Here is a 143,269-nt window from a genome sequence, read left to right on the forward strand (position 1 = left end):
GTAAGCAGAAATGTCCAAGTACAACATCGATTACAAGATCCCATGCGGAGCAAAGCACGAGGCCTCGGTCTGGGGGATAGCCAATGATTGAGACGATGGCTCGATATGGATACCTCGGCCAGGAGTCTCCGTTTCCGATCTGATTAGTTTGTATTGGAGTCTTTCCCACACCCAGGACACAGGCGAAATCTCTTCATTGGCTCAGGCTCTGGCTTCTAGGGTCACCAAGGCAAACAAATCTGCAACACCAACCAACCTCTTGCCACCTGCGCGGCTGAATAAATACTCCAGCAAGCTGGACCACACGTCCCAGACTCCTCTCTGGCTTCTCTCGAGACTCCGCAACTCCCGGACTCCTACTTCGACTCCGACTACGAGCCCGAGTCCAGAGTGATACGAAAACAAATTGAAATTGGGATCCCGCGCTTGTTGTCCGCTAATTTATTGGCCATTCGACTTGTGTGCCTAGAATTTTAATTGAATATTAACACCTTTGGCAGACGCTTCGTCCTGGACCAAGCGGGAGTTCGATTGCCGGGGGTTGGGGCGGGGTAGAGACCATTGCTGTGTCGGACGGGGCGGGCCAATGGTCAAGTGCCCCAAGCGTTGCACACAATTCAATTTTTGTGTGTCTTTGTGGCATTGATTTATTCAACGGTTCCAATTCGAAGCGAAATCTCCTTCGTGTGTGGGTTTCCTTTCGCCTCTCGACACCCATTCTGGTAGCGAGAGGAAATTGGTTATTTATAAGTTTCAGCGATGATTAAATTGGCCCCTAGATGGAATGGTGGCAAGGAATTCCCACTCCAATTGAAGTCGGGGCATTACCACTCTCTGATCTCTCTTATCATTCAATATGCCAACTCCTTGAGGATGTCTGTAAATTGGACAACCTCCCACTGCGTTGATATACAAAGAGCGGACCCAATGCAAGTGCAAATTGTTTTTAACTGTTTAATTAATATGAAAATTATTTAAATATTCGCAGCAGGAACCGGACCGGACCGGGCCGGACCGGGCCGGACCGGGCCGGACCGGGCTCCCAGCAAACTCTGGAAGGAGGAGATGGCAAATCAAAATCTAATCTGATCTCTAATCAGAACGAGATCAGCGAATTCCGCACCACTATCCGCGTGATGCGGCATCAGCAGGCATTGGGGGCTGGGCGCGCTATTATTTATTGACACTTGAAACCAAATGGGAAGATGAGCCGGTCGCTCGGCCAGTCCAAGTCCAGGCCGGGATTGGCGGCCGGGCCAAGGCGTTGCCGCTTGTGACAGCCTAATCAGCCTGTACATATTAAATATGTACATATATTAAAAAGTGCTGGCCTTAAATTTCAACTTCAGCTTCTCACGTCACACCCCCGGGACCACCTAGCAGCTTCCGCATTCGCTTATTTTCGTTCGTTTGTCATTGTTCGGAGCAGAACCCAGCCGATTAGCTGCTTGCCAAATAGCACCTAATTCTTGGCCCTCAGCCGCTTATTTTGTTTGTTACTTATGTCTATGTCACTCATTTGTTTGTTAAAGCTTTGCGCTTGCTTGCCCTGCTAAACGCTCTCTGCCAGCTCGCTCTTCGCTATCTCCGCTTTGCGTCTGCCTACCGACGTCGGCCGAGCGAAGCTGCGCTTACCGATCGGAGCGGCAATGTAAAGGGCAGGCAAGCCACACTTGCAATTTGGATGTCACGCATTAAAGAACATATCGTAATTTTATTTCTGCGCCGAGTTTTGTTTAATTCGAAATAATTAGTCTTCCGATTGGGGATGAAAAACATTATCTCCACATAAAATTTGGTGACCCCGACGTGATCTCTGAGTTGCAGTGTCAATTAATAATCATTCGCGATCGACATTTGTTAGCCCTAGCAAATTTTCGGCGGTTAAGCACAATTCGGTGCTAAAACACACTTACATACACCTACATACACACATTGCTGTTTATTAATTTCTCTGTCGCGACAATTCGGTCAGTGCAGTGCGGTAGGCAGTGCAGCGAACTCACTAATACACACAAGCGGAGTACAAAGCGGAATCGGACAGCTCGTACAGCCGCACAGCTAAAGGCATTAGCTGTAATCCCTTTGCTTTCGGTTCCCACGTTTTTCGGTCGTGCTGAGTGACTCTTTTAAAACCTCAACATGGCAGCACCTGAGCCTACCAATGTCGCGAACGCAGCAATGCCGAGTGATGTAGATTTCTACAAGAACAAGGCCGAGTCCATCGCGCGCCAACTAAAGGCCATGATCGCTTTCTCACCAAGGAAGAGCTTGCCGAGTTAGATGAGGCAGAACTTCAAGCTCGCTTAGAGCAAAACGAGCGAATGAATGCGGATTTCGATGCCGCTCAAACGAGCCTTGAAAGGCTGGATTTCCTGCAGTTAGCCCATGATGCCCGACTGGACTTTTCGAATGTTTATGTGAAGGTTAGGTCCAGGCTGTCGCGGGAGTTGATGGCTCCTCGCACGGTAAATGTTGCCAATTCAACGGCTCGGCATACTCTCGAGGGGAATTCGTCGTTGTTCGCCTATAATAGTATAGGCCGTTCTCGAATGCCCGAGTTGCAGCTTCCGCGATTCGGGGGGAACTACATGGATTGGCCAGAATTCCACTCGATGTTCTCGACAATGGTGCACAAAGACCATCGTATACCAATCATCGAAAAATTCCAATATCATAGTGGATGTCTAGATGGTGCTGCGCTGGATACGATTCGTTCCTTGGAACTTTCTGAGGAGAATTACGACAAGGCGTTGAATTTGCTAATGTTGCGATTCGATAATAAACTGTTACATTTTCAGGCACACGTCAAGGCTATTTTCGGGCTGCAAGGGGTGGAGAAGGGCTCAGCTATCGGCTTGCGCGCGCTCAGCGACAAAATCAATTCGCACTTGCGTGCACTTCAGACCTTGGCGACCCCGCAGGAGATTTCGGATGGGTTGCTGATCTTCATCATAGGCACGAAACTGGACCACAAAACAAAGGAGAAATGGGAAGAGAACTTGCCGACGTCAGGATTGCCTCGGTGGTCAAGCATGGCCTCATTTTTGGAAGCGAGATGTCGGATGCTGGAGAATTTGGGATCAGCCATGGCAACAAGTCCTAGTCAACAGGTGGGAGAAGACAAACCTGTCACCCTTATCACCTCCAGTAACGACCATCCTAACCCCATATGTAACCATTGCAATTCCTCCGAGCATTACATATCTAGATGTCAGGCATTCCTGAATCTCTCTGCGTTTGAACGATACAAAGAAGCAAAGAAGAGCCGCTTGTGTTTGAACTGCCTCAACAAAGGCCATGAGTTGCAGTGGTGCAGGTCAGGACTTTGCAGGCATTGCCAGGCCAAACATCACACGCTACTCCACATTCCATCGGGAACTGGTGCTTCCTCTTAACCGGCCGAGGAATCGATCCAGCAAGAGGCCGCGACTGTGCTTCTAGCAAGCGGGTGTTCTAGCCCTCCCCCTCGATCCAGAAATCTCAGCCTAGCCAGAACGTGTTGCTACCTACTGCCCTCGTCCATGTAACAGATCGTTATGGAGCACTTATCCCATGTCGTGCCATTTTGGATTCTGCATCACAGGCAAACTTTGTAACATCTAGACTTGCTGATCAGTTGCAGTTGGATCATCGCTCGTCTTATGTTCACATCTCTGGAATCGGAGATTCCATTCTACCTTCGAGCAAGTCTGTACATATAGTTGTACAATCCCAGGACGCAAGCTATCAAGCTTCCTTCGCTGCAATTGTCACCAACTCAATTACGGAAATCCAGCCTAACTTCGGCGTACACGCAAAGGATTGGCCAATGCCGAATAATCTAAAACTAGCTGATCCTAATTTCTCCAAGCCCCAACGTATCGATCTGTTGATAGGTTCTGGTTTGTTCTTCGATTTAATGTGCGTCGGACAGATTCGACTATCAGCCCAATTGCCAACATTGCAGGAGACAAAACTTGGTTGGATAGTATCAGGAAGCATTGATAGCTCGGAGAATAAGCGTGCAGCTTTAGCCGCTTTTGAAAATTCCTCGTGCATCTCTATTGACGATTTTCGACCCACAACGCTGGAGTACCAAAACTTAGAGCAGCAATGCAGGAAGCAGCTGCTCGAGTGCCAGGTGCAAGTGGAAAAACTGCGATCGGAGAATCAGGAACTGATTTTCGAACTTTTCGATACATTAAAAACCTACATATCCACGCTAAATGAAATTCAACTTTCAACAATTTCTACATTGCCATTCTATGTAATTACACAGGTTCCCGATGATCAAGATGTAATCACGACAAGGCGCCTTCGTAAAGAAGCGCCGATTGCTGCATTCGACGATCATACCAGCGTAGCCGCCAGCTGCGCCCAAGCAAGCATCTTCAAGAGGGCCGTTGGAAAAATAGCGGTTCTGCCCCTTCAGGATGGATCTGTTGAAAGCCTTTGCCTTCCAACGGGGGGTGAATGTTCGGAGCAGAACCCAGCCGATTAGCTGCTTGCCAAATAGCACCTAATTCTTGGCCCTCAGCCGCTTATTTTGTTTGTTACTTATGTCTATGTCACTCATTTGTTTGTTAAAGCTTTGCGCTTGCTTGCCCTGCTAAACGCTCTCTGCCAGCTCGCTCTTCGCTATCTCCGCTTTGCGTCTGCCTACCGAAGTCGGCCGAGCGAAGCTGCGCTTAGCGATCGGAGCGGCAATGTAAAGGGCAGGCAAGCCACACTTGCAATTTGGATGTCACGCATTAAAGAACATATCGTAATTTTATTTCTGCGCCGAGTTTTGTTTAATTCGAAATAATTAGTCGGCCGATTGGGGATAAAAAACATTATCTCCACAGTCATCATTTTTTCAATAAATTTCAATTTTCAGTTTCCAGTCCCCCCCCAGTCCCCCAGTCACCAGTCGCCTCGCTCGACACGAGACCCATATCGTATCCGTATCCTTGTGGGCCGCCTGTGAAATCCGAATTGTAAAATTGATTTAAATGGCTCGTGAGTGAAGGAGATAATTTTCAGTTGTCAGATGCTTGTAATATTTATGTGTAGGCGATTATTACCTCCTCTCCATCCGCGCTCCTTGGGACTGGGACTGGGACCGTTGACCAGGCACCAACATCGCTTAATGTTACCTACGCGTGAAAATTACTTACTTCTTCCACCACTTGCCACCAAAGGCACCGCTTAACTCATTTTTAATATGAATAATTGTGGCAAATTACAAGGCAATTGCACATTCGCGGACGGACCCCTCTCATCCAGCTCCAGCTGCAGCTGCAGCTACATATACAGCTTCAGCGAGCGGGGAATGAAGCAGGTTGGTAATTGAATTTGCGGCCAATTATCGGTAGGCCGCTCAGGAGAAGTGCGCGTAAGAGAACTTTGCAATTTCCGGTGGGCTAGGACTGGGATGGCCACACAGGGAAGACCATTTCTTTCGGGTCGATGGCACCTATTCATAATTGGGTATTCGAAAAGGTCTAGAAAGATCTAGAGAGTTGTAAGTGGCCATCCATCGAGTGCAGGGTATCCTAGCAGACATTACGGCCCAGGTATTATTTAGTTACCCGCTCCATGTTGCTTATTAACATAATTTCCCAGCTGTTTAACCTCCAGCATTGAGTAGAAATCTTAATAAAAATCAGTCGCCACTAATTTATGATTGACCAAGCAAATGAACGCCTAATCCCAAAGCACTCAAAGCTAATTACCCACACGGACCACAAAGGGGTTCAATTCATGCAGAGACCCCAACATCTTCAAGCGTGTAGATTTATGGTGCAAAATTAATAATAATTTCAACTAAATTAATAATGGCCAATGAAGGCAGCTTTATGGCCAGTTCCAGATGATGGAGGACCATAAAATTCTACACGATTTGAATGTTTGTTTACCATTTCTAATCATCTGCGGCTATGCCATACGGTTCATAATGCGGTTCGGGCCCAGGCGCCTGCGTTGCGGGGCAGGGGCAGAAGCAGACGCAGAGACCATTGTTTACCCATGGAGGGTCGCACAGCAGGTGACTCGGGAAGAGTTTGGGCGCGCGTGTGCCAGCCTCGTTACGAGTATTATCTTCATTCTTAACACCAGCGACAGAGGGTATCCGGGGGCCCCGGCGCCCCGTCATACAGATGACGGGATGATGGGACTTTCTCTCTTTCCCCCATTCGATGGGTCGTCTTGCACCAAGGAATTGTGGTCTTGATTGTTGCCTGTGTGTGCGTTTGTGTGTGTGTCTCTGCCTCTGCCTCGTTTTTATACCCGATACTCAAAATGAGTATTGGGGTATATTAGATTTGTGGTAAAAGTGGATGTGTGTAACGTCCAGAAGGAATCGTTTCCGACCCCATAAAGTATATATATTCTTGATCAGCATCAATAGCCGAGTCGATTGAGCCATGTCTGTCTGTCCGTCTGTCTATAAGAGCTAGAGCAACGATGTTTTGGATCCAGACTTCTGTGATATGTCACTGCTACAAAAATATTTCAAAACTTCGCCCCGCCCACTTCCGCCCCCACAAAGGACGAAAATCTGTGGCATCCACAATTTTAAAGATATGAGAAAACCAAAAACGTAGAGTTGTAGAGAATGACCATATCTTTAAGACTGCGGAATCTGAATTGGATCGTATTATTATTATAGCCAGAATCAAGAAAACAATTTAATTTTTTCGCGCCCTGTCTCTCTCTAACACACACGTAGCATAGGCGGCTTTGCTTAGAGTAAAACATTAGCGCCTAGATCTCAGAGACTATAAAAGCTAGAGCAACCAAATTTGGTATCCACACTCCTAATATATCGGACCGAGACGAGTTTGTTTCAAAATTTCGCCACACCCTCTTCCGCCCCCACAAAGAACGAAAATCTGTTGCATCCACAATATTGAGGATACGAGAAAACTAAAAGCGCAGAATCATAGAGGATGACTATATCTTCTAGAGTGCAAAATCTCAATCAGATCGTATAATTATTATAGCCAGAATCAAGAAAACAATTTAATTTTTTCGCGCCCTGTCTCTCTCTAACACACACGTAGCATAGGCGGCTTTGCTTAGAGTAAAACATTAGCGCCTAGATCTCAGAGACTATAAAAGCTAGAGCAACCAAATTTGGTATCCAAACTCCTAATATATCGGACCGAGACGAGTTTGTTTCAAAATTTCGCCACACCCCCTTCCGCCCCGCAAAGGATGAAAATCTGGGGATATTCACAAATCTCAGAGACTATTAAGGCTAGAGTAACCAAATTTGGTATCCGCACTCCTGTTAGATCTCACTATAAAACGTATATCTCAAAATTTTGCCCCACCCCCTTCCGCCCCCACAAAGAACGAAAATCTGTTGCATCCACAATATTGAGGATACGAGAAAACTAAAAACGCAGAATCATAGATAATGATCATATATATCAGATTGCTGAATCTGGATCAGATCAGATCATTTTTATAGCCAAAAGGAACAAATCAATTTGAACTGGCTACGCAGCACCCGACGTCACGCTCAGACTGATTTTCTGTCTCTCTCGCACGCACTCCTTGTCGTGTCGTTTAATATTAGCGGCGTCTGCCGGAGGAGAGCCATACTGACTTAGTATCGGGTATAACTGTAGAGTTGCGGTCTCCGCAGCAACTCACAGCGTTCCCCCTCGTTTTGTTTCTCACCGCGCAACTGAATGCTTGTACGGCCACGAGGAGAAAGAAAGATTTGGGCGGATCTACTGACCAACAAAAAGTTTGTTCTCCGGATCTGCCTTTGCACGATCCTTCGCCATTCACCTTGAATGGTTATGGACATGGTGGGGAGATTTTTGTTCGTTTTTAAGCATATTCTTAATGTCAACCCTAGGTGGCGCTAGCCCCCACACGACCAGCAACATGTAACACCACAACAAGAAATTAAGCCAACCTACCTATACACTAACTATGTATATATATAAATGTATATAAATATATTTATATATATAATATACATGAATATATAAATTGTACAAATACCATCGGGCATACTTTCAGGCAAAGAACACAAATATGCTTTCCTATCCGCCCGACAAGCGACCAGTACAAATCCCCCCGGCCAAGATCACACTTTGGTGTTAATCACATCAAAGGGTGATAGACGCTTGGAGGAAAACCGTTAACCTGTATTAGGATGGTCACTGCTTTATGTCTTTAGCGTGGTATTTTCCGATAAGTCTACCTTGGGGATCTTCCAACTCGTAATAACTGTGACCAAGCCTACGTTTTATTCTAGCTTTTACAAAAGTAGGAGCTAGTTTTGCGCTGAAACCTTTAACGAAATTGCTCTGCTGAAAGTTGCGTCTGTAGACCTCCTGGCCAACTTTGAACGCCACTTCACGACTTCGAAGGTTGTACTGCTGTTCGTTTCGTTGGTGTTGTTTTTGTATTGTTCGTTGGGCTGTTTTTCGAATCACATCAAACAAATCTTCCCGACCAAAACTCACGGTACGATCTTCTAAAACCTGCAAATTTCGTAAGAGCTGATAGGTGTCTCCATTGGTGATCATGTGCTGTCCAAATGCAACCCGATAGCTGCTCATCCCAATTAGTTTGATCTGGCTTGATGTAAGCTTTAATGGCGGCAATAACGGATCTGTTAACGCGTTCCGATGCGTACACAGCCGTATAAAAATGCTGCACATTGTACTTTTTCAACAGCGAATAGAAGTGATGGGACTTAAATTTTACTCCATTGTCGGATACAACCACTTCGGGTACCCCGAAGCAATGGAATAGGTCCTTTTCCATGAATCGAGTTATCGCCTCCGCTGTAAATTTCTTTACGGGTTTTAAAAACGGATATTTTGAAAGATGGTCCAAAACAACGAAGATACCGATATTTCCGGACTTGCTTCGTGGATACGGACCCAGGAAATCCACAAACAACTTCTGAAACACTCGTTGAGTTTCCTTCACTGGAGCTAATGGGGGTCGTAACGAACGATTCGGGTACTTGGTGCACTTGCAGACCTCACATCTCACATCGGTTACTAAACTTTGCCAATAATAATAACGTCGAACTCTCTCCAACGTTTTAGTAATGCCGCTATGAGCTGCTAGCGACTGTTCGTGACTCTCACCCACAGCTTCCAACACAGGTCGTCAGCGATCTGATCAGCAGCCGCGTGTTCTGCTCGGCGATATATGAGATTATCGATCACCTTAATGTCTGGCATCTGTGTCTGGTTGCCTTTAATTTTTCGAATCAGTTCCAAATATTCTGCCGACTTGAAGCAATCAGACTGCAGGTCTACCAATCCATCGCAGCTGAATGCCGATAGATCTTCGGTGTGCACCCGCGACAGAGCATCTGGAACAACATTTTGGCTACCTTTGCGGTGGAAAATTTTGAAGTTGAACCCCTGCAATTTGAGAGCCCATCTTGCCAACCTAGAACTTAGGTCCGATTGTGACATTAGCCACTTCAATGATGCATGGTCGGTATACTCGTGTCCTTCCACATAAGCTCGAAACTTCTTCACACACATTATGGCTGCCAAACACTCTTTCTCCGTGACTGAATAGTTTCGCTGACACTGACTCAGCTTGCGAGACATGAATGCGATTGGGATGTCATTACCATCGCTATCCGTTTGCATTAACACGCCACCAACTCCGGTGTGGCTGGCATCTCAATGAATGGCAAATGGAATGGTAAAGTCGGGGCTATGTAGGACTGGTGCCTCGCACATTTGGTCTTTTAAACTTTCAAACGCCCTTTGAGCTTCGTTGGTCCATACAAACGATCGACGTTGCTTTAGTGTATCTGATATTGGGGCAGCAATTCCGGCATAGTTTTTAATAAATTTATGGTACCATCCAGTGGTTCCCAAAAATCGTCGCACTTGCTTCACCGATCGAGGCACTGGAAACTCCCGAATAGCAGCAACTTTTTCGGGATCCGTTTGTATCATCCCATACCCTATCACGTGGCCCAGGTATTTCACTTCCTTCAGGCAAAATTTGCTCTTCTCTATGTTTATCGTCAGTCCAGCTTGAGACAGTCGGTCGGCCAGCGCTTTCAACACGGACATGTGCTTCTCGAAGGACTCCGAAATCACCAATAAGTCGTCGAGATAAATGAAAATCTCATTTCGCAAAGATGGTGGGATAACTTTATCCATCAGTTTGGACATGGTCTGTGGGGCATTGCATAAACCAAACGGCATCACCGTGAATTGATATAGCGGCCTCCCAGGCACAGCAAAAGCCTTCTTCTCCCGAGCCATTGGAGTAAGCGGAATCTGCCAGTAAGCATCTTTAAGATCGATGCTTGAAATGAACTGCGCTTTTGGAAGTCTACTTAAAATGCCATCAATAAGAGGCATAGGGTAAGCATTTTTGACTGTTACTCCGTTAACTTTCCGGCTATCAAGGCAAAGGCGAACCTTACCTGGCTTACGCACAATTACTACCGGGGAAGACCACGGGCTATCTGATTCTTCAATCACCCCAAGGCCTAACATTCGGTCCAACTCTTCGTATATACATTTTTCGACTGCAGGCGACACTGCGTAGTGACGTTGTTATATGGGCCGAGTCTCTGAAACTTCTATGTCATGTGTAAGCCATTTTGTCTTTCCTAATCCTTTTTCGGCAAACGAAGGGAACATCTGTACTATCGCTACTAGTTCCTTCTGCTGTAATTCCGACAAAGGTATTTGCATCGGGTTGTCAAAGTTTATAGCCGCCAAACTGTCATTATTCGCTTTGCTCATTAAGAAGAACGGCAGTAGATTAAAGCTTCTCCAAAAGTCTATTCCTAGATATAACTCCTGCGATAACGATGGTACAAGATAAAGGCATATTCGTTTGGAATTTCCACGAAAGCAAATGAGTGTGGAGATCCTACCTAGAATAACTTGCTTTTTCCCATCTGCGGTTCTCACGGCTGACTTCATCGGCTTGACCTCAGGGTTTGTTCGAGCTAACTCTTCTGCAAATTTACCCCCAAGGCAGCTGATTGAGGCGCCTGTGTCCATTAATCCACTTATCGTCTTGCCAAACAGAGTGACATTGGCGTAGGGTCGTAGATCAGATATATTACTAATAAATGCTCTGCGCGCATTTTTACTCTGCGTGCGGAACAGCTTCCTACGCTTACGGTCTCGAGTTTTGCTAGGCGCAGGGGTCGTTTCCTGATCGTCGTCCTGTACTGGTATCATAGTGGTCGTTATCATGTCAGGAGGTAGGGGGAGCGAGCTTGACGTAGCCCCGGTTACTCCGTATTCGTCGCCTTCGACACTAATTTGCGTGCACTCGATATCGGTGCACGAGCCAACTCGTTTTTTGACGAGATACATTTTCGGCACGATGGTTTATATGTGTCCCGCTTACCACATCCATAACAGAATACTTTACGCTCTGCTTCGCACTCTTGATATCGGTGGCCTTGTTTATTGCAATTCCAGCAAGAAAGCGTCATCGCGTCGATATCAAAAGCGTCAGCTTCTTCCGAATCGGCTTCTGCCAGACCTTCTGTCTGGATGGACATTTCGTTCACCTGATTGCGAGGAACAAATCGTCGAGTAGCCGGGATTGGCTTAGCAGTATTTTCGATGAACCTTTCACGCTTGCGGACCACTTGTCGCAACTGCACAATGTTCGGTATGGGCACATATAAAATCTCATGTTGTATCTCATTGAGCAGATTTGCTCGCAACACCTCTAACAAGGACTGCTCGGTCATCGGCTGCACGAGCTTGTCTGCAAGCGCCACTATGGCCTCATAAAAACTGTCAAACGGTTCGTTGACTTTCTGCTTCCTCTGGGTGATCGCGGTTCTGATTTCTAAATCTGTTCTGACGTCCGAAAACTGCGATCTCAGAGCAATACAGAGATCAATCCAGCGCACTCTTGGTACGCTTTTATGATACCTCCAGTACCATTCACCCGCGCTTCCTTCGAACAGGTTGCTCGCGTAGCGAGATAACAATTCAAAATTGCTATCTAATGTCTGGCTGGTCAGAGCTTCGACGCGATACAAAAAATCATCTATTGACATAGAGGAGCGCCCTGAGAATCTCAACTTCCAGTTCGCGATTATCTGACTAATCCGATCCGCGCGCAACTGATGTGATTGCTGCGACTCGGGTGGGGCTGACAAGTTAGTCGGTCGCTCGGACGCTGAGTTTGGTAATGCTGCGTTTTCCCTGGCGGATAACCTAAAGAGTTGCTCAAAGGATTGATTTGACCTAACGGGAGAGGACTGCCTATGGGCTGGGTGTACCCTTTCCGTTGGAACTGGAGCTGCATTCTGGAGCGACAATCTTTGAAACCCCGCTTCAATCGCGTTAGCTAGCATTTGAGTGTGCTGTGCTAGTGCGGCTGTCACTGCGTCCGCAATGGTCTGTTGCAAGCTACCATCCGTGGCTGGCAGACCCGTTCGAGCTGCTGAAGCTGACCCCACTGCTGCCGCAGAATTTGGCGGTTGGCCTCTAGGACGATCTGGAGCGGCCATTGGACCGGACACACTAGGCCCTTCGGGTTGGCTAACACTTCGGACCCCACTCTGCATATTGGCAGCGGATAATCGGTTTTGCTGTGATTTAAGTGTTTTCGAACGGGATCTGGTCACTGAAACTGCCCCTGGTTGGTTGCCTGAGGCTTGAGCTGCTTCTAGTTCTTCTGCCAAATTAAGGGTCGATTTGCTCAGCGCAGTTCTGCACACTGGACAGAATTTCTTATTTCCTGAACGTGCACTAAAGCAGGTGTGATGGAAATAATGGTTACAGCTGGTAGCTAATAGTTGGCCTGGGTATTCGACTTCTTGCGTGCATACACAGCAAACGGTTTCGCCCTTTTTGGCTGAAGCCTATAATCCGGGCTTCGGTCTACCGGCATTGTAAAGTTATCCTATATATTAACTAGCTTTAAGCACGTTCCTATAAATCTAGTTCAGACAAATATTAACAAAAAAAACAATAATAACGGGGAAAGCAAAAAAAACGAGGGGGAACGTTGTGAGTTGCTGCGTACACCTCAACTCTACAGTTATACCCGATACTAAGTCAGTATGGCTCTCCTGCGGCAGACGCCGCTAATATTGAACCACACGACAAAGAGTGCGTGCGAGAGAGACAGAAAATCAGTCTGAGCGTGACGTCGGGCGCTGCGTGGCCACTGCAAATTGATTTCTTGCTTTTGGCTACAAAAATGATCCGATCTGATCCAGATTCAGCAATCTGATAGATATAGTCATTATCTATGATTCTGCGTTTTTAGTTTTCTCGAATGTGCAATATTGTGGATGCAACAGATTTTCGTTCTTTGTGGGGGCGGAAGGGGGTGGGGCGAAATTCTGAGATGAACGTTTTATAGTGAAATCTAACAGAAGTCCGGATACCAAATTTGGTTACTCTAGCCTTAATAGTCTCTGAGATTTGTGGATGCCCAGATTTTCGTTCTTGCGGGGGCGGAAGGGGGTGTGGCGAAATTTGGACAAAAAACGGTCAAGGTCAGATATCACAGGAGTGTGGATACCAAATTTGGTTGCTCTGGCTCTTATAGGTTCTGAGATCCTTGAACTCATATTTTGCAATTGGCAAAGCCGACCATGAAACCTGTGTGTTAGAGAGAGACAGAGCGAGAAAGAATGAAATTGTTTTCTTGATTCTGGCTATAATAATTATACGATCTGGTTGAGATTTTACACTCTAGAACATATAGTCATCCTCTGCGATTCTGCATTTTTGGTTTTATCGTATCTTTAAAAATGTGGATGCCACAGATTTTCGTCCTTTGTGGGGGCGGAAGTGGGCGGGGCAAAGTTTTGAAATATTTTTGTAGTAGTGACATATCACAGAAGTCTGGATCCAAAACATCGTTGCTCTAGCTCTTATAGTCTTTGAGCACTAGGCGCTGAAGGGGACGGACGGACGGACGGACGGACGGACGGACGGACGGACGGACAGACGGACATACAGACAGGGCTCAATTGACTCGGCTATTGATGCTGATCAAGAATATATATCCTTTATGGGTCGGAAACGATTCCTTCTGGACGTTACACACATCCACTTTTACCACAAATCTAATATACCCCAATACTCATTTTGAGTATCGGGTACAAAAACGATCTTTGATAGAGAGATTTTGGGGGAAACCATGCAACCCTTTCCCTCCGAAAGGTTGCCAATAACTATGCGTGGTAGAGCGAAAAAGGGGGAAATAAAGAAAAGGTATCTTCGGCAATCGTGACCCAAGTAGTAGCTCTAGGCCACTTCCTGTCTGCGGCGAACGCCTAAACATAGGGACGGACGACGTTCTTGCCCGCGTGCCCATACCAGGATCACGACGGTGTTCGTCAGCCGCCCATCGAGGAAACATTACCGAAGCGGTTACGGGGAGTTTGTAATAGTCTCTGCGTGCTACGACCTATACCTTTTCCGCAGCCATTATCGGTCCGGGCCGGAAGCGTAGCACGAAGAAACGCACCAGCACCAGGGGTACCACGTTCGGCCGGCGATAACCTGCTGTATAAATCGGCGCACGAATAGACCAATCACTAGAAAGTAGAGAGAGAAACAAAAGACGGAGGCACCCTAATAACCCCGATTCGAGTTGAGCGGCAACAAAAAAAAATTTTGATTCTTCCAGCTGACTCCGGCGACAACTGAACCAAAGCTACCCAAGGTCCCTGTCAATTTCCAAGGGATACGGGCGAATGTATTCACTAATACGCTTCTGTGTAGCGGCAGGTCGTAGATTTACTCCATTAATAACCCTGTGTCCAGCCAACTTCCACATACCAGTGAATCCATCTAGATTTCACTGCTATGGCATATACTGCTCGGCAATAAAGCTATGTTGAAGCTATTATCGATTCCAGAGCAGCTTACCATTGAACAAGGGTTATGGATCATACTTCGATGCGGGCTAAACGTTATCGGAAACTAATAAGCATCCACCATTACAGGATCCAATTCCAGGACAAAAGGAAGGCTTTAAGGAAGGGGGGTGGGAAACAGGGAACAAAAGTCTTAAGCCAGTGCATGACTATGCACTGCTCGCAGGTGTTATGGACTTTCTCAACAATTTTTCTGCTTCGAGGTCAAGTTTGGCTGGGGTCACACACAACCATATAAGTTAATGTAACTCCGCGTTGTAACGTTTACAATTACGTCAACCCTGACCTTCAGGCCTTTCGGCCCCACGTTGGGCGCCAGATAAAATAATTATTACTGTAACGAGTAACGAAGAGAATCTTCGCACGATAAAGCTGGTGGTCGGCTAACTGAGAAGGAGTACGCGCTCGCTTCCACGGCTGGTCTCTGGTCGGAAATGGGGATGGGTTCTTTGGGGTAACCCTCCAGTTAGGTTGCTTCGCTCCTGCTGGTATTATTTTATTAAAATTCGCGTACTCTTTTTGGGAATGGGAGGGGGACAGACAAGGAAAGGATAGTTAGGGGTACGGAAAGTATAGTGGGGCAAAGATAGTGCAGAGAAGGAGTAGGGATCTACCAACGCGGCGGACATCTCTGTTTTGCTGGCACGGAGTCGTGCCACGCCCACCCTACCGTGATCCTGAAAGAGCCAATAATAATATCAGGATCCCTGGAGTGTCCGGTATTGGTCATCCTATTCCGCTCACGAGCGGCATGGTTCCCCCAAATGCGGTAACGTCTAGCACATATTCATCTTAACAATCATTTTATTAGAAACTATATTCAGATACTATATTCATGTTACAAGAAAAAAAGAAACACTAACCGAGAACTCCAAGACAAGGCTAAATGGACAAAAGGAGGAACGAAAAGCGTCACAAGAGATATAGCTATTATTACTAGGGAATATTTAGATAAATAAATACGATAAGTGTAAATAGTTATAAGTGCATATACGATATTTTATAGTGCGATATAAACTAATGATTTTTCCTTAAATAGAAAGATAATACTATAGCGCAATATAGGTACACATGTCCCAGCACATCGGCTTCAGGGAGTAGTTGGACATACTATTCGTTTTACCAAGCGTATTGTAAAGGCAGAAGCCCAATCAGCTGTGACTACTTTAAAAGTGTGAGGTCATCGACCGACAAACAGCTCTAGCAAAAAAGAACGAAGCTTTTGCAACGCTCGCGGAAGTTTGGGAGGCAATAAAATGTAATGTTGTTGGTATATTATAAAGCTCACTCAGTTTTTGTTTGTGTTCCCGCGGCGAAAGATCTTTCGTAGCTGGGCGTGTGGCTGTGTGTGGGTGCATTAAACTTTTACCTGCAAACCAAAAACAAAATCGTACAGCGCGTGCTGCATGGCATAAGCTCGCGGATGGGACCCGGCCGAGCGGACGCTTTTAAGCTCAAACTTTTAAACTTTTATCAAATGCATTTTCAAACTTTCCATGTGTTGGTGGGTTTTTATACCCGATACTCAAAATGAGTATTGGGGTATATTAGATTTGTGGTAAAAGTGGATGTGTGTGACGTCCAGAAGGAATCGTATCCGACCCCATAAAGTATATATATTCTTGATCAGCATCAATAGCCGAGTCGATTGAGCCATGTCTGTCTGTCCGTCCGTCCGTCTGTCCGTCTGTCCGTCCGTCCGTCTGTCCGTCCCCTTCAGCGCCTAGTGCTCAAAGACTATAAGAGCTAGAGCAACGATGTTTTGGATCCAGACTTCTGTGATATGTCACTGCTACAAAAATATTTCAAAACCAAAAACGCAGAAACGTAGAGAATGACCATATCTTTTAGACTGCAGAATCTGAATTGGATCGTATTATTATTATAGCCAGCATCAAGAAAACAATTTCATTTTTTCTCGCCCTGTCTCTCTCTAACACACACGTGGCATAGGTGGCTTTGCTTAGAGTAAAACATTTGCGCCTAGATCTCAGAGACTATAAAAGCTAGAGCAACCAAATTTGGTATCCACACTCCTAATATATCGGACCGAGACGAGTTTGTTTCAAAATTTCGCCACAACCCCTTCCGTCCCCGCAAAGGACGAAAATCTGGGGATATTCACAAATCTCAGAGACTATTAAGGCTAGAGTAACCAAATTTGGTATCCGCACTCCTGTTAGATCTCACTATAAAACGTATATCTCAAAATTTCGTCCCACTCCCTTCCGCCCACACAAAGGACGAAAATCTGTTGCATCCACAATATTGCAGATTCGAGAAAACTAAAAACGCAGAATCATAGATAACGACCATATCTATCAGATTGCTGAATGTGTATCAGATCAGATAATTTTTATAGCCAAAAGGAACAAATCAATTTGCAGTGGCTATGCAGCGCCCTACGTCACGCTCAGACTGATTTTCTGTCTCTCTCGCACGCACTCTTTGTCGTGTCGTTTAATATTAGCTGCGTCTGCCGGAGGAGAGCCATACCGACTAAGTATCGGGTATAAAGGTAGAGTTGCGGTGTACGCAGCAACTCACAACGTTCCCCCTCGTTTTTTTCTGTTTTTTTTGTTTCTGTCTACAATTAACACAACTACACAAAAACAGACATATCAACGGACTGCGAGGTTCAAGGGAATGCGAGTCACGGTGGGATCTTACTGGCCTCGGTGGCTTTCAGTGGGCGGTGTATACATATGTATGTGAGCACATCTCTTACAGTTTTCATTCAGCCTACATAATGACACTAACGTGCACATAAGACAAACACTGGCCTCCACTGCACTTTAAATAAACGTTTGGAACAGCTAGGCCGAATCACGAGAAGAACAATAGAGGCGATACCACTAGGGGTCGCCGGGAGTTTATGTACACACGTGGTGCACTATTTTTTCCCGCCCGGTAGGAACATTTAAGCGGCTTCGGTCCTACGCTGACTGCAAGCACCGGTTTCCGTTTCTTGGCCCGGTTTTGAATGCGAAACGGTTACGCCAATTCGCCGCACTAAGCCCGTTCAGACGGCTGTCCTCGTCTCGCGCAGCCAAAGTTCACTGCCCGCGACTTGGTGGATCAGCTGGTTCGTAGTGCGGGGGCTTAAAGCTCGGGCTGCAGCTTTTGGATAATTCCTAAACTAAGTGCCGATTCTAATGTGGAATTTGAAAATACTGATCAGGCTACTTTTTCTAACAGTTACTCCATGCACATATTTACCCGGTTGGAACTGGCACTGCGAAAATAGGGGGATGGGGTTGAGGTGCTAATTCCTTCTTTCTTCCTTTTTTGTGTTGGGGCTGCTCACCTCCAAGCGGAAACTACAGAAAAAGTCGGAAAATCTAACTTCGTGGCTCCTAGCACTGTCGAAGGCCGGTACTCACCTTTTCGATTAGAGCCCAATTTGATTTCTTGGGTTCTTTTCCCGATCGAGTGCACTTTGGTTTCACACCACGGTTATTTACGGCGGTTTAATTTTATTTTTATTATTTTTTTGTTTCTCACCGCGCAACTGAATGCTTGTACGGCCACGAGGAGAAAGAAAGATTTGGGCGGATCTACTGACCAACAAAAATTTTGTTCTCCGGATCTGCCTTTGCACGATCCTTCGCCATTCACCTTGAATGGTTATGAACATGGTGGGGAGATTTTTGTTCCTTTTTAAGCATATTCTTAATGTCAACCCTAGGTGGCGCTAGCCCCCACACGACCAGCAACAATTAACATGTAACACCACAACAAGAAATTAAGCCAACCTACCTATACACTAACTATGGGGACTAAACTTAATAATTAACAAGTATCTCGGTGAGGTGTGATATATACTTGTATAAATAATATAATATATATAAATATATTTATATATATAATATACATAAATATATAAATTGTACAAATACCATCGGGCATACTTTCAGGCGAAGAACACAAATATGCTTTCCTATCCGCCCAAGCGACCACTACACGAGTGGGGCCCGATCTCCACAGAGGACGTGTATGTGTGGGCAGTTGTCGATCTTGATTAGGAGCAGCAGCCCCATCAGTCCATCAACCTTATGGAGTATTCTATCAAATTTCCCTTCTTCCCTTTTCGATACATTCATTTTGGGTGGTCGAGGCTACTGATAGTCTCATGGAAAGCCAGTCATGAGATCAAAAAATATAAAACTCAGAAGGAGATTACCTTGTAGGAGTTTTTACTGTAGTCTGGGTATTGTTATATAAGAGATATATATGTATCTATACCATGCCCAGCCGTACTCAATTGATTATTATGATTATTAAATCAAAAGTCTAATATAATAATAAATTATTGAAGAATAGTAGCTCAATGCAGTCGCAATCCAATCAAAAAATTGAATTTCCATTTAGTTCAGGTGAAAAAGCAGCAGGCCGTGTAAGCCAGCACGCACCCACACGCATCCTGGCAAGTCCCGGGCAGTGCTCGTACTTGTAATTACGGCAGTGCTAACGGAAACCAAGCCCAAAGATGTACTGATATGAGATACAAATGCGGCACATAATTAAAGAAGGGATGCAGGACCCCCAGGTACTGAGCATAATGCATATAAAGTACATATCCATTAGTACATACGAAAGTGTCCGTATGTATGAGGATGTATAGCATTATCGTTCTCTATGAAGCATCCCATCCAGAGCGGGCGTGTGCAATTACAGTTACATTTTGCCCACTTTTCAATATGGCGCCCATTGCGCAGTCGCTGCGGTGGCCGACCAATCACAAATTTGTTGCTCTTCCAGTGTGGCTGTGTGCGTGATTATCTGTGCCAGCCGGCGCCTGTTCGTGTGTGAGTGCGGGAACCTGGAAGGGGCGTTCTTACCTGTTCTTACCGAACCTGTTTAACTGCTCTCTCGTTTGCACAACGCAGTGGCTCTTAAACTGTCGCCGATCTCTGCGCCAAAAAGAGAGCGAGAGAGAGAGAGAGAGAGAGAGAGAGAGAGAGCATTAGCACAGTCGCGGCAAAAAATAGTTGGCATGGTATTTATCAAATCAAGAAATCAAAGATACTATTTATAGAGCGGTATAATAGTTTTAATAGGACCGTGAAACAGAAATATAAATAATTAAAATATAAAATATATTAAATATTTAATAATTATTCTATAATTGTTATAGCAGATGAAACCAAATGAATTTAATAGATTTTCTGACTAGAATAACACAAAACAATGGATCAAGCATATGTTCTAAAATATGAAAAGAGGCTAGATCATCTGTTGCTTTGTGCTCCACATATTTCCATACATGTGTCATCATTCCTTGCCTCCAGTGTAGGGTACTCTCTCCCTCAGTTGGCGAGTATCTGTGTGCGTTCACACACAGCGAAGATAAATTTACATTGCCCGTCTCGCTCGCGCACACCAATAACAATGTGTGCCAACAACCAGATTTGTTGGCCATTGCATTTGGCCTTTTCCAATTTCTGCCTTTAGTTTTCCTCTTGCGCTGCTTCGCTGCGGTTCGTTCGCTCGTCGTACCGCTGCTCCACGTTTCACGTCGTCCACGTCGCTCGCGCAACTTCGATCCGGATACGGATCCGGCGGCCTTTCGCTCGAGTCGCGCAAAAATATCTGAGGCAAATGTTCAATAAATGAATTTAAAAATGAAATTAAATGCAACAAATTAACGCACACGAAATGACAACAAAATAAAGATAAATTAATCTAATCAATCTGCTGGCGGCCATCTTTTTGCTGGAACTGTTTCAGTGTCGCACTTGCCGTGTGGTGATAGTCGGGCACGGCAATTAGTCCGAGTCCGGGTCCGAGTGACGGCCCAGTTCGAGAAAGGAACCGAAAGAGTTCCACGAGAAGATAAAATAATTCGCAACACGTGTTGGGGTTGACACAGTGCGTATGAAAGATGTGCGGCCCTGCCCTGCACAAGTGAGCGGCAGTGCTGTGTGAGTGGCGCCGGTGGTGCTAGCAAATGAGTTAATTCTCCTATCTGTGTGAAAGTGTGTGTGTGCGATAGTGCCTGACACATGGCCCCCCGGCGGAAAGTTGGATTAAAATAAAAAGCCAAGTTCCAAAACATCACCTTTTGTTTGGATACATCGAAGAGGAATCGGAATCTGATTCGGATTCGAAGAGTCCCAGTGTAACAAAAGCACAAAACTAAAGCAAAAGAGAAACACGGATATCAACCATAAATAATCAAACTTCAGGTGAGTCACAGATTGGGTTTCGTTAGGAATCGAACTTGCCGACGGCAGACAAAAGCTAACGTCACCGCAGCTGGCGAGTAAGCCATAGTTTTCAGTCCGTACCATCCCCAGGATGGTCTTTAAACAAAGCTGAAATATAAATAGCTGATAGCTGATCTACACAGGTGCTTTCAACTACTGAAGCTTTCGATTATAAATGGTACAATCGATGACATTCGAAACCGTTCCTTTTTAAACAAAACCAAACACAACATTGTATATACGCACTAAATCCGAAGACTGAGCACAGATCCAACCATCTATAGGGCTGATCCATGCTCGTGTAAAGTGTAAATAGCAGATACTGAACCGCTGATCTCAATCGAACACTGCGAGAGCGAGTACGCCAAATGGGAAGTATTTCCATTCTAATGGATCGATCTATCATTGCAATCGATTCACAACTTGTATGACTAGGCATCCATCTCCCAATTGGGGTTAGTGTGAAGGGGAAATCGATTCCGAATTTGATGCAATTCGCTCTTGGCGGACTCTGGCATTGGCGGATTCCAAATTGCCATTCCATTGCCTTCAGGAACGCGGCTACTTGAGAACTTGAGGCACTTGAGAACCGCCAACGAAATAAATATTTCAGTGCAGTGCACGGTAGAACAGAATTCGTGTTTAGAAATGTAATTGTTTACACAGAAAATGCTGTTCTGTCCCCCTCTTGCCCACGAGGTCGGAGGTTGATCTCTCCGGCTAAGCAGTTGAGTGGGCGGGTTGCCTCAGGTTGCCTAAGGTTGCCTAAGGTTGCCTTTACCCCAAGAATTGAATACACGGATACACACTCTTATACAGTCAAATTTATTAATTAGAGGAAAAGTAGGCACCGAAGTGAAGGAAAAACAATTTCCACTTGTCATTCATTCATCACTGAAGAACCCCTTCGCACGAGCATCATCTCTTGTAGTCTTGTAGCCATCGGATACATTTGTTCCGCGGGGCGTGTTTATTTATAAAGCAGTTTCGCTTCATCATGCAAATTCGTTTTGGGACTAGAAATATGAACAAAATTATTAACTAAGAGGTTTTTCGGGGCTCTTGCCAAGATGCTACTTTCTTGAGAAAGTTTCGGATGAGTGGGCGGGGACCAGTTCCATCCGCCCGTCTGGGCATGCAAATTGCTGGTATAAATAGGAAATTCTTTATGCGATTGGAGCCGTTTAAATGAATTGGCCAGCGCGTGTTTGTCGTCGGGAGTCGCGATGTTTAATGGGGTGCGGAGATGGGAGCAGATGTTTTACTATATACCTGTATATATACCTATATATATCTGTGAGATGTGTGATATGATGATGTTACCATAGACTCTTCGAAAAGATACCATCTCCATCTCCGAAGCATCAATGGTCTCACAAAGTTGCCAAATTGACAAATTAACGCATTCCTCTCGCCAAGATTCGGATTCGCCCAGAACAGATGCAGATACGCAATCGTAGCGATCTGGCTTTGATCATTTTACGCACTGCCGTATAGAATCCGTCGTAATTTGGCATGAGGCAGTGGGGTCTGTGCATACGTCTTAAAAATTTCATTTGGGTTTCATTCAAAACATTGGCAAATGTAGCGCGAAAGTATGACAGGGAGGGAGCGAGCGGTGCAGCGGGAGATGCAGCTTTAAAGATACACACGGGAATGTACATCTGCGTATGCAACCCATTAAATTGACAAATTTCATTCATTACGTTGGGTTCTATTTGATTTCTGAGTGGCTAGCGTGTCTACCGTGGGGTGACAATTAATTACATTGCTATAAATACAGTTGTATCTGGCAGATAACAGTTGCTTACTAAGCCAGCCAACGCCAGCGAGCAGTGTTTCGCCATTCCGGGAATCGGTGGTGTGCCCAACAGGTTGGCACCGTCCGTCACAGTCCTCTCCAGGCGATTAAATTTTATAAACACAGACATCGGCCCAGATGATTTCAAATACTCGTATAGCTGCAAAACCAAAACAGTCGCCCTCTCTGGATTGCACCGCCTGCACCATTTGCACGACCACTCGATGTCTATTCCACAACCAAGGTTGTCCCTCCAAACAGTTCCCTTTCAGAGCTCAGAGTGAGAGCAGAGCAGAAAGGAATGCACCAGAGATAAGGGGCAGAAGTGACTGGGAAGATGCACCTTCTTTGTTGCCCAAAACTATCTACAAACCATCGCCTCAAAAGGGAAAATCACAGCAGAATACAACAGTTTTATTGTAAGTCGACTTTAATCACAAACTAATTAGGCAAACGCCGCAGCAGCGCCAGCGGCAGCATCCACAACAATTCAATTTGATTAACAACCCAATAGAATGCCATTCGAGTAGATACGCGTGCGCGCGTCCACAGATACAGATGGGAGGAGAGGTGTCTGCTTTCAGTTTCGGGCTGAGACAGTCAGTTTCCCCGCAAGCAGACAGTCTAGGTACAGCCGACCAATAACACTCAAATTAAAATCTTATAAAAGTCAAACTTAACAGCAGAGCAAACAGAAAACAGAAGAACCGAAATCCGATAGATACTCGTGGACAGATAGCAGAACGTAGGAAATAAATAACGAAATTTGTAAAATAAATTAAATTAATTTTATTCGAATGCCACAAAAGTCAGGCGGGCAGGCCGCCAGACGAGACCCACACTCGATAAGAAATCTCCCGCTTACATGTTGGATGAGAAATGCAGCTGGATATCAGATAGAGTATCTATGAGGTGGCTTCTGCTGCTGCTGTGGTGTAACGGTATAAAGCTATCAATTTGGGACACTATCTTTCAGCTACCATTTAAGGCTGTTAGTGTGTCATCCTACGGTTGCCTTTGCAGTCGTGTATCCATGGGATACAATCTATCACATGTGTGCGATCCTATAGATTGAAAATTTATCGAGTATTTCGTTTCACTTTCGCATTCTGCTTGTTTACTTGCGTCAAACATGAAACAAGCCAAAGAACCGAAAGAAACAAGACGATATCGAACGAGGTGGAACGTTGTGAGTTGCTGCGGACACCGTAACTCTACATTTATACCCGATACTAAGTCAGTATGGCTCTCCTCCGGCAGACGCCGCTAATCTTAAACGACACGACAAAGAGTGCGTGCGAGAGAGACAGAAAATCCGTCTGAGCGTGACGTCGGGCCACAGAAAATTTATTTCTTGCTTTTGGCTACAAAAATGATCCGATCTGATCCAGATTCAGCAATCTGATAGATATGGTCATTATCTATGATTCTGCGTTTTTAGTTTTCTCGAATGTGCAATATTATGGATGCAACAGATTTTCGTTCTTTGTGTGGGCGGAAGGGGGTGGGACGAAATTTTGAGATATACGTTTTATAGTGAGATCTAACACGAGTGCGGATACTAAATTTGGTTACTCTAGCGTAAATAGTCTTTGAGATTTGTGAATGCCCCAGATTTTCGTCCTTTGCGGGGGCGGAAGGGGGTGTGGCGAAATTTTGACACAAAATGGTAAAGGTCCAATATCACAGGAGTGTGGATACCAAATTTGGTTGCTCTGGCTCTTATAGGTTCTGAGATCCTTGAACTCATATTCTGCAATTGGCAAAACCGACCATGAAACCTGTGTGTTAGAGAGAGACAGAGCGAGACAGAATGAAATTGTTTTCTTGATTCTGGCTATAATAATTATACGATCTGGTTCAGAGTTTGCACTCTAGAAGATATAGTCATCTTCTACGATTCTGCGTTTTTGGTTTTATCGTATCTTTAAAAATGTAGATGCCACAGATCTTCGTCCTTTGTGGGGGCGGAAGTGGGCGGGGCGAAGTTTTGAAATATTTTTGTAGCAGTGACATATCACAGAAGTCTGGATCCAAAACATCGTTGCTCTAGCTCTTATAGTCTTTGAGCACTAGGCGCTGAAGGGGACGGACAGACGGACGGACGGACGGACGGACGGACAGACGGACAGACGGACAGACAGACAGGGCTCAATCGACTCGGCTATTGATGCTGATCCAGAATATATATACTTTATGGGGTCGAAAACGATTCCTTCTGGACGTTACACACATCCACTTTTACCACAAATCTAATATACCCCAATACTCATTTTGAGTATCGGGTATAAAAAGAAATAGAATCCAATTCGAACGAGAGAAAGAAATCTATGGAGAGGGACTGGCTGGCTGCTGGCTGCAAGCTACTGGCGGGGGGATCTCACTAGGCCGATGACTCAAGAGCATATCCAACTTGGCGTTGGTATTTTTGTTACAGCAGCCAAAACGAAATCTCTTCTCTATTTTCTTGTTTTGTATACATATAATCTGCCGCGCATACACACGAGAACTGAAAACAGATCCAAGAATATCTCGACTCTCACACATACTCGTACAGTAGAGGTGTGTGTGTGTGCCTATCTGTTAGTCGGAGGGCACACGGGGAATATGTATCTATATCTACAAGTGTATCTAGCCGAGCCAGAGATCGATTGCATATATCAAAGTTACTATAAAATATAGCCAGAGATATCCCATCTGGGGGATACACTTGCCTCTCTCCCGCTCTCTTTCCCTCTCTCTCCGTGTGTGTGTAAGCAGAGACCAGCGACAGCGACGCCGTCGTTTGGTAATTTTAGAAATATTCTTAGAACTGAATACAGAAATCTGAAATCAGAGTAAAACCGAAAACGAAACCGAAACACCACGCGCCACATATGTATATATTGTGTAAAAAGTTTATTTCTGTAAGAGATCTCTCGGCTAGGGTTAGATCAGGTTGAAGAGAGCCCCTGCCCATAGCCATGGCCAAACAATATTTCCGATAATCGAAAAAGTTTGGACCTATAATTGCACTCGGATTAGTTAATTATACCCGATACTCAAAATGAGTATTGGGGTATATTAGATTTGTGGTAAAAGTGGATGTGTGTAACGTCCAGAAGGAATCGTTTCCGACCCCATAAAGTATATATATTCTTGATCAGCATCAATAGCCGAGTCGATTGAGCCATGTCTGTCTGTCCTTCTGTCCGTCTGTCCGTCCGTCCGTCTGTCCGTCCCCTTCAGCGCCTAGTGCTCAAAGACTATAAGAGCTAGAGCAACGATGTTTTGTATCCAGACTTCTGTGATATGTCACTGCTACAAAAATATTTCAAAACTTCGCCCCGCCCACTTCCGCCCCCACAAAGAACGAAAATCTGTGGCATCCACATTTTTAAAGATACGATAAAACCAAAAACGCAGAATCGTAGAGGATGACTATATATTTTAGAATGTAAGATCTCAACCAGTTCGTATAATTATTATAGCCAGAATCAAGAAAACAATTTCATTCTTTCTCGCTCTGTCTCTCTCTAACACACAGGTTTCATGGTCGGTTTTGCCAATTGCAAAATATGAGTTCAAGGATCTCAGAACCTATAAGAGCCAGAGCAACCAAATTTGGTATCCACACTCCTGTGATATCGGACCTTGACCGTTTCGTGTCCAAATTTCGCCACACCCCCTTCCGCCCCCGCAAAGGACGAAAATCTGGGGCATCCACAAATCTCAGAGACTATTAAGGCTAGAGTAACCAAATTTGGTATCCGCACTTCTGTTAGATCTCACTATAAAACGTATATCTCAGAATTTCGCCCCACCCCCTTCTGCCCCCACAAAGGACGAAAATCTGTTGCATCCACAATATTGCACATTCGAGAAAACTAAAAACGCAGAATCATAGATAATGACCATATCTATCAGATTGCTGAATCTGGATCAGATCAGATCATTTTTATAGCCAATAGGAACAAATCAATTTGCAGTGGCTACGCAGCGACCGACGTCACGCTCAGACTGATTTTCTGTCTTTCTCGCACGCACTCTTTGTCGTGTCGTTTAATATTAGCAGCGTCTGCCGGAGGAGAGCCATACTGACATAGTATCGGGTATAACCGTAGAGTTGCGGTGCCCGCAGCAACTCACAACGTTCCCCCTCGTTTTATTTGACAACATGGGGATCGGATCCGATCTGATCGGATCGAGGAATTGTTTTGATTTCAGTTATTGAATTACCAAATGGTTTACGAATATGGAGGCAAATCTATTGTTCAACATTTCCAAAATAATTTGCTAAGTTCAACAGTTTAATGTGTTTGCTTACACATCCAAAATTGCCATAAATAGATGAGAAATCGGTGTGATAATTAGTTGGATAATTGTGTCGAAATTCTCATTTTGAATTGATTGGGATATTGGTATAATCTAGTGATACATTACTGTCTCTCTATTCTATCTTTGCAGCGCTCAAATTACCAAAGAATCTAAAAACCCATAGTCGGATAAGCTATCGTTATCCCAGCTGGTCTGGCCTTGAACTTTTTCCCTTCGCAGTTATTGCTAATTGAACTCACATAGAACGGACTCCCTGCTGCTGCCCCCACCACCCCCCATCTTCCCGCCCCTTCCCCAGCTCCGATTCCCGCCCAAAATGCTTCAACATCCTGCCACAGATTTCTACGATCTGGCCGCGGCCAATGAGGCCGCTGTCCTCACCGCCCGCCACACACCCCCTACAGCCCCACAGGCCTGAGTGGCTCGGTGGCGCTCCTCAACAACAACAACAAAAACAACAGCAGCACCGGCAACAGAAATAACAACAACAATAACAATCTGGACATCATGACGCACAAGGGAGTGGTAGTGGGCGGCGGCGTAGGCACCGGTGGACTGCACCTAACGGGTGGCAGCAATGGGGGAGTGACGGGAGGTGGTGCCTCCGGCGGAAGGGAGAACCTGCCGAGCTTCGGCTTCACCCAGGAGCAGGTGGCCTGCGTCTGCGAGGTGAGTTCAGTTTCAGAATTGAGTCTGGAGGATCCCAGTCCTGCTTCGATACTGCATCGATCTAATCCGACACAATTCATTCGCTGCCGCAGGTCCTGCAGCAGGCCGGCAACATCGAAAGACTGGGCCGCTTCCTCTGGTCGCTACCACAATGTGATAAGCTGCAGCTGAACGAGTCCGTGCTGAAGGCCAAGGCGGTCGTTGCATTCCATCGCGGCCAGTACAAGGAGCTGTATCGCCTGCTCGAGCATCATCACTTCTCGGCCCAAAATCACGCCAAGCTCCAGGCCCTGTGGTTGAAAGGTGAGCCTCCAACTGCGGACCCCATGACTGCCGCCATGGGCATGTGTGCTGCTCCTGCTCCTGCCTGCTCCTTGCTTAACCCCAAAGCTCTACAAAATCGAAATTCTTTCTCTCCGGTTGTAGCGCATTATGTGGAAGCCGAAAAACTGCGCGGAAGACCCTTGGGTGCTGTTGGCAAATATCGGGTTCGTCGCAAATTTCCATTGCCCCGCACCATCTGGGATGGCGAGGAGACGAGCTACTGTTTTAAGGTGAGTCTCGACTCCACAACTTTACTCAAAATGAGTATTGGGGTATATTAGATTTGTGGTAAAAGTGGATGTGTGTAACGTCCAGAAGGAATCGTTTCCGACCCCATAAAGTATATATATTCTTGATCAGCATCAATAGCCGAGTCGATTGAGCCATGTCTGTCTGTCCGTCTGTCCGTCCGTTCGTCTGTCCGTCCCCTTCAGCGCCTAGTGCTCAAAGACTATAAGAGCGAGAGCAACGATGTTTTGGATCCAGACTTCTGTGATATGTCACTGCTACAAGAATATTTCAAAACTTCGCCCCGCCCACTTCCGCCCCCCCAAAGGGCGAAAATCTGTGGCATTCACAATTTACACGAAACAAAAAAACTAAAAACGCAGAATCGTAGAAGATGACTATATCTTCTAGAGTGCAAAATCTGAACCAGATCGTATACTGATTAAAGCCAGAATCAAGAAAACAATTTCATTCTTTCTCGCTCTGTCTCTCTCTAACACACAGGTTTCATGGTCGGTTTTGTCAATTGCAAAATATGAGTTCAAGGATCTCAGAACCTATAAGAGCCAGAGCAACCAAATTTGGTATGAACACTCCTGTGATATCGGACCATGACCGTTTCGTGTCCAAATTTCGCCACACCCCCTTCCGCCCCCGCAAAGGACGAAAATCTGGTGCATCCACAAATCTCAGAGACTATTAGGGCTAGAGTAACCAAATTTGGTATCCGCACTTCTGTTAGATCTCACTATATAACGTATATCTCAGAATTTCACCCCACCCCCTTCCGCCCCCACAAAGGACGAAAATCTGTTCCATCCACAATATTGCACATTCGAGAAAACTAAAAACGCAGAATCATAGATAACGACCATATCTATCAGATTGCTGAATCTGGACCAGATCAGAAAATTTTTATAGCCAAAAGGAACAAATCAATTTGCACTGTCTACGCAGCGCCCGACGTCACGCTCAGACTGATTTTCTGTCTCTCTCGCACGCACTTTTTGTCGTGTCGTTTAATATTAGCAGCGTCTGCCGGAGGAGAGCCATACTGACTTAGTATCGGGTATAACTGTAGAGTTGCGGTGTCCGCAGCAACTCACAACGTTCCCCCTCGTTATACCCGATACTCAAAATGAGTATTGGGGTATATTAGATTTGTGGTAAAAGTGGATGTGTGTAACGTCCAGAAGGAATCGTTTCCGACCCCATAAAGTATATATATTCTTGATCAGCATCAATAGCCGAGTCGATTGAGCCCTGTCCGTCTGTCCGTCTGTCCGTCCGTCCGTCCGTCCGTCCGTCCGTCCGTCCGTCCGTCCCCTTCAGCGCCTAGTGCTCAAAGACTATAAGAGCTAGAGCAACGATGTTTTGGATCCAGACTTCTGGGATATGTCACTGCTACAAAAATATTTCAAAACTTCGCCCCGCCCACTTCCGCCCCCACAAAGGACGAAAATCTGTGGCATTCACATTTTTAAAGATACGATAAAACCAAAAACGCAGAATCGGTGTGGATGACCATATCTTCTACAGTGCAAAATCTGAACCAGATCGAATAACGATTATAGCCAGAATCAAGAAAACAATTTCATTCTTTCTCGCTCTGTCTCTCTCTAACACACAGGTTTCATGGTCGGTTTTGCCAATTGCAAAATATGAGTTCAAGGATCTCAGAACGTCTAAGAGCCAGAGAAAGCAACTTTGGTATTCACACTCCTGTGATATCGGACCTTGACCGTTTCGTGTCCAAATTTCGACACACCCCCTTCCGCCCCCGCAAAGGACGAAAATCTGGGGCATCCACAAATCTCAGAGACTATTAAGGCTAGAGTAACCAAATTTGGTATCCGCACTTCTGTTAGATCTCACTATAAAACGTATATCTCAGAATTTCGCCCCACCCCCTTCTGCCCCCACAAAGGACGAAAATCTGTTGCATCCACAATATTGCACATTCGAGAAAACTAAAAACGCAGAATCATAGATAATGACCATATCTATCAGATTGCTGAATCTGGATCAGATCGGATCATTTTTGTAGCCAAAAGCAAGAAATCAATTTTCAGTGGCTGCGCAGCGCCCGACGTCACGCTCAGACTGATTTTCTGTCTCTCTCGCACGCACTCTTTGTCGTGTCGTTTAATATTAGCGGCGTCTGCCGGAGGAGAGTTATACTGACTTAGTATCGGGTATAACCGTAGAGTTGCGGTGTCCGCAGCAACTCACAACGTTCCCCCTCGTTTTAATTGTGGCAGTGGCATTGGCAAGACAAGGCCAGGGCTCGGCTCTGACCAAAAAGAAATCGTAGAAATGTCTGCACGCCTGTCTGATTTCATTCGATGGGATGGGGTTGGGTTGGGTCGGGTTGATCCTGCAGGGTTAACGCCTTCTGTTTATTCGGGGTATATCCTTCCTGTGCAGGCTTTCAATTGATTAAATCTTTTTTATCTACATAATTATGCTTCTCCCTTCTTTAGGAGAAATCCCGCTCCGTATTGAGAGACTGGTACTCGCACAATCCATATCCATCGCCCCGGGAGAAACGCGATCTGGCCGAGGCCACCGGACTGACCACCACGCAGGTGAGTCAATCCCCCCGATGTTGGCTGATGGCTGCCAAGAGACGATGGCCGAAGAGAGGAGCTGCAAAATGAAACCAAATGTCAAACGCATCTCTTGACAAATTTCAATTGCAATTCCTCACAGATGCCCCATCCTCATCCTCCACATGTTAATTGCATCTTATTAATCATGTCACAAACTGTGGATATTTGGCGAAACATTGTGCAAATGGTATTTCTAAAAGTGCTCTCTATGCTGTTTATTTTTATGCTTTTACAGGTTTCCAATTGGTTCAAGAATCGACGACAAAGAGATCGAGCCGCCGAGCATAAAGAGTGAGTTTTATACCATTATACTATATATACATATATCTGTTCTATTACCATATTGGATTATTAGCTGATCCGTACCATGTGTTAAATGAATCTCTCAGGGGCCTTCTTTGAAGTTTGTGTCCTTCCTCAAAGACATTTATGTTGTGTGGACGTTGACATGCAATGACTGCATCTTTCAAGAGGCGATGCAGTTACTGCACCGTCAAGTGGCCCGTGTGACACCAGCAGAAGGCTGTTACGCGCGGATCCCAGGCAAAACGCAGCCCTCCTCCCGCCCAACCGACCGAGGGGCGCTGCCGCATGACACGCGGTGCGTAGCCGAACCAAACGCGAACATGCAAGAAAGATAGCTATTAGACTAACATTCGAGGAAAATTAATACTAAACTTACTAAGAAACTAAGCATGCAATCAAAGTACAAATACCACTACAGTTACTAATTAATAGAAAGGTGTGTAAGGATTAATAATTTAATAAGAGGAAGAGAATTAGTGGTGGATATAATATGGTAGAGGGAATTATAATCCGAGCATAAGACCCTAAACGGTTCATGCAAGGAATAATTCGATCTACAAAGTGGAAGGAACAACGGTATAAAATTTCTAGTCAGTCTAATAGGAATCGTGAAGTTTATGCGGCTCAACAGATCAGGGCTGTCTATGTCACCCCTGATCAAGTTGTGCATAAATATCACACCAAGCATTTTTCTACGGTTAACTAAGGATGGGAGGTTTACTAATAGTAGTCTACTAGAGTAAGATGGGAGTCTTACACCCGCATCCCAGTTAAGGCCCCGCAGAGCAAAGAGTAAAAAGTTTTTCTGTACTGATTCTATACGGTCCTGGTGTACTTTGTACTGAGGGCACCATACACAGGAGCCGTATTCTAAGATCGGACGAACAAGCGAGGTATAGAGAGTCTTTGTTATATAGGGGTCGTCAAATTCCTTTGACCACCTCTTTATAAACCCAAGCACGCCCATGGCCTTATTTACCATGGTAGAAATGTGTTCGGAAAACTTTAACTTGGGGTCTAACATAACACCCAGATCATCCACCAGGGTAATTCTCTCAAGAGAACCACCAAATAGGGTGTAGGGAGCCAACAAAGGGCTAGAACGATGAAATGTCATAACTTTGCATTTCGAGGCATTAAGGTGTAACAAGTTTGCACAACACCATGACTGAAAGTTATTGAGATCGGATTGCAAGCGAGAATGAAATGAAATGTCCTTGTACTGGACACAGAGTTTAACATCATCCGCATACATAAGTACTCGAGAGTATGTTAATACTGAAGGTAAGTTATTAATAAAGAGTGTGAAGAGTAAGGGGCCTAGATGGCTGCCTTGTGGTACTCCCGAAGAAACCTTTACTGGGAAAGAGAGGGAGTTTTTGAAGAGGACTCTTTGAGACCTAGAACAAAGATAGCTAGAAATCCATCTCAGGAGGTTGGGCGGAAACCCTAAAAGGTCAAGTTTATGCGCTAAAAGGGAATGGTTTACAGAGTCGAATGCTTTACTAAAGTCGGTGTAAATAACATCCGTCTGTAAGTTACCTTGAAAGCCTTTAATAATGAAAGAGGTAAACTCTAACAAGTTCGTGGTGGTTGATCGCCGCCTTATAAATCCATGCTGAGTTGGAGATATAAGTGACTTGCAGAGATGTTGCAAGTGCGGAGTTAAAACCCTCTCAAACATTTTAGGAATAGCGGATAACTTTGCTATACCTCTATAATTTTTTGCATCAGACTTGCTACCTTTTTTATGGAGAGGAATTATAAACGATTCCTTCCAGATCGGGGGGAAGCAAGAAGAATCAATGGATAGGGTGAATAGTTTAAGCAAAGGTCCACACAGAGCCTCGGCGCAGTACCTGAGTACACAACCTGGAACCCCGTCTGGACCCGGTGAAAACACCGGCTTAACTAGTCGAAGATCATGAAGTAGGGAACATTCATTTAACAAGGGACTGAAAATGCCGTTCGACCTCGGTAAACCGTATGGGTACGGATGACCAGAGTAGCTTTCCTCAGAATAGGTGGTTTGGAAGAATTGTGCAAAAAGATCGGCAATTGCCTGATCATTATTTGCCGACGTATTACAAAATGATAGCGAGGATGGGTGTGCGGACGTTCTACGCTTACTGTTTACGAAGCTGTAAAACTGTTTAGGGTCCTGAGAAAAACGTATCCTGCATCGAGATAGGTAGTTCTTATAGCATTGAGCATTAAGAACTGAAAAGTTTGACCGAGCTAATACATAGCGAGAGTGAGAAGTAGGAGAACCCACTTCTTGAAATTTTTTATAAAGTCTTGATTTTAAGTTTTTTAGACTGGATAACTCTTTGGTAAACCAAGGGGGTTTTCCAGATCTAGTCGGACAAGAAAGCGGGACACAAGAATCGAAAAATGTGCCAAGAGCGTTGTAAAAAATGTTAGTGCCTTTTATGATATCAGTGCACAAGTACAAAGCGGACCAATCAAAATCCCTAATGAGGTTATTAAGCTTCGCAAAGTCGGCTTTACGAAAGCAGCGGACACGTTCGGGCAGCCTACTCGACCGATCCAATACAGTTGGTCCTATATCTAGCGACACCTCGAAAGTAGGGTGGTAGACGTCTTCAGGTATAGTGAGCGGAAGGGCTCGGGTTAACAACACTATGGTCGGATCCGATACAGAGCACAGATCAAGCAATCGACCCAAGGAATTTTTCACATGGTTGACTTGAGACAGGGATAGGTCAAGCAAGCCGTCAACAAAGTCATGTCGTGACATGGGCACTAGGATACTAGACTCGTTTACCGAAGACCAAACAGTTCCTGGCAAGTTGAAGTCACCAAGAACTATCATACGATCTTTATCAGATAGCGAGGAAGAAACAGCGGTTAAAGCGGACAAGTGCTGCTCATAAATTGAAATATCCGAAGAAGGTGGGATATACGAGCAAGTAATGAATATAGCGAAAGCGGGAAGAATCAGTTTTACACACAGGAATTCCAGTTCCTGTTGAACTTGGACTGTGAAGTGATCCGACGTGAAGTAAGAGTCCACTGCAATTAGAACCCCCCCTGCCCGTCGAGACGAACGGTCCTTTCTAAAAGTTGTGTACCGACCTGCCAAAACCTCGGAACTAAGAATGTCCGGCTTTAGCCAGGTTTCAGTAAACACAATAACGTGGGAAGCAAATGCAACACTATCCCGGAAAAGAATGCTGAGCTTACTACGCAAGCCTCTTACATTCTGATAGGTTACTAAAAGAGAAGTTAGTTTTTTGGAAAGGTGGAAGCAAGACGGGACGTTGAGGAAGAGGAAGTTGCGGTTGAGGGTGGCACACTGGAAAGATTTGGAAGGGATATGGGGGGCCTATTCTTCTTCTTAGCCTTAAACTCCTTCACCACCAAATGCTCCGGCCAAAATTTGGCGGAGCAAATGGTGTCAAATTGAGTTGGGGAGATGCTTATCTTAAACGAGGCTATCTCCCTGGCATAAGAGAAGTTAAATTTCTCCACCTTTAAACCCACGGCTTTTATTTTGCTTTGAATAAAAGCAATTACATCATTAGATGTGAGGTCAGGGGCCAGCCGTGAAACAAAAACTTGTCGTTTTGGTGGGACTCCCACCAGTGGTTTAGTCACCACAGGCCTAGTACCTGTGGTGGCATTATCCGGAGGTCCGGAACGTCTATTTACTGGTGGGATCGGGATAGACGGGACAACTAGCGAACTTGCGGACACCACGGACACGGACGCTGCAGACGTACTTGGCTGCACATTCTCCGAGGCGATGAATTCGGCTACCGAATCTGCGTCGCCAGCAGCTGTCGTTGCCCTTGGAGTGGCAAACGAGATCAACTGCTGCACACTTGGAGTGGTCGGAGTCAGTTTTTCGGCGGCGCACGGCTGAGTGACGGTTGGCAATTGCAGATCCCGCGGAGTGACCTTTTTGCGCCTCGGAGACTCATTCAGCAGTTTTAAGCCGCTAAACTGAGCCTCCATGGCTAGGAGCCGATCGTATTGGTTTTTAAAACCAACGGTCAGCTCCTTAAAGCCACTCCGCGTCTGCCTCATGAAAGCCACCATGTCTTTCTCTACCGCACGGCATGCCTCGCAACTGTAATGCAAGCCATTACGTTTGGCTATAGCATCACTCACGAGGCCAGAAAATCCAGCGCATTTTGCGTGCACTACGCTGTCGCAGAGCCAGCAGGGGACATTCGGCTGATCGTGGGTGATCTGCTTCTTACAGCTTTTTTTGGCACAGACCACAGCGTATTCCATTTTATTTTATTATTTATTTATATATATACTATTATTTGCAAAAAAAATTGGTATCAGACCAATGTGCCAGACAACGCTCAAAGCGGAATTGGTAAAAAAAAGAGAGCAGAGTGGAGAGCGGTTATAGCGAGAGCTACTAAGCAGAGAGCGCTATTGCTCAGAAAGTTTAAAGAGCGAGAGAGAAAGAACAGTTATTGAAGTTGAGGTGATAGCGAGAGAGTGATAAAACAACAAAAGCTACCAGACGAGAGCGGACTGCAATGCAATGTAATGCGTACTCACTCACTGCAACAACACAAACACAAGCACAAGCACAAGCCGACGCCGAAAAATAAAAAGTTAAATAATGTTTTAACACAAATCAAAAGGCATGCACTCGCGTAATTGAATAGGTTTCCAGATTGTTGTCTGGTTAGGAAGTATAATTAGAATTTAGTTAGGAAAACACCGGCTGTTTATTCAAAACAAAAGAAAAAATGCGGAGCGCAAAACAAAAAGACGTCTGATCACTACGAAAGATACGAAAGACTTGGCGGTTAGTCAGCTCAAAAGCAGATCTCTTGTTCAAAGTGACCGCCACGATAATTAGATATTGATCTCTAACAACACTGCGCATGTGCCCTGCTGCATATCGATGTTCTCATATCGATATTTTTCTTTCGGCGTCTGTCTCTTGCGTATGTTACTCGGAAGCACATATAATTCTGTATACTGATCTTCTGCTGTCTTACAAATAAAATAACTTTAACAGGTTATGGGCCCAGACACCAATTCACCCAGAAACAGTATAAAACAGAAACAGTGAGAAACAATAAACATCGTTTGGTGCTTAGTGAAAAGCAGTGCTAAAAAAATGGCATAGACTCATTAGTGTATGTGTGTACATAGAAAGGCAAAAGAACAAGTTGAACAAATTCAACGGAGATTCGCATTATGTTTTTATACCCGATACTCAAAATGAGTATTGGGGTATATTAGATTTGTGGTAAAAGTGGATGTGTGTAACGTCCAGAAGGAATCGTTTCCGACCCCATAAAGTATATATATTCTTGATCAGCATCAATAGCCGAGTCGATTGAGCCCTGTCTGTCTGTCCGTCCGTCCGTCCGTCCGTCCGTCCCCTTCAGCGCCTAGTGCTCAAAGACTATAAGAGCTAGAGCAACGATGTTTTGGATCCAGACTTCTGTGATATGTCACTGCTACAAAAATATTTGAAAACTTCGCCCCGCCCACTTCCGCCCCCACAAAGGACGAAAATCTGTGGCATCCACATTTTTAAAGATACGATAAAACCAAAAATGCAGAATCGGTGAGGATGACCATATCTTCTACAGTGCAAAATCTGAACCATATCGTATAATGATTATAGCCAGAATCAAGAAAACAATTTCATTCTTTCTCGCTCTGTCTCTCTCTAACACACAGGTTTCATGGTCGGTTTTGTCAATTGCAAAATATGAGTTCAAGGATCTCAGAACCTATAAGAGCCAGACTATCCACACTCCTGTGATATCGGACCTTGACCGTTACGTGTCCAAATTTCGCCACACCCCCTTCCGCCCCCGCAAAGGACGAAAATCTGGGGCATCCACAAATCTCAGAGACTATTAAGGCTAGAGTAACCAAATTTGGTATCCGCACTTCTGTTAGATCTGACTATAAAACGTTCCTCTCAGAATTTCGCCCCACCCCCTTCCGCCCCCACAAAAGACGAAAATCTGTTGCATCCACAATATTGCACATTCGAGAAAACTAAAAATAGAATCATAGATAATGACCATATCTATCAGATTGCTGAATCTGGATCAGATCGGATCATTTTTGTAGCCAAAAGCAAGAAATCAATTTGCAGTGGCTACGCAGCGCCCGACGTCACGCTCAGACTGATTTTCTGTCTCTCTCGCACGCACTCTTTGTCGTGTGGTTCAATATTAGCGGCGTCTGCCGCAGGAGAGCCATACTGACTTAGTATCGGCTATAACTGTAGAGTTGCGGTGTCCGCAGCAACTCACAACGTTCCACCTCGTTTTGATTAGAATTTTGCAGCGAATCGGACCGTTGCCGTGGTTTAAAGTCCAAAATAAAGCAGTCCCAACGGATCAAGAAACACAAAAGCGAACGGAGACTCAAGTGTGTATACCAAAAAGTGCGTATGCCAAGCCGCACAAAACCGCGAGTGTGTATACCCAAAACTCTGTATACCAAGCCTTAGAAAATCCCGAGTGTGTGTGTGTAAATAGCAACCCGGAGGGATACTTAAGAGAAAACAAAAAAAACAAAAGAAAGACACGGACAACAGTATTGTCGTCGTAGTTGCTTTGTGCATGAGACGATCGACAGTTACAAATTTTGCACTGTGGGACAATAAGTATAAAAAATGAGTGGAAATATGAATTTCAATATTGAGAAACTGGACGAAAACAATTATCGCACATGGGAAGTTTTGATGAGAAGTGTTCTCATACAAAATGATTTGTGGCCAATCGTCAGTGGTAAAATTGAGCTTAGTGAAAGTGCAACAAATGAGCAACGTGCAGCTTTTGAACTAAAGGATCAAAAGGCGTTGGCGGCAATTTTACTTTGTGTTAAATCGACCCAACTAAACAATATTAAAAATTGTGTATCGTCGTCACAGGCATGGCAAAAGCTAAATAAAATTCACAGGCCAAGCGGACCAGCAAGGGTAGTGCTTTTAATTAAACAATTGTTGACGTTAAAAATGTCGGATGGTATAAGTGCACAGGAATATTTGCGGAAATTCCAGGTGGTACACGAGGCTTTAGCAGAGGTCAACATAAAGGTTGATGAAAAGATCTTATCAGTTGTGTTGCTAAATGGTTTGCCTAAATCGTATGAAAGTTTTGTTGTTGCGATTGAGACGCGAGATGATTTGCCGAGCTTGAGCATGCTAAAAATAAAAATTTCTGAAGATAGCATTAGCAAGGAAATTACAAGTAGCGCGGAACTACACGTCAGTTATGACAACAACAATTTTAAGAAAAACTTTAAGAAGGGCAAAAAGTGTTTTAAGAGCGGAAAGGAAGGGCATTTTAAATCGGAATGCCGTGCTAAAAGCAAGCAGGAAGGAGCAAACAACAAGGGCGCAAACAGTAAAAGCGGGGAAAGATTGGGTACAATGCTTTGCGTAACCGAATATGCCAAAGTGGAATCAGAAAAATATGTACCAATCCTAAATTTAGCTAGCATGGTGCATAGAGAGTGGCGCAACGGCGCATCTATGTTGTGACAAGGAACGCTTTGTGTCGTTCACGGAAGATAATCAAATATTTTTTAGGCGGCGGTAAATCACTTATTGCTGAAGGGCATGGAACTGTTCAAGTAAAGTTCGGTGATAGATCCGTTACGCTGGAAAATGTTATCTTGGTACCAGATTTGCAGTACAATTTTATATCGGTCACAAAACTATTAAAACATGGAAAAAAAATTGTGTTTGAGAAAAATCAAGCGATGATTTTTGAAAACGGAAAAATAGTTATAAAGGCACATCTGGAAAATGGATTGTTTATGGTTCAGGACAATCAGGAAAAGTGTATGAACATTGTAAATGTTGAAGCAGATGCATTCAAATGGCACAATAGGTTCGGCCATGTACATTTTGACGCATTAAAGGAAATGGTTAACAAGGAGATAGTAATAGGTCTCAAAGGCATATACAAGCCAAAACAAGTGTGTGCAACATGCGCAAAAAGTAAAATTTGCGTGCAACCATTTCAATCGAGCACAAACAGGTCAAAGGGCGTTCTAGACTTAATACATACTGATGTATGCGGTCCAATGCAAAAGCAGTCAATGGGAGGCAATCGATTCTTCGCCACATTTATTGATGATTGTTCAAGATATGTATCAGTAAGTTTCCTAAAAACCAAAGATCAGGTTTTCGAGGCTTTTAAAGAATTTAAAAGTCAAGTTGAGTGCCAAACTGGGAGAAAAGTCAAGGTTTTACGAAGCGACAATGGCCGAGAATACATATCAAACGTTTTTGATAATTACCTAAACCAAAATGGAATAAAGCGAAACTTAACAGTGCCATATACACCTCAACAAAACGGAGTTGCAGAAAGGGCCAACAGAACATTGGTAGAAATGGCAAGAAGTATGCTGCTCCATGCTGGGTTAAGTGAATGCTATTGGGCAGAAGCGATTCGAACTGCCACGTATTTGCGAAATAGAGTGGCAAGCAGCTGCTTGAGCGGGGTGACACCTTTTGAAATATGGACAGGTAGAAAGCCAGTGGTATCGCATTTAAGAGTTTTTGGCTCAGTGGCGATAGCTCTAGATAAAACAAAGAAATCAAAGTTCGCACAGAATGGCTTAGAGTATATAATGGTGGGCTACTCGGATACGGCCAAAGCATACCGTTTGGTCTGTAAAGAAACCAGGAAACTCGTAGAGAGTAGGGATGTCATTTTTGTAGAACCTGAAGGGGGCAAACTAGATGCAGCATGTTCCAATGACATGGAATCAATTGAGGTTCAACAAAACCAGGACTCTGAACCCGAAATGGATAGCGACCAATTTAAAGATCCAGAAAATGAGCCAGAAAATCAGGAGGAGATTAGGTCTAGTAATGACATTCTTGTAATTCCAGAACCAATAAGAGGACCAGGACGCCCAACCATAGTACGGACGGGCAAACCAGGACGACCAAGGAAGCAGTATCATATGCTCAATGCGATACTGGCAGCAGACGTACAAGTTCCACAAAACTACGCACTAGCTGAACGGTCTACTGAATGCGAGATATGGAAAGAATCAATGAAGGACGAGTACGAATCTCTCGTGAAGAACGGCACGGGGTCGCTTACTAAATTGCCTAGCGGGAAAAAGTCCATTGGATGCAGATGGGTTTACGCAGTTAAGTCCAATCCGGATGGAAGCGTGAACAGGCTCAAATCACGTCTGGTGGCGAAAGGTTGTAGCCAACGCTACGGGATAGACTACAAGGAAACATTTGCAGTTGTACGCCACGCACCTATCAGGTTGATAATTGCACTTGCAGTCGAACATGGTCTCCACCTACATCAAATGGATGTTGTCACGGCGTATCTCAACGGCGAATTGGAAGATGAGGTTTTTATGAGACAACCTGAGGGCTTCATCAGCGAAGTTCACCCAAATCACGTTTTGACGCTTCACAAAAGTATATATGGCCTAAAACAATCAGGAAGAGTGTGGAACTCTACGTTGGATGCAACGCTGAGACGCATTGGTTTTATACCGACTGTTAACGAACCCTGTCTGTATTGTAAGCCAGGTAAAAATATGTGTCTAATAGCTGTCTACGTAGATGACATTATTTTGGCGTGTAAGGACCTAGATGATATATCTGATATCAAGATAAAGATCGCAGCAGAATTTGATGTGGTTGACGTCGGGCCTATGCAATACTTTTTAGGTATTGAGGTGAAACGTGAAGGCAGTACGGGTGCGATTTCAATCAGCCAACGGAAGTATATTAGAGAGTTGCTCGAACAGTACAATTTGAAAGATTGTCGACAGACGTCCACGCCTCTTGAAGCTGGTTACCAGGTGGCATGCAACAAAGAGGACTGCCGCAGGGTCGACATCACATCGTTCCGAAAGCTAATTGGAGAGTTATCTTATCTTGCTGTTATGACTCGTCCGGACATTGCGCATTCGGTGAACAAATTAGCACAACGTAACAAGGATCCTCATTCCGAGCATGAAGCGACAGCCAAGCACATCCTTCGATATTTGGCAAAAACTATCGACTGGGAGATATGCTACACAAAGCAAGGAAAGGCAATTGAGTGTTTTGTTGATGCAGATTGGGCAAGTGATATGATGAACCGAAAGTCATTCACTGGCTATGTATGCATGTTAGCAGGAGGAGCGGTTTCTTGGGAGTCAAGAAAGCAATCGACGGTTGCCCTCAGTTCCACGGAGGCAGAGTACATAGCCTTATCATCTGCAGCAAAAGAGGCGATATAATTTCGCAGCCTACTGATTGACTTGAAGCTGATGTCCAAGGAGTCAGCTATTCAGATGTACGGCGACAACATTGGAGCACAGCAGCTTGCTAGAAACCCCATGTTTCATGCACGTACAAAGCACATCGACGTCAAGATACATCATATTCGAGAGGTTCTCAAGAGAGGTGAAGTCAACATTGCGTATCTGCCAACCGATGAGATGATAGCAGATGTCCTCACAAAGAACTTAGCCAAGGTTAAGCACCATAAATTTGTATTCGCATTTGGTTTAAAAGATCGTTTATAAGTGCTTGACATGTTATTGGATATTAGTTAAGTATATTTAAAGTTTGTAAACATGCGTTGTGTTGAGGAGGAGTGTTCAAAGTGACCGCCACGATAATTAGATATTGATCTCTAACATCACTGCGCATGTGCCCTGCTGCATATCGATGTTCTCATATCGATGTTCTCATATCGATATTTTTCTTTCGGCGTCTGTCTCTTGCGTATGTTACTCGGAAGCACATATAATTCTGTATACTGATCTTCTGCTGTCTTACAAATAAAATAACTTTAATATCTCTATTTCAGTATTAATGGGTATATCAGTGATACGTGTATATAATATATTGTATACCTAGTGTAATATATATGTACGATTGTTTATGTTTCATTTAAAATGTTGCGGGCAAGTGTCAGCACAACAAAAATACAGATTATATATTAATTTGCATTTAAATTTTTAATTACAAAACCTGGCGACATTTTACTACCAAGGTCATTGAGTGGGTGGGGGGCGGGTTCTGTTCTGGCTAATTAGTGCCATGGACAAGAGCCAAAACTGGCACACGCTGCGGCGGGGATGGATACAAAACGATCAAAGATTCGAATGAAAGAGTCGCTGACAAAGTCATTAACATGTTCCAAATTCCAAAATACTTATTCCCATATATTGTATTTGTATTTGTTTTATTTTTATTTGATTTGTGGATGTTTACTTTCGGGTATGGGCATACGCAGACGTAACTTTGGCATACGTACATACATATGTGTGGCAGGCCTCGTCACTAATTAAAATCTCCAGTCCTTTCCCCGTCCTTTGCCCTTCCTTTCCCCTTCCTTTCGTCGTCCTCGCCCTTGGAACATCTGCATTTCCGCTTAAGCAAATACTCGCCTTTGCGAGCAGTTCCAAACTCTTTTCGGAGTTTCTCTTCCTCTAGGAGAGAGGGAGTGCCGGTGGCGGAGAACCCTGGCTGCTGATGGGAAACATTAACATTCTGTCAAATATTAAACATCCTCTCTGGCCAGCATCCTTTTGTTTTTCCTGCTCCTGCTACGATCCTGCTGCTGCTGTTGCTGCTGTTAGAAGTCATGTGAAGTCCAAACAGTAGAGAGAATTTCGAATGGATATTTGAGGTGGCCGCGTTGTCTCCTCGTCTGTCTCTCCTGCATCTGTTTTTCCAACTATTATTAGTTAGCAAATTCCCAGAGACTTTCCCCAGGATACTAGTAGTTCCATTATGCTAAATGGTATATCACTTACGGCTGCTCCTCGCTGACGAGCAGGCGGCAGGAGCGGAGCGCGGAGCGAGAAATTGTCGTAATCGAAATGAAAATAAAATAAAAGAAAACGTAAGGCTGCAAAATATTATAAATTGGATGCCGTGGCAACCGCAATGCACTCATACATGGGCAGTGCACAAAAGTATCTCACAGATACATATTCACTCCCTGCGATAGTTCGTCGCTGCGTATCTCCATCGCTGCCGCCGTTGTTGCTGCTGCTGCTGTTGCTGTTGCTATTGTTGCTGGTAACTTGATATATGTTTATGGCTGTTGCCTCGATGAGCGATGTTTTTTCCTCATCATCATCCTCCTCTTCTCCACTTCTCCTCCTTTTTATAGCCGATACTCAAAATGAGTATTGGGGTATATTAGATTTGTGGTAAAAGTGGATGTGTGTAACGTCCAAAAGGAATCGTTTCCGACCCCATAAAGTATATATATTCTTGATCAGCATCAATAGCCGAGTCGATTGAGCCATGTCTGTCAGTCCGTCCCCTTCAGCGCCTATTGCTCAAAGACTATAAGAGCGAGAGCAACGATGTTTTGGATCCAGACTTCTGTGATATGTCACTGCTACAAGAATATTTCAAAACTTTGCCCCGCCCAATTCCGCCCCCACAAAGGGCGAAAATCTGTGGCATCCACAATTTCGACGATACGAGAAAACTAAAAACGTAGAATTGTAGAGAATGACCATATCTTTAAGACTGCGGAATCTGAATTGGATCGTATTTTTATTATAGCCAGCATCAAGAAAACAATTTCATTTTTTTCTCGCCCTGTCTCTCTCTAACACACACGTAGCATAGGCGGCTTTGCTTAGCGTAAAACATTAGCGCCTAGATCTCAGAGACTACAAAAGCTAGAGCAACCAAATTTGGTATCCACACTTCTAATATATCGGACCGAGACGAGTTTGTTTCAAAATTTCGCCACACCCCCTTCCGCCCCCGCAAAGGACGAAAATCTGGGGATATTCAAAAATCTCAAAGACTATTAAGGCTAGAGTAACCAAATTTGGTATCCGCACTCCTGTTAGATCTTACTATAAAACGTGTATCTCAAAATTTCGCCCCACCCCCTTCCGCCCACACAAAGGACGAAAATTTGTTCCATCCACAATATTGCACATTCGAGAAAACTAAAAACGCAGAATCATAGATAATGACCATATCTATCAGATTGCTGAATCTGGATCAGATCAGATCATTTTTATAGCCAATAGGAACAAATCAATTTGCAGTGGCTACGCAGCGCCCGACGTCGCGCTCAGACTGATTTTCTGTCTCTCTCGCACGCACTCTTTGTCGTGTCGTTTAATATTAGCGGCGTCTGCCGGAGGAGAGCCATACTGACTTAGTATCGGGTATAACCGTAGAGCTGCGGTGTCCGCAGCAACTCACAACGTTCCCCCTCGTCTTTTTTTTGCATGTGCACTCGCTCCGTGTGTGTGTGCTTGTGTTTGGCTGTATATATGTGCCATGCAGCTTTGTGGCAGTCAGCAAACCACAACGGCGCCAAATCTGAATCTAAAGCGGCACTTTGAACAGGCCAACAACTGGCAAAGTGGTTATTGTTTAAATAGGCACCACCTTGGAATAGGTATAGAACAGAGTCCCTCTCTAGGTAGATGAAGTACATAGATACATATATTTATGTCTGTATATATGTAAGTATGGCCTTTGAATAGATGATTGAATGAAAGCAATGCCAATGTCAAGGGGCAAGTGCAACCAGACGATTGCAGTCTCCTCTCTCTCTAAGAACGGGTCCAGAATACAGATTATACGAGCACTGAGACAGCGAAAAGAATGTATAGTACGAGTATTATACGTTAATTAAACTTTTGCCCCATCATAGTTTGGAGAAATCAAAGCGTATATTCAGGTGTAGACGAACCAAAGAGCCAGGCGGATATGACTGCTATAATCACGTGATACCTGTCGAAGCACATGGTTGCGTACAACTGATGCTTCTTGTTGGTCACCTCGAAGCTCCAGAGCTTGGACAGACCGCCAAGGAGATCCCCGTTCTCACCAAACTGGAACCAAGAGTGCAGCTCGCTCACGTACTGGAAGATGCCGAAGTAGACGAGTACGACAATTAACTGAAAAATTAACGGCATAAGTATGAGGAAGCCCAGGAGGAAGGTATATGCAATCTTCAGCATCGTGGGGAAGGGTAGCGGCTGCATCCAGACATCCTGGAGATGATCCACCAACGGCTGTATATAGTACACCAGGCGCGCTATCTTTGAAGATTTCTGCCACTTCGGATTGAATGCGGGGATTCAGAGATTGAGCGGAGACCTACTGTACCTACTGTTCGGACATACTATTTTACGCTTGTGCAGCGGCTTTTTCCAGGTCTTGTGCATGTTCCTACTTTCGAACTGGCAATTTTCCAGACCCATCTATCAGGTTAACAAATTTTGAACTGATAAATGTTCTTGTTATACTTGTGATAGCTTTTCTTTTTTTTGGCTTTGGGCGTCCAAAAACCATTCAAAATATTTGAAATTAACTCAAAACGAGGGGAACGTTGTGAGTTGCTGCGGACACCGCAACTCTACAGTTATACCCGATTCTAAGTCAGTATGGCTCTCTTCCGGCAGACGCTGCTAATATTAAACGACACGACAAAGAGTGCGTGCGAGAGAGACAGAAAATCAGTCTGAGCGTGACGTCGGCACTGCGTAGCCAGTGCAAATTGATTTGTTCCTTTTGGCTATAAAAATTATCTGATCTGGTCCAGATTCAGCAATATGATAGATATGGTCGTTATCTATGATTCTGCGTTTTTAGTTTTCTCGAATGTGCAATATTGTGGATGCAACAGATTTTCGTCCTTTGTGGTTGCGGAAGAGGGTGGGGTGAAATTCTGAGATATACGTTTTATAGTGACATGTTAAAGGAGTGTCTGTACCAAATTTGGTTACTCTAGCCTTAATAGTCTATGAGATTTGTGGATGCCTCAGATTTTCGTCCTTTGCGGGGGCGGGGCAAAGTTTTGAAATATTCTTGTAGCAGTGACATATCACAGAAGTCTGGATCCAAAACATCGTTGCTCTCGCTCTTATAGTCTTTGAGCACTAGGCGCTGAAGGGGACGGACAGACGGACAGACGGACGGACGGACAGACGGACAGACAGACATGGCTCAATCGACTCGGCTATTGATGCTGATCAAAAATATATATACTTTATGGGGTCGGAAAAGATTCCTTCTGGACGTTACACACATCCACTTTTACCACAAATCTATTATACCCCAATACTCATTTTGAATATCGGGTATAAAAAGGCCATTAATTTAATTCATTTCATTACAGACATTCGATATTTTCTAATATACATATTTGAGCCATGTTTTCAATTTTTCTCAAATTAATCGAAAAGAAAACTTCACATTACGTTCTCTATGGGAATATTGCGAATCTTTCATCTCGATTTGATTGATCCGATTTTGCCGTAACAGCAGTTTCTAGGAGAATTTCCTTCCCTTCCCTTCTCTGCCTTCCAGACGCAGTCTGGGCCCAAGCCAAGCCCTGTCCTGCTCAGACAACAGCAGCCAGAGCAACCATCATACTATACTTATTCATACACTACACTTCCGAAGCGACCCAGTCCGAGTTCCACTTCCAGTTTCAGTTCCAGTCCCAAGTCCCATCCCATTCCCCTTTCCTCTTCTTCGGTATGTGTTTTTCTCTCCTCGTCGTCGTCGTCATCATTTTGCGTTCGTCGAATGCCACGGTTGGCTGGAGGGTAGCTGGGCAGGGTATCCGGTTACCACAAAATGTGCGTGTGTTCTTTATTCGTTCGCCCTGCCCCTCCATCCATCTGCTGTCACCAGCGCGTTATTCATTATACCCGATACTCAAAATGAGTATTGGGTATATTCGATTTGTGGTAAAAGTGGATGTGTGTAACGTCAAGAAGGAATCGTTTCCGACCCCATAAAGTATATATATTCTTGATCAGCATCAATAGCCGAGTCGATTGAGCCCTGTCTGTCTGTCTGTCCGTCTGTCCGTCTCAACTAGATCGTATAATTATTATAGCCAGAATCAAGAAAACAATTTCATTCTTTCTCGCTCTGTCTCTCTCTAACGCACAGGTTTCATGGTCTGTTTTGTCAATTGCAAAATATGAGTTCAAGGATCTGAGAACCTATAAGAGCCAGAGCAACCAAATTTGGTATCCACACTCCTGTGATATCGGACCTTGACCGTTTTATGTCCAAATTTCGCCACACCCCCTTCCGCCCCCGCAAAGGACGAAAATCTGAGGCATCCACAAATCTCATAGACTATTAAGGCTAGAGTAACCAAATTTGGTACACACACTCCTTTAAGATGTCACTATAAAACGTATATCTCAGAATTTCACCCCACCCCCTTCCGCCCCCACAAATGACGATAATCTGTTTCATCCACAATATTGCAGATTCGAGAAAACTAAAAACGCAGAATCATAGATAATGACCATATCCATCAGATTGCTGAATCTGGATCAGATCGGATCATTTTTGTAGCCAAAAGCAAGAAATCAATTTGCAGTGGCTACGCAGCGCCCGACGTCACGCTCAGACTGATTTTCTGTCTCTCTCGCACGCACTCTTTGTCGTGTCGATCATTATTAGCGGCGTCTGCCGGAGGAGAGCCATACTGACTTAGTATCAGGTATAACTGTAGAGTTGCGGTCTCCGCAGCAACTCATTACGTTCCCCCTCGTTTTTATTCGTTTTATTGTACATTCTGTTTTATTATTATGTATTTTGCGTTTTGCCCGTCTCTTTCCTCTCCTCTCCGCTCCTCTCTCCACTCTCTTATCTTGATTCGCTTTTGTGTACTGTTTTCGTTCCCCTGCTCTTTCGCTCTCTCTTTCTCTTTGGCTCGCATCCCTCTACCATCCCTTTCTTTGAGTACTCTGATGGCGTTGATAATGAGGTCGTTGGTGATGATGGCCCCAGAGTCCATGGATTGGAGGCGCTTGGGGGGCATACCATCCACAGCCACATCCAAATCCCACACTCCTTTGCTGGTGAGGATTACATAAAAGTTTGGTTAGGTACCGCGGGGGGCAGAAGCAGTTACAGCTGTAGCCGCGTCCACCGCGGATGGTATCGCCTCGGGCAGGGCAGGGCAAGGCAATTAAAAGACAACAAAATTATTAAAAAACTGTCAAAACAATCCACAGCCAGCATAAAATGCGCCACACGCCACACAACAAACATGGAATGGAACGTTTCCCGGACAGATAATAAAATATCTTATAACGATGACAGGGTTGCGTTGCGTTCCGCTGGAAGACCTCTGGTTAATCGTTAAGATCTTACATAGTTGTAGACAATGGCCCAATGCTTAGGTAGACGCTGGCCTGGCTACACAAAATCCCCAAACTCCAAGTCAGATCAAGGGTACCCTATTCCTCTACCTCCTACTCCTTCTCGTTTTCGTTTTTGTTCCCGGGCTCTTTTGCATCTGCTGCATGGCCCCTGCTTTGGGGTCTCTTGAGTGTCAGAGAGTCGCCACGAGCATTAACAACAGCCACACACATGCGTAAATTAAATGATAATTTATGATCAACACCTTTTCAGATTCCACTTATGGATCGCTGTTCTCCGTTTAGTTGGGTGTCCTGCTGAGCACACGTCCCGAGATTTGTGTACCGATCGCGCAATGCGATAACTCAACCTGTTCGTTCACTTTCCAACGATCTCCCGATCTTCCAGATCTCCCAGATCTCCCGGATCTCCCTGTGCGCCGGGTTAGGGCTCCGAAACAGCGTTCATTTTGTGGCCTCCTCTCTGGTGTGTTTGTCTTTTTAGGATTTATTGACTTATAATTTTTATTAGCAGTGGAATTCCTTGGAAGCCTTCCTTGGACCAGCCATCATCTACCATAACCATATGATTTTATTCTCTCTTTCTTCGTACCCCCCGTCTGCCCCATGCCTTTGTTTCTGATTCAGCATCTCGTGTATTAGTTTTTGAGTTGACTGTGATTAGACTTATAGTTCTATACTCCATTGCATAACGAAGTGATCCGAAACAAGAACAACTTTATTCACATGACAATCACAGTCTCGTCTCTCTTCCTCACTGCCCCACTGGACCACTGTCTCCGCCCTGTGTCCAGTTAAACATAATCCGATCAAGCATTATTACCAAGCTAATGAATCTTCTTAAGACAGAGTCCAACAGAAATTGCTTAAAACTACAAAAAATCAATTGAGCAAACAAGTTCAAAAATATTAAATCCCCATCAATGAGCACAGACCCAAAAACGAAAAAAAATAATAAAAGAAAAGCCCGAAGAACCTTTTAAGGTAGGGGGGGGGACCACACACAGAGAACGAGTCCCATAACCTGCTTCTTGATTTTGTTATAAACTTTATGTGACATTCCCTTTTCGTGGCGGGAATGGTCCTTGAGCTGCTTTGCCTCTACCCCCCGTTCCCGATCGAGTGTGTGTGAAAAATCGAACTGGAACATTTGTTTTATAAATGCAATCACTGGAAGGTATACTCACTCTATGGACCAAGGACAGCCCTGCAAAAGTAGAGGCTATTCTCTTTCCGCTCGAGTGTAATTGTGTGTGTGTGTGTGTGTGTGCTGTTGAGTCTGTGAGGGGGCTTGGTAAGTGTTGCAGTGGTGCTCCAAGAGAGAACAGGGAAACGAGAGAGAACCAAAAACTATGAAACTCTGGTAATTCGATATCATTGTTTATATGCTGCTGCTCCATCTTCTGCCTGCCATCGGCTTCTGCTGTCTTTTGTTTGCTCCCTACTTTGGCCCGTCGCCGTCCCCGTCCCGTCCCCGGCATGGGATAGATGGATGGATGGGGGCGTTTGTGTTTTCCCATATTTGCGGGGTTCTATCGATTTTTGTTTAGAGCAGCGCTACTTTACGTCCACAACTGGAATTCGTTTGGTGAAGAAGTAAGAGGACTCCACCTCCACTCCTTCCTATTGTCCGACAAATGTCACATGTGCCGCCGAACACCCGGCCAAGTTCAAGTTCAAGCTCAAGCCCCAAAAGAAAAGAAAGACAATGATAATCGTCACGCTGTTGGTAGCACTGATCCTGATCCTGATCCTCCTCTCCTCTCCTCTCCTTTGTCCCTCTGTGAATATAATCTACAATTACATGATTGCCGATATCATACAGCTGGGGCCCAGTGGAGCCCGCGCTGTATGTGGGGCCCTCTGTCGAAATCTGCAGCCGCCGCGGAGTCAGCAAATAAGTGGTCCCCAAAGGGGGGGCGCAGCAAAAAGATCGGTCCCTGTCCTCCGTCTCTGTCTGTTTGGGGCTGATCGCAAATTTGTCGAGTGTGCGCTTAAATGTTTTGCATTGCCATGGACGATGCGATGGCTGGTTGCTTGCTTGTTCCGATACCCTTGGACAGGACAGGATTTATTCGCTGCGTCAGTGGATTTGCAGCTAAATATGGTCCTTTCCTACTTCGAAGAATGATTAAGATGGTTCCGAAATGTTATATTCTCTATTCTCCAAGTCCTTAATCGAACTTTGCTCGATCTTCAAAAAGTATTCCCTTGATCGGTATATTAATCTTCCACAAGGGTATTCAAACTTTGTGGGGAAGCTTCCATTCTCATTGCTGGTTTGCTTTGTTGTTGCTGTCATCAAACTTGTTCCACGAGGTGGCTGCTGGCCATGCAATTGGCGACAAGATTAACACTTTGCCGATGATGCCAGTGATATTCGCTGAAAGGCAATTGTTCGAGCTTTAATCATGTTATGGCTTGCTGGGTGGGGGTGTTAGGTGTTAGCCATTAAAGTGTAATTTCAACAATTGTCAGAGGTCATCCCACAAAAGGGCGTCGTATCTAAAATTAAACCTAAAGTGCGGCAACTGCCACTCGAATGCCATTTACAGCCACATCAGTCACATCAGCGGGCGGGGGTGTGTGCAACATCCACATCCCCCAATCGAAAGTGACGTGACGCAGCTCAAATAACTGTAGCTAAAATCAGATGCCACGCAGCCGCCGAACGCTCTGGGGAATGCAATAATGCTATGTCTCTCTCTCTCTCTCTCTCCCTCTATCTCTCTGCTCAGTCACTGTCTGGGGCAACACCTCAGGAAAACGAACATGAGACCATTTATAGAAATGAGAGAGAGGCAGACGATTTCCTTCCGGAAAATAATTTCAATTGCAATTGCTGTGCCTGCTCTGGTGCCCTGTCGTTTGTCATTTGTTTACAAATAAATTATGCACTCTGAATGCACTAGTGTGGAGGGTGTGCGTGTGGGTGTGTTGACAGCAGTAAATTAGTTGCAACAATTGACACATTTTAATGTAAACGATGCTGACATTTCTGGGCATATCCCTGGTGGTTGAGCTGCTGTTGCACCAACGCTTCGTCATCTGTGAAAATAGGGCACTTCCACAAGCGGAGTCCCCCATCGGGAAAGTAAGGCCAACGAGTGTTTCAAGATTTCAATGAGCAAAAAAAGGACATCAAATACCCATTGATATCCGAATGTCCTTCGTGTGACAGCCAACTTTACAGTTTTCGAACCACTGGAAGATAGTGGTCTCTAGTTATTATACCCGATACTCAAAATGAGAGTATTGGGGTATATTAGATTTGTGGTAAAAGTGGATGTGTGTAACGTCCAGAAGGAATCGTTTCCGACCCCATAAAGTATATATATTCTTGATCAGCATCAATAGCCGAGTCGATTGAGCCATGTCTGTCTGTCCGTCTGTCCGTCCGTCCGTCTGTCCGTCTGTCCGTCTGTCCGTCCCCTTCAGCGCCTAGTGCTCAAAGACTATAAGAGCTAGAGCAACGATGTTTTGTATCCAGACTTCTGTGATATGTCACTGCTACAAAAATATTTCAAAACTTCGCCCCGCCCACTTTCGCCCCCACAAAGAACGAAAATCTGTGGCATCCACATTTTTGAAGATACGATAAAACCAAAAACGCAGAATCGTAGAGGATGACTATATGTTTTAGAATGTAAGATCTCAACCAGATCGTATAATTGTTATAGCCAGAATCAAGAAAACAATTTTATTCTTTCTCGCTCTGTCTCTCTCTAATACACAGGTTTCATGGTCGGTTTTGCCAATTGCAAAATATGAGTTCAAGGATCTCAGAACCTATAAGAGCCAGAGCAACCAAATTTGGTATCCACACTCCTGTGATATCGGACCTTGACCGTTTCGTGTCCAAATTTCGCCACACCCCCTTCCGCCCCCGCAAAGGACGAAAATCTGGGGCATCCACAAATCTCAGAGACTATTAAGGCAAGAGTAACCAAATTTGGTATCCGCACTTCTGTTAGATCTCACTATAAAACGTATATCTCAGAATTTCGACCCACCCCTTTCCGCCCACACAAAGAACGAAAATCTGTTGCATCCACAATATTGCACATTCGAGAAAACTAAAAACGCAGAATCATAGACAACGACCATATCTATCAGATTGCTGAATCTGGACCAGATCAGATAATTTTTATAGCCAAAAGGAACAAATCAATTTGCACTGGCTACGCAGCGCCCGACGTCACGCTCAGACTGATTTGCTGTCTCTCTCGCACGCACTCTTTGTCGTGTCGTTTAATATTAGCAGCGTCTGCCGGAGGAGAGCCATACTGACTTAGTATCGGGTATAACTGTAGAGTTGCGGTGTCCGCAGCAACTCACAACGTTACCCCTCGTTTATTTTTATACCCGATACTCAAAATGAGTATTGGGGTATATTAGATTTGTGGTAAAAGTGGATGTGTGTAACGTCAAGAAGGAATCGTTTCCGACCCCATAAAGTATATATATTCTTGATCAGCATCGATAGCCGAGTCGATTGAGCCCTGTCTGTCTGTCCGTCCGTCCGTCTGTCCGTCTGTCCGTCCCTTTCAGCGCCTAGTGCTAAAAGACTATAAGAGCTAGAGCAACGATGTTTTGTATCCAGACTTCTGTGATATGTCACTGCTACAAAAATATTTCAAAATTTCGCCCCGCCCACTTCCGCCTCCACAAAGGACGAAAATCTGTGGCATCCCCATTTTTAAAGATACGATAAAACGCAGAATCGTAGACAATGACTATATGTTCTAGATCGTAAAATCTCAACCAGATCGTATAATTATTATAGCCAGAATCAAGAAAACAATTTCATTCTTTCTCGCTCTGTCTCTTTCTAACACACAGGTTTAATGGTCGGTTTTGCCAATTGCAAAATATGAGTTCAAGGATCTCAGAACTTATAAGAGCCAGAGCAACCAAATTTGGTATCCACACTCCTGTGATCTCCTTGACCGTTTCGTGTCCAAATTTCGCCACACCCCCTTCCGCCCCCGCAAAGGACGAAAATCTGGAGCATCCACAAATCTCAGAGACTATTAAGGCTAGAGTAACCAAATTTGGTATCCGCACTTCTGTTAGATCTCACTATAAAACGTATATCTCAGAATTTCGCCCCACCCCCTTCCGCCCCCACAAAGAACGAAAATCTGTTGCATCCACAATATTGCACATTCGAGAAAACTAAAAACGCAGAATCATAGATAATGACCATATCTATCAGATTGCTGAATCTGGATCAGATCGGATCATTTTTGTAGCCAAAAGCAAGAAATCAATTTGCAGTGGCTACGCAGCGCCCGACGTCACGCTCAGACCGATTTTCTGTCTCTCTCGCACGCACTCTTTGTCGTGCCGTTTAATATTAGCGGCGTCTGCCGGAGGAGAGCCATACTGACTTAGTATCGGGTATAACTGTAGAGTTGCGGTCTCCGCAGGGGGGGGACCTCGTTTGTATGTATATTGGAAGTAGATCCGCAGATGTTAATCGATTTATTTTACTTGCAGCGGCTCCACGGACAAGCAACACTTGGACTCCTCCAGCGACTCGGAGATGGAGGGCAGCATGTTGCCCAGTCAAAGCGCACAACAGCAACAACAACAACAGCAGCAGCAGCAGCAGTCACCCAACAACAACGGCCTGCATCAACAGCAACTGCAGCTTGCTGCCGCCGAACAGAGCCTGCAACATCACCCCCATCAGCACCAGCATCCCGCCGACACCGGGCCCACAAGCGTTGTCAGCAAGACTGGTCACAGTGGAGCAGGTGGTGGTGGCTGGGACGGGGGCGGTGGCGGTGGCGCCGCAACAGCAACACAAATGCAAATGCCACCCCTCTCCGCTGCCGTTGCCTACTCCCACCTGCATAGTGTGATGGGCGCCATGCCCATGACCATGTACGACATGGGGGAGTATCAGCAGATATGATTCTAGTTGGAGGCGGCTGCTGCCGCTACCAGCGGGAGCGGAAGCGGAAGGGGGAAGGCAAGCGGAAACGAAAGCACGGGTCCGAGTGCCGCCGCCAACAGCAGCAATGCCTACGGGTGGTCAATGTCAGTGCCGTCGGCGTACTATCAGCGCCAGCAGGATCTGTCGGAAAGCTTTTACTTCTGATTCGATTCGATCCGAACCGATCCTCGAGCGGAGCTGGGCGGAACCTTAGCAATATTTAGAGAGTGCTTTGTCGTAGCAACAAATTCTATTTAATCGTTAGACACAGCAACACCTTCTGCATAAGCTACCATTTTTCAGCAATCAATGGAAAGAGAGAGATACGGAGATATACAGAAAGAGGGGGAGGGAGAGGGAGATAAAAGGCACCACACTGCAGCACAAGCTTTTGGCAACCCAAAAAAACCTAGAGAGAAAACTTGGAAGAAAACTGCATCGATCTGTGTAAATAGCTAGGCTAGGTTTTAGTTTTAGAGCGGTTTGAGACGGAGGCAGGTACAACCGAAATGCAAATCAAATCGAAATGTGCAAACAATTATACATAAACGACTATTATATATTATTATATACATCTGTATCTACGTAATGCATAAATTATACACTTTTAATTGTAGCCTTTAGTAATCATATTTTTGTTAGCAATGAATTCTATTAAATTATTTTCAAATGATTGTCAAGATCAAAGAGTTTTGCCTGTTCCCACGCGTCGTCGGCGCGTGCGTTCCTCTTACACGCGACCTCTTCCTCTTACAGATCTTGCTCATCACAGCACGTCCCATGTAATGAGTCTCTTCGTAAAGTTTGAAAAGCACTTGGCAACGACAGGACTGTCGGGGGCGGCGCTTGGCAACCGAACCGTGTCGGTGTGCAGGGGTGTCCGGGTGTCTATGTCTGGTTGTGGGGGTGAATGCTGTCTGACTGGTTGATTTGTTTATTGATACTGTACTTACATATTGCAGACGTCGTCGCTTCCAGCCAAAGCCTTGCCCAAACCCGTACCCCCCAGTATCGTTGCCAGGGAGAAAGGACACCAGACCAGCAGCAGCACACACGTGTCTGGGCTGAGACTGTCTCTGACTCTGATTGAGATTGATGGTCACATATCTCGTTACAAAATATTTTGACTTCTTTTATCTTGCGGCGGCTTTTGCCGATAATTTAATTACGGCCTTAATGTGTTTGTTCTTCTGCCTTGTCGAAAATGAATTTAATGACCGCCTACAGGATATTTGGAGGCGGCAAAAGGAAACCTTGGCATTTGCACCTTTCATTGAAGATTCCATTGAAGATTCTTCTCCGAAAATGTTCATACAAAACGGATTACAATTAAACCGAGTTCCACATGCCATCAGCATTTATTTGTCCGTTCCTTTAGGTCAAAGAAAATCTCTGAAATGCCTTTAAAGGCTTATGCGGATACAATGGGTATTGATAATGCAGGACATGCATGTGCGTCTTGTGTGCCTTTTATTATGATCCCATGGAGCTGTCAATGACCTGTCAACCGTTTTTATGCTATTGCTGGAAAAATAACCTCATTGACCTGGAGACCTTAGGAATACACACAGTATGTATATTCTCGAGAGTTGTAGGTTTCATTGGTTATGGCTATGTTAATTTTTTAGTATATCTCAAATCGTTATATTACTGTTTTCCTTTTTTTGCGCTTTTTTGGGTGGATGGATTTACTGAAGCCCAAGCGCAACATCATTTTTATACCCGATACTCAAAATGAGTATTGGGGTATATTAGATTTGTGGTAAAAGTGGATGTGTGTAACGTCCAGAAGGAATCGTTTCCGACCCATAAAGTATATATATTCTGGATCAGCATCAATAGCCGAGTCGATTGAGCCCTGTCTGCCTGTCCGTCTGTCCGTCTATCCGTCCGTCCGTCCGTCCGTCCGTCCGTCCGTCCGTCCGTCCGTCTGTCCGTCTCCTTAAGCGCCTAGTGCTCAAAGACTATAAGATCTAGAGCAACGATGTTTTGGATCCAGACTCCTGTGATATGTCACTGCTACAAAAATATTTCAAAACTTCGCCCCGCCCACTTCCGCCCCCACAAAGGACGAAAATCTGTGTGATCTACATTTTTAAAGATACGATAAAACCAAAATCGCAGAATCGTAGAAGATGACTTTATGTTCTAGATCGTAAAATCTCAATCAGATCGTAAAATTATTATAGCCAGAATCAAGAAAACAATTTCATTCCTTCTCGGTCTGTATCTCTCTAACACACAGGTTTCATGGTCGGTTTTGCCAATTGCAAAATATGAGTTCAAGGATCTCAGAACCTATAAGAGCCAGAGCAACCAAATTTGGTATCCACACTCCTGTGACCGTTTTGTGACCAAATTTCGCCACACCCCCTTCCGCCTCCACAAAAGACGAAAATCTGTTTCATCCACAATATTGCACATTCGAGAAAACTAAAAACGCAGAATCATAGATAATGACCATATCTATCAGATTGCTGAATCTGGATCAGATCGGATCATTTTTGTAGCCAATAGGAAGAAATCAATTTGCAGTGGCTACGCAGCACCCGACGTCACGCTCAGACTGATTTTCTGTCTCTCTCGCACGCACTCTTTGTCGTGTCGTTCATTATTAGCGGCGTCTGCCGGAGGAGAGCCATACTGACTCGTATCGGGTATAACTGTAGAGTTGCGGTGTCCGCAGCAACTCACAACGTTCCACCTCGTTTTTGTCTAGAAAAGTTACCTTTTTGTTGCATCCCTTCGTTATAATTCGCTGTACAATTTTGAATGTTTGCGGTAAATAAGTAAAACATTGGACTCTGTAAACCATTTAGGGTTTCTGCCCAACCTCCTGAGATGGATTTCTAGCTATCTTTATTCCAGGTCTCAAAGAGTCCTCTTCAAAAGCTCCCTCTCTTCACCAGTAAAGGTTTCTTCGGGAGTACCACAGGGCAGCCATCTAGGCCCCTTACTCTTTACACTCATTATTAATGGCTTGCCTTCGGTATTAACATACTCTCGAGTACTTATGTATGCGGATGATGTTAAACTCTGTGTCCAGTATAAGGACACATTATTTCATTCTCGCTTGCAATCCGATCTCAATAACTTTCAGTCATGGTGTTGTGCAAACTTGTTACATCTTAATGTCTCGAAATGCAAAGTTATGACATTTCACCGTTCTAGCCCCTTGTTGGCTCCCTATACCCTATTTGGTGGTTCTCTTGAGAGAATTACCCTGGTGGATGATCTTGGTGTTATGTTAGACGCCAAGTTAAAGTTTTCTGAACATATTTCTACCATGGTAAATAAGGGCATGGGCATGCTTGGGTTTATAATGAGTTGGTCAAGGGAATTCGACGACCCCTATATAACAAAAACTTTCTATACCTCGCTTGTTCGTCCGATCTTAGAATACGGCTCCTGTGTATGGTGCCCTCAGTACAAAGTACACCAGGACCGTATAGAATCAGTACAGGAAAACTTATTTCTCTTTGCTGTGCTGGGCCTTAACTGGGAGGCGGGTGTGAGACTCCCATCTTACTCTAGTAAACTGCTATTAGTAAACCTCCCATCCTTAGTTAACCGTAGAAAAATGCTTGGTGTGATTTTAATGAACTTCACGATTCCTATTAGACTTACTAAAAATTGTATACCGTTGTTCCTTCCACTTTGTAGGTCGAATTATTCCTTGCATGAACCGTTTAGGGTCTTATGCTCGGATTATAATTCCCTCTAGCATATTATATCCCCCACTAATTCTCTTCCTCTTATTAAATTACTAATCCTTCCACACCTTTCTAGTATTAAGTAATTGTAGTGGTATTTGTATTTTAAATGAATGCTTAGTTCTCTTAGTAAGTTTAGTGCTAATTTTCCTCGAATAAAAGTCTAACAGCTATCTTTCCTGCATGCTCGCGATCCGCGCGTAACAGAGTTTCAGACGGACCATTTGACGGTGCAGTAATTGCATCGCCTTTTGTAAGATGCAGTCATAGCATGTCAACGTCCAAGATTATGGGTATCTTAGCAACTATCGCAAGCATTTGGAGATGTATATATAACAATTATAACAATTATGCGCCCAATTTTCAGCCTCCAACGTAAAGACTCTCTTTATGTTTCGCCCCAGATATCTGCTGTCTTCTGCTGTCATGTTAATGTTCTTGTTAAGAAGTAACGGATCTTTGCCTAGAGCTTCAGAGAACCATCGTTAGCAAAATCGATTCAATAGTATCGAAATAATATTTGTATAAAATATATATATATTATATATTAATAAATTATTAAATAAACGCAATATAATAATTATATTACTCTTAATTAATTGATTCATATTAATTAGTAATCGTGTAGTACGTTACGTTTTATGTTTACGTTTTTAGATAGTTGCGTGTCGTGTCTACTAGGCTGACTAGGGCTGCAAAATCAAATTTCAACTGTAAAAAAAGTGAAGCGGGCGCGGGCGCGTACGCTACTCACACTCCGAAGTCCAAGGAGCAGCAGGGTCCTGTGCCGACCAAGTGTGGAAGGAGAAAATTAACATATAAACTTCAACTAATTTCAGTTTGTGCAAAAATGTCGGGGCTTTCATGTGTTGCATGCGAAGATATCGATAGGTGATACCCCATAGAAGCGGTGAGGAGGAAAGAAGTTTGAACAGAGTGGCAAGGCCAAAATTTAAGGGGAAAAGGTTAGCGAAGAGTGGCGCCACCTGGTCCTGGAGAGTGAGAGTTCCGCGCGCTCTCCGGAGCCGTTATGAGAGAAGATTTCCGATCTCATCCCATAACGGAGTCCCGAAGCCAACTCACCCATACCCCAAAGAAAAGAGAGCCGCCAGCAGCCCAAATCAGGCCATGCCCTGAACCTAGTTCAAGGGCGATAGAAGAGAGAGCGATGGGGATCAGCGGCCCGGGAGCATTAAACAGAGCAGCTAAGCCAAGAGGAGGTTCAGAGAAAGAAATTCCCGCAACGGAGGAGCATGCGCGCCGGACATAGTGATCTAGTGATTTTTTTTGTTCTGAAAGAAAAAGTGAGTGGGATGGGGATGGAGTAGTGGCCATCACCCTGAAAAAAAAAGATAAATAAATCCGTGATTCCAGGGGATCCAGATCAGTGAGAGACCAGGAACCAGGACTAGCGGGACGGGAAAGAGACCCAAGAAGCATAAGAGATAGTCCGCTCCAAAGGGGGGAGTAAAGAAACCCCAAATTTATTTTTTTTGTTGGCCAATCCGTAGGGAATAGGTCACAGCTCCGCCATCCTGGCTTGCTTTTTGCTGGGCTCGAAGACACAATCCTGGCCACGAAGTGCGGGTCCCTCGCCCATTTAGGGAGAGCAAAAAAAAACGAGGTGGAACGTTGTGAGTTGCTGCGGACACCGCAACTCTACAGCTATACCCGATACTAAGTCAGTATGGCTCTCCTCCGGCAGACGCCGCTAATAATGAACGACACGACAAAGAGTGCGTGCGAGAGAGACAGAAAATCAGTCTGAGCGTGACGTCGGGCGCTGCGTAGCCACTGCAAATTGATTTCTTCCTATTGGCTACAAAAATGATCCGATCTGATCCAGATTCAGCAATCTGATAGATATGGTCATTATCTATGATTCTGCGTTTTTAGTTTTCTCGAATGTGCAATATTGTGGATGAAACAGATTTTCGTCCTTTGTGGGGGCGGAAGGGGGTGTGGCGAAATTTGGACACAAAACGGTCACAGGAGTGTGGATACCAAATTTGGTTGCTCTGGCTCTTATAGGTTCTGAGATCCTTGAACTCATATTTTGCAATTGGCAAAACCGACCATGAAACCTGTGTGTTAGAGAGATACAGACCGAGAAGGAATGAAATTGTTTTCTTGATTCTGGCTATAATAATTTTACGATCTGATTGAGATTTTACGATCTAGAACATAAAGTCATCCTCTACGATTCTGCGATTTTGGTTTTATCGTATCTTTAAAAATGTAGATCCCACCGATTTTCGTCCTTTGTGGGGGCGGAAGTGGGCGGGGCGAAGTTTTGAAATATTTTTGTAGCAGTGACATATCACAGAAGTCTGGATCCAAAACATCGTTGCTCTAGATCTTATAGTCTTTGAGCACTAGGCGCTTAAGGGGACGGACAGACGGACGGACGGACGGACGGACGGACGGACGGACGGATAGACGGACAGACGGACAGGCAGAAGGGCTCAATCGACTCGGCTATTGATGCTGATCCAGAATATGAATACTTTATGGGGTCGGAAACGATTCCTTCTGGACGTTTCAATACTCATTTTGAGTATCGGGTATAAAAAGCATCAATCAACATATTTACTCCCATTATTTATTTTTGTTAAACGTCCCCATTTATATGTATATGTTAATCCCCTTATTTAAGTCCGTCTATATCTATTTATATATGTAACTTATTTATATTTATTATATTAATTATTTCTATTTAGCTATTTATTTATTAACCGCCCGTAGTGATAAGATGAAGGGGAAATGAATAAGCAGGCTTAGTGTAGCGATGATACCGTGTAAAATTAGGAAATTGAAGTGAAAATTATAACGAAGAAAATGAATTGCTAAGCGTTTCATATGGGGGGAAGAGGAGCCACAGCAACGAGAGGGTAAGGCTGCTGCACATGGCAGGGAGATCCAAAACGTTGTTATTCAGATCTCAGGTAGGGTGGGTACGACAGGGGTAAAAACATCGACACCTCGACCTGGTCCACGTCAGGGCGCTGAGGGGCGTGGAGACGACAGTTGGAATCGAACGCACTGCCCTCCGAGATTCTCTCAGGAGTAAATGTCGCCATAGCGCAAGCACAGGAGACGTGGAGAGGCAGCATGGCAGATACCCTGAGTAAGACGCTGCAGGAAGAGATCCGTCGCGGCTTTATGGAGCTGATGGGGGCCATAACAGAGGTGATGGCGCCTCTGCGCCAGAACGTGGAATTGATCCAAGACCTGAGATTGGAAAGAGACCAGAATGAAATCAAGGATAACACTGGCGATCAGCAGCCTCTAGCTCACCTCAGGCAGAAGCCGAACACAGGGACCATTCCAAAAAGGTCCAAGGACGATGACGCATGGAATTCCCAGTCGCCTCCAAGGAAACCGGCGAGGTTGAGCCAGAACTGGCGCCGAGGAGTAGGCGATGCGGACCTGGATCCAGGTGTTGGAAGGCAGAGACGGGAGACATCAGGAGACGGCGGAGGTCCAACAGATCTGCCACCATTTGAAAGGAGAGACGATCTCCAGGAGCGAGATGGGGACGCGTCGACAAATGGGAAATCCACTTCGACGGAGACCCAAATAAGATGACGGTGCAGGACTTCGTGTTCAGGGTCGAGTTCCTCCGTAGTCAGAACCGACGGTCGTGGGACGAGGTCCTTGACAACTTTCACCATCTCGTCAAAGGACAAGCGGCGGAGTGGTATTGGCACCTGCACCGTCATCTTATTTGGGTCTCCGTCGAGTGGATTTCCCATTTGTCTCCTTTCAAATGGTGGCAGATCTGTTGGACCTCCGCCGTCTCCTGATGTCTCCCGTCTCTGCCTTCCAGCACCTGGATCCAGGTCCGCATCGCCTACTCCTCGGCGCCAGTTCTGGCTCAACCTCGCCGGCTTCCTTGGAGGCGACTGGGAATTCCATGCGTCTTCGTCCTTGGACCTTTTTGGAATGGTCCCTGTGTTCGGCTTCTGCCTGAGGTGAGCTAGAGGCTGCTGATCGCCATTGTTATCCTTGATTTCATTCCGCTACGTTTACGCGATCCGAGTCCGAAACGTGGAGCAGCTGAGGGAAGAGTGCCTCGAAGTGGAGTACCACTTTCGCGGACGCGAGCAGAAGTCGACGTTCCGTCCTGCGCCGAAATTCCATTCAGCCGGGAAGCGAGTGGAGGAGCTAGAGCCGGAAACGGAGTTTCTGGATGAAGACGAAGCAAGGATAGTAGAAGAAACTCACCTGGCGAACAAACCCCGGCTGTGTTGCTGGAATTGCGGCCAGTTCGAACACGGGTTCCGAGACTGCGTGGCGAAGGAACGCAAAATATATTGTAACCGCTGCGGAAAGCCAGAAATGTTTACTCCAACGTGTCCAAATTGCTCGGGAAACGCACGATCGGGCATCATGAAAGCGGGAGATCAGCGCTCGAGACAGAAGCCCGCGAAGAAATGAACGATGGTCCATTAATCAATATAGAAATTAAGAATAATAGCCCGAATAAATTTAATAAAAATAGTTTGAAGTTCATACCGGCCGAAGAGAGGATGAGGAGATACATACAAATTCGAAACCAGATCTTTGATGACAGGCAGCTGGAGGGGATGCGCGGTGTCAGTCGTAGACTCCAAAAGGCCCGTTCCAGATTTAAGGAAAGGCGACAGACTCGCAAAGAGGTGGCCGAGGCAGTCAGACGAGGAGCAGGACGCGATCCCAGAGTATTTGCCGAAGTGCAGATAAGAGGACATCGGATTGCTGGACTCCTAGATACTGGGGCATCCGTTAGTGTCTTAGGAAAGGGCAGCCGTGAACTCCTTGCCGACCTCGAGGTGGAAATGGACAATTATGTCTCGGTCATCAAGACAGCCTCTTGAGAAGAAAGGTCCATAGTCGGCAAAACCAAACTCTGCGTAGGATATAACGGAATGAATAAAGAGATCTTGTTTTACGTATGCCCGTACCTAGAGCAAGCCATGTACCTGGGTATTGATTTCTGGAGATCCTTCGCGCTGGCTCCCACAGTCCTCGGAGAAGAGCCCAGTCGATCCAGCGAGGCCCAAGTAGGCGAGATCCAAATGTCACAAATCAGCCAGTACGCCGAACATCGCCAGGAGGACGTGGATGTGGAAGCTTGAACCCTGGAAGACACGGAAACCGAAGAGCTGGAGAAGGTAAAGAAGGAGTTTCTGACCTATGAGGATGTCGGATTAGGAACAACGACGGTAGAGCAGCATCGGATCCAGTTGATCGAGGGCGCAGAACCATTTAAAGATCGGCATTACCCTCAATCCCCAGCGATGCAGGAGGTGATCTGGACCGATGTGGATAAAATGCTGGAACTCGGAGTGATCGAGGTCAGCGATAGTCCATGGAGCAATCGGACGACGGTGGTGCGAAAGCCAAACAAAAATAGATTCTGTTTGGACGCGCGGAAACTGAATCAGCTCACCGTAAAAGATGCTTACCGTCTTCCTAGCATCGAGGGTATACTGTCCAGGATTGACCAGACATATTACATTTCCAGCGTCGACCTCAAATTCGCATTCTGGCAAATTAAATTGGACCCAGAAAGCCGGAAGTGCACCGCATTTACCGTTGCAGGCCGTCCGCTGTATCAATTCGTGATGATGCCCTTCGGTCTGTGTAACGCTGCCCAGAGGTTATGCAGAGTGATGGATAAGGTAATCCCGACTCAGCTCAGATCAAACGTTTTCGTTTATTTGGACGATCTTTTGGTGCTAGCCCCGGACTTCCAGACGCATCTGCGATATCTGCGATTGGTGGCCCAGTGCCTGAAAAGAGGGAATTTGACGATAGGTCTAAAAAAATCCAAATTCTGCTTTAAGTCGCTGAAATACCTGGGGTTTATCATCGGAGGCGGCACGCTGCAAATGGATCCCGATAGGGTTGTGGCTATACAAAAGATCCCGAGCCAGAGTTTAGTAAAGGAGCTACGGAGCTTCATAGGAACCGCAGGATGGTATAGGCGCTTCATCAAGGACTTCGCCACCATCGCGGTACCGTTAACAGAAGCATCCGAAGAAGAATCCCTGAAGAAGGCACTCACCACGTCTCCTGTATTAGTCCATGCCGACTTTGAACGCCATTTCTACATCCAGTGCGACGCCTCAAATTTTGGAGTGGGAGCAGTGCTTTTTCAGCTGGATGATGACAAAGCAGAGCGCCCAGTGGCATTCTTCTTTTCCAAGCTGAACAAACATCAAATAAATTATTCGGTAACGGAGAAAGAATGCTTAGCTGCGGTATTGGCGATTGAAAGATCAGGCCATATGTGGAATTGATGCCGTTCACGGTAATCACTGACCAAGCCAGCCTTAAATGGCTAGTGTCACTCAAGGACCTGAATGGGCGTCTAGCGAGATGGTCATTGCGGCTGCAGAGGTTCGACTTTGAGATCGAACACCGCAAGGGAGTTGAAAATATAGTGGCGGATACACTATCGCGCTGCATCGAGGAGGTGGTCCTAGACCCAACGGAAATCCTCGGATTCCAGACGACGGAATTCAAATCAACGGAATACCAGGAGTTGGAAGGAGAAGTCTGCAGAAACAAAGAATTATTGCCTGACCTGCGAATAGACGGGGACCTGGTATTCAAGCGAATGGGCTTCGCGCAAATCGACGACCAAGTGGAAGGTTCAATGTGGAAATTATGGATTCCCGCGGCACTGACGAAAACCCTCATCGCGAAGGCCCACGAAGACCACACAGCTGGACACGGTGGAATGAAGAAGACCTTGCATAGGTTAAAAAGGCACTACTACTGGCCGGCGATGACGGCACAAGTGCGGGAATACGTCCGAAGCTGCACCGAATGCAAGGAATCCAAAGCTCCCAATTACCGTAGCCAAGTCGGGATCGGTCAGGAAGTGGTCACGGAGAGGCCATTCCAAAAGATCTACATAGACTTCCTGGGAAAGTATCCCAGGTCAAAAAGGGGACAGGCCTGGATTTTCGTCGTGGTAGACCACTTTTCAAAATTTACCTTATTGAAGGCGATGATGGAGGCGACCGCTGCGAACGTCGTTCAATTCCTGGTGCAAGAGGTATTCTACAAATTCGGGGTGCCAGAGGTGATCCACTCCGACAACGGAAAGCAGTTCCTATCGAAGGCGTTCATGGACAAGGTCAGCGGCTTCGGGATCCGACACATGCGCACAGCAGTCTACTCGCCGCAAAGCAATGCAGCCGAGAGAGTAAATCGGACGATACTCGCTGCAATAAGGACGTATTTGGAAAAGGATCACAGAGACATCTACAGGATCACACGGACATCTACCTACCGGAGATCGAAGTTTCAATCCGTGACTCGGTGCACGAAGCCACAGGCGTAACGCCGTTTTTCGCTGTATTTGGACAACAGATGTTTCTGAATGGGAACACTATAAGCTGGCGAGGAAGCTGCAGTCTTTGACGGAACATGAAGTGCACGCATTAGATCCCGCGGATAAGCGACACCTCATTCGCAAGCAAATTAAACGCAGCCTACACCAAGCGTAAGAGCGGAGCAGACAGCGATACAACAAACGTAACCTCGGATATCCCAATTGAGGAGATAGTTCGGATTACGCGAAGGGATAGAGCATCGGGGGAACGTGTACCTACTGGCAGTGTGAAACTCTGGTTCAGAGGAGAGCAGTTACCAACCAAAATCAATTTTCTATATTCTAAAGTAGAAGTGAAACCTTTTGTTCAGCTTATTCAATGTTTCAGGTGTTTGGCCATCTGGCGCAACATTGCAAGAGTGGAGCGAAATGTTTCAAATGCGGACAAGATCACAGCAAAGATATTATCTGCTCAGGGCTGGCCTATGCTAACTGCAAGGGGGAACATGCTGCCACCCACCCGCAGTGTGAGGCCAGGAAAAAAGCGTACGCCATTCAAAAGTGTATGACACTGGAAAACCTAACTAGATCTGAGTTGAAGGCTAGATATCCGATCCTTTTTGATAGAACTTCCCCCAACCTAAGGGATCAAGGGGAATTTCCTAGACCCAGTTGGCAATCTAACCGCTCCCCTGAATTCTTAAATAACAGCTTAGAGTCCGCCAGGGAAATTCATTCTGTCACCTCTTTCGCGGAAGTGACCAAATCCAAAAAATTCTACCTCACCAAAAAATTGGCTGATGCCAGAGCAACCTTAGAAGCTGACAAAAATCTACAAAATCACGTAAAAAATCTTAGAAAGCGCAACTTTTCCAAGCTTATAGAAGAGGTCTCTTCATCGCCCTCTATGTGGAGCAGGGTGAAGAACATCAAAAAATACGGTCAAATCAAAAATGTAGGGAACAAATGGACGAACGAAGATGACAAAAACTTTCTCCATATGGTTAAAGTAACAAAAATTCCTGCCCCTTTGTTAGGACCAGACGACCCGGAACCCCTGGAACTGGAAGAATTCCTGGCCTTCCTAAAAACCAGGAACCCCAATTCGGCTAGAGGCCTTGATGGCATCTCGTTCAGGATGCTTCAAAAGCTACCAAATGGGGAAAAACAAGACATTTTTGAAATTATAAATAAGGTATGGCTGAGTGGCGTCATCCCTGAAGTCTGGCTCAGGATAAAAGTGGTACCCATCCCCAAGAAGAATGCAGACCGTACTTCCTTCCAAAACCATAGGCCGATTTGTTTGATTAACACGCTCTTTAAATCCATAGAGGGGTTGATAAAGTTAAAGTTGGACGAGCACATAGCAAACTGTGACCTGCTGCCGGTCAGGTCCTATGCCTTCAGGAGAAACAGGTCCACGGCTCTTTACATCAACTTCCTTATCAACAAAGTTCTGGCGCTGAAGGCGAGGGTTGTCAGGTTGTCGCAGCTTGCCTAGATTTACAAAGAGCGTTCGACTGCGTAAGAGTGGACACACTCGAGCACAGGATGAGGGATATGCGGTTCAATACAAGCCTCACGGCTTGGATCTCCAGCTTCCTTAACAGACGAATTCTCATAAAGGGCTAAAGCGAGGTAGAGGTGAACAGAGGTGTTAGCCAGGGTAGCTGTCTCAGCCCAACCCTTTTTAACCTTTACACAGCCGAACTACATGATATTAACAGTCATAACTGCTTACTGTTTCAGTATTCTGATGACTTTTTCATGAGTGTTTTCATAAAGACGTATCCATTGCGAAACGGTTGCTGGAAGACAGTATAGATAAGTTCGAAGAAAAATGCAATAGGCTAAACCTGTCATTCAATCCGGTGATGTCTAAAGTGATTTACTTCAACAATCGTAGAGCGTAGAGCTAAATATCTCGCATCAAGGAGTTGAGATCAGACAAGTAGAGCAGATCAAATACCTAGGCAGGACTATCTCAGCAAACAACTCAGCCTCTGGTCACATTGATCTGGCCATCTCGGAATCGAACAGAAACTGTGCGTTTCTCATATTACTTAGTGGGAGTCACTATGGTATCAGCCCCAAAAGTAGGCTAGAGTACGCGTGCTCATCATTCTGCAACCTGTCCAAATCTGTCTTGGCCAAAATCAAATCCCACTGCAACCATCACCTCAGAAAGTCGCTGGGTCTGATAATCTGCACTCCCGTTCCTATCATATATCACATGGCAGGAGAACTTCCCCCGGACTACAGGATGAGATTCCTGGCGACGAAAGAGTTGGTTAAGATGTTTGCATTTAATCTCCCAGCAAGTGAAACGGTTTCAGCAAATAGGGATTTAAACACGGGCTACGCTAAGGCATATCGGGAGTTTGGCAGCATAATAGATAGAGTTGAGGTTTTCGAGAACACAGCTTCGTTTTGCACTAAAATTAGCTCCGACTTAGATTTTTTCAAGGGTTCTGCACCCAACAAGCACGCTATAGACCAGGCAGGTATCATGCTGCTCCACATGGAAAAGAAGGATCAGCTGACAAAGGGTGGTTTTGAAATCTATTACACGGATGGGTCAGTCGCAGATGGGCATTCCAGCGCCGCTTTCCTGCACGATAGGACAGGTTTTTTAGCTATTACACGCACAAAACCCTTTCCTCGTTGTCCGCCGAGCTCCTTGCTATCGAGAAGGCATTAGACCATGCTATTTTGTACAATTTTCCTCGTGTCGCGCTCCTGACAGACAGCAGAAACGGGGCCCTCATTCTGGCGAAGAACATTCAGGATAACTCTATCGCCTACAAAATCATAGAAAAGATCCAACAAAATCCACATCTAAGAACTGTAGAGGTTCACTACATTCCCGGACACGCTAACATCCCTCAGAACACTTCAGTTGACGCAGCAGCCAAAGAAGCCCACAGACGAGGAAAATACACAGTGGTTAAATGGAACCTTAAAGACGCTTTGTGCGAAATACACAGAATATTAAAAGCAGAATGGGAGAGAGAATACGCCGAGTTTGCTAGTCTCAAGCACCGAGGTTACTGCTCGCTTTTCCCCTCAACATCATCCAAACCGTGGTTCCTAAATAAAACTAAGCTTAAAGCCATTGACGCTAAAAGAATCAACAGACTGCTTAGTGGTAACGCATTCGATAGGCTCACTCTCGCCAAAATGCATGTAGTTCCTAGTAACATATGTGATACATGCGATAGTATCGATAACGCCTCGCATTTAATTTTCAATTGTACAAAGTACAACCACTAACCATACAGTATATAGATGTGCCAGTTCATACAACGAAAGCGTCGCATACTGGCTAGCGCGTTCAGTACCCCAGAGTGACGTCATCATGAGAGAGAGAGCGCAGAGAGAACATCTTTGCATGTTTAGTACACACGCAATATGTTTCGACAAAATTATGTGATTGTATGCTTTTTCAGATTTTTTGAACTCTCTCAGGTCTGGTTCTGTTTTGCCACCAGCATGTTTTAGTGTATGGGTGCACATGCATTCTCACGTACTTTGCGTGTGTGTGTTTAGTATTTCTGGCCGCTAGAACTGAAATTTGAGTTTGGTTCTTGTTTTGGGTCTTTCGATGAGCTGACCTACCGCCACAAAATAAATGAAGAATGGGCAGGGTGTGGGGGTATGGTACACTAGGGCGCGGGAAATGAAATAAAAGCTGTTATTTGTTTGATTTATACCACAAAATATAAAATATTACAATAATATAATTACACATTTATTTCCTTATTTTAAACAGGTTTATTATAAATTATAAAAATTATGCAAACGCCGTCGGTTCTCGACTGTTTTGTTTATTATAACTAAAACAATGATGTATCTAAATATACAATATAAGAAAAAATATATATATATTTAATAAATATGCATAAATATAAATGGAATTGGTTTTACATATATTTCAAATCAATTGTCAATCGCGCGCTTTCCGACGGGAATCTGCAAAGCAAAATTTAGATGCCGGTCGCACCTTGAATACTCTCATGGACAATACCCATAAATTTTCTAATTCAATTATAAAATATCTTATGTACATACATATGTACATAAATATTAAAGTTTATTACATTCGTATATTTTATTTTGATATATTTAATCGGCATTTCGAGACAAAGTCTCACAAATTCAATTTAAAAAGAAGCATAGTCCAAAAATGTATAATTTTAACGTCAAAAATAGATAAATATGCAGACTGGTTTAAATTTTCCGATCCGTGCTTTGTACACCGAAATCATCTGCTCAATCAGTTTGTATTGATTTTGATTAGAAAAAATTGTAAATGGTTAACAGATAGGATGATAGGGAATCAAAATGCAAAATCATACGAGAAGAAGCTCAAAGTTTGGCGGCAGTAGGATTTTTTATTTCATTTTATAAAATGAAAATCAATTGTCAATCGCGCGCTTTCCGACGGGAATCTGCAAAGCAAAATTTAGATGCCGGTCGCACCTTGAATACTCTCATGGACAATACCCATAAATTTTCTAATTCAATTATAAAATATCTTATGTACATACATATGTACATAAATATTAAAGTTTATTACATTCGTATATTTTATTTTGATATATTTAATCGGCATTTCGAGACAAAGTCTCACAAATTCAATTTAAAAAGAAGCATAGTCCAAAAATGTATAATTTTAACGTCAAAAATAGATAAATATGCAGACTGGTTTAAATTTTCCGATCCGTGCTTTGTACACCGAAATCATCTGCTCAATCAGTTTGTATTGATTTTGATTAGAAAAAATTGTAAATGGTTAACAGATAGGATGATAGGGAATCAAAATGCAAAATCATACGAGAAGAAGCTCAAAATTTGGCGGCAGTAGGATTTTTTATTTCATTTTATAAAATGAAAATCAATTGTCAATCGCGCGCTTTCCGACGGGAATCTGCAAAGCAAAATTTAGATGCCGGTCGCACCTTGAATACTCTCATGGACAATACCCATAAATTTTCTAATTCAATTATAAAATATCTTATGTACATACATATGTACATAAATATTAAAGTTTATTACATTCGTATATTTTATTTTGATATATTTAATCGGCATTTCGAGACAAAGTCTCACAAATTCAATTTAAAAAGAAGCATAGTCCAAAAATGTATAATTTTAACGTCAAAAATAGATAAATATGCAGACTGGTTTAAATTTTCCGATCCGTGCTTTGTACACCGAAATCATCTGCTCAATCAGTTTGTATTGATTTTGATTAGAAAAAATTGTAAATGGTTAACAGATAGGACGATAGGGAATCAAAATGCAAAATCATACGAGAAGAAGCTCAAAATTTGGCGGCAGTAGGATTTTTTATTTCATTTTATAAAATGAAAATCAATTGTCAATCGCGCGCTTTCCGACGGGAATCTGCAAAGCAAAATTTAGATGCCGGTCGCACCTTGAATACTCTCATGGACAATACCCATAAATATTATAATTCAATTATAAAATATCTTATGTACATACATATGTACATAAATATTAAAGTTTATTACATTCGTATATTTTATTTTGATATATTTAATCGGCATTTCGAGACAAAGTCTCACAAATTCAATTTAAAAAGAAGCATAGTCCAAAAATGTATAATTTTAACGTCAAAAATAGATAAATATGCAGACTGGTTTAAATTTTCCGATCCGTGCTTTGTACACCGAAATCATCTGCTCAATCAGTTTGTATTGATTTTGATTAGAAAAAATTGTAAATGGTTAACAGATAGGATGATAGGGAATCAAAATGCAAAATCAGTCGAGAAGAAGCTCAAAATTTGGCGGCAGTAGGATTTTTTATTTCATTTTATAAAATGTATGTAAGTTAACGACAAAGTTGCCAAAACACCAGCAACCGACACGAGCCGCTCCAGATCGCCAAAACTGCTGGATCAGCGTCTGGACGATATCCGCCAACGGCGAGGGATTCCGAGAAATACCTCGCCACGGCTGAACTGCTGTCGTTGCATCGCTGCAACATTCCGTGGTCGCGAACCCACAGTAAGAATAGGGCCTCAAAATATATTGAAAAGTAGTCTTTAATTATTCGTCAAATAAAGAACACGGACTTCGTCCGCAAGAAAACTCAATATAAAACGTATATCTCAAAATTTCGCCACACCCCCTTCCGCCCCCACAAAGGACGAAAATCTGTTGCATCCACAATATTGCAGATTCGAGAAAACTAAAAACGCAGAATCATAGATAATGACCATATCTATCAGATTGCTGAATCTGGATCAGATCAGATCATTTTTATAGCCAAACGGAACAAATCAATTTGCACTGGCTACGCAGCGCCCGACGTCACGCTCAGACTGATTTTCTGTCTCTCTCGCACGCACTCTTTGTCGTGTCGTTTATTATTAGCGGCGTCTGCCGGAGGAGAGCCATACTGACTTAGTATCGGGTATAACTGTAGAGTTGCGGTGTCCGCAGCAACTCAAAACGTTCCCCCTCGTTTTCTTCTTGGCATGGCAAATTAAATGCTGAAAATTAATTGTGCAAGTCTGCTGTCTGAAGGATCTGCATCGTGACTCAGCCCCCCGAACAGACAGATGATTGACAGATGGAACGTAACACTAAAAGAAGTCGGAACTGTACGGAAAAGTAAAAATAGGAAAATTCCGCACAGCGGTAGTCCTTACATTTCAGTTTCCCACAGAAAAGCGGTTTCCATAAGTGTTTTCCAAACAATTCCAGATGCCCATGACGCACTTTAGTGCTTAACTAGAAGGCCAAGAAAAAGTGGAAAGAGCCACTTCCAAGAAATAAATATATGTAGGTAACAATAAAATTGCTGATCGGAGTAGGGGCTTAATCGACTACAATGCATCCATTTCCTTGATATAGCATCAAATTTATATCGATTGTTTTGATCTTCCACCAGTCCAATATACCCATGACCCATGGGGCAGAGATAAAAAACAGGCCAGCCCAGAACTACAATACATTAATTAGCGAGCAGTTTACGCCGTCTTCAGCTTTGATCTTTATTTGCGGCTAATCTATGGATTTTTGGGTAAGCAGACCCCAGCATAAATGTCTTGAAAGGCTATTCAAAGAGCAATTATAATTAAAATATCTACGCAATGCAGAACAGATATTTTGTGCAATAGAAACTGACTTTACGGCCTGATGGACCCCAGACAGCGAAGGCGCATTGCGCTTTGCCATCCAAAAATATCGAGGAAAAACTCGTCAAGATTGCCATTTAATTGCCGACTACAAACCGGACCGGACTGCCCTCCGCCGCACTCTTCACTGCCCGGGACCCGATCGTCCTAATTGAGCTGTACCTCCCCTGTATTTTCTCCTCTGAGATCATCTTAATCATTGTACGAATATCAAGAACATGCTCGCTCGTAGACATTCCATTTGGCAGGGAGCAGCTTTTTATCTCGGTTCCGCCCCTAATGTGTTTTTCTTTTCGCATCCCGTCTTGTGTATTTTTGTTAGACCCCCCGTCTGCCCTACGAGTCTTTTCCCAGTGTTTTTATACCCGATACTCAAAATAAGTATTGGGGTATATTAGATTTGTGGTAAAAGTAGATGTGGGTAACGTCCAGATGGAATCGTTTCCGACCCCATAAAGTATATATATTCTTGATCAGTCGATTGAGCCCGAGTCGATTGAGCCCTGTCTGTCTGTACGTCTGTCCGTCCGTCCGTCCGTCTGTCCGTCCCCTTCAGCGCCTAGTGCTCAAAGACTATAAGAGCTAGAGATGTTTTGGATCCAGACTTCTGTGATATGTCACTGCTACAAAAATATTTCAAAACTTCGCCCCGCCCACTTCCGCCCCCACAAAGGACGAAACCAAAAACGCAGAATCGTAGAGGATGACTATATGTTCTAAAGTGTAAAATCTCAACCAGATCGTATAATTATTATAGCCAGAATCAAAAAAACAATTTTATTCTTTCTCGCTCTGTCTCTCTCTAACATACAGGTTTCATGGGCGGTTTTGCCAATTGCAAAATATGAGTTCAAGGATCTCAGAACCTATAAGAGCCAGAGCAACCAAATTTGGTATCCACACTCCTGTGATATCGGACCTTGACCGTTTCGTGTCCAAATTTCGCCACACCCCCTTCCGCCCCCGCAAAGGACGAAAATCTGGGGCATCCACAAATCTCAGAGACTATTAAGGCTAGAGTAACCAAATTTGGTATCCGCACTTCTGTTAGATCTCACTATAAAACGTATATCTCCGAATTTCGCCTCACCCCCTTCCGCCCCCACAAAGGACGAAAATCTGTTGCATCCACAATATTGCAGATCGGATCATTTTTGTAGCTAAAAGCAAGAAATCAATTAGCAGTGGCCACGCAGCGCCCGACGGCACGCTCAGACTGATTTTCTGATTCTTCTCGCACGCAATCTTTGTCGTGTCGTTTAATATTAGCGGCGTCTGCCGGAGGAGAGCCATACTGACTAAGTATCGGGTATAAATGTAGAGTTGCGGTCTCCGCAGCAACTCACAACGTTCCCCCTCGTTTAGTCTGTGTTTGAATTCGGAATCTCTTTTAGTCACGAGTACGAACACAATATGTTTTCGCTGTAAATAATGCAAACATCGATTGCAAATTGGTTTTAATTTATGCCCGCCGCCTCACCTGTCCTTGTCGGGGGGAGGGGAAACTCATCATGCGTAGTAGAATCAATAGTTTCTGGGCGAGTCAATAAAATACATATATTTCCCTGAATATCCAAGGCCAGCTCCAAACTATCGTTTGCCCCAAAAACTATGGGCGGCAATAAAAGTGTTTCTCTGGCCACAAATTAGTCTAATGACTGTGGTTAAGGGCTGGGGCTTGGGCTGGGCCTGGGGGCGGCTGTCCAGAGCAGAAGTTTATAAAAATAATCTAAAATGAACTCGTATTTCACACCCACTAAATAAAACCTTAGAAAACGAAATGAAAATCTAAACAACAGCAACAAAAGGTGTTTTGGCGTTTGGCAACCGCTACCACAGACGACGAACCGCATCGACAGACAGCGTGTTGAGTCCAGGAACGTGAGAATTGCGGATAAAACACAATCGCTTATCTTCATAGGTACTTAGGCGTTGGTTGCGTTTTATTTCCTATTTGCAAAAGGAGGTTAATACATTTTATTCTTATATGTAGGTAATATATCTACGCACGCTTCGTCTTTTCTCCCCGCTCTTTCTTCGACTGCTCAAACTAATGTGACCTTCTTGTCTTTTCATAGTGTGGCCATTTTTCTTCTATCTTTTTTCTTTATGTAGGGTATCTGTGCCCTTGCTTAAAACTAAGTATATATAAGCTAATTTTTCTCGACAACATCCCCACCACCGTGAATCAAGCACGCTCGTGATTCACAATATGTCTAGCTTTGCCAGCATACAGGTTGGGCGGTGTAGAACTCCAGCCGTCGTCTTTACAGTGGCTGAGCGAACCTGTCCGTCGCGTCCAGGCGTGACTGCTAGAATAACTCCCTTTTTCCATTGAGATCGATGAAGGTTCTTATCACAGATAAGAACAATGTCCATTTCAGCGAGTGGTGGCACTGGGTGATGCCACTTTGTCCGTCTGCATAAGTCTGGTAGGTACTCATTGAGCCACTTGTTCCAAAATGAGTGTGAGATCTGCTGAGCGATGCGCCATTCCTTTCGAGTTGGCTGGTACTTCTCCTCTTGTGGATGTGGTGTCTGGCTAGAATTGGGAGAACCTAAAAGAAAGTGATTAGGGGTTATCGGATCGTCTGTGGGGTTATCCAGAGCAATGTGTGTAAGCGGTCTGGAATTTACTATGTTTTCAGCGTTACACATTAGGCTATACAGTATGTCTTCTTTCAGGTTTTTGTCATGCAGCGCGTGTCCTATGGCCCTCTTCACACTGCGTACCAATCTTTCCCAGCACCCACCTGCATGGGGGTTTAGCGGGCAATTAAACAGCCATTCGATCTGCTTGGTTGACAGCTCGTTCGCTATTCTAATGTGATCGAGGTCCTGTAATTCTCTTTTCAATTGACGCTCAGCTACCACCAAATTGGTACCATTGTCAGATCGGATTCTTACTTGTCTTCCGCGCCGCGCCATGAAGTTATGCAATACTCGAAGACACGTATCTGTTGTCAGGTCCCTGGCAACTTCCAAATGAATTGCTCTTATTGTAAGGCATGTAAATATGCATATCCAGCGTCTCTCGGTACTCCTTCCTCTTACAACCAGAAACGGTCCCATATAGTCGATTCCAACATATGAGAATGGGCGTACGTACGGAGAGAGTCTGTCCTTAGGAAGTTGTCCCATTAATGGCATTTTTGGTGAAGCTCTCTGGATTTTACAAGTCATACAATTTCTAGCTGCACGGCGAACCTCCTGTCGGCAGTGTGGTATGTAGTACTTTGTGTTTTCATTCTGGTGTTTCCATAGCTCGTGATAATGTCGCACGATCAATTTTGTAACGTGATGCCCTTGGGGCATTAATATTGGACGCCTGGTTTCTTCTCCAACCGAACATGCGTTATTAATACGCCCATTCATGCGGATCACTCCTCTTCCGTCTATGATCGGAGACAACTTCCACAGCTTGCTGTTCTTTTCGATGCACTGTCCAGTCAATAGCGCCACCCGCTCATCATGAAATGCAACATCCTGTACATTGCGGATCACTATGAGTACAGCTTCTTCAATTTCAGCTACATCAAGGTAGACTTTTCGTTTGATCTTACGATCACACATCCTGTAGACCCAAGCGACAACTCGCATCAGCCTTGTAAATGAAGAGAACATTTCCAGCAACTCCCTGAATACGATATTGACAGATCCATCTGAAGACATCTCATTGATTGATAACGTAAACTTGCTTCTTAGTTCCAGTTCCGTGTCACCAACGTCTGAAGTTCCTAGATTCCATTGACTTGCGTCCTCTTGAAGGAATTGAGGGCCTCTCAACCAAGAGGTTTCTCGAGTTCCAGATCTGAGTTTGGTGCCAAAGTCTGCCGGGTTATCCTTAGTAGGCACCCAATGCCAATCTTCCAACCTTGTGGCTTCAAGTATCTCGTCAATTCTGTGTCCTACATATGGCTTATATTTTCTGTGATCTGATTTAATCCATGCTAAGACAGTCTTGGAGTCGGACCACATGTGAACACATTTGGGGTTGACGTCGGGACCCTCTAGAATACATTTCCTGAGACGAGTTCCTAGCACTGCCGCCTGTAGCTCGAGCCTGGGTATGGTCGATAGCCTGGGTATTGGTCTTTCCCATTATAAATGCGGACTTCCATCCAGATTTCGTACGTATGCGCCAGTATCCAACTGCTGCATAAGCTGACTCACTCGCATCGCAAAATATGTGTAGTTCAATTGGTTCCCCAAAGAACTCTTCAGCGTAACATCGGGGTATCCTTATCTTGCATGCTTGGCTTAGGCTGCGCAACCAACATTTCCATTGCTTTATATCGTCGCCCTCAATTGGCTGGTCCCACTCTGTTCGCTTTTGCCATATTGACTGCAGAAGCAGTTTAGCGATCAGGGAATATTCGGCTAGAATTCCAAATGGGTCAAACACAGACATAACCACTCGCAATACTTCTCGCTTAGACGGTATTCTTGATTCTGAAAAGATTGATGCGTCAATTTTGTTAAACGAAAGAGAGAACCCAAATTCGTCGCTGCGTGTACACCAGTACATTCCCAGGACCTTTTGATAATGCGAAGATTCATCCCTATCAAGAGTTATGGGTTCAGCTACTTGTTCGTTACCAAAAACCTTGTTGAATAATTTCGAATTGGACACAAACTTTCTCAGTTCGAATCCTCCCTTTTTGTGAATGTCAACTATCTCCTTCACGACTCTCACAGCCGATTCTTCGGATGAAAAACAATGCACCAAATCGTCCACATAATGGTTTTTAATAATGGCATTCACCGCATCTGGATACGATTCTTTAAATTCAAGTGCGTTTCTATTTTTCACATATTGAGCAGAGGCCGGTGAACATTTGGCTCCAAAGGTCATGACTTGCATTTCATACTCCTTCATCTCGTCGCCTGGATTCTTCCTCCATAGTATGCGTTGGGCGCATCGATCCTCCTTTCGTATTATGACTTGGTGGAACATTTCTGCTATGTCAGCACAGACTACAATCGGTTTCTGTCTGAACCTCATAAGAATGTCCGTTAGGGATTGATACCCGTCGGGGCCAGTCATGAGCATGGAGTTTAACGACACTCCATCGACTTCTGCAGCCGCGTCGAAAACAAATCTCAACTTGCCGGGCTTGTTAGGATTTAAGACCCCAAAATGAGGCAGGAACCATTATTTTTTCTTGTCCACTTCCAGTTCATTGCTTGTGATATGCCGAATGTATGACTTTTCTTCGTATGCTTCCATCAGGTCGCAGTATTTTTTGTAGTACTCTGGATCATGTATAAATTTTCTTTCCAAAGACAATTGTCTCTTTATTGCCATTTTCAGGCAAGACGACGTCATCCACTTTCCATAGTAATCCCGTTTCAAAACGGTCACCAATACGTCTTGTCGTGGTTGATAGCAATCGGTTCGATCTCTCAGTTTCTCGACCTTCTACGTGGTTTTTCACAATCCGCACATCCATTTCCGAATTCGTGATGTAGTCTCGCACCAACTGTTCAATGTGCTCGTCATTGTGTTTAACCAGATGTACGGCCTTTACATTACTCATGGGTCCTGATTCTCCGCGACATTTTCCATACGCAACCCATCCCAGATTGGTTAATGCAATGGCTGGCCCAACGTTTCCCATAGATCTCATTTGCTTTGGAGCTATCAAATGTAGGTTATCTAGTCCGATTAGTATTTCAGTTCTAGCATTTCTATAGCCTTTCACAGGAATACTCTTTATGTGTGGGTATTGCGAACTTAGCTCAGACATGTTTACGGATTGCTTCGGCAGCCGTAAATCCTTAATAGTCCTTACTCCGTTTAGTGCATAGACCTTGCCTCCACGTTCATCAGATATTCCAATATTAAATCGACTGACCAATTCCGTTGATGTATTTTCTCCAAACCATTGCAATGTCAGACTTTCTTTGAGCCCATGTAATCCTAACTCGTCTGCCAGGCTTTCACTTATAAGGGTTACTGCAGAACCTTCATCCAAAAAGGCGTGGCAACTCACTATTTTATTTTTAGCATGAAGATTAACAGGCAATATCTTAAACAAAATCATTGAGCTAGCCTCATGCGTTGCTGTTCCTGTGAACTTTACTTCCTCGCCTGGTTGATTAACTGATTCTGCATGGAGCAAACGGTGAATGCGTTTGGCACATCCATCAAGTCCACATTGGTGATGTCGTCTACATTTTTGACTACGATGGCCGTACTTTAGGCAATTGAAGCATAATTTTCTTTCCCTTACATGCTGCCATTTTTATTCAAGTTCTAACTGGGCAAATGAGTTACAGTTTTCCAAGTCGTGTTTCCCATTGCAGGCGGAGCACGCCTTCATGGTTACAAGTCCGATGTCGTTTGCATGGAATAGTCTCGACTTTTCCTTCTTTGGCTTGAAAGTCGCCTGATCGTCAACCAATCCTGCGTCTTGCCCTTCTTCGGCCAATCCCTGAAGCCATAGACTTAAATGACTGATCGATTTTTCATCTCCTAGTTGCTTGGAATGGCGTGCCCACTCCAGTCTCTGTTGCACTGGCAGCTTTAAGATTAACTCCTCCATTAATGTTGGGTTTTTTAACTGCTGATGTGCGTTAGCTGCTTCTAAGAATGAAGCCAAGTTTTGTACCTTCATTTTGAACTCTACTAATTGTTCCAATCTCCCTTCGCGAATGCTCGGAAATTCTCTAACGCGACTAATCTGGCTTTTTACGAGTTTCTCCGGTCTACCAAAATTTTGTTTAAGGGTCTCTAAAATATTTGAAACGTTAGAACTGTGAATAAGCAAACATTCAACGGTCTCCCTAGCCTTGCCCTTTATTGCCTTTTGGAGGCGTAACAAATTTTGCCTGTCACTGTATCCGTACTCTGCAGTGGTCATAGTGAAAGCTTCGTTGAACATTGGCCACTCTTCGGGAGCACCATTAAACTCCTGTAGATCGTACAATTTTCTTTGCGTTTCCTGAGAAGGAACCGGTTGCCTTGGTGATGAGACTGCGTCTGATATCACTGAGGGCTCAGCCGTGGTTGATTGTGGTCCTGGCTCGCCAGTTGTCCTTCCACTAATACCAAGGGATCGCAGAAGTATATTAGTTTTTTCCATTTGAATTTGATTCATCCGCAGAACTTCCATTTGGAACTGCTGCATTTGCATTGCATTGGCCCGCTGACCTTCTTGCATTTGGCGCCACATCTCCATCATAACGTTAACAACGCCATGTGATTGGGCTTCTTTTGATGTGCCGGGCCCGGCCCCCTCCATATTTGAGGCTTCACCTTGCGCGGTTTCTCTTTCCACTTTTCCCATCTCAACGTTGTCCTCGTCCATTTCATCCGTTGCCCTTAATTTGCTCATTGCTCTGGTAATCATCACCCGCAGACTAACCTTTCCCCAAATCAACAATCAAATTGGCACTTAACAAACAAACCACAATCCAGAAATTTTCACTCGATTTCATCAGCCAACTGCGCACTCAAGCCTCTAGTTGCTGGCCCGCAAGAACTTCGTTGGTTAGAGCGAGATGGCAGTATGTGCACGATCTCGCATACATACATATAAATGTGCGCTTTTTTCAGCTGCCTGACGTGCGCACCCACGTTGGCCTCCGTGTTCTGCAATGTTTATTATCCACCCACGAGCGAGATGACCGTCTCCTTGTGGGTTCCGTCGCTTCTCCAATGTCCAGTATACTTCAGTGCTTGCACCACGAGTCTCTGCCCGTCTTCATACAAACTCCAAGAACTCTAGCGTCATTGGCTTCCAAGAAGCGAAATAAAAGATGTTGAGTCCAGGAACGTGAGAATTGCGGATAAAACACAATCGCTTATCTTCATAGGTACTTAGGCGTTGGTTGCGTTTTATTTCCTATTTGCAAAAGGAGGTTAATACATTTTATTCTTATATGTAGGTAATATATCTACGCACGCTTCGTCTTTTCTCCCCGCTCTTTCTTCGACTGCTCAAACTAATGTGACCTTCTTGTCTTTTCATAGTGTGGCCATTTTTCTTCTATCTTTTTTCTTTATGTAGGGTATCTGTGCCCTTGCTTAAAACTAAGTATATATAAGCTAATTTTTCTCGACAACATCCCCACCACCGTGAATCAAGCACGCTCGTGATTCACAATATGTCTAGCTTTGCCAGCATACAGGTTGGGCGGTGTAGAACTCCAGCCGTCGTCTTTACAGTGGCTGAGCGAACCTGTCCGTCGCGTCCAGGCGTGACTGCTAGAATAACTCCCTTTTTCCATTGAGATCGATGAAGGTTCTTATCACAGATAAGAACAATGTCCATTTCAGCGAGTGGTGGCACTGGGTGATGCCACTTTGTCCGTCTGCATAAGTCTGGTAGGTACTCATTGAGCCACTTGTTCCAAAATGAGTGTGAGATCTGCTGAGCGATGCGCCATTCCTTTCGAGTTGGCTGGTAGTTATCCTCTTGTGGATGTGGTGTCTGGCTAGAATTGGGAGAACCTAAAAGAAAGTGATTAGGGGTTATCGGATCGTCTGTGGGGTTATCCAGAGCAATGTGTGTAAGCGGTCTGGAATTTACTATGTTTTCAGCGTTACACATTAGGCTATACAGTATGTCTTCTTTCAGGTTTTTGTCATGCAGCGCGTGTCCTATGGCCCTCTTCACACTGCGTACCAATCTTTCCCAGCACCCACCTGCATGGGGGTTTAGCGGGCAATTAAACAGCCATTCGATCTGCTTGGTTGACAGCTCGTTCGCTATTCTAATGTGATCGAGGTCCTGTAATTCTCTTTTCAATTCACGCTCAGCTAATTCTTACTGGTCTTCCGCGCCGCGCCATGAAGTTATGCAATACTCGAAGACACGTATCTGTTGTCAGGTCCCTGGCAATTTCCAAATGAATTGCTCTTATTGTAAGGCATGTAAATATGCATATCCAGGGTATCTGTGCCCTTGCTTAAAACTAAGTCTATATAAGCTAATTTTTCTCGACAACACAGCGCATCGCACCGCATCGCATCACTAGGAACTCTCCAATTTGACGCCATCGCTACGCCATTAATTCTTGAATGTAGACCGTCTGTCCGTCCCCTTCAGCGCCTAGTGCTCAAAGACTATAAGAGCGAGGGCAACGATGTTTCGGATCCAGACTTCTGTGATATGTCACTGCTACAAGAATATTTCAAAACTTTGCCCCGCCCACTTCCGCCCCCACAAAGGGCGAAAATCTGTGGCATCCACAATTTCGACGATACGAGAAAACTAAAAACGCAGAATCGTAGAAGATGACTATATCTTTTAGAGTGCAAAATCTGAACCAGATCGTATAATTATTATAGCCAGAATCAAGAAAACAATTTCATTCTTTCTCGCTCTGTCTCTCTCTAACACACATGGTCGGTTTTGCCAATTGCAAAATATGAGTTCAAGGATCTCAGAACCTATAAGAGCCAGAGCAACCAAATTTGGTATCCACACTCCTGTGATATCGGAACTTGACCATTTTGTGTCAAAATTTCGCCACACCCCCTTCCGCCCCCGCAAAGGACGAAAATCTGAGGCATCCACAAATCTCAGAGACTATTAAGGCTACAGTAACCAAATTTGGTACACACACTCCTCCTGTCACTATAAAACGTATATCTCAAAATTTCGCCACACCCCCTTCCGCCCACACAAAGGACGAAAATCTGTTGCATCCACAATATTGCAGATTCGAGAAAACTAAAAACGCAGAATCATAGATAATGACCATATCTATCAGATTGCTGAATCTGGATCAGATCAGATCATTTTTATAGCCAAAAGGAACAAATCAATTTGCACTGGCTACGCAGCGCCCGACGTCACGCTCAGACTGATTTTCTGTCTCTCTCGCACGCACTCTTTGTCGTGTGGTTCAATATTAGCGGCGTCTGCCGCAGGAGAGCCATACTGACTTAGTATCGGGTATAACTGTAGAGTTGAGGTGTACGCAGCAACTCACAACGTTCCCCCTCGTTCATTCTGCTATCTACATTTTTTTGTTCGCCTGCTGATTTTAAGGGCGATTACAACATCAGCAACAATCCATTACAAGCAAAATTTCACATTCTAATAGATAAGTCCTTTCACTAAGAAATTACAAGAATCTCCGTTTCATTTGAAGCACAGCTACCCTTCTTTCATTCATTCAGTAGTTGCCAGCTTAATTATTACTATTTATATGAATATTTTCTCTTGATTAATCCGCACCCATATTCACACGCATGAATTCACTACGCAATGCGGAATGGAATGGAATCTCTGATCGCCTGGAAACTCTGTGTAGCATAGCATGTACATACATATGTACATATGAACTCGTAAACTACGAGTAGGTGCAAAATGGTATCCAAACTCTGTCCGGACAGCACTAAAACAATGTATCAAGATCTTTACGAGTATGCGTTGCAGATCGTATATTGCACGATAATCCCAGACTAGACTATAAAAATAAAACACCTACTCGTACAGGCAAGGCAGCATACTCGTACGGGCACACACATGAACACTCATTCGTACGTTCCGAATCCGTCCATTGCTCGCAAAGATTTATGGCCGCTAAGGCTAAGCACTTTGATAATATAGCCAGCGTTTTGTTTATTTACCACTTTGTGTGTTTGGGCTAAACTGCGAGTAATCACGGATATATTTAGCGATAGGTGTGCAGGAAATCCTTTGGGGCGTCACTCAAGCCCTCATATCGTATATTTACAGCTCTACTGCGGTCCCATCGTCTCCCCAAACGCCCAATGCCAATGGGGGCCAGGCGCAGGACACTCGGCTCGAAGCATGTCCAAGCAAACGCCAGTGGAACGCCGGAAGAAGAAGCCAGTATTTCAACGATTCAAGGATCACTGCCGCCACTTCACGGCCTTCATGTTCAGCAATGTGGGCATCATACTGCTAGTCACCTTCTACACGATTGGCGGCGCCTTTATATTCCAGGCCATCGATATCTTCGAATACGAGCGACTCAGGTCGGAGAAGCCGAATCGGTTCATCGAGCGCAATGTCAGCGGGGAGTGCCTCACGCGCATTTGGGAGTTGACGGCCGAAAACATTAGTTTCTTCGACCACAAGGCCTACAGGAAACGGTGACATACAGCTAACAACTGAGCAAATCATAAACTAAACTAGACTATTCTACGCTTTTAGTGTCAATGACGTACTTCTGGAGTACCAGCGTGCGATTGTTAAGACTGAAGGGACCCGATGTGGAGCAATGGAGCTTCTCGGGGGCCTTTCTCTATTCGCTGACCGTCATCACAACGATCGGATATGGTAACATAACACCCCACTCCGAGTGGGGTAAGCTGGCGACCATTCTGTATGCGATAATCGGGATGCCTTTGTTCCTGCTCTACCTCTCAAACATTGGCGATGTGCTGGCCAAGTCCTTCAAGTGGATTTACTACAAGGTCTGCCTGTGCCGCATATGTCCTGGAGTGGCCAAGCGCCGGATAATACGGGAGAGACGAAAGATGCGACATCATGCGCGGGCGGTGAGTGAGAGCGTCTCTCATCAAGTGGGATATCATCACACATATAATTTCAGCTCCAAATGCACCACATGGAGAGTGGCGGCGGAAGCAGTAGCTACTCCAGCAGCAGCTCTACCACCAACAGCAACAGCAGCAGTAGCACCGACTACACGAAGAGCTCTTATCACAGCTCCAGCATCGTGGATGTGGCGTACAGCGGATCCGATTCGGATATTGAGCGAGAGATACGCGGCAGCACGGATGAGATAACTGTCCCTCTGACAGTCTGCATTTTTGTCATGGTCGGGTAAGAGCTGCAGACTTCTTAAAATGCTGCCACACACAGATCCCTTAAACACGCTGCACTCCTTCTCTTTCAGGTACATTCTGTGGGGTGCCTTGCTCTTCGGTCGCTGGGAGGACTGGAACTACTTGGCTTACTTTTGCTTAATCTCGCTCAGCAGTATTGGATTTGGTGATTTGGTGCCAGGCGACCGGGTGGTAAGATCATCACGAATACAAATAAGAACCGTCTATGAGCTTTCTCTTGATAGATAACCGCCGATAGGGACAAAGTTGAGGTCAGCTTTATTCTCTGTGCCGTATATTCTGTGGACGTTGACATGCAATGACTGCATCTTTCAAGAGGCGATGCAGTTACTGCACCGTCAAGTGGCCCGTGTGACACCAGCTGAAGGCTGTTACGCGCGGATCCCAGGCAAAACGCAGCCCTCCTCCCGCCCAACCGACCGAGGGGCGCTGCCGCATGACGCGCGGTGCGTAGCCGAACCAAACGCGAACATGCAAGAAAGATAGCTATTAGACTAACATTCGAGGAAAATGAGTACTAAACTTACTAAGAAACTAAGCATGCAATCAAAGTACAAATACCACTACAGTTACTAATTAATAGAGAGGTGTGTAAGGATTAATAATTTAATAAGAGGAAGAGAATTAGTGGTGGATATAATATGGTAGAGGGAATTATAATCCGAGCATAAGACCCTAAACGGTTCATGAAAGGAATAATTCGATCTACAAAGAGGAAGGAACAACGGGATAAAATTTCTAGTCAGTCTAATAGGAATCGTGAAGTTTATGCGGCTCAACAGATCAGGGCTGTTTATGTCACCCCTGATCAAGTTGTGCATAAATATCACACCAAGCATTTTTCTACGGTTAACTAAGGATGGGAGGTTTACTAATCTATTGCTGGGAATGGCCGTGATTGCCATGTGCTTCAATCTGATGCAGGTAAGTGATCGTATTCTGTCGTTTAATGGATCTAATGATTATTCTTTATGATAGGAGGAGGTCGTACACGGGTCTTGGGTTCCCAATTACAATTACGTTTTATCGTACAAAATTATAATTATTTAAATTTATTATCTTTAGGTAGATTTGTACATATAGTAGGGCTAACTACGACTAGGTAGGACTAAAAAGAATATGTTTCTTCATGAAAGCGACATTTAATACGCTGCTACACCCTAAGACATATTGCAATTGACTTGAAGGGCGAACAGTAAATTTTGAAAACGTAGACAAATCAGCGGCAATAAATCACGTGCGCTTCATCCATTTCATTGGCTTTTTATTTACCCGATCTAAACGCTTTTGTCTTGACAGCAAAGCCTTCACCTCGTGGTCTAGTTGCAGCTGAGGGCTGGCGGACAGCTCTATGTAGTTGGGCACTGTGGAGGAACGCCTATCCATGCAGGCCTCCTGAAACTGTTGGACCAACTCTTCGGCTATGTTCCCTTGGGCGGACGTTGTCAGCAGATCGAAGGCCGTGCCTTTCGGCGCATCAAACTGTTTTTTTTTGTCTTGGCAGTGACCTGCCTTTGGATGATTTCCTTTTGGACAACAGGCGAGCTGATAGCATTTTGCAGGTCGTAGGGCTCAATAGTCTTGTGTGTGTCCTCAAGGAAGTTCCGCCTGCGCACTTCTATATGCATACTCGGATTTGGACCCTTCGTTGCAGATAGTGGTTGCCGTTTCTTGTTTTGCACCGGCGACCATTTCGTCGGCGGCTTGGCTTTGCCGATATTGTCGGTCCTACGACGCGCGTAAGTGCGCTCCGGCGGCTTCACCCGTATTGAGCTTCTCAGAGGTGGGCTTGCGTTCAAATTAGAGTTGGGTGTGCTCGACACACTCATCCTCGCGTCTGTGATGCTCAAAACTTCAGGCGGCAGAAGCGGAGGATGGGATTCTAAGCTGGAGTTCGAATAGGACTGGTTCACATGAAGAGATACGTCCTGTATCTCGGATTCGAATGGAATTGCTTGGCAACGCGCTGGCTCTGGTGTCAGCTCAACGGTTTTGTCGGCAGCGCGGATTCGACGAATAGAAAGTGAAGTTGGAATTGCGTGGCAACGCGCTGGTTCTGGTGTCAGCTCAACGGTTTTGTTGGCAGAAAGTGAAGTTGGAGTGCTCCTTGCCAGAGGTGGTGGTAGTGTAGACGAAATCATCCTCTTCGGTGCTCGCACCGGCGGACTGCTCACAGGTTGAACGGTCGGGTATGTGGTCAAGCTGGACTCACTGCAGCACCGTCTATTCAGCATAATGTTTTGGAGGGTGATCCGGTCTTTGACAATCTGCGGTATGAACAGCTCCGTGTCATACCCCGGGCACTCCACCATCACCACGGCCCTTCCCGACAGCAACTGAATTGTGAATGATAGCTCCGCCCGCGGACTTTTGCTCACCACCGCCGGCAACGACGGATTCGATTTTGGTGGTGTGGGTGCCATTGTAATGAATTAACGTACGCCTTCCGATGGGGATAATTTTTACCAAAATTAATATCAATGTTGTAGCAAACTATTTGTGTGAGGGCTGTGTAAAAGAACGATGTAAGCAACTAGAAAGAACAACTAGAATGAAGTAAAACAAACTGTGAACTTACTGGAATGTTTCCGACTGTTTTTGGAAAATTATGATAAAATTTGAATTTGTTGGTCAAAAAAGAGAGGCTTCGATTGTGCTCGGTGATGGAATTTTTATAATTATTATAGGGTTGCAACATCGATAGTTTTTTTTATATGGTTTTATCTCAGAAAAACGTCTGGTGCAGTGCAATACTAGGACTCTATGACTAGTTTGTACTATCCTACTCGTATTTTCTGTTTTAATTAAATTATCACCTATAAATTAAATATAAATGTAATGAAAACATATCGATAGTTAATGGTTAGTACCACTAACCATACAGTATATAGATGTGCCAGTTCATACAACGAAAGCGTCGCATACTGGCTAGCGCGTTCAGTACCCCAGAGTGACGTCATCATGAGAGAGAGAGCGCAGAGAGAACATCTTTGCATGTTTAGTACACACGCAATATGTTTCGACAAAAATATGTGATTGTATGCTTTTTCAGTTTTTTGAACTCTCTCAGGTCTGGTTCTGTTCATGATGCAATTATACAAGGTGGTCTCGTCGGCAAAAGTTAGTCCCTTAACGTATGCTAGCAATAAGTGCGAGTGAAGGGCACATAGTATAGTGAGTGTGAGTGAGACGGTATATGTTGATGTTGATTAACCCTTAACAGGCCCGTGGGTTTTAAAATTTTAAAATAAAATGATTTTACTGATATATTAATATTTAAATTTTATGCAGCCATTAATAATTTTTCTTCAACTTTTTTAGTTATATTAAAATGTTCTTCTACATAATATATAAAGATTACTTCTAATTCTGTGGTATTTTTTTTATATGCTTTTTATAATTTTGTTGTTGTCGGGACATAAGGGTTAAGAATATATCAAAAAATTCGTCCGTGAACAACCTTCATCATCAACAAGCAAGCATGCACTGACGATAAGGGACAACACGAACGAACTCGGCTCCCGACGAGACCACCTTGTATAATTGCATCATGGTTCTGTTTTGCCACCAGCATGTTTTAGTGTATGGGTGCACATGCATTCTCACTTACTTTGCGTGTGTGTGTTTAGTATTGCTGGCCGCTCCCTCTAGTACCAGGCAACTAGTTCCGCACTGGTGCCGCACTAGCTACCATTCTCACCTCCCTGGTTCCAGATCGATTACCCGCAATGTATTTCAGCGGAGAATTTAACACATGCAAATTAAATAACTGCGGTAGCGGATTGTGTTTTTAAAAAGTTTTTATTTTACTTCTAACTTCACTGATATAGATTTAAGTAGAGGGTCACAAAGGATTCCGGACAAAGGGTTTGTGCGATCTTAATTTTTAGCTCGACTTTGCGGTGTCGCTTCTGGATCAAGACTGACTTGAACTTTCTGATCTTTGCATCGTTGATCCCTTTCGGGAATAGTTTTTCTATAAACATTTCAATTGATTTCGCCATCCCGAATATTGGATTTCGTCATCCAAAGAGAGAACTGTAAAATGCCTAAAGTGCAGGATCTGCAGAAAGCCGGGAGTGCGATTGTTTATGAGAAGCCGGGTGTGGGAAACATTGGTTTTCCATTTAGGCGAGTGTCAAAGATTGGGATTGCGGCGGGAGCCCTTGAGATTGTACATCTTAGAAATCAATTAGGCGGAGGCCCAAGATTGAAATTGTTTTCGTTTTGGAAAGCCAAAGATTGTTTACAACTCGTATAAGAGCTCAATAGAATTGGGTACGTTAACTCCCCCCATTCTTAAATGTTTCGTCCCGCTACATTTTGAAGTTCTGATAGAGCTCTAATTTCTTCTGACAGTATTTGAATGTTGCTTTCCACTATTTCTTCTGACGGTATTCTTATTGATTTAATAAGTACAAATTTGGTTAATTTATAGCCGAAGTAAAATAACATTATCAATATCAAAATGATTAAGAATAATGTTGTTAATGGTAAGGCCGTATTACCTAATGCTATAAGGGGATTTAAAATATTAACATTATCAAAAGAAAATTGCTTATCATTCGATTGTATATAATCAACTAATTCAAAATCGCTATATCTATGATGCGAAATACATCTTAGAATTTTACCCTTATCATTTATGTGGGTTATATTATTTATTACAATTGTGTTGTTGAATATAAGGAGATACGATCCTAACAAAGTAGTATTGTCTACGATATTTTTGCCTGAAACTAATATGGCACCATCCTGAATGATGTCTATTTCTTTGTTTTTTTCCCTTTTTTTAGTGCAGTTGGCTTTAAAGCCATTAAGTAAATTGGTGAAACAGGTCTTCTTTAAATTTATTTGTGCGTAATTGTTAAAAGTTTCACTTTTAAAATTATTCATTAAATAGTATTTCTCCTTACATTCACGAACTTTTTCACTTATAACTAACATTCCATCATTTTGTGAGATGGCTCTTGCATGGTAAAACTTGCAAATATCTTTAATTTGAGGATATTTTATGTAAATGATTATTAAATCAGCATTTCGAATTATTTTAACCGTTGCAATGTCCAGCAGATCAGACAGTTCAACAGGATGTTTTTCATGCTTATAAATGTCCTCTATTTCGTTTTTATTTAAAATTTTTGTATTGAAAATTTTTACTTTTAAGAGGGTTATGGTATCAACTAAATTTAGTAGGTCAAAAGTTATTAATTTTAAACGATGCTTTCTCAGTATCGTTTCTTCATTGAAGATGACATTTTTTAATGAATTTGATAGCAATTCAATTTCTTTGAAAAATTTGGAATTTATTACAAATTGTTTATTATTATTTTCAGTTAATTCATTTACTTTATTTTGTATTTTCAAAAAGTCGTCATGATCAGGGCTGCCTGCTATCCATTTAAAAATGGTACCTAATTCATTTATTCCCCTTTCATTCCGTTTTGGAACTAATATTTGATGTTATCTTTATGTATAATTCTGTTTCTATTGTTGATTATAATTTTATTCGGTCGATTTTCCTTAACTACCTGCTTTTTGTATCGGGATTGAAGTTTATTTCTTTCCCCGAATTTCTTTTCATAAACTACTTCTCCTATTTTATAATCTTTTTCTCTTCTATCTTTGTTATGTAGCTTAAGCATTTTGGTCTGAGCTTCCTTAAGTAATATTGGATTATGCTTGTGTTCTATTTTGTTATACAATATGTCATATGGCATTTGATTGGTCGTTGAATGTATCGTCAGGTTATATTTCAGTGCCGCCCTTATTATTATTTCTGAATAATCTGTTAGATTTAGTTCATCCTTGATGCACCGCGCTATTTCTGTTAGTGTGTACCCTTTCTACCTGATCATTTGAGGTGCTGTGTCTGGGATCAGCATAATAAATAGTTAAGTTACTTCTTTGTATAATTGATATAAATTGTGCTGAAGTAAAGCTTGGTTCGTTGTCAGTCATTAAAGATGTTGCTAACGGAAAGTGTTGCAAAATTTCCATTACCTTATTTTCAATGTTTAATTTACTTTGAATTTCCTTGACCACCAAGTATTTGGAATAAGAATCTATACAAGTTATGAATGTTAGGTTTTGGGCATAGTATATGTCTAAGTGTAATTGATCTCCTTCTTTTGCTGGAATGGGAGCTTCCCCAATTGGAATTTTTACAGGGTGTCTGTGATATTTGTTTTTGTTACAGATCTCACAATTTTTTATATATTCTTTTAATTTTTTGTGCAGGTTTGGCCAATAATACAGCTTAGTTATTTGTTTGTAATTTTCGTCTAGTCCTCTATGGGCTCTGCAATGTGTTTCTTCTATAATTATAGCTTTATCTTCTGGATTTACTACATCTTGGAGGAACTTTCTCGTGAAGAGAAATTTATTTATGAAGTTTTCCTTTATCTTATTTTGGATAAGGTATAAATCTTCTAAAGTGCAGTGTATTCCTGTGGTTAAGTGAGGCTGAATAAATACTTTTAAAATGATAAGCAGATTGTCTACCGTATCAAATTCAATAATATGTCGGGTATTTTCATAAACTCTTACTAACTCATGAACTGTGAATCTCCCTTGCGCTAATAGTAGCTGCTGTTTAAATTGGTTTAGAGGCTTGCAAGTCTCTTGAACGACGTTTTCAAAACTACTCTCTGCTGAATCCTGAGTATTTATGTCTGATTCTGAATCTGTCTGGTCGACATCACTATCTGTCATATGATTTATTTTAATCCGAGATAAAGCGTCCGCTACTACGTTAGTTGAGCCTGGCTTATAAATGATTTTTGGTGTGAAACTTTCTATGAAGTAATACCAACGTTTCATTTCAACATTTGGATTTTTTTGCGACATTGCAAAGGACAAAGGTTGGTGATCTGTATGTATTTCAATTCCACTCCCTCCGTATAAATAATTTTTTAATGCCCATACAATAGCTAATAATTCCTTTTTATTAGTAGCATATAATTGCTCGGTTTTACTTAAAGTTTTAGAAATAAATGTTATGGGATTCCCATCTTGCGACAAAACTGCACCTATTGCTATGTCCGATGCATCTGTGGTTAATGTGAATTTTTTATTGTAATCTGGTTGTACTAATTCAATATGTGCTATTAAACTGTCCTTTAAATTATTAAATGCTCCCATTGCTGGTTCATCCAGCTGTATTAATGTTTTCTTGGATGCCCTTCGTGAAACTTTCCCATTTACTCCACTCAGATATTTGGTTAATGGTTTGGCAATTGTAGCATAATTTCGGACAAATTTTCTGTAATACCCTGTTAGTCCTAAGAAGCTACGTAGCTCTCTGATATTTTTAGGTATTGGATAGTTTTGTATTGTGGAGATTTTGTCTGGATCTGGTTTAATGATATTTTGGGAAACAATGTATCCCAGAAATTTGGTTTCCAATTGAAAGAATTTAGACTTTTCTAGGGAAATTTTCATGTTAGCGTTTTGCAATATCTGTATTATATGAATTAGATCTTTATAATGTTGTTCTATAGTTTTTGAAAATATTATTATGTCGTCCATATAGACGTGACAAGTTTTCCCAGCTTGTTCTCTAAGTATATCGTCCATTGACCTTTGGAAAATTCTGGGAGCGTTCGTCAATCCCATAGGCATTCTTAGAAATTCATATTTGCCGTTATTTATGAAAAAAGATGTTTTTTCAATATCTGATTCCCTCATTAAAATCTGATAGAAACCTGACTCTAAATCAATGGCCGAGAAATACTTTGCCTTACCTAAATTGGCAAGGATTACTGAAGGATCTTGCATAGGGTATCTATCCGGTATGGTGTTTTCATTAAGTTTCTTAAAGTCTATTACTAATCTATGTTTAGGAGTTCCGTCCTCATTTACTCCCTTCTTTGGTACTACTATTACCGGTGAATTATATGGGCTTTTACTAGGTCTGATTATACCTTCATCTAACATTTTACTTATTTCGTTATTAACGAAATCGTTAACCGAATAAGCGTATGGATACTGCTTGCCATATACCGGTCTATCATGTTTAGTGTTAATCTCTCCTTTTATATCCGTTCTGAACGGTAACTGTAAATTTATATTGGCATGGTCTTCTTCGATGATAGATACCATTTTCTCTCTGAGATTTTCTAAATTGTCCTCTTTGTAGGTTATTGTGTTATACAATTTTAATTTTTTTCAATTCAGAATTTGCATAATTTTGAATGTCGGATATTTCTACGACGGCGCGTTCAGGATTCTTGCATCCCAAACTTTTAAATTGTTCATTGTCGGATAATTCAACGACGGCGTGTTCAGGATTCTTTAATCCCAAACTATTCGAACTTTTAGTGTCGGATGATTCAACGACGGCGTGCTCAGGATATTTTAATCCCAAACTATTAAAACTTTGGATGTCGGATAATTCAACGACGGCGGGTTCAGGATATTTGAATCCCAACCTATTGACGGATAATTCTTCGTCGGCGTGCTCAGGATTTTTTGATCCCAAGCTATATAAACTTCCTTCTACCTTTACTGAATCACTTTTCATTTCTTTTTCTTCTTCAAAATATTTTTTTATTATATATTCCTTCAACGGAAGGATGGTTTTTCCTTCTATAAAGGTTAATTTGTTTAAAGAAAGGACCTCGTCATATATTAGTTTCTCCTCATTGTCTTTATAACTTAAAGTCCCCTTTCCTGTATCAATAACAGCTCCGATTTTCTTTAATAGGTTAAATCCTATTAGTAAATCTGCCTCCATTCCATCTATTTCATAAAACACTTGTTTTGTGTTGAAAATAGTTATATTATGGAAATATTTAATTATTGAAAACCCATTCACTGTAGAAACTTTCTTATAAATTGATAATTCTTTTTTATTTTCGTAAATTCCCTTTTTTATATAACAGGAAGTTGCTCCCGTATCTATCAAAACTTTTAATTCTCTGTTTATTTTGTTATCTACTCTTTTTAAGTAGGGCAGACCTACTGGGGAGCTGATCTAAAAAATGGTCCTCCTCTATGTTATTTATCCGCATTGCTTTATTAGCCGGTTGCTCCGACATTTCGTTTGGCTTTCGTTTCTGCGCCTGATTTTCGTTAGACTGATTATTCGGTACTACGTTTGCCCTAAAATGCTGGTTATAATTGTTATTATTTCTCCTATAATAACCGTTAGTATTCTCCCGATAATTTCTATTATTATTATTTCCCCTGAATTGATTGCTGTTCTGTCGGTTCTTGATTTGTATCGATTCGTCTTCATCCATTAGTTCTGGGGCCTGATTTTGTTTTCTATTACCCAAGAAATAGGGTTGTCCCCATGACATGTTATTCCTCTGAAGATCCCTTTTTTGGTCGAATGGTGAACTATTAGTCCTTGGTTGTCGTTGGTTGAATCTTAATGTATTGTAGTTATTATTCCCTGAATTTCTGGGGCCACTGAATTGGTAGGCAAATTGGGCCCGAATGTTATTTGATTGCAATTCCTGTACCTTTGCCAAGGCATTCGGTAAATCTGGGGGATTCAATGAAAATAGGATTTCTGCAATGCCGCCGTTTAGGCCAGTGACAAAAATGCGTAAGGCATTGTCTCTAATTTTCTTATTTGATTCTTTCGTGATTTCACTGTCCTTTCCGTGAGTCATTATTGTCTTATTTATTAACAAGGTAATTTTCTTGTTAACCTCGTTATAGAAATCTATTATTGAAAGGTTCCCTTGTCGGAGAACGCTTAACTCCTGTTCTATTATGTAAATTGGTCTCTTGTCACTGTAAACAAAGTCAAGTCGTGAAAGTATGGCATCAAAATTTAAAACTGTCCCGTGGTTGGTCAGTGCGTCATGTGCTGGTCCTGTTATTTTGTTTCTCAAAATTGTTAAGGCAATATAATATTGCTTACTTCCTTTCTTATATAACTTCACTGCAGTTTCTGCAGCTTCCCTCCATCCTACGTATTGGTTTAATCCACCATTGAAAATTGGTAGGGATTCTATTACCTTTAATGTGGTGTCATCTTTTATTGTCTCGTCTATTGTTTCTGCCTGATAATCTGATACCTGATCGGATTTAGTTTCTATTTGTTGTTTTAAATTTACAATTTGCTCCTGTACTTGTGAAATTTGAAGTGCTAGCAATTGTTTGACCAGATCTGCAGTGAGATCGGTCCTTGTTTGTGATTTAATTATTTTTAGTTTTTCAAAATCTAAAGTTAGTTGATCCACCTTAAATTTTTCTTATATGTTTGTTTTTATAATCTAATATAACCTAATTGAACTTATATATTTATTAATACAACTTTTGCTCACGAACTATCCGGTAGGGGTCGTCCTTCTTAGTTTGGCTGACAGATCTTTGAACGGGTCTTCCTTCTTGATTTGGCTGACAGGTCTTCGAACGGGTCTTCCTTCTTAAATTTCTTTGTTTAACTGGATCTTCTGGGGGTCTGCCTTCTTTGGTTTAGCTGATAGTTTCACTTTCTTTGTGTTTTGGTTTGGTTGGTTTTGTTTAAAAACTTCGGTTTTTTTGTATTTTTGAATTGTCTTGATTAGCTTTTGTATTTATTTGTATTTTGTATTGTATTTGTATTTGTATTGTATATTGTATTTATTTTTGCACACCCTAAGCTCCGGTTTCTTTCCTTTTTATCTCACTTTTTCTTATCTTATATCTCACAGTCACTCCGCGTTTTTATATCTGAAGGATTTATTCCATTAATTAATTGTCCTTCGGGTTTCGGCACGACGCAACACTTTTATTATTCGGTGCTTTTTATACAACGTCGCCCCACGTTGGGCGCCAATTAAATAACTGCGGTAGCGGATTGTGTTTTTAAAAAGTTTTTATTTTACTTCTAACTTCACTGATATAGATTTAAGTAGAGGGTCACAAAGGATTCCGGACAAAGGGTTTGCGCGATCTTAATTTTTAGCTCGACTTTGCGGTGTCGCTTCTGGATCAAGACTGACTTGAACTTTCTGATCTTTGCATCGTTGATCCCTTTCGGGAATAGTTTTTCTATAAACATTTCAATTGATTTCGCCATCCCGAATATTGGATTTCGTCATCCAAAGAGAGAACTGTAAAATGCCTAAAGTGCAGGATCTGCAGAAAGCCGGGAGTGCGATTGTTTATGAGAAGCCGGGTGTGGGCAAACATTGGTTTTCCATTTAGGCGAGTGTCAAAGATTGGGATTGCGGCGGGAGCCCTTGAGATTGTACATCTTAGAAATCAATTAGGCGGAGGCCCAAGATTGAAATTGTTTTCGTTTTGGAAAGCCAAAGATTGTTTACAACTCGTATAAGAGCTCAATAGAATTGGGTACGTTAACTTGCATGTCCTAGGGCGGAACCACCCCTGGTTCCCGCTCGATTACCCTTCGATTACCCGTAGCTCAGGAGGTAGTTCCGAACTAGTTACGAGTAGAAAGCCAGCAACTAGTTCCCCACTCGACTACCCTTCGATTACCTGTAGCTAGCTCTGACCTAGTTACCAGTAACTAGTTCCGAACTGACTACTGGTAGTAGTCAATCTGGCAGTCTGGAATAATACAAAAATAAAAACACAATGTCTTTCAATATAACGAATCATTTTTAATTATATGATGCTTAGCCTACTCCTGGTTTTTGGCAAGACACTTCTTTTTAAACACCCTTTTCTTCATCCTTTGCATTGCCTTCCGTACAGTGTTTTCGGGGGGCTCATCGCCAGGCGGAATACATTCTGTAATTAATATTTATTTTAATTTATATGAAAAATTTTTAAATCTCTAGAAGTGTAAATGGTATTTTACCTAGCAAAGCTGCAAAAAATTCTTTGTGGGTCCTAAGGGCCTTCTTCCCTTGGACCCCATCGACGTTATATGCCAGAACAATGTCCTCACTCAAAATAAAGTTCAAGCCGCTCAAAACGCCAGCTGGCTGGAGAATTGATTTCATTGCTGTTATCTGTAAGTGAAACATTAAAATATAAAGATAAGACAGAGAAAAAAGTCATACAATTTAGAGTTTAGATTTACTTACATAAATGTCCCTATTTAATTTTATTTTTTCTTCCAGTTCTATAAGCTCTTCCTCACGTTTTATTGGGAACTGTCCCCGAATGGGATTCAATTCCCCTTCTCCTTTACCAGCTGCTTTATTAAAACAGTTTGATCCGCTAAAATTTAGACCACTGCTTTCAATTGATCTAAAAACAATGTTGTTAATTAATTTGATTATAAAAATATTTTTCTATTAATCTTTTAATTGATTGATGTTATAGGTTCCTCATAGGAGCTCCTAATATTTGAAAGCCTTTGCCCTATAATTGCCCCTCCCTCTTCTTCAGTAAACCCTTTCACCATAATTGGAATATTTCCGTTAATAAAAAAAAAATTATCTGGTTCCTTTACTGACAAAAAAAAAATTATTAAAATAACACTTACTAACACACTATCTTAGGATGTGTGTCCTGGCGTGCCGCTAATAAACGCTCTTGCTGGAGCATCGCAAACTACTGCCCTAATAACTATATTTGTATCTCTGCCACAAATGGTGAGCCTGCCATTCCTTAACGCTTTAAATTCTAGACAAAATTTTGCTAAAAACTCTTCACAGCTATGGGGCTTACTTTTCCCTAAAAATATACCGACTGGAAATACTGGAACATTTGGATAATTGTTAACTCTAACTAATATTGGCCATAGCTGTGCCCTTGAACTTCTAAATAATGGAAGTCCGTCAACATTTATATCAATATTGAGTTCTTCCATTATATCTATATTCTGAAAATGTCGTTCCAGCTGCCAGGCTAGGCCTATGTGAAGATAAGATCCGCCACCAACTAACTGAATATCACCTCTGTGCTGGCGTTTTGATTTATAAAACGGACAAACATCTATATTTTCCCCTTTCAAAATACTTACTAAATCAAGTGCACATTCACGCGTTGGCCTATGCTTCATAAACCACTGCCTAAGTTTGTCATTTAATGACGATTCATTTGGCTGAGTTTTGGGATTCTCATAGATGAATTCCTCCTCTTCTATCAGAATTTCGTTTTCTTCCACGTTTTCTGCCACTTTTCCTACCACTTTTCCTGTCACGTTTTCTGCACTTTTTCTGCCTCTTTTTCTTCCCCGCCCAACGCTAACTTTGCAAGGTTAGCTTCCCTTTCACTCTTACGGAGTCTACGCAAATGCCTATTGCTCATCATTTTATTTGAAATATATAATATATAAAGCAAACGAGGAAAACAAATGCATTTTGTTTGTGTAAATTCTTGTCTCTTTCATTCCACGAGCGCAACTACAGTAAAATATCACGATTAACTTACCATTTCGGTGCTTATTGCATGGCGTGGCTCGGTAAAAACTAGCTGAGTGGGCACTGTAACTCCACGGAACTGCGGTTATTTGCCGACTTGGAAAACAAAACGAAGGCGGCTTCGTTTTTCGGTTCTTTTTCGACAGGTCCGCGTTCGCTTCCCGCGTAACTAGTTACTAACTCATGAACTGTGAATCTCCCTTGCGCTAATAGTAGCTGCTGTTTAAATTGGTTTAGAGGCTTGCAAGTCTCTTGAACGACGTTTTCAAAACTACTCTCTGCTGAATCCTGAGTATTTATGTCTGATTCTGAATCTGTCTGGTCGACATCACTATCTGTCATATGATTTATTTTAATCCGAGATAAAGCGTCCGCTACTACGTTAGTTGAGCCTAGCTTATAAATGATTTTTGGTGTGAAACTTTCTATGAAGTAATACCAACGTTTCATTTCAACATTTGGATTTTTTTGCGACATTGCAAAGGACAAAGGTTGGTGATCTGTATGTATTTCAATTCCACTCACTCCGTATAAATAATTTTTTAATGCCCATACAATAGCTAATAATTCCTTTTTATTAGTAGCATATAATTGCTCGGTTTTACTTAAAGTTTTAGAAATAAATGTTATGGGATTCCCATCTTGCGACAAAGCTGCACCTATTGCTATGTCCGATGCATCTGTGGTTAATGTGAATTTTTTATTGTAATCTGGTTGTACTAATTCAATATGTGCTATTAAACTGTCCTTTAAATTATTAAATGCTCCCATTGCTGGTTCATCCAGCTGTATTAATGTTTTCTTGGATGCCCTTCGTGAAACTTTCCCATTTACTCCACTCAGATATTTGGTTAATGGTTTGGCAATTGTAGCATAATTTCGGACAAATTTTCTGTAATACCCTGTTAGTCCTAAGAAGCTACGTAGCTCTCTGATATTTTTAGGAATTGGATAGTTTTGTATTGTGGAGATTTTGTCTGGATCTGTTTTAATGATATTTTGGGAAACAATGTATCCCAGAAATTTGGTTTCCAATTGAAAGAATTTAGACTTTTCTAGGGAAATTTTCATGTTAGCGTTTTGCAATATCTGTATTATATGAATTAGATCTTTATAATGTTGTTCTATAGTTTTTGAAAATATTATTATGTCGTCCATATAGACGTGACAAGTTTTCCCAGCTTGTTCTCTAAGTATATCGTCCATTGACCTTTGGAAAATTCTGGGAGCGTTCGTCAATCCCATAGGCATTCTTACAAATTAATATTTGCCGTTATTTATGGAAAAACATGTTTTTTCAATATCTGATTCCCTCATTAAAATCTGATAGAAACCTGACTCTAAATCAATGGCCGAGAAATACTTTGCCTTACCTAAATTGGCAAGGATTACTGAAGGATCTTGCATAGGGTATCTATCCGGTAGTTTCTTAAAGTCTATTACTAATCTATGTTTAGGAGTTCCGTCCTCATTTACTCCCTTCTTTGGTACTACTATTACCGGTGAATTATATCGGCTTTTACTAGGTCTGATTATACCTTCATCTAACATTTTACTTATTTCGTTATTAACGAAATCTTTAACCGAATAAGCGTATGGATACTGCTTGCCATATACCGGTCTATCATGTTTAGTGTTAATCTCTCCTTTTATATCCGTTCTGAACGGTAACTGTAAATTTATATTGGCATGGTCTTCTTCGATGATAGATACCATTTTCTCTCTGAGATTTTCTAAATTGTCCTCTTTGTAGGTTATTGTGTTATACAATTTCATTTTTTTCAATTCAGAATTTGCATAATTTTGAATGTCGGATATTTCTACGACGGCGCGTTCAGGATTTTTGCATCCCAAACTTTTAAATTGTTCATTGTCGGATAATTCAACGACGGCGTGTTCAGGATTCTTTAATCCCAAACTATTCGAACTTTTAGTGTCGGATGATTCAACGACGGCGTGCTCAGGATATTTTAATCCCAAACTATTAAAACTTTGGATGTCGGATAATTCAACGACGGCGGGTTCAGGATATTTGAATCCCAACCTATTGACGGATAATTCTTCGTCGGCGTGCTCAGGATTTTTTGATCCCAAGCTATATAAACTTCCTTCTACCTTTACTGAATCACTTTTCATTTCTTTTTCTTCTTCAAAATATATTTTTTATTATATATTCCTTCAACGGAAGGATGGTTTTTCCTTCTATAAAGGTTAATTTGTTTAAAGAAAGGACCTCGTCATATATTAGTTTCTCCTCATTGTCTTTATAACTTAAAGTCCCCTTTCCTGTATCAATAACAGCTCCGATTTTCTTTAATAGGTTAAATCCTATTAGTAAATCTGCCTCCATTCCATCTATTTCATAAAACACTTGTTTTGTGTTGAAAATAGTTATATTATGGAAATATTTAATTATTGAAAACCCATTCACTGTAGAAACTTTCTTATAAATTGATAATTCTTTTTTATTTTCGTAAATTCCCTTTTTTATATAACAGGAAGTTGCTCCCGTATCTATGAAAACTTTTAATTCTCTGTTTATTTTGTTATCTACTCTTTTTAAGCAGGGCAGACCTACTTCGGGAGCTGATCTAAAAAATGTTCCTCCTCTATGTTATTTATCCGCATTGCTTTATTAGCCGGTTGCTCCGACATTTCGTTTGGCTTTCGTTTCTGCGCCTGATTTTCGTTAGACTGATTATTCGGTACTACGTTTGCCCTAAAATGCTGGTTATAATTGTTATTATTTCTCCTATAATAACCGTTAGTATTCTCCCGATAATTTCTATTATTATTATTTCCCCTGAATTGATTGCTGTTCTGTCGGTTCTTGATTTGTATCGATTCGTCTTCATCCATTGGTTCTGGGGCCTGATTTTGTTTTCTATTACCCAAGAAATAGGGTTGTCCCCATGACATGTTATTCCTCTGAAGATCCCTTTTTTGGTCGAATGGTGAACTATTAGTCCTTGGTTGTCGTTGGTTGAATCTTAAAGTATTGTAGTTATTATTCCCTGAATTTCTGGCGCCACTGAATTGGTAGGCAAATTGGGCCCGAATGTTATTTGATTGCAATTCCTGTACCTTTGCCAAGGCATTCGGTAAATCTGGGGGATTCAATGAAAATAGGATTTCTGCAATGCCGCCGTTTAGGCCAGTGACAAAAATGCGTAAGGCATTGTCTCTAATTTTCTTATTTGATTCTTTCGTGATTTCACTGTCCTTTCCGTGAGTCATTATTGTCTTATTTATTAACAAGGTAATTTTCTTGTTAACCTCGTTATAGAAATCTATTATTGAAAGGTTCCCTTGTCGGAGAACGCTTAACTCCTGTTCTATTATGTAAATTGGTCTCTTGTCACTGTAAACAAAGTCAAGTCGTGAAAGTATGGCATCAAAATTTAAAACTGTCCCGTGGTTGGTCAGTGCGTCATGTGCTGGTCCTGTTATTTTGTTTCTCAAAATTGTTAAGGCAATATAATATTGCTTACTTCCTTTCTTATATAACTTCACTGCAGTTTCTGCAGCTTCCCTCCATCCTACGTATTGGTTTAATCCACCATTGAAAATTGGTAGGGATTCTATTACCTTTAATGTGGTGTCATCTTTTATTGTCTCGTCTATTGTTTCTGCCTGATAATCTGATACCTGATCGGATTTAGTTTCTATTTGTTGTTTTAAATTTACAATTTGCTCCTGTACTTGTGAAATTTGAAGTGCTATCAATTGTTTGACCAGATCTGCAGTGAGATCGGTCCTTGTTTGTGATTTAATCATTTTTAGTTTTTCAAAATCTAAAGTTAGTTGATCCACCTTAAATTTTTCTTATATGTTTGTTTTTATAATCTAATATAACCTAATTGAACTTATATATTTATTAATACAACTTTTGCTCACGAACTATCCGGTAGGGGTCGTCCTTCTTAGTTTGGCTGACAGATCTTTGAACGGGTCTTCCTTCTTGATTTGGCTGACAGGTCTTCGAACGGGTCTTCCTTCTTAAATTTCTTTGTTTAACTGGATCTTCTGGGGGTCTGCCTTCTTTGGTTTAGCTGATAGTTTCACTTTCTTTGTGTTTTGGTTTGGTTGGTTTTGTTTAAAAACTTTGGTTTTTAGGTATTTTTGAATTGTCTTGATTAGCTTTTGTATTTATTTGTATTTTGTATTGTATTTGTATTTGTATTGTATATTGTATTTATTTTTGCACACCCTAAGCTCCGGTTTCTTTCCTTTTTATCTCACTTTTTCTTATCTTATATCTCACAGTCACTCCGCGTTTTTATATCTGAAGGATTTATTCCATTAATTAATTGTCCTTCGGGTTTCGGCACGACGCAACACTTTTATTATTCGGTGCTTTTTATACAACGTCGCCCCACGTTGGGCGCCAATTAAATAACTGTGGTAGCGGATTGTGTTTTTAAAAAGTTTTTATTTTACTTCTAACTTCACTGATATAGATTTAAGTAGAGGGTCACAAAGGATTCCGGACAAAGGGTTTGCGCGATCTTAATTTTTAGCTCGACTTTGCGGTGTCGCTTCTGGATCAAGACTGACTTGAACTTTCTGATCTTTGCATCGTTGATCCCTTTCGGGAATAGTTTTTCTATAAACATTTCAATTGATTTCGCCATCCCGAATATTGGATTTCGTCATCCAAAGAGAAAACTGTAAAATGCCTAAAGTGCAGGATCTGCAGAAAGCCGGGAGTGCGATTGTTTATGAGAAGCCGGGTGTGGGCAAACATTGGTTTTCCATTTAGGCGAGTGTCAAAGATTGGGATTGCGGCGGGAGCCCTTGAGATTGTACATCTTAGAAATCAATTAGGCGGAGGCCCAAGATTGAAATTGTTTTCGTTTTGGAAAGCCAAAGATTGTTTACAACTCGTATAAGAGCTCAATAGAATTGGGTACGTTAACTTGCATGTCCTAGGGCGGAACCACCCCTGGTTCCCGCTCGATTACCCTTCGATTACCCGTAGCTCAGGAGGTAGTTCCGAACTAGTTACGAGTAGAAAGCCAGCAACTAGTTCCCCACTCGACTACCCTTCGATTACCTGTAGCTAGCTCTGACCTAGTTACCAGTAACTAGTTCCGAACTGACTACTGGTAGTAGTCTTTGCGATTCTCCGAGTTTTGGGATTCTCATAGATGAATTCCTCCTCTTCTATCAGAATTTCGTTTTCTTCCACGTTTTCTTCCACGTTTTCTGCCACTTTTCCTACCACTTTTCCTGTCACGTTTTCTGCACTTTTTCTGCCTCTTTTTCTTCCCTGCACAACGCTAACTTTGCAAGGTTAGCTTCCCTTTCACTCTTACGGAGTCTACGCAAATGCCTATTGCTCATCATTTTATTTGAAATATATAATATATAAAGCAAACGAGGAAAACAAATGCATTTTGTTTGTGTAAATTCTTGTCTCTTTCATTCCACGAGCGCAACTACAGTAAAATATCACGATTAACTTACCATTTCGGTGCTTATTGCATGGCGTGGCTCGGTAAAAACTAGCTGAGTGGGCACTGTAACACCACGGAACTGCGGTTATTTGCCGACTTGGAAAACAAAACGAAGGCGGCTTCGTTTTTCGGTTCTTTTTCGACAGGTCCGCGTTCGCTTCCCGCGTAACTAGTTACTAACTCATGAACTGTGAATCTCCCTTGCGCTAATAGTAGCTGCTGTTTAAATTGGTTTAGAGGCTTGCAAGTCTCTTGAACGACGTTTTCAAAACTACTCTCTGCTGAATCCTGAGTATTTATGTCTGATTCTGAATCTGTCTGGTCGACATCACTATCTGTCATATGATTTATTTTAATCCGAGATAAAGCGTCCGCTACTACGTTAGTTGAGCCTAGCTTATAAATGATTTTTGGTGTGAAACTTTCTATGAAGTAATACCAACGTTTCATTTCAACATTTGGATTTTTTTGCGACATTGCAAAGGACAAAGGTTGGTGATCTGTATGTATTTCAATTCCACTCACTCCGTATAAATAATTTTTTAATGCCCATACAATAGCTAATAATTCCTTTTTATTAGTAGCATATAATTGCTCGGTTTTACTTAAAGTTTTAGAAATAAATGTTATGGGATTCCCATCTTGCGACAAAACTGCACCTATTGCTATGTCCGATGCATCTGTGGTTAATGTGAATTTTTTATTGTAATCTGGTTGTACTAATTCAATATGTGCTATTAAACTGTCCTTTAAATTATTAGATGCTCCCATTGCTGGTTCATCCAGCTGTATTAATGTTTTCTTGGATGCCCTTCGTGAAACTTTCCCATTTACTCCACTCAGATATTTGGTTAATGGTTTGGCAATTGTAGCATAATTTCGGACAAATTTTCTGTAATACCCTGTTAGTCCTAAGAAGCTACGTAGCTCTCTGATATTTTTAGGAATTGGATAGTTTTGTATTGTGGAGATTTTGTCTGGATCTGTTTTAATGATATTTTGGGAAACAATGTATCCCAGAAATTTGGTTTCCAATTGAAAGAATTTAGACTTTTCTAGGGAAATTTTCATGTTAGCGTTTTGCAATATCTGTATTATATGAATTAGATCTTTATAATGTTGTTCTATAGTTTTTGAAAATATTATTATGTCGTCCATATAGACGTGACAAGTTTTCCCAGCTTGTTCTCTAAGTATATCGTCCATTGACCTTTGGAAAATTCTGGGAGCGTTCGTCAATCCCATAGGCATTCTTAGAAATTCATATTTGCCGTTATTTATGGAAAAAGATGTTTTTTCAATATCTGATTCCCTCATTAAAATCTGATAGAAACCTGACTCTAAATCAATGGCCGAGAAATACTTTGCCTTACCTAAATTGGCAAGGATTACTGAAGGATCTTGCATAGGGTATCTATCCGGTATGGTGTTTTCATTAAGTTTCTTAAAGTCTATTACTAATCTATGTTTAGGAGTTCCGTCCTCATTTACTCCCTTCTTTGGTACTACTATTACCGGTGAATTATATCGGCTTTTACTAGGTCTGATTATACCTTCATCTAACATTTTACTTATTTCGTTACTAACGAAATCTTTAACCGAATAAGCGTATGGATACTGCTTGCCATATACCGGTCTATCATGTTTAGTGTTAATCTCTCCTTTTATATCCGTTCTGAACGGTAACTGTAAATTTATATTGGCATGGTCTTCTTCGATGATAGATACCATTTTCTCTCTGAGATTTTCTAAATTGTCCTCTTTGTAGGTTATTGTGTTATACAATTTCATTTTTTTCAATTCAGAATTTGCATAATTTTGAATGTCGGATATTTCTACGACGGCGCGTTCAGGATTTTTGCATCCCAAACTTTTAAATTGTTCATTGTCGGATAATTCAACGTCGGCGTGTTCAGGATTCTTTAATCCCAAACTATTCGAACTTTTAGTGTCGGATGATTCAACGACGGCGTGCTCAGGATATTTTAATCCCAAACTATTAAAACTTTGGATGTCGGATAATTCAACGACGGCGGGTTCAGGATATTTGAATCCCAACCTATTGACGGATAATTCTTCGTCGGCGTGCTCAGGATTTTTTGATCCCAAGCTATATAAACTTCCTTCTACCTTTACTGAATCACTTTTCATTTCTTTTTCTTCTTCAAAATATATTTTTTATTATATAATCCTTCAACGGAAGGATGGTTTTTCCTTCTATAAAGGTTAATTTGTTTAAAGAAAGGACCTCGTCATATATTAGTTTCTCCTCATTGTCTTTATAACTTAAAGTCCCCTTTCCTGTATCAATAACAGCTCCGATTTTCTTTAATAGGTTAAATCCTATTAGTAAATCTGCCTCCATTCCATCTATTTCATAAAACACTTGTTTTGTGTTGAAAATAGTTATATTATGGAAATATTTAATTATTGAAAACCCATTCACTGTAGAAACTTTCTTATAAATTGATAATTCTTTTTTATTTTCGTAAATTCCCTTTTTTATATAACAGGAAGTTGCTCCCGTATCTATCAAAACTTTTAATTCTCTGTTTATTTTGTTATCTACTCTTTTTAAGCAGGGCAGACCTACTTCGGGAGCTGATCTAAAAAATGGTCCTCCTCTATGTTATTTATCCGCATTGCTTTATTAGCCGGTTGCTCCGACATTTCGTTTGGCTTTCGTTTCTGCGCCTGATTTTCGTTAGACTGATTATTCGGTACTACGTTTGCCCTAAAATGCTGGTTATAATTGTTATTATTTCTCCTATAATAACCGTTAGTATTCTCCCGATAATTTCTATTATTATTATTTCCCCTGAATTGATTGCTGTTCTGTCGGTTCTTGATTTGTATCGATTCGTCTTCATCCATTGGTTCTGGGGCCTGATTTTGTTTTCTATTACCCAAGAAATAGGGTTGTCCCCATGACATGTTATTCCTCTGAAGATCCCTTTTTTGGTCGAATGGTGAACTATTAGTCCTTGGTTGTCGTTGGTTGAATCTTAAAGTATTGTAGTTATTATTCCCTGAATTTCTGGCGCCACTGAATTGGTAGGCAAATTGGGCCCGAATGTTATTTGATTGCAATTCCTGTACCTTTGCCAAGGCATTCGGTAAATCTGGGGGATTCAATGAAAATAGGATTTCTGCAATGCCGCCGTTTAGGCCAGTGACAAAAATGCGTAAGGCATTGTCTCTAATTTTCTTATTTGATTCTTTCGTGATTTCACTGTCCTTTCCGTGAGTCATTATTGTCTTATTTATTAACAAGGTCATTTTCTTGTTAACCTCGTTATAGAAATCTATTATTGAAAGGTTCCCTTGTCGGAGAACGCTTAACTCCTGTTCTATTATGTAAATTGGTCTCTTGTCACTGTAAACAAAGTCAAGTCGTGAAAGTATGGCATCAAAATTTAAAACTGTCCCGTGGTTGGTCAGTGCGTCATGTGCTGGTCCTGTTATTTTGTTTCTCAAAATTGTTAAGGCAATATAATATTGCTTACTTCCTTTCTTATATAACTTCACTGCAGTTTCTGCAGCTTCCCTCCATCCTACGTATTGGTTTAATCCACCATTGAAAATTGGTAGGGATTCTATTACCTTTAATGTGGTGTCATCTTTTATTGTCTCGTCTATTGTTTCTGCCTGATAATCTGATACCTGATCGGATTTAGTTTCTATTTGTTGTTTTAAATTTACAATTTGCTCCTGTACTTGTGAAATTTGAAGTGCTATCAATTGTTTGACCAGATCTGCAGTGAGATCGGTCCTTGTTTGTGATTTAATCATTTTTAGTTTTTCAAAATCTAAAGTTAGTTGATCCACCTTAAATTTTTCTTATATGTTTGTTTTTATAATCTAATATAACCTAATTGAACTTATATATTTATTAATACAACTTTTGCTCACGAACTATCCGGTAGGGGTCGTCCTTCTTAGTTTGGCTGACAGATCTTTGAACGGGTCTTCCTTCTTGATTTGGCTGACAGGTCTTCGAACGGGTCTTCCTTCTTAAATTTCTTTGTTTAACTGGATCTTCTGGGGGTCTGCCTTCTTTGGTTTAGCTGATAGTTTCACTTTCTTTGTGTTTTGGTTTGGTTGGTTTTGTTTAAAAACTTTGGTTTTTTTGTATTTTTGAATTGTCTTGATTAGCTTTTGTATTTATTTGTATTTTGTATTGTATTTGTATTTGTATTGTATATTGTATTTATTTTTGCACACCCTAAGCTCCGGTTTGTTTCCTTTTTATCTCACTTTTTCTTATCTTATATCTCACAGTCACTCCGCGTTTTTATATCTGAAGGATTTATTCCATTAATTAATTGTCCTTCGGGTTTCGGCACGACGCAACACTTTTATTATTCGGTGCTTTTTATACAACGTCGCCCCACGTTGGGCGCCAATTAAATAACTGTGGTAGCGGATTGTGTTTTTAAAAAGTTTTTATTTTACTTCTAACTTCACTGATATAGATTTAAGTAGAGGGTCACAAAGGATTCCGGACAAAGGGTTTGCGCGATCTTAATTTTTAGCTCGACTTTGCGGTGTCGCTTCTGGATCAAGACTGACTTGAACTTTCTGATCTTTGCATCGTTGATCCCTTTCGGGAATAGTTTTTCTATAAACATTTCAATTGATTTCGCCATCCCGAATATTGGATTTCGTCATCCAAAGAGAAAACTGTAAAATGCCTAAAGTGCAGGATCTGCAGAAAGCCGGGAGTGCGATTGTTTATGAGAAGCCGGGTGTGGGCAAACATTGGTTTTCCATTTAGGCGAGTGTCAAAGATTGGGATTGCGGCGGGAGCCCTTGAGATTGTACATCTTAGAAATCAATTAGGCGGAGGCCCAAGATTGAAATTGTTTTCGTTTTGGAAAGCCAAAGATTGTTTACAACTCGTATAAGAGCTCAATAGAATTGGGTACGTTAACTTGCATGTCCTAGGGCGGAACCACCCCTGGTTCCCGCTCGATTACCCTTCGATTACCCGTAGCTCAGGAGGTAGTTCCGAACTAGTTACGAGTAGAAAGCCAGCAACTAGTTCCCCACTCGACTACCCTTCGATTACCTGTAGCTAGCTCTGACCTAGTTACCAGTAACTAGTTCCGAACTGACTACTGGTAGTAGTCTTTGCGATTCTCCGAGTTTTGGGATTCTCATAGATGAATTCCTCCTCTTCTATCAGAATTTCGTTTTCTTCCACGTTTTCTTCCACGTTTTCTGCCACTTTTCCTACCACTTTTCCTGTCACGTTTTCTGCACTTTTTCTGCCTCTTTTTCTTCCCTGCACAACGCTAACTTTGCAAGGTTAGCTTCCCTTTCACTCTTACGGAGTCTACGCAAATGCCTATTGCTCATCATTTTATTTGAAATATATAATATATAAAGCAAACGAGGAAAACAAATGCATTTTGTTTGTGTAAATTCTTGTCTCTTTCATTCCACGAGCGCAACTACAGTAAAATATCACGATTAACTTACCATTTCGGTGCTTATTGCATGGCGTGGCTCGGTAAAAACTAGCTGAGTGGGCACTGTAACTCCACGGAACTGCGGTTATTTGCCGACTTGGAAAACAAAACGAAGGCGGCTTCGTTTTTCGGTTCTTTTTCGACAGGTCCGCGTTCGCTTCCCGCGTAACTAGTTACTAACTCATGAACTGTGAATCTCCCTTGCGCTAATAGTAGCTGCTGTTTAAATTGGTTTAGAGGCTTGCAAGTCTCTTGAACGACGTTTTCAAAACTACTCTCTGCTGAATCCTGAGTATTTATGTCTGATTCTGAATCTGTCTGGTCGACATCACTATCTGTCATATGATTTATTTTAATCCGAGATAAAGCGTCCGCTACTACGTTAGTTGAGCCTAGCTTATAAATGATTTTTGGTGTGAAACTTTCTATGAAGTAATACCAACGTTTCATTTCAACATTTGGATTTTTTTGCGACATTGCAAAGGACAAAGGTTGGTGATCTGTATGTATTTCAATTCCACTCACTCCGTATAAATAATTTTTTAATGCCCATACAATAGCTAATAATTCCTTTTTATTAGTAGCATATAATTGCTCGGTTTTACTTAAAGTTTTAGAAATAAATGTTATGGGATTCCCATCTTGCGACAAAACTGCACCTATTGCTATGTCCGATGCATCTGTGGTTAATGTGAATTTTTTATTCTAATCTGGTTGTACTAATTCAATATGTGCTATTAAACTGTCCTTTAAATTATTAAATGCTCCCATTGCTGGTTCATCCAGCTGTATTAATGTTTTCTTGGATGCCCTTCGTGAAACTTTCCCATTTACTCCACTCAGATATTTGGTTAATGGTTTGGCAATTGTAGCATAATTTCGGACAAATTTTCTGTAATACCCTGTTAGTCCTAAGAAGCTACGTAGCTCTCTGATATTTTTAGGAATTGGATAGTTTTGTATTGTGGAGATTTTGTCTGGATCTGTTTTAATGATATTTTGGGAAACAATGTATCCCAGAAATTTGGTTTCCAATTGAAAGAATTTAGACTTTTCTAGGGAAATTTTCATGTTAGCGTTTTGCAATATCTGTATTATATGAATTAGATCTTTATAATGTTGTTCTATAGTTTTTGAAAATATTATTATGTCGTCCATATAGACGTGACAAGTTTTCCCAGCTTGTTCTCTAAGTATATCGTCCATTGACCTTTGGAAAATTCTGGGAGCGTTCGTCAATCCCATAGGCATTCTTAGAAATTCATATTTGCCGTTATTTATGAAAAAAGATGTTTTTTCAATATCTGATTCCCTCATTAAAATCTGATAGAAACCTGACTCTAAATCAATGGCCGAGAAATACTTTGCCTTACCTAAATTGGCAAGGATTACTGAAGGATCTTGCATAGGGTATCTATCCGGTATGGTGTTTTCATTAAGTTTCTTAAAGTCTATTACTAATCTATGTTTAGGAGTTCCGTCCTCATTTACTCCCTTCTTTGGTACTACTATTACCGGTGAATTATATGGGCTTTTACTAGGTCTGATTATACCTTCATCTAACATTTTACTTATTTCGTTATTAACGAAATCGTTAACCGAATAAGCGTATGGATACTGCTTGCCATATACCGGTCTATCATGTTTAGTGTTAATCTCTCCTTTTATATCCGTTCTGAACGGTAACTGTAAATTTATATTGGCATGGTCTTCTTCGATGATAGATACCATTTTCTCTCTGAGATTTTCTAAATTGTCCTCTTTGTAGGTTATTGTGTTATACAATTTTAATTTTTTTCAATTCAGAATTTGCATAATTTTGAATGTCGGATATTTCTACGACGGCGCGTTCAGGATTCTTGCATCCCAAACTTTTAAATTGTTCATTGTCGGATAATTCAACGACGGCGTGTTCAGGATTCTTTAATCCCAAACTATTCGAACTTTTAGTGTCGGATGATTCAACGACGGCGTGCTCAGGATATTTTAATCCCAAACTATTAAAACTTTGGATGTCGGATAATTCAACGACGGCGGGTTCAGGATATTTGAATCCCAACCTATTGACGGATAATTCTTCGTCGGCGTGCTCAGGATTTTTTGATCCCAAGCTATATAAACTTCCTTCTACCTTTACTGAATCACTTTTCATTTCTTTTTCTTCTTCAAAATATTTTTTGATTATATATTCCTCCAACGGAAGGATGGTTTTTCCTTCTATAAAGGTTAATTTGTTTAAAGAAAGGACCTCGTCATATATTAGTTTCTCCTCATTGTCTTTATAACTTAAAGTCCCCTTTCCTGTATCAATAACAGCTCCGATTTTCTTTAATAGGTTAAATCCTATTAGTAAATCTGCCTCCATTCCATCTATTTCATAAAACACTTGTTTTGTGTTGAAAATAGTTATATTATGGAAATATTTAATTATTGAAAACCCATTCACTGTAGAAACTTTCTTATAAATTGATAATTCTTTTTTATTTTCGTAAATTCCCTTTTTTATATAACAGGAAGTTGCTCCCGTATCTATCAAAACTTTTAAGTAGGGCAGACCTACTTCGGGAGCTGATCTAAAAAATGGTCCTCCTCTATGTTATTTATCCGCATTGCTTTATTAGCCGGTTGCTCCGACATTTCGTTTGGCTTTCGTTTCTGCGCCTGATTTTCGTTAGACTGATTATTCGGTACTACGTTTGCCCTAAAATGCTGGTTATAATTGTTATTATTTCTCCTATAATAACCGTTAGTATTCTCCCGATAATTTCTATTATTATTATTTCCCCTGAATTGATTGCTGTTCTGTCGGTTCTTGATTTGTATCGATTCGTCTTCATCCATTGGTTCTGGGGCCTGATTTTGTTTTCTATTACCCAAGAAATAGGGTTGTCCCCATGACATGTTATTCCTCTGAAGATCCCTTTTTTGGTCGAATGGTGAACTATTAGTCCTTGGTTGTCGTTGGTTGAATCTTAATGTATTGTAGTTATTATTCCCTGAATTTCTGGCGCCACTGAATTGGTAGGCAAATTGGGCCCGAATGTTATTTGATTGCAATTCCTGTACCTTTGCCAAGGCATTCGGTAAATCTGGGGGATTCAATGAAAATAGGATTTCTGCAATGCCGCCGTTTAGGCCAGTGACAAAAATGCGTAAGGCATTGTCTCTAATTTTCTTATTTGATTCTTTCGTGATTTCACTGTCCTTTCCGTGAAACATTATTGTCTTATTTATTAACAAGGTCATTTTCTTGTTAACCTCGTTATAGAAATCTATTATTGAAAGGTTCCCTTGTCGGAGAACGCTTAACTCCTGTTCTATTATGTAAATTGGTCTCTTGTCACTGTAAACAAAGTCAAGTCGTGAAAGTATGGCATCAAAATTTAAAACTGTCCCGTGGTTGGTCAGTGCGTCATGTGCTGGTCCTGTTATTTTGTTTCTCAAAATTGTTAAGGCAATATAATATTGCTTACTTCCTTTCTTATATAACTTCACTGCAGTTTCTGCAGCTTCCCTCCATCCTACGTATTGGTTTAATCCACCATTAAAAATTGGTAGGGATTCTATTACCTTTAATGTGGTGTCATCTTTTATTGTCTCGTCTATTGTTTCTGCCTGATAATCTGATACCTGATCGGATTTAGTTTCTATTTGTTGTTTTAAATTTACAATTTGCTCCTGTACTTGTGAAATTTGAAGTGCTATCAATTGTTTGACCAGATCTGCAGTGAGATCGGTCCTTGTTTGTGATTTAATCATTTTTAGTTTTTCAAAATCTAAAGTTAGTTGATCCACCTTAAATTTTTCTTATATGTTTGTTTTTATAATCTAATATAACCTAATTGAACTTATATATTTATTAATACAACTTTTGCTCACGAACTATCCGGTAGGGGTCGTCCTTCTTAGTTTGGCTGACAGATCTTTGAACGGGTCTTCCTTCTTGATTTGGCTGACAGGTCTTCGAACGGGTCTTCCTTCTTAAATTTCTTTGTTTAACTGGATCTTCTGGGGGTCTTCCTTCTTTGGTTTAGCTGATAGTTTCACTTTCTTTGTGTTTTGGTTTGGTTGGTTTTGTTTAAAAACTTTGGTTTTTTTGTATTTTTGAATTGTCTTGATTAGCTTTTGTATTTATTTGTATTTTGTATTGTATTTGTATTTGTATTGTATATTGTATTTATTTTTGCACACCCTAAGCTCCGGTTTCTTTCCTTTTTATCTCACTTTTTCTTATCTTATATCTCACAGTCACTCCGCGTTTTTATATCTGAAGGATTTATTCCATTAATTAATTGTCCTTCGGGTTTCGGCACGACGCAACACTTTTATTATTCGGTGCTTTTTATACAACGTCGCCCCACGTTGGGCGCCAATTAAATAACTGCGGTAGCGGATTGTGTTTTTAAAAAGTTTTTATTTTACTTCTAACTTCACTGATATAGATTTAAGTAGAGGGTCACAAGGGATTCCGGACAAAGGGTTTGCGCGATCTTAATTTTTAGCTCGACTTTGCGGTGTCGCTTCTGGATCAAGACTGACTTGAACTTTCTGATCTTTGCATCGTTGATCCCTTTCGGGAATAGTTTTTCTATAAACATTTCAATTGATTTCGCCATCCCGAATATTGGATTTCGTCATCCAAAGAGAGAACTGTAAAATGCCTAAAGTGCAGGATCTGCAGAAAGCCGGGAGTGCGATTGTTTATGAGAAGCCGGGTGTGGGCAAACATTGGTTTTCCATTTAGGCGAGTGTCAAAGATTGGGATTGCGGCGGGAGCCCTTGAGATTGTACATCTTAGAAATCAATTAGGCGGAGGCCCAAGATTGAAATTGTTTTCGTTTTGGAAAGCCAAAGATTGTTTACAACTCGTATAAGAGCTCAATAGAATTGGGTACGTTAACTTGCATGTCCTAGGGCGGAACCACCCCTGGTTCTTGCTCGATTACCCTTCGATTACCCGTAGCTCAGGAGGTAGTTCCGAACTAGTTACGAGTAGAAAGCCAGCAACTAGTTCCCCACTCGACTACCCTTCGATTACCTGTAGCTATCTCTGACCTAGTTACCAGTAACTAGTTCCGAACTGACTACTGGTAGTAGTTAATCTGGCAGTCTGGAATAATACAAAAATAAAAACACAATGTCTTTCAATATAACGAATCATTTTTAATTATATGATGCTTAGCCTACTCCTGGTTTTTGGCAAGACACTTCTTTTTAAACACCCTTTTCTTCATCCTTTGCATTGCCTTCCGTACAGTGTTTTCGGGGGGCTCATCGCCAGGCGGAATACATTCTGTAATTAATATTTATTTTAATTTATATGAAAAATTTTTAAATCTCTAGAAGTGTAAATGGTATTTTACCTAGCAAAGCTGCAAAAAATTCTTTGTGGGTCCTAAGGGCCTTCTTCCCTTGGACCCCATCGACGTTATATGCCAGAACAATGTCCTCACTCAAAATAAAGTTCAAGCCGCTCAAAACGCCAGCTGGCTGGAGAATTGATTTCATTGCTGTTATCTGTAAGTGAAACATTAAAATATAAAGATAAGACAGAGAAAAAAGTCATACAATTTAGAGTTTAGATTTACTTACATAAATGTCCCTATTTAATTTTATTTTTTCTTCCAGTTCTATAAGCTCTTCCTCACGTTTTATTGGGAACTGTCCCCGAATGGGATTCAATTCCCCCTTCTCCTTTACCAGCTGCTTTATTAAAACAGTTTGATCCGCTAAAATTTGGACCACTGCTTTCAATTGATCTAAAAACAATGTTGTTAATTAATTTGATTATAAAAATATTTTTCTATTAATCTTTTAATTGATTGATGTTATAGGTTCCTCATAGGAGCTCCTAATATTTGAAAGCCTTTGCCCTATAATTGCCCCTCCCTCTTCTTCAGTAAACCCTTTCACCATAATTGGAATATTTCCGTTAATAAAAAAAAAATTATCTGGTTCCTTTACTGACAAAAAAAAAATTATTAAAATAACACTTACTAACACACTATCTTAGGATGTGTGTCCTGGCGTGCCGCTAATAAACGCTCTTGCTGGAGCATCGCAAACTACTGCCCTAATAACTATATTTGTATCTCTGCCACAAATGGTGAGCCTGCCATTCCTTAACGCTTTAAATTCTAGACAAAATTTTGCTAAAAACTCTTCACAGCTATGGGGCTTACTTTTCCCTAAAAATATACCGACTGGAAATACTGGAACATTTGGATAATTGTTAACTCTAACTAATATTGGCCATAGCTGTGCCCTTGAACTTCTAAATAATGGAAGTCCGTCAACATTTATATCAATATTGAGTTCTTCCATTATATCTATATTCTGAAAATGTCGTTCCAGCTGCCAGGCTAGGCCTATGTGAAGATAAGATCCGCCACCAACTAACTGAATATCACCTCTGTGCTGGCGTTTTGATTTATAAAACGGACAAACATCTATATTTTCCCCTTTCAAAATACTTACTAAATCAAGTGCACATTCACGCGTTGGCCTATGCTTCATAAACCACTGCCTAAGTTTGTCATTTAATGACGATTCATTTGGCTGAGTTTTGGGATTCTCATAGACGAATTCCTCCTCTTCTATCAGAATTTCGTTTTCTTCCACGTTTTCTTCCACGTTTTCTGCCACTTTTCCTACCACTTTTCCTGTCACGTTTTATGCACTTTTTCTGCCTCTTTTTCTTCCCTGCACAACGCTAACTTTGCAAGGTTAGCTTCCCTTTCACTCTTACGGAGTCTACGCAAATGCCTATTGCTCATCATTTTATTTGAAATATATAATATATAAAGCAAACGAGGAAAACAAATGCATTTTGTTTGTGTAAATTCTTGTCTCTTTCATTCCACGAGCGCAACTACAGTAAAATATCACTAGTAAAAACTAGCTGAGTGGGCACTGTAACTCCACGGAACTGCGGTTATTTGCCGACTTCGAAAACAAAACGAAGGCGGCTTCGTTTTTCGGTTCTTTTTCGACTAGTCCGCGTTCGCTTCCCGCGTAACTAGTTACTAACTCATGAACTGTGAATCTCCCTTGCGCTAATAGTAGCTGCTGTTTAAATTGGTTTAGAGGCTTGCAAGTCTCTTGAACGACGTTTTCAAAACTACTCTCTGCTGAATCCTGAGTATTTATGTCTGATTCTGAATCTGTCTGGTCGACATCACTATCTGTCATATGATTTATTTTAATCCGAGATAAAGCGTCCGCTACTACGTTAGTTGAGCCTAGCTTATAAATGATTTTTGGTGTGAAACTTTCTATGAAGTAATACCAACGTTTCATTTCAACATTTGGATTTTTTTGCGACATTGCAAAGGACAAAGGTTGGTGATCTGTATGTATTTCAATTCCACTCACTCCGTATAAATAATTTTTTAATGCCCATACAATAGCTAATAATTCCTTTTTATTAGTAGCATATAATTGCTCGGTTTTACTTAAAGTTTTAGAAATAAATGTTATGGGATTCCCATCTTGCGACAAAACTGCACCTATTGCTATGTCCGATGCATCTGTGGTTAATGTGAATTTTTTATTGTAATCTGGTTGTACTAATTCAATATGTGCTATTAAACTGTCCTTTAAATTATTAAATGCTCCCATTGCTGGTTCATCCAGCTGTATTAATGTTTTCTTGGATGCCCTTCGTGAAACTTTCCCATTTACTCCACTCAGATATTTGGTTAATGGTTTGGCAATTGTAGCATAATTTCGGACAAATTTTCTGTAATACCCTGTTAGTCCTAAGAAGCTACGTAGCTCTCTGATATTTTTAGGAATTGGATAGTTTTGTATTGTGGAGATTTTGTCTGGATCTGTTTTAATGATATTTTGGGAAACAATGTATCCCAGAAATTTGGTTTCCAATTGAAAGAATTTAGACTTTTCTAGGGAAATTTTCATGTTAGCGTTTTGCAATATCTGTATTATATGAATTAGATCTTTATAATGTTGTTCTATAGTTTTTGAAAATATTATTATGTCGTCCATATAGACGTGACAAGTTTTCCCAGCTTGTAATCTAAGTATATCGTCCATTGACCTTTGGAAAATTCTGGGAGCGTTCGTCAATCCCATAGGCATTCTTAGAAATTAATATTTGCCGTTATTTATGGAAAAACATGTTTTTTCAATATCTGATTCCCTCATTAAAATCTGATAGAAACCTGACTCTAAATCAATGGCCGAGAAATACTTTGCCTTACCTAAATTGGCAAGGATTACTGAAGGATCTTGCATAGGGTATCTATCCGGTATGGTGTTTTCATTAAGTTTCTTAAAGTCTATTACTAATCTATGTTTAGGAGTTCCGTCCTCATTTACTCCCTTCTTTGGTACTACTATTACCGGTGAATTATATCGGCTTTTACTAGGTCTGATTATACCTTCATCTAACATTTTACTTATTTCGTTATTAACGAAATCGTTAACCGAATAAGCGTATGGATACTGCTTGCCATATACCGGTCTATCATGTTTAGTGTTAATCTCTCCTTTTATATCCGTTCTGAACGGTAACTGTAAATTTATATTGGCATGGACTTCTTCGATGATAGATACCATTTTCTCTCTGAGATTTTCTAAATTGTCCTCTTTGTAGGTTATTGTGTTATACAATTTCATTTTTTTCAATTCAGAATTTGCATAATTTTGAATGTCGGATATTTCTACGACGGCGCGTTCAGGATTTTTGCATCCCAAACTTTTAAATTGTTCATTGTCGGATAATTCAACGACGGCGTGTTCAGGATTCTTTAATCCCAAACTATTCGAACTTTTAGTGTCGGATGATTCAACGACGGCGTGCTCAGGATATTTTAATCCCAAACTATTAAAACTTTGGATGTCGGATAATTCAACGAAGGCGGGTTCAGGATATTTGAATCCCAACCTATTGACGGATAATTCTTCGTCGGCGTGCTCAGGATTTTTTGATCCCAAGCTATATATACTTCCTTCTACCTTTACTGAATCACTTTTCATTTCTTTTTCTTCTTCAAAATATATTTTTTATTATATATTCCTTCAACGGAAGGATGGTTTTTCCTTCTATAAAGGTTAATTTGTTTAAAGAAAGGACCTCGTCATATATTAGTTTCTCCTCATTGTCTTTATAACTTAAAGTCCCCTTTCCTGTATCAATAACAGCTCCGATTTTCTTTAATAGGTTAAATCCTATTAGTAAATCTGCCTCCATTCCATCTATTTCATAAAACACTTGTTTTGTGTTGAAAATAGTTATATTATGGAAATATTTAATTATTGAAAACCCATTCACTGTAGCAACTTTCTTATAAATTGATAATTCTTTTTTATTTTCGTAAATTCCCTTTTTTATATAACAGGAAGTTGCTCCCGTATCTATCAAAACTTTTAATTCTCTGTTTATTTTGTTATCTACTCTTTTTAAGTAGGGCAGACCTACTTCGGGGGCTGATCTAAAAAATGGTCCTCCTCAATGTTATTTATCCGCATTGCTTTATTAGCCGGTTGTTCCGACATTTCGTTTGGCTTTCGTTTCTGCGCCTGATTTTCGTTAGACTGATTATTCGGTACTACGTTTGCCCTAAAATGCTGAGCTTGGTTATAATTGCTATTATTTCTCTTATAATAACCGTTAGTATTCTCCCGATAATTTCTATTATTATTATTTCCCCTGAATTGATTGCTGTTCTGTCGGTTCTTGATTCGTCTACATCCATTGGTTCTGGGGCCTGATTTTGTTGTCTATTACCCAAGAAATAGGGTTGTCCCCATGACATGTTATTCCTCTGAAGATCCTTTTTTTGGTCGAATGGTGAACTATTAGTCCTTGGTTGTCGTTGGTTGAATCTTAATGTATTGTAGTTATTATTCCCTGAATTTCTGGGGCCACTGAATTGGTAGGAAAATTGGGCCCGAATGTTATTTGATTGCAATTCCTGTACCTTTGCCAAGGCATTCGGTAAATCTGGGGGATTCAATGAAAATAGGATTTCTGCAATGCCGCCGTTTAGGCCAGTGACAAAAATGCGTAAGGCATTGTCTCTAATTTTCTTATTTGATTCTTTCGTGATTTCACTGTCCTTTCCGTGAGTCATTATTGTCTTATTTATTAACAAGGTCATTTTCTTGTTAACCTCGTTATAGAAATCTATTATTGAAAGGTTCCCTTGTCGGAGAACGCTTAACTCCTGTTCTATTATGTAAATTGGTCTCTTGTCACTGTAAACAAAGTCAAGTCGTGAAAGTATGGCATCAAAATTTAAAACTGTCCCGTGGTTGGTCAGTGCGTCATGTGCTGGTCCTGTTATTTTGTTTCTCAAAATTGTTAAGGCAATATAATATTGCTTACTTCCTTTCTTATATAACTTCACTGCAGTTTCTGCAGCTTCCCTCCATCCTACGTATTGGTTTAATCCACCATTGAAAATTGGTAGGGATTCTATTACCTTTAATGTGGTGTCATCTTTTATTGTCTCGTCTATTGTTTCTGCCTGATAATCTGATACCTGATCGGATTTAGTTTCTATTTGTTGTTTTAAATTTACAATTTGCTCCTGTACTTGTGAAATTTGAAGTGCTAGCAATTGTTTGACCAGATCTGCAGTGAGATCGGTCCTTGTTTGTGATTTAATTATTTTTAGTTTTTCAAAATCTAAAGTTAGTTGATCCACCTTAAATTTTTCTTATATGTTTGTTTTTATAATCTAATATAACCTAATTGAACTTATATATTTATTAATACAACTTTTGCTCACGAACTATCCGGTAGGGGTCGTCCTTCTTAGTTTGGCTGACAGATCTTTGAACGGGTCTTCCTTCTTGATTTGGCTGACAGGTCTTCGAACGGGTCTTCCTTCTTAAATTTCTTTGTTTAACTGGATCTTCTGGGGTCTGCCTTCTTTGGTTTAGCTGATAGTTTCACTTTCTTTGTGTTTTGGTTTGGTTGGTTTTGTTTAAAAACTTTGGTTTTTTTGTATTTTTGAATTGTCTTGATTAGCTTTTGTATTTATTTGTATTTTGTATTGTATTTGTATTTGTATTGTATATTGTATTTATTTTTGCACACCCTAAGCTCCGGTTTCTTTCCTTTTTATCTCACTTTTTCTTATCTTATATCTCACAGTCACTCCGCGTTTTTATATCTGAAGGATTTATTCCATTAATTAATTGTCCTTCGGGTTTCGGCACGACGCAACACTTTTATTATTCGGTGCTTTTTATACAACGTCGCCCCACGTTGGGCGCCAATTAAATAACTGCGGTAGCGGATTGTGTTTTTAAAAAGTTTTTATTTTACTTCTAACTTCACTGATATAGATTTAAGTAGAGGGTCACAAAGGATTCCGGACAAAGGGTTTGCGCGATCTTAATTTTTAGCTCGACTTTGCGGTGTCGCTTCTGGATCAAGACTGACTTGAACTTTCTGATCTTTGCATCGTTGATCCCTTTCGGGAATAGTTTTTCTATAAACATTTCAATTGATTTCGCCATCCCGAATATTGGATTTCGTCATCCAAAGAGAGAACTGTAAAATGCCTAAAGTGCAGGATCTGCAGAAAGCCGGGAGTGCGATTGTTTATGAGAAGCCGGGTGTGGGCAAACATTGGTTTTCCATTTAGGCGAGTGTCAAAGATTGGGATTGCGGCGGGAGCCCTTGAGATTGTACATCTTAGAAATCAATTAGGCGGAGGCCCAAGATTGAAATTGTTTTCGTTTTGGAAAGCCAAAGATTGTTTACAACTCGTATAAGAGCTCAATAGAATTGGGTACGTTAACTTGCATGTCCTAGGGCGGAACCACCCCTGGTTCCCGCTCGATTACCCTTCGATTACCCGTAGCTCAGGAGGTAGTTCCGAACTAGTTACGAGTAGAAAGCCAGCAACTAGTTCCCCACTCGACTACCCTTCGATTACCTGTAGCTAGCTCTGACCTAGTTACCAGTAACTAGTTCCGAACTGACTACTGGTAGTAGTCAATCTGGCAGTCTGGAATAATACAAAAATAAAAACACAATGTCTTTCAATATAACGAATCATTTTTAATTATATGATGCTTAGCCTACTCCTGGTTTTTGGCAAGACACTTCTTTTTAAACACCCTTTTCTTCATCCTTTGCATTGCCTTCCGTACAGTGTTTTCGGGGGGCTCATCGCCAGGCGGAATACATTCTGTAATTAATATTTATTTTAATTTATATGAAAAATTTTTAAATCTCTAGAAGTGTAAATGGTATTTTACCTAGCAAAGCTGCAAAAAATTCTTTGTGGGTCCTAAGGGCCTTCTTCCCTTGGACCCCATCGACGTTATATGCCAGAACAATGTCCTCACTCAAAATAAAGTTCAAGCCGCTCAAAACGCCAGCTGGCTGGAGAATTGATTTCATTGCTGTTATCTGTAAGTGAAACATTAAAATATAAAGATAAGACAGAGAAAAAAGTCATACAATTTAGAGTTTAGATTTACTTACATAAATGTCCCTATTTAATTTTATTTTTTCTTCCAGTTCTATAAGCTCTTCCTCACGTTTTATTGGGAACTGTCCCCGAATGGGATTCAATTCCCCCTTCTCCTTTACCAGCTGCTTTATTAAAACAGTTTGATCCGCTAAAATTTGGACCACTGCTTTCAATTGATCTAAAAACAATGTTGTTAATTAATTTGATTATAAAAATATTTTTCTATTAATCTTTTAATTGATTGATGTTATAGGTTCCTCATAGGAGCTCCTAATATTTGAAAGCCTTTGCCCTATAATTGCCCCTCCCTCTTCTTCAGTAAACCCTTTCACCATAATTGGAATATTTCCGTTAATAAAAAAAAAATTATCTGGTTCCTTTACTGACAAAAAAAAAATTATTAAAATAACACTTACTAACACACTATCTTAGGATGTGTGTCCTGGCGTGCCGCTAATAAACGCTCTTGCTGGAGCATCGCAAACTACTGCCCTAATAACTATATTTGTATCTCTGCCACAAATGGTGAGCCTGCCATTCCTTAACGCTTTAAATTCTAGACAAAATTTTGCTAAAAACTCTTCACAGCTATGGGGCTTACTTTTCCCTAAAAATATACCGACTGGAAATACTGGAACATTTGGATAATTGTTAACTCTAACTAATATTGGCCATAGCTGTGCCCTTGAACTTCTAAATAATGGAAGTCCGTCAACATTTATATCAATATTGAGTTCTTCCATTATATCTATATTCTGAAAATGTCGTTCCAGCTGCCAGGCTAGGCCTATGTGAAGATAAGATCCGCCACCAACTAACTGATTATCACCTCTGTGCTGGCGTTTTGATTTATAAAACGGACAAACATCTATATTTTCCCCTTTCAAAATACTTACTAAATCAAGTGCACATTCACGCGTTGGCCTATGCTTCATAAACCACTGCCTAAGTATGTCATTTAATGACGATTCATTTGGCTGAGTTTTGGGATTCTCATAGACGAATTCCTCCTCTTCTATCAGAATTTCGTTTTCTTCCACGTTTTCTTCCACGTTTTCTGCCACTTTTCCTACCACTTTTCCTGTCACGTTTTATGCACTTTTTCTGCCTCTTTTTCTTCCCTGCACAACGCTAACTTTGCAAGGTTAGCTTCCCTTTCACTCTTACGGAGTCTACGCAAATGCCTATTGCTCATCATTTTATTTGAAATATATAATATATAAAGCAAACGAGGAAAACAAATGCATTTTGTTTGTGTAAATTCTTGTCTCTTTCATTCCACGAGCGCAACTACAGTAAAATATCACGATTAACTTACCATTTCGGTGCTTATTGCATGGCGTGGCTCGGTAAAAACTGGCTGAGTGGGCACTGTAACTCCACGGAACTGCGGTTATTTGCCGACTTCGAAAACAAAACGAAGGCGGCTTCGTTTTTCGGTTCTTTTTCGACTGGTCCGCGTTCGCTTCCCGCGTAACTAGTTACTAACTCATGAACTGTGAATCTCCCTTGCGCTAATAGTAGCTGCTGTTTAAATTGGTTTAGAGGCTTGCAAGTCTCTTGAACGACGTTTTCAAAACTACTCTCTGCTGAATCCTGAGTATTTATGTCTGATTCTGAATCTGTCTGGTCGACATCACTATCTGTCATATGATTTATTTTAATCCGAGATAAAGCGTCCGCTACTACGTTAGTTGAGCCTAGCTTATAAATGATTTTTGGTGTGAAACTTTCTATGAAGTAATACCAACGTTTCATTTCAACATTTGGATTTTTTTGCGACATTGCAAAGGACAAAGGTTGGTGATCTGTATGTATTTCAATTCCACTCACTCCGTATAAATAATTTTTTAATGCCCATACAATAGCTAATAATTCCTTTTTATTAGTAGCATATAATTGCTCGGTTTTACTTAAAGTTTTAGAAATAAATGTTATGGGATTCCCATCTTGCGACAAAACTGCACCTATTGCTATGTCCGATGCATCTGTGGTTAATGTGAATTTTTTATTGTAATCTGGTTGTACTAATTCAATATGTGCTATTAAACTGTCCTTTAAATTATTAAATGCTCCCATTGCTGGTTCATCCAGCTGTATTAATGTTTTCTTGGATGCCCTTCGTGAAACTTTCCCATTTACTCCACTCAGATATTTGGTTAATGGTTTGGCAATTGTAGCATAATTTCGGACAAATTTTCTGTAATACCCTGTTAGTCCTAAGAAGCTACGTAGCTCTCTGATATTTTTAGGAATTGGATAGTTTTGTATTGTGGAGATTTTGTCTGGATCTGTTTTAATGATATTTTGGGAAACAATGTATCCCAGAAATTTGGTTTCCAATTGAAAGAATTTAGACTTTTCTAGGGAAATTTTCATGTTAGCGTTTTGCAATATCTGTATTATATGAATTAGATCTTTATAATGTTGTTCTATAGTTTTTGAAAATATTATTATGTCGTCCATATAGACGTGACAAGTTTTCCCAGCTTGTTCTCTAAGTATATCGTCCATTGACCTTTGGAAAATTCTGGGAGCGTTCGTCAATCCCATAGGCATTCTTAGAAATTAATATTTGCCGTTATTTATGGAAAAACATGTTTTTTCAATATCTGATTCCCTCATTAAAATCTGATAGAAACCTGACTCTAAATCAATGGCCGAGAAATACTTTGCCTTACCTAAATTGGCAAGGATTACTGAAGGATCTTGCATAGGGTATCTATCCGGTATGGTGTTTTCATTAAGTTTCTTAAAGTCTATTACTAATCTATGTTTAGGAGTTCCGTCCTCATTTACTCCCTTCTTTGGTACTACTATTACCGGTGAATTATATCGGCTTTTACTAGGTCTGATTATACCTTCATCTAACATTTTACTTATTTCGTTATTAACGAAATCGTTAACCGAATAAGCGTATGGATACTGCTTGCCATATACCGGTCTATCATGTTTAGTGTTAATCTCTCCTTTTATATCCGTTCTGAACGGTAACTGTAAATTTATATTGGCATGGACTTCTTCGATGATAGATACCATTTTCTCTCTGAGATTTTCTAAATTGTCCTCTTTGTAGGTTATTGTGTTATACAATTTCATTTTTTTCAATTCAGAATTTGCATAATTTTGAATGTCGGATATTTCTACGACGGCGCGTTCAGGATTTTTGCATCCCAAACTTTTAAATTGTTCATTGTCGGATAATTCAACGACGGCGTGTTCAGGATTCTTTAATCCCAAACTATTCGAACTTTTAGTGTCGGATGATTCAACGACGGCGTGCTCAGGATATTTTAATCCCAAACTATTAAAACTTTGGATGTCGGATAATTCAACGAAGGCGGGTTCAGGATATTTGAATCCCAACCTATTGACGGATAATTCTTCGTCGGCGTGCTCAGGATTTTTTGATCCCAAGCTATATAAACTTCCTTCTACCTTTACTGAATCACTTTTCATTTCTTTTTCTTCTTCAAAATATATTTTTTATTATATATTCCTTCAACGGAAGGATGGTTTTTCCTTCTATAAAGGTTAATTTGTTTAAAGAAAGGACCTCGTCATATATTAGTTTCTCCTCATTGTCTTTATAACTTAAAGTCCCCTTTCCTGTATCAATAACAGCTCCGATTTTCTTTAATAGGTTAAATCCTATTAGTAAATCTGCCTCCATTCCATCTATTTCATAAAACACTTGTTTTGTGTTGAAAATAGTTATATTATGGAAATATTAAATTATTGAAAACCCATTCACTGTAGCAACTTTCTTATAAATTGATAATTCTTTTTTATTTTCGTAAATTCCCTTTTTTATATAACAGGAAGTTGCTCCCGTATCTATCAAAACTTTTAATTCTCTGTTTATTTTGTTATCTACTCTTTTTAAGTAGGGCAGACCTACTTCGGGGGCTGATCTAAAAAATGGTCCTCCTCAATGTTATTTATCCGCATTGCTTTATTAGCCGGTTGTTCCGACATTTCGTTTGGCTTTCGTTTCTGCGCCTGATTTTCGTTAGACTGATTATTCGGTACTACGTTTGCCCTAAAATGCTGAGCTTGGTTATAATTGCTATTATTTCTCTTATAATAACCGTTAGTATTCTCCCGATAATTTCTATTATTATTATTTCCCCTGAATTGATTGCTGTTCTGTCGGTTCTTGATTCGTCTACATCCATTGGTTCTGGGGCCTGATTTTGTTGTCTATTACCCAAGAAATAGGGTTGTCCCCATGACATGTTATTCCTCTGAAGATCCTTTTTTTGGTCGAATGGTGAACTATTAGTCCTTGGTTGTCGTTGGTTGAATCTTAATGTATTGTAGTTATTATTCCCTGAATTTCTGGGGCCACTGAATTGGTAGGAAAATTGGGCCCGAATGTTATTTGATTGCAATTCCTGTACCTTTGCCAAGGCATTCGGTAAATCTGGGGGATTCAATGAAAATAGGATTTCTGCAATGCCGCCGTTTAGGCCAGTGACAAAAATGCGTAAGGCATTGTCTCTAATTTTCTTATTTGATTCTTTCGTGATTTCACTGTCCTTTCCGTGAGTCATTATTGTCTTATTTATTAACAAGGTCATTTTCTTGTTAACCTCGTTATAGAAATCTATTATTGAAAGGTTCCCTTGTCGGAGAACGCTTAACTCCTGTTCTATTATGTAAATTGGTCTCTTGTCACTGTAAACAAAGTCAAGTCGTGAAAGTATGGCATCAAAATTTAAAACTGTCCCGTGGTTGGTCAGTGCGTCATGTGCTGGTCCTGTTATTTTGTTTCTCAAAATTGTTAAGGCAATATAATATTGCTTACTTCCTTTCTTCACTGCAGTTTCTGCAGCTTCCCTCCATCCTACGTATTGGTTTAATCCACCATTGAAAATTGGTAGGGATTCTATTACCTTTAATGTGGTGTCATCTTATATTGTCTCGTCGATTGCTTCTGCCTGATAATCTGATACCTGATCGGATTTAGTTTCTATTTGTTGTTTTAAATTTACAATTTGCTCCTGTACTTGTGAAATTTGAAGTGCTATCAATTGTTTGACCAGATCTGCAGTGAGATCGGTCCTTGTTTGTGATTTAATCATTTTTAGTTTTTCAAAATCTAAAGTTAGTTGATCCACCTTAAATTTTTCTTATATGTTTGTTTTTATAATCTAATATAACCTAATTGAACTTATATATTTATTAATACAACTTTTGCTCACGAACTATCCGGTAGGGGTCGTCCTTCTTAGTTTGGCTGACAGATCTTTGAACGGGTCTTCCTTCTTGATTTGGCTGACAGGTCTTCGAACGGGTCTTCCTTCTTAAATTTTTTTGTTTAACTGGATCTTCTGGGGGTCTTCCTTCTTTGGTTTAGCTGATAGTTTCACTTTCTTTGTGTTTTGGTTTGGTTGGTTTTGTTTAAAAACTTTGGTTTTTTTGTATTTTTGAATTGTCTTGATTAGCTTTTGTATTTATTTGTATTTTGTATTGTATTTGTATTTGTATTGTATATTGTATTTATTTTTGCACACCCTAAGCTCCGGTTTGTTTCCTTTTTATCTCACTTTTTCTTATCTTATATCTCACAGTCACTCCGCGTTTTTATATCTGAAGGATTTATTCCATTAATTAATTGTCCTTCGGGTTTCGGCACGACGCAACACTTTTATTATTCGGTGCTTTTTATACAACGTCGCCCCACGTTGGGCGCCAATTAAATAACTGCGGTAGCGGATTGTGTTTTTAAAAAGTTTTTATTTTACTTCTAACTTCACTGATATAGATTTAAGTAGAGGGTCACAAAGGATTCCGGACAAAGGGTTTGCGCGATCTTAATTTTTAGCTCGACTTTGCGGTGTCGCTTCTGGATCAAGACTGACTTGAACTTTCTGATCTTTGCATCGTTGATCCCTTTCGGGAATAGTTTTTCTATAAACATTTCAATTGATTTCGCCATCCCGAATATTGGATTTCGTCATCCAAAGAGAAAACTGTAAAATGCCTAAAGTGCAGGATCTGCAGAAAGCCGGGAGTGCGATTGTTTATGAGAAGCCGGGTGTGGGCAAACTTTGGTTTTCCATTTAGGCGAGTGTCAAAGATTGGGATTGCGGCGGGAGCCCTTGAGATTGTACATCTTAGAAATCAATTAGGCGGGGGCCCAAGATTGAAATTGTTTTCGTTTTGGAAAGCCAAAGATTGTTTACAACTCGTATAAGAGCTCAATAGAATTGGGTACGTTAACTTGCATGTCCTAGGGCGGAACCACCCCTGGTTCCCGCTCGATTACCCTTCGATTACCCGTAGCTCAGGAGGTAGTTCCGAACTAGTTACGAGTAGAAAGCCAGCAACTAGTTCCCCACTCGACTACCCTTCGATTACCTGTAGCTAGCTCTGACCTAGTTACCAGTAACTAGTTCCGAACTGACTACTGGTAGTAGTCAATCTGGCAGTCTGGAATAATACAAAAATAAAAACACAATGTCTTTCAATATAACGAATCATTTTTAATTATATGATGCTTAGCCTACTCCTGGTTTTTGGCAAGACACTTCTTTTTAAACACCCTTTTCTTCATCCTTTGCATTGCCTTCCGTACAGTGTTTTCGGGGGGCTCATCGCCAGGCGGAATACATTCTGTAATTAATATTTATTTTAATTTATATGAAAAATTTTTAAATCTCTAGAAGTGTAAATGGTATTTTACCTAGCAAAGCTGCAAAAAATTCTTTGTGGGTCCTAAGGGCCTTCTTCCCTTGGACCCCATCGACGTTATATGCCAGAACAATGTCCTCACTCAAAATAAAGTTCAAGCCGCTCAAAACGCCAGCTGGCTGGAGAATTGATTTCAATGCTGTTATCTGTAAGTGAAACATTAAAATATAAAGATAAGACAGAGAAAAAAGTCATACAATTTAGAGTTTAGATTTACTTACATAAATGTCCCTATTTAATTTTATTTTTTCTTCCAGTTCTATAAGCTCTTCCTCACGTTTTATTGGGAACTGTCCCCGAATGGGATTCAATTCCCCCTTCTCCTTTACCAGCTGCTTTATTAAAACAGTTTGATCCGCTAAAATTTGGACCACTGCTTTCAATTGATCTAAAAACAATGTTGTTAATTAATTTGATTATAAAAATATTTTTCTATTAATCTTTTAATTGATTGATGTTATAGGTTCCTCATAGGAGCTCCTAATATTTGAAAGCCTTTGCCCTATAATTGCCCCTCCCTCTTCTTCAGTAAACCCTTTCACCATAATTGGAATATTTCCGTTAATAAAAAAAAAATTATCTGGTTCCTTTACTGACAAAAAAAAAATTATTAAAATAACACTTACTAACACACTATCTTAGGATGTGTGTCCTGGCGTGCCGCTAATAAACGCTCTTGCTGGAGCATCGCAAACTACTGCCCTAATAACTATATTTATATCTCTGCCACAAATGGTGAGCCTGCCATTCCTTAACGCTTTAAAATCTAGACAAAATTTTGCTAAAAACTCTTCACAGCTATGGGGCTTACTTTTCCCTAAAAATATACCGACTGGAAATACTGGAACATTTGGATAATTGTTAACTCTAACTAATGTTGGCCATAGCTGTGCCCTTGAACTTCTAAATAATGGAAGTCCGTCAACATTTATATCAATATTGAGTTCTTCCATTATATCTATATTCTGAAAATGTCGTTCCAGCTGCCAGGCTAGGCCTATGTGAAGATAAGATCCGCCACCAACTAACTGAATATCACCTCTGTGCTGGCGTTTTGATTTATAAAACGGACAAACATCTATATTTTCCCCTTTCAAAATACTTACTAAATCAAGTGCACATTCACGCGTTGGCCTATGCTTCATAAACCACTGCCTAAGTTTGTCATTTAATGACGATTCATTTGGCTGAGTTTTGGGATTCTCATAGATGAATTCCTCCTCTTCTATCAGAATTTCGTTTTCTTCCACGTTTTCTTCCACGTTTTCTGCCACTTTTCCTACCACTTTTCCTGTCACGTTTTCTGCACTTTTTCTGCCTCTTTTTCTTCCCTGCACAACGCTAACTTTGCAAGGTTAGCTTCCCTTTCACTCTTACGGAGTCTACGCAAATGCCTATTGCTCATCATTTTATTTGAAATATATAATATATAAAGCAAACGAGGAAAACAAATGCATTTTGTTTGTGTAAATTCTTGTCTCTTTCATTCCACGAGCGCAACTACAGTAAAATATCACGATTAACTTACCATTTCGGTGCTTATTGCATGGCGTGGCTCGGTAAAAACTAGCTGAGTGGGCACTGTAACTCCACGGAACTGCGGTTATTTGCCGACTTCGAAAACAAAACGAAGGCGGCTTCGTTTTTCGGTTCTTTTTCGACTGGTCCGCGTTCGCTTCCCGCGTAACTAGTTACTAACTCATGAACTGTGAATCTCCCTTGCGCTAATAGTAGCTGCTGTTTAAATTGGTTTAGAGGCTTGCAAGTCTCTTGAACGACGTTTTCAAAACTACTCTCTGCTGAATCCTGAGTATTTATGTCTGATTCTGAATCTGTCTGGTCGACATCACTATCTGTCATATGATTTATTTTAATCCGAGATAAAGCGTCCGCTACTACGTTAGTTGAGCCTAGCTTATAAATGATTTTTGGTGTGAAACTTTCTATGAAGTAATACCAACGTTTCATTTCAACATTTGGATTTTTTTGCGACATTGCAAAGGACAAAGGTTGGTGATCTGTATGTATTTCAATTCCACTCACTCCGTATAAATAATTTTTGAATGCCCATACAATAGCTAATAATTCCTTTTTATTAGTAGCATATAATTGCTCGGTTTTACTTAAAGTTTTAGAAATAAATGTTATGGGATTCCCATCTTGCGACAAAACTGCACCTATTGCTATGTCCGATGCATCTGTGGTTAATGTGAATTTTTTATTGTAATCTGGTTGTACTAATTCAATATGTGCTATTAAACTGTCCTTTAAATTATTAAATGCTCCCATTGCTGGTTCATCCAGCTGTATTAATGTTTTCTTGGATGCCCTTCGTGAAACTTTCCCATTTACTCCACTCAGATATTTGGTTAATGGTTTGGCAATTGTAGCATAATTTCGGACAAATTTTCTGTAATACCCTGTTAGTCCTAAGAAGCTACGTAGCTCTCTGATATTTTTAGGAATTGGATAGTTTTGTATTGTGGAGATTTTGTCTGGATCTGTTTTAATGATATTTTGGGAAACAATGTATCCCAGAAATTTGGTTTCCAATTGAAAGAATTTAGACTTTTCTAGGGAAATTTTCATGTTAGCGTTTTGCAATATCTGTATTATATGAATTAGATCTTTATAATGTTGTTCTATAGTTTTTGAAAATTTCATAGTTTCGTCCATATAGACGTGACAAGTTTTCCCAGCTTGTTCTCTAAGTATATCGTCCATTGACCTTTGGAAAATTCTGGGAGCGTTCGTCAATCCCATAGGCATTCTTAGAAATTCATATTTGCCGTTATTTATGGAAAAAGATGTTTTTTCAATATCTGATTCCCTCATTAAAATCTGATAGAAACCTGACTCTAAATCAATGGCCGAGAAATACTTTGCCTTACCTAAATTGGCAAGGATTACTGAAGGATCTTGCATAGGGTATCTATCCGGTATGGTGTTTTCATTAAGTTTCTTAAAGTCTATTACTAATCTATGTTTAGGAGTTCCGTCCTCATTTACTCCCTTCTTTGGTACTACTATTACCGGTGAATTATATCGGCTTTTACTAGGTCTGATTATACCTTCATCTAACATTTTACTTATTTCGTTATTAACGAAATCGTTAACCGAATAAGCGTATGGATACTGCTTGCCATATACCGGTCTATCATGTTTAGTGTTAATCTCTCCTTTTATATCCGTTCTGAACGGTAACTGTAAATTTATATTGGCATGGTCTTCTTCGATGATAGATACCATTTTCTCTCTGAGATTTTCTAAATTGTCCTCTTTGTAGGTTATTGTGTTATACAATTTCATTTTTTTCAATTCAGAATTTGCATAATTTTGAATGTCGGATATTTCTACGACGGCGCGTTCAGGATTTTTGCATCCCAAACTTTTAAATTGTTCATTGTCGGATAATTCAACGACGGCGTGTTCAGGATTCTTTAATCCCAAACTCTTCGAACTTTTAGTGTCGGATGATTCAACGACGGCGTGCTCAGGATATTTTAATCCCAAACTATTAAAACTTTGGATGTCGGATAATTCAACGACGGCGGGTTCAGGATATTTGAATCCCAACCTATTGACGGATAATTCTTCGTCGGCGTGCTCAGGATTTTTTGATCCCAAGCTATATAAACTTCCTTCTACCTTTACTGAATCATTTTTCATTTCTTTTTCTTCTTCAAAATATATTTTTTATTATATATTCCTTCAACGGAAGGATGGTTTTTCCTTCTATAAAGGTTAATTTGTTTAAAGAAAGGACCTCGTCATATATTAGTTTCTCCTCATTGTCTTTATAACTTAAAGTCCCCTTTCCTGTATCAATAACAGCTCCGATTTTCTTTAATAGGTTAAATCCTATTAGTAAATCTGCCTCCATTCCATCTATTTCATAAAACACTTGTTTTGTGTTGAAAATAGTTATATTATGGAAATATTAAATTATTGAAAACCCATTCACTGTAGCAACTTTCTTATAAATTGATAATTCTTTTTTATTTTCGTAAATTCCCTTTTTTATATAACAGGAAGTTGCTCCCGTATCTATCAAAACTTTTAATTCTCTGTTTATTTTGTTATCTACTCTTTTTAAGTAGGGCAGACCTACTTCGGGAGCTGATCTAAAAAATGGTCCTCCTCTATGTTATTTATCCGCATTGCTTTATTAGGGTTGTCCCCATGACATGTTATTCCTCTGAAGATCCCTTTTTTGGTCGAATGGTGAACTATTAGTCCTTGGTTGTCGTTGGTTGAATCTTAATGTATTGTAGTTATTATTCCCTGAATTTCTGGGGCCACTGAATTGGTAGGCAAATTGGGCCCGAATGTTATTTGATTGCAATTCCTGTACCTTTGCCAAGGCATTCGGTAAATCTGGGGGATTCAATGAAAATAGGATTTCTGCAATGCCGCCGTTTAGGCCAGTGACAAAAATGCGTAAGGCATTGTCTCTAATTTTCTTATTTGATTCTTTCGTGATTTCACTGTCCTTTCCGTGAGTCATTATTGTCTTATTTATTAACAAGGTAATTTTCTTGTTAACCTCGTTATAGAAATCTATTATTGAAAGGTTCCCTTGTCGGAGAACGCTTAACTCCTGTTCTATTATGTAAATTGGTCTCTTGTCACTGTAAACAAAGTCAAGTCGTGAAAGTATGGCATCAAAATTTAAAACTGTCCCGTGGTTGGTCAGTGCGTCATGTGCTGGTCCTGTTATTTTGTTTCTCAAAATTGTTAAGGCAATATAATATTGCTTACTTCCTTTCTTATATAACTTCACTGCAGTTTCTGCAGCTTCCCTCCATCCTACGTATTGGTTTAATCCACCATTGAAAATTGGTAGGGATTCTATTACCTTTAATGTGGTGTCATCTTATATTGTCTCGTCGATTGTTTCTGCCTGATAATCTGATACCTGATCGGATTTAGTTTCTATTTGTTGTTTTAAATTTACAATTTGCTCCTGTACTTGTGAAATTTGAAGTGCTATCAATTGTTTGACCAGATCTGCAGTGAGATCGGTCCTTGTTTGTGATTTAATCATTTTTAGTTTTTCAAAATCTAAAGTTAGTTGATCCACCTTAAATTTTTCTTATATGTTTGTTTTTATAATCTAATATAACCTAATTGAACTTATATATTTATTAATCCAACTTTTGCTCACGAACTATCCGGTAGGGGTCGTCCTTCTTAGTTTGGCAGACAGATCTTTGAACGGGTCTTCCTTCTTGATTGGGCTGACAGGTCTTCGAACGGGACTTCCTTCTTAAATTTCTTTGTTTAACTGGATCTTCTGGGGGTCTTCCTTCTTTGGTTTAGCTGATAGTTTCACTTTCTTTGTGTTTTGGTTTGGTTGGTTTTGTTTAAAAACTTTGGTTTTTTTGTATTTTTGAATTGTCTTGATTAGCTTTTGTATTTATTTGTATTTTGTATTGTATTTGTATTTGTATTGTATATTGTATTTATTTTTGCACACCCTAAGCTCCGGTTTGTTTCCTTTTTATCTCACTTTTTCTTATCTTATATCTCACAGTCACTCCGCGTTTTTATATCTGAAGGATTTATTCCATTAATTAATTGTCCTTCGGGTTTCGGCACGACGCAACACTTTTATTATTCGGTGCTTTTTATACAACGTCGCCCCACGTTGGGCGCCAATTAAATAACTGCGGTAGCGGATTGTGTTTTTAAAAAGTTTTTATTTTACTTCTAACTTCACTGATATAGATTTAAGTAGAGGGTCACAAAGGATTCCGGACAAAGGGTTTGCGCGATCTTAATTTTTAGCTCGACTTTGCGGTGTCGCTTCTGGATCAAGACTGACTTGAACTTTCTGATCTTTGCATCATTGATCCCTTTCGGGAATAGTTTTTCTATAAACATTTCAATTGATTTCGCCATCCCGAATATTGGATTTCGTCATCCAAAGAGAGAACTGTAAAATGCCTAAAGTGCAGGATCTGCAGAAAGCCGGGAGTGCGATTGTTTATGAGAAGCCGGGTGTGGGCAAACATTGGTTTTCCATTTAGGCGAGTGTCAAAGATTGGGATTGCGGCGGGAGCCCTTGAGATTGTACATCTTAGAAATCAATTAGGCGGAGGCCCAAGATTGAAATTGTTTTCGTTTTGGAAAGCCAAAGATTGTTTACAACTCGTATAAGAGCTCAATAGAATTGGGTACGTTAACTTGCATGTCCTAGGGCGGAACCACCCCTGGTTCCCGCTCGATTACCCTTCGATTACCCGTAGCTCAGGAGGAGGTAGTTCCGAACTAGTTACGAGTAGAAAGCCAGCAACTAGTTCCCCACTCGACTACCCTTCGATTACCTGTAGCTAGCTCTGACCTAGTTACCAGTAACTAGTTCCGAACTGACTACTGGTAGTAGTCAATCTGGCAGTCTGGAATAATACAAAAATAAAAACACAATGTCTTTCAATATAACGAATCATTTTTAATTATATGATGCTTAGCCTACTCCTGGTTTTTGGCAAGACACTTCTTTTTAAACACCCTTTTCTTCATCCTTTGCATTGCCTTCCGTACAGTGTTTTCGGGGGGCTCATCGCCAGGCGGAATACATTCTGTAATTAATATTTATTTTAATTTATATGAAAAATTTTTAAATCTCTAGAAGTGTAAATGGTATTTTACCTAGCAAAGCTGCAAAAAATTCTTTGTGGGTCCTAAGGGCCTTCTTCCCTTGGACCCCATCGACGTTATATGCCAGAACAATGTCCTCACTCAAAATAAAGTTCAAGCCGCTCAAAACGCCAGCTGGCTGGAGAATTGATTTCATTGCTGTTATCTGTAAGTGAAACATTAAAATATAAAGATAAGACAGAGAAAAAAGTCATACAATTTAGAGTTTAGATTTACTTACATAAACGTCCCTATTTAATTTTATTTTTTCTTCCGGTTCTATAAGCTCTTCCTCACGTTTTATTGGGAACTGTCCCCGAATGGGATTCAATTCCCCCTTCTCCTTTACCAGCTGCTTTATTAAAACAGTTTGATCCGCTAAAATTTGGACCACTGCTTTCAATTGATCTAAAAACAATGTTGTTAATTAATTTGATTATAAAAATATTTTTCTATTAATCTTTTAATTGATTGATGTTATAGGTTCCTCATAGGAGCTCCTAATATTTGAAAGCCTTTGCCCTATAATTGCCCCTCCCTCTTCTTCAGTAAACCCCTTCCCCAAAAATGGAAAATTTCCGTTAATAAAAAAAAAATAAAAAAAAAAATATTAAAATAACACTTACTAACACACTATCTTAGGATGTGTGTCCTGGCGTGCCGCTAATAAACGCTCTTGCTGGAGCATCGCAAACTACTGCCCTAATAACTATATTTATATCTCTGCCACAAATGGTGAGCCTGCCATTCCTTAACGCTTTAAATTCTAGACAAAATTTTGCTAAAAACTCTTCACAGCTATGGGGCTTACTTTTCCCTAAAAATATACCGACTGGAAATACTGGAACATTTGGATAATTGTTAACTCTAACTAATGTTGGCCATAGCTGTGCCCTTGAACTTCTAAATAATGGAAGTCCGTCAACATTTATATCAATATTGAGTTCTTCCATTATATCTATATTCTGAAAATGTCGTTCCAGCTGCCAGGCTAGGCCTATGTGAAGATAAGATCCGCCACCAACTAACTGAATATCACCTCTGTGCTGGCGTTTTGATTTATAAAACGGACAAACATCTATATTTTCCCCTTTCAAAATACTTACTAAATCAAGTGCACATTCACGCGTTGGCCTATGCTTCATAAACCACTGCCTAAGTTTGTCATTTAATGACGATTCATTTGGCTGAGTTTTGGGATTCTCATAGATGAATTCCTCCTCTTCTATCAGAATTTCGTTTTCTTCCACGTTTTCTGCCACTTTTCCTACCACTTTTCCTGTCACGTTTTCTGCACTTTTTTCTGCCTCTTTTTCTTCCCTGCACAACGCTAACTTTGCAAGGTTAGCTTCCCTTTCACTCTTACGGAGTCTACGCAAATGCCTATTGCTCATCATTTTATTTGAAATATATAATATATAAAGCAAACGAGGAAAACAAATGCATTTTGTTTGTGTAAATTCTTGTCTCTTTCATTCCACGAGCGCAACTACAGTAAAATATCACGATTAACTTACCATTTCGGTGCTTATTGCATGGCGTGGCTCGGTAAAAACTAGCTGAGTGGGCACTGTTAATCCACGGAACTGCGGTTATTTGCCGATTTCGAAAACAAAACGAAGGCGGCTTCGTTTTTCGGTTCTTTTTCGACTGGTCCGCGTTCGCTTCCCGCGTAACTAGTTGCAGAACTAGTACATTGTAGTCGACGAAGACCTGGTCCGCGTTCGCTTCCCGCGTAGCTGCGTAGCTAGTTGCGCGGTAAGCAGCGCAGAACTAGTTCGAGAGGGGTCAATTGACCCCTTTGGTTCTACAGGGCTAGAACTGAAATTTGAGTTGGTTCTTGTTTTGGGTCTTTTGATGGACTGACCTACCGCCACAAAATAAATGATGAATGGGTAGGGGGTGGGGGTATGGTACACTAGGGCGCTGGAAATGAAATAAAAGCTGTTATTTGTTTGATATACACCACAAAATATAAAATATTACAATAATATAATTACACATTTATTTCCTTATTTTAAACAGATTTATTATAAATTATAAAAATTATGCAAACGCCGTGGGCTCTCGACTTTTTTGTTTATTATAACTAAAACAATGATGTATCTACATATATAATATAAGAAAAAATATATACATATATACTTAAATAAATATGCATAAATATAAATGGAATTAGTTTTACATATATTTCAAATCAATTGTCAATCGCGCGCTTTCCGACGGGAATCTGCAAAGCAAAATTTAGATGCCGGTCGCACCTTGAATACTCTCATGGACAATACCCATAAATTTTCGAATTCAATTATAAAATATCTTATGTACATACATATGTACATAAATATTAAAGTTTATTACATTCGTATATTTTATTTTGATATATTTAATCGGCATTTCGAGACAAAGTCTCACAAATTCAATTTAAAAAGAAGCATAGTCCAAAAATGTATAATTTTAACGTCAAAAATAGATAAATATGCAGACTGGTTTAAATTTTCCGATCCGTGCTTTGTACACCGAAATCATCTGCTCAATCAGTTTGTATTGATTTTGATTAGAAAAAATTGTAAATGGTTAACAGATAGGATGATAGGGAATCAAAATGCAAAATCATACGAGAAGAAGCTCAAAACTTGGCGGCAGTAGGATTTTTTATTTCATTTTATAAAATGAAAATCAATTGTCAATCGCGCGCTTTCCGACGGGAATCTGCAAAGCAAAATTTAGATGCCGGTCGCACCTTGAATACTCTCATGGACAATACCCATAAATTTTCTAATTCAATTATAAAATATCTTATGTACATACATATGTACATAAATATTAAAGTTTATTACATTCGTATATTTTATTTTGATATATTTAATCGGCATTTCGAGACAAAGTCTCACAAATTCAATTTAAAAAGAAGCATAGTCCAAAAATGTATAATTTTAACGTCAAAAATAGATAAATATGCAGACTGGTTTAAATTTTCCGATCCGTGCTTTGTACACCGAAATCATCTGCTCAATCAGTTTGTATTGATTTTGATTAGAAAAAATTGTAAATGGTTAACAGATAGGATGATAGGGAATCAAAATGCAAAATCATACGAGAGGAAGCTCAAAATTTGGCGGCAGTAGGATTTTTTATTTCATTTTATAAAATGAAAATCAATTGTCAATCGCGCGCTTTCCGACGGGAATCTGCAAAGCAAAATTTAGATGCCGGTCGCACCTTGAATACTCTCATGGACAATACCCATAAATTTTCTAATTCAATTATAAAATATCTTATGTACATACATATGTACATAAATATTAAAGTTTATTACATTCGTATATTTTATTTTGATATATTTAATCGGCATTTCGAGACAAAGTCTCACAAATTCAATTTAAAAAGAAGCATAGTCCAAAAATGTATAATTTTAACGTCAAAAATAGATAAATATGCAGACTGGTTTAAATTTTCCGATCCGTGCTCTGTACACCGAAATCATCTGCTCAATCAGTTTGTATTGATTTTGATTAGAAAAAATTGTAAATGGTTAACAGATAGGACGATAGGGAATCAAAATGCAAAATCATACGAGAAGAAGCTCAAAATTTGGCGGCAGTAGGATTTTTTATTTCATTTTATAAAATGAAAATCAATTGTCAATCGCGCGCTTTCCGACGGGAATCTGCAAAGCAAAATTTAGATGCCGGTCGCACCTTGAATACTCTCATGGACAATACCCATAAATTTTCTAATTCAATTATAAAATATCTTATGTACATACATATGTACATAAATATTAAAGTTTATTACATTCGTATATTTTATTTTGATATATTTAATCGGCATTTCGAGACAAAGTCTCACAAATTCAATTTAAAAAAAAGGATAGTCCAAAAATGTATAATTTTAACGTCAAAAATAGATAAATATGCAGACTGGTTTAAATTTTCCGATCCGTGCTTTGTACACCGAAATCATCTGCTCAATCAGTTTGTATTGATTTTGATTAGAAAAAATTGTAAATGGTTAACAGATAGGATGATAGGGAATCAAAATGCAAAATCAGACGAGAAAAAGCTCAAAATTTGGCGGCAGTAGGATTTTATATTTCATTTTATAAAATGTATGTAAGTTAACGACAAAGTTGCCAAAACACCAGCAACCGACACGAGCCGCTCCAGATCGCCAAAACTGCTGGATCAGCGTCTGGACGATATCCGCCAACGGCGAGGGATTCCGAGAAATACCTCGCCACGGCTGAACTGCTGTCGTTGCATCGCTGCAACATTCAATCAATTTGCACTGGCTACGCAGCGCCCGACGTCACGCTCAGACTGATTTTCTGTCTCTCTCGCACGCACTCTTTGTCGTGTCGTTTATTATTAGCGGCGTCTGACGGAGGAGAGCCATACTGACTTAGTATCGGGTATAACTGTAGAGTTGCGGTGTCCGCAGCAACTCAAAACGTTCCCCCTCGTTTTCTTCTTGGCATGGCATATTAAATGCTGAAAATTAATTGTGCAAGTCTGCTGTCTGAAGGATCTGCATCGTGACTCAGCCTGTGTCTAATGACCCCCCGAACAGACAGATGATTGACAGATGGAACGTAATACTAAAAGAAGTCGGAACTGTACGGAAAAGTAAAAATAGGGAAATTCCGCACAGCGGTAGTCCTTACATTTCAGTTTCCCACAGAAAAGCGGTTTCCATAAGTGTTTTCCAAACAATTCCAGATGCCCATGACGCACTTTAGTGCTTAACTAGACGGCCAAGAAAAAGTGGAAAGAGCCACTTCCAAGAAATAAATATATGTAGGTAACAATAAAATTGCTGATCGGAGTAGGGGCTTAATCGACTACAATGCATCCATTTCCTTGATATAGCATCAAATTTATATCGATTGTTTTGATCTTCCACCAGTCCAATATACCCATGACCCATGGGGCAGAGATAAAAAACAGGCCAGCCCAGAACTACAATACATTAATTAGCGAGCAGTTTCCGCCGTCTTCAGCTTTGATCTTTATTTGCGGCTAATCTATGGATTTTTGGGTAAGCAGACCCCAGCATAAATGTCTTGAAAGGCTATTCAAAGAGCAATTATAATTAAAAGATCTACGCAATGCAGAACAGATATTTTGTGCAATAGAAACTGACTTTACGGCCTGATGGACCCCAGACAGCGAAGGCGCATTGCGCTTTGCCATCCAAAAATATCGCGGAAAAACTCGTCAAGATTGCCATTTAATTGCCGACTACAAACCGGACCGGACTGCCCTCCGCCGCACTCTTCACTGCCCGGGACCCGATCGTCCTAATTGAGCTGTACCTCCCCTGTATCTTCTCCTCTGAGATCATCTTAATCATTGTACGAATATCAAGAACATGCTCGCTCGTAGACATTCCATTTGGCAGGGAGCAGCTTTTTATCTCGGTTCCGCCCCTAATGTGTTTTTCTTTTCGCATCCCGTCTTGTGTATTTTTGTTAGACCCCCCCCGTCTGCCCTACGAGTCTTTTTTCCAGTGTTTTTATACCCGATACTCAAAATAAGTATTGGGGTATATTAGATTTGTGGTAAAAGTAGATGTGTGTAACGTCCAGATGGAATCGTTTCCGACCCCATAAAGTATATATATTCTTGATCAGCATCAATAGCCGAGTCGATTGAGCCCTGTCTGTCTGTACGTCTGTCCGTCCGTCCGTCCGTCCGTCCGTCCGTCTGTCCGTCCCCTTCAGCGCCTAGTGCTCAAAGACTATAAGAGCTAGAGCAACGATGTTTTGGACCCAGACTTCTGTGATATGTCACTGCTACAAAAATATTTCAAAACGTCGCCCCGCCCACTTCCGCCCCCACAAAGGACGAAACCAAAAACGCAGAATCGTAGAGGATTACTATATGTTCTAAAGTGTAAAATCTCAACCAGATCGTATAGTTATTATAGCCAGAATCAAAAAAAACAATTTTATTCTTTCTCGCTCTGTCTCTCTCTAACATACAGGTTTCATGGGCGGTTTTGCCAATTGCAAAATATGAGTTCAAGGATCTCAGAACCTATAAGAGCCCCAGAGCAACCAAATTTGGTATCCACACTCCTGTGATATCGGAGCTTGACCGTTTCGTGTCCAAATTTCGCCACACCCCCTTCCGCCCCCGCAAAGGACGAAAATCTGGGGCATCCACAAATCTCAGAGACTATTAAGGCTAGAGTAACCAAATTTGGTATCCGCACTTCTGTTAGATCTCACTATAAAACGTATATCTCCGAATTTCGCCCCAACCCCTTCCGCCCACACAAAGGACGAAAATCTGTTGCATCCACAATATTGCACATTCGAGAAAACTAAAAACGCAGAATCATAGAAAATGACCATATCTATCAGATTGCTGAATCTGGGTCAGATCGGATCATTTTTGTAGCCAAAAGCAAGATCTCAATTTGCAGTGGCCACGCAGCGCCCGACGGCACGCTCAGACTGATTTTCTGTCTCTCTCGACACCTGCCCTTGTCGGGGGGAGGGGAAACTCATCATGCGTAGTAGAGTCAATAGTTTCTGGGCGAGTCAATAAAATACATATATTTCTCTGAATATCCAAGGCCAGCTCTAAACTATCGTTTGCCCCAAAAACTATGGGCGGCAATAAAAGTGTTTCTCTGGCCACAAATTAGTCTAATGACTGTGGTTAGGGGCTGGGGCTTGGGCTGGGCCTTAGAAAACAAAATGAAAATCTAAACAACAGCAACAAAAGGTGTTTTGGCGTTTGGCAACCGCTACCACAGACGACGGACCGCACCGACAGACAGCGCATCGCACCGCATCGCATCATTAGGAACTCTCCAATTTGACGCCATCGCTACGCCATTAATTCTTGAATGTAGACCGTCTGTCTGTCTGTCCGTCCCCTTCAGCGCCTAGTGCTCAAAGACTATAAGAGCGAGGGCAACGATGTTTTGGATCCAGACTTCTGTGATATGTCACTGCTACAAGAATATTTCAAAACTTTGCCCCGCCCACTTCCGGCCCCACAAAGGGCGAAAATCTGTGGCATCCACAATTTCGACGATACGAGAAAACTAAAAACACAGAATCGTAGAAGATGACTATATCTTCTAGAGTGCAAAATCTGAACCAGATCGTATAATTATTATAGCCAGAATCAAGAAAACAATTTCATTCTTTCTCGCTCTGTCTCTCTCTAACACACAGGTTTCATGGTCGGTTTTGCCAATTGCAAAATATGAGTTCAAGGATCTCAGAACCTATAAGAGCCAGAGCAACCAAATTTGGTATCCACACTCCTGTGATATCGGAACTTGACTATTTTGTGTCAAAATTTCGCCACACCCCCTTCCGCCCCCGCAAAGGACGAAAATCTGAGGCATCCACAAATCTCAGAGACTATTAAGGCTAGAGTAACCAAATTTGGTACACACACTCCTTTAAGATGTCACTATAAAACGTTTATCTCAAAATTTCGCCACACCCCCTTCCGCCCCCACAAAGGACGAAAATCTGTTGCATCCACAATATAGCAGATTCGAGAAAACTAAAAACGCAGAATCATAGATAATGACCATATCTATCAGATTGCTGAATCTGGATCAGATCAGATCATTTTCATAGCCAAAAGGAACAAATCAATTTGCACTGGCTACGCAGCGCCCGACGTCACGCTCAGACTGATTTTCTGTCTCTCTCGCACGCACTCTTTGTCGTGTCGTTTATTATTAGCGGCGTCTGCCGGAGGAGAGCCATACTGACTTAGTATCGGGTATAACTGTAGAGTTGCGGTGTCCGCAGCAACTCACAACTCACAGTTTTTCGGTCTTCAACCCGCAAAAATAAATTCCGTTTTGGGAACTTTCACATTCCCGCCTATCGAGGTAGGACTGTGACGCAGAGTTAAGGAAAGTTACATAGTCATATAAGTGCTCAGAAGGAACCAAAAAAAAATTACAATTAAAACTACACTATGCTACGAAATCTGGGTCCGGATCCGTGGCGGCGTCTTCTAGGCCGTCGCAGACAGCGAGTTAGCGGCGCATAGGGGGGGGGGGGGGTGATCTCTATGCCCTCTATGCCCTCTATTCGCGTACGTTAGATATGGCGCCGGTGGAGGTTATGTCGCCGGGCAGGTGGATGCTTCAACGACTCCAAAAGGGAAAATAAATCTCGGCCCCACACCAAGGTCGACTCCGAAGAGTACTCCCGTCAAGGGTGGGAGTTTGGTGTGGGTGGGGCAGAACTTTGGGAGAGCCGGGTGGCTACCGCTCGGGGCCAGGGCCCTATGGGCGAAACAGAACCAAAACCACGAGGGCTAAGAAAAAAATCTAAATTTTCCCTACAGGGCACTTTAACATACCGGTTTTTCGGACTTTTCCACGGAGACACGAGCGTTGGGTTCTCCTGGCAGAGCAGCGGGACGCACGTGTTTGCAACAAGAACAACACTTGCTGGCGAGGCGAGGCAAATATGCACTTTTCGCCAGGGTAGTTTCTTGCCAGTTTTCTCGGCGCACGGTTATTAATTTTCGCCCGATTTTTGCGGCGCGGCCACCGTGTGGGATTTTCCCCGTTCCGTTTTATTTCTTTTCGGTTTGTCTTTGTGGCACTTATTTGGGTTACTTTTCTTTTCTTTTGGGCTTACACGTGGTCGATTTAGTTATATATTTGCTACCGACGCGGAGATAGCCACCGGCTGCACAGATTCAAATTTTCGAAAGAGAACGTTCTGGTGCTTTTGCACTGCTTAAATAAGAGCTTACCGATCTTAAAGCTCGGCTTCGAACGCTCCGTTGCGATGCGCTGCACAGCACTTACGGCAGCTCAGCTCTGCTGTTCCCTACCTCGAGCTTGCTTGCACCCAC

General features: G+C 41.5%; 1 protein-coding gene and 2 pseudogenes across 1 annotated transcript; 2 read left to right on the forward strand and 1 right to left on the reverse strand.

Annotated features, from left to right (window-relative positions):
* Nucleotides 1-20,324: 20,324 nt before the first annotated feature.
* On the forward strand, nt 20,325-55,051 carry LOC117190989 (annotated as a pseudogene).
* Nucleotides 55,052-62,135: 7,084 nt separating this feature from the next.
* On the reverse strand, nt 62,136-62,523 carry LOC117191786. The gene is made up of 2 exons (XM_033396550.1): nt 62,338-62,523; nt 62,136-62,277 (listed from the first exon to the last, which is right to left on the reverse strand). Exons 1-2 carry the CDS (start codon nt 62,502-62,504, stop codon nt 62,139-62,141), a joined length of 306 nt encoding a protein of 101 aa, XP_033252441.1. The 5' UTR covers nt 62,505-62,523; the 3' UTR covers nt 62,136-62,138.
* Nucleotides 62,524-82,893: 20,370 nt separating this feature from the next.
* LOC117190308 lies at nt 82,894-85,455 on the forward strand (annotated as a pseudogene).
* Nucleotides 85,456-143,269: the final 57,814 nt, after the last annotated feature.

The sequence above is a fragment of the Drosophila miranda genome (genome assembly GCF_003369915.1).
Source record: "Drosophila miranda strain MSH22 chromosome Y unlocalized genomic scaffold, D.miranda_PacBio2.1 Contig_Y1_pilon, whole genome shotgun sequence".
Lineage (NCBI taxonomy): Eukaryota > Metazoa > Arthropoda > Insecta > Diptera > Drosophilidae > Drosophila > Drosophila miranda.

Bases quoted from the DNA above. Each gene is read 5' to 3' on its own strand.
- LOC117191786 (XM_033396550.1), bottom strand. From the start codon at position 62,504: ATGATGCCCGATCGTGCGTTTCCCGAGCAATTTGGACACGTTGGAGTA. The intron at 62,278-62,337 runs GTGAGTTTCTTC...TTCCGGCTCTAG, and splicing joins AGCCGGGGTTTGTTCGCCAG to CTCCTCCACTCGCTTCCCGG.